Source organism: Lynx rufus, unplaced genomic scaffold (genome assembly GCF_022079265.1).
Source record: "Lynx rufus isolate CCGP_SWC_20201006 ecotype Redwood Valley unplaced genomic scaffold, mLynRuf1.p SCAF_7, whole genome shotgun sequence".
Lineage (NCBI taxonomy): Eukaryota > Metazoa > Chordata > Mammalia > Carnivora > Felidae > Lynx > Lynx rufus.
The window spans coordinates 42,718,407-42,861,979 of NW_025814889.1; the positions used below are offsets into that span (position 1 = coordinate 42,718,407).

General features: G+C 43.8%; 3 protein-coding genes and 3 pseudogenes across 3 annotated transcripts; 3 read left to right on the plus strand and 3 right to left on the minus strand.

The window, feature by feature from the left end:
- Positions 1 to 39,180: 39,180 nt before the first annotated feature.
- LOC124502785 (uncharacterized) lies at positions 39,181 to 39,281 on the plus strand (annotated as a pseudogene).
- Positions 39,282 to 62,966: 23,685 nt separating this feature from the next.
- LOC124501849 (protein JTB-like) lies at positions 62,967 to 64,176 on the minus strand (annotated as a pseudogene).
- A 6,111-nt stretch (positions 64,177 to 70,287) lies between these two features.
- DPPA3 (developmental pluripotency associated 3) lies at positions 70,288 to 74,862 on the minus strand. Its single transcript, XM_047067345.1, has 3 exons — positions 74,728 to 74,862; positions 71,979 to 72,241; positions 70,288 to 71,064 (listed from the first exon to the last, which is right to left on the minus strand). Exons 1-3 carry the CDS (start codon positions 74,810 to 74,812, stop codon positions 70,957 to 70,959), a joined length of 456 nt encoding a protein of 151 aa, XP_046923301.1. The 5' UTR covers positions 74,813 to 74,862; the 3' UTR covers positions 70,288 to 70,956.
- A 7,770-nt stretch (positions 74,863 to 82,632) lies between these two features.
- LOC124501850 (mitochondrial assembly of ribosomal large subunit protein 1-like) lies at positions 82,633 to 83,921 on the minus strand (annotated as a pseudogene).
- Positions 83,922 to 96,400: 12,479 nt separating this feature from the next.
- GDF3 (growth differentiation factor 3) lies at positions 96,401 to 103,509 on the plus strand. The gene is made up of 2 exons (XM_047065362.1): positions 96,401 to 96,668; positions 102,680 to 103,509. The coding sequence occupies exons 1-2, from the start codon at positions 96,401 to 96,403 to the stop codon at positions 103,507 to 103,509; spliced, it is 1,098 nt and encodes a 365-aa protein (XP_046921318.1).
- Positions 103,510 to 120,770: 17,261 nt separating this feature from the next.
- On the plus strand, positions 120,771 to 130,605 carry APOBEC1 (apolipoprotein B mRNA editing enzyme catalytic subunit 1). The gene is made up of 5 exons (XM_047065336.1): positions 120,771 to 120,786; positions 126,141 to 126,168; positions 128,018 to 128,415; positions 129,485 to 129,603; positions 130,456 to 130,605. Exons 1-5 carry the CDS (start codon positions 120,771 to 120,773, stop codon positions 130,603 to 130,605), a joined length of 711 nt encoding a protein of 236 aa, XP_046921292.1.
- The last annotated feature ends 12,968 nt before the right edge of the window (positions 130,606 to 143,573 follow it).

A 143,573-nucleotide genomic window follows, 5' to 3' on the forward strand; every position in this document is an offset into this window, starting at 1 on the left:
GTCTTACTGGTCCACATACTTTTTTCAACTGAGTATTTGTAGATAACTCTTACATATAAGGAAGCAATGAATCCAGATTCCCTAGGCTCTACCCCAGATCTACTGGATCACGTGATCTTATAAACTCTTATCTAGATGAACACTCTTATTTTTTAATGCCCTCTTTATTTTTTTTTAAGTAAACTCTGTCCCCAATGTGGGGCCCGCACTCACGACCCCAAGATCAAGTGTCATCTGCTGTACTGACTCAGCCAGCCAGATACCCTGTGAAGTCCTTTTTAAACAAAATTTTGATTGTATGGCCACCATTTAAAAAAATCAAGAGATTTGGAGTGCCCAGCTGGCTCAGTTGGTAGAGTATGTGACTCTTGATCTTGAGGTTGTGAGTTCAAGCCCCATGCTGGGTATACTGATTACTTAAAAATAAAATCTTTAAGCAACAACGACAACAACAACAGAGATTCAACATCAAAATTTAAATTTCTAGATTAAAAAAAAAATCTGAAATCAGTGGTCCTAAATTCTCATGTCATCAACAATTGGCTGTATCTTGTCCTCTTTAGATGGATTCTGCTTTCTCTAATTAACTGGAGTCCACACCACCTGCTTAATTTCACCTGCCAACCACTGGCAGGCAGAAAAAAAAGAAAAAATAACACACACACACACACTCATTCTCCATTTCTGACTCAGAAGATCATATATTTTTATATAATAAAACCTCTCTTCCCATTTAACTGTTCAGCTCCGCTGTGGTCAAACTTATACTCTGTTATTACTAAAACCCATAACTATTTTGATTTTTTGAAGTAGGCTCCATGCTTAAGGTGGTGCTTGAACTCATGATCCTGAGATCAAGAGTCACATGCTTTACTGACTGAGCCAGCCAAGAGCACCTAAAATCCACAACTATTCGAAAATTTTTACTTTTCACTGAGGATCTCTGGCTACAAATGTCTGCAATAGGGAATACCACTGTCAGGCTAGTAGAATCTTGGAGATTTATGTTTGGTTTTGTTTTCACTTGCTTTTCCTCCACAAAATTCCAAAATCAAGGTTTATCTAAGGGGGGATGGAACAAAGAAAACAAAAACAGAGGACTTGAGAACATGCAAGGGGGCGCGGATCAGACGTTGGAGAACAGAGAGCACCACTGAAAGAATGCAAGTACATAGATCCTAGCTTTTATCCACAGTTCTATCCTAGTCCCCGACAGATGATAGACAGATGGATGATAGATCGGTAGACAGATGATAGATAGATGATAGATCAATAGATCTATAGATAGATCGATAAATTGATAGATGATAGATCGCTAGATGATAGATCGCTAGAGCGATAGATCAATAGAGCAATAGAGCGATAGATCGATCGATAGATGATAGATAGATAGATAGATAGGAGCAGTCCAAACTTGCACTACTGGTAAGATTTGTAGTTAGGATTTAAACTCTGATCTGCCAAGCTAAAAAAAAAAAACACAACCAAAACACTTCATGTATTATACTATGGAATATCATGCACCAATGAAAAAGTATTAAGTAGATCAATAAAGACTAACATGGAAAGATGTTCCAGGTATATTTGAAATAAAAGAACCACTTCAAATGAACACATAAAGTAGAACAGATTTCTTGGAGAGAAAAACAAATCTTATACATGTGCACATAACCAAAAGGCTTCACCAGGGAAATACCAACATTTAAATAATAATTGAATACTTGCAAACTCGTCCCCAAAAAACCGAAGAGAAAGGAACACTTCCCAACTCATTCTATGAGGCCAGTATTAATTACCCTGTGTTATCAGTCGGGGTTTAATCAGAGAAACAGAACCAGTAGGGGATCTATATCAAGAAACTTATTAGAAGGAGTTGACTCACACGATGGTGGGAACTGTCCAGGTAAGTCTGAAATCCTTTGGGCAGTTGTCAGAACAGCCGTCAGAAGCTGCTGTCCACAGGCAGAATTTGTTCTCTTCAGGGAAGCTTCGGCTGTACTCTTAAAACCTTAACTGATGGAGGGCCCCTGGGTGGTTCAGTCGGTTGAGCAACCGACTCTTGATTTGGGCTCGGGTAGTGATCTCTCAGTTCGTGAGATTGAGCCCTGTGTCAGGATTCTCTCTCTCCTTCTCTTTCTGCTCCCCTTCCTCTCTAGGTAAACACTAAAAAAACAAAAACAAAAACAAAAAAACCCCCAAAAAACAAAAACCACACACCTTAATTGATTGGATTAGGCTGAATTAGGTGTACTCAGGCCTAAGGTTATGGTAGGATAATCTTCCCTACTTTAAGTCAACTGATGAGAGATTTTAATTGCATCTAACGGATACCTTAAAAATACCAGCAATCCCTACATTAGTGTTTGATTGGGTAACCGGGGTCTGTAGCCTAGGCATGTTGCACATAAAACTGACCATCACACCCTTATGCCAAAACCAGACAGGGAGATCAAGAAAAGAAAACGATTGATTAACAAACTTTATGAATAGCAGAAGCAAAAATCTTCAACAAAATGCTGGCGATTCAAAGCCAGCAATGTATAAAAAGGATTATGCACTGTGACCAAGTGGGATTTATGGCAGAAATGTGAGGTTGGTCCCATATTGCGAAAATCCATCAATGTAATGCCGCAGTAGAATAGAGGGAAAAAACCATATGAACATCTCAATAGAGGCAGGAAAAACTTTCTCTAGAAGTTAAACGTACAGTCACCAGATGACCCAGCAATTTTTCTCTTAGGTACTATATGCAAGAGATATGAAAACATATGCCCACACAAAAATTTGTTATGTGAATGTTCATAGCAACAATGCTTATAATAGCCAACAAGTAGAAACAATTGAAATGTCCACCAACTGGTGAATAAGTGAAATATAGTGTATCCGTACAATGGAATATTATCTAGCCACAATTGAAGGATAAACTATTAATTCATGCTCAGTGTGAATGAATCTTGAAAATATTCTGGGGGCGTCTGGGTGGCTCAGTCGGTTAAGCGGCCGACTTCGGCTCAGGTCATGATCTCGTGGTCCGTGAGTTCGAGCCCCGCGTCAGGCTCTGTGCTGACCATTCAGAGCCTGGAGCCTGTTTCGGATTCTGTGTCTCCCTCTCTCTCTGACCCTCCCCCGTTCATGCTCTCTCTCTCTCTGTCTCAAAAATAAATAAACGTTAAAAAATAACGGGGCGCCTGGGTGGCGCAGTCGGTTAAGCGTCCGACTTCAGCCAGGTCACGATCTCACGGTCCGTGAAACAATTGAAACAATTGTTCGAGCCCCGCGTCGGGCTCTGGGCTGATGGCTCAGAGCCTGGAGCCTGTTTCCGATTCTGTGTCTCCCTCTCTCTCTGCCCCTCCCCCATTCATGCTCTGTCTCTCTCTGTCCCAAAAATAAATAAACGTGGAAAAAAAAATTAAAAAAAAATAATAATAATAAAAAAAATAATGAAAAAAAAAAAAGAAAATATTCTGAAAGAAGCCAGACAAAAAAGGTCATATACTATACGATTCTATGTATATGAAATATCAAGTACAGGCAAATCTACAGAGGCAGAAAATAGATTAGTGGTTGTCAGGAACTAAAGTAGGGCAGAATGGGGAATGTCTGATAATAGGCTTTTTTAAAAAATTTTTTTAAATTGAAATTTTAATTTTTTATTTTTTTAATATACGAAATTTATTGTCAAATTGGTTTCCATACAACACCCAGTGCTCATCCCAAAAGATGCCCTCTTCAATGCCCATCACCTCCCCTCCCCTCCCTCTTTTTCTAAAAATTTAGTTTATTTACTTTGAGAGAGAGACAGCGTGAGTGGGGGAAGGGCAGAGAGAGAGGGAGGCAGAAAATCCCAAGCAGGTTCCACACTGTCAGTGCAAAGCCCGACATGGGGCTCAAACTCCCGATCCGTGAGATCATGACCTGAGCCAAAACCAAGAGTTGGATGCTTAACCGACTGAGCCAGCCGGGTGCCTCTAACAGGCTTCTTTTTAAGGTGATAAAAATGTTCTGGGGTTAAATAGTGGTGATGGTTGTACAACATCGTGAATGTACTAAGAAACCACTGAATTTTACACTTTAAAAGAATGAATTCTATGGTTTGTAAGTCATATCTCAATTTTTAAAAGCACTCACATAGGATTTTAGACCATACTATAGTTAAATGGCTTAGATGCATTAAAAAAAATAACTGAAATTGAAATTCAATGTACTAACTCTTTTAAAGCTTGCAACTTCAAATTTGTGGGATTCAAATCAGTAGTTACATCATTTTCCCCATCACTTCCACCCACAATATAAACATGCTGTAATTATTATCAGGTTAGAAAAACAAAAACACATCTCTCTTGAATCACACATCCCTCTATTGCTTCTGCCCCATTTCTGTATTTTCTCTTTAATTTTTTTAAATATTTAAAAAAATTTTTGTTAACGTTTATTTATTTTTGAGACAGAGAGAGACAGAGCATGAACGGGGGAGGGTCAGAGAGAGGGAGACACAGAATCTGAAACAGGCTCCAGGCTCTGAGCCATCAGCACAGAGCCCGACGCGGGGCTCGAACTCACGGACTGCGAGATCATGACCTGAGCCGAAGTCGGCCGCTTAACCGACTGAGCCACCCAGGCGCCCCAAATGTTTATTTTTGAGAGAGAGAGAGGGAGAGAGGCAGAGTGTGAGCGGGGGAGGGGAAAGAGAGGGAGACAAAGAATCCGAAGCAGGCTCCAGGCTCTGAGCTGTCAGCATAGAGCCCGACACGGGGCTCAAACCCATGAACCGTGAGGTCATGACCTGAGCTTAACTGACTGAGCCACCCAGGCGCCCCTATAGCAAAACTCTTTTAAAAAGTTCTCTATGTTTGCTGTTTGCATGCTGGTGATTTTTTTCCTCCTCTTTCTCTCTTGAATTTACTCCAATCAGGCTTTCCCATCCAACTTCCACAGATATTCCTCTTGTCAAAGTCATGAGTTAATAATGCTAACATTGCCAAAATCTAATCATCCATTCCCAATCCCCATCTTACTTGAAGTATCAGGAGCTTTTGAAGTATCAGGAGTCTTCCCTACTTTGAAAAAGCTTTCTTCTCATAGTTTCCAGGACACCATCGTTTCCTGAGTTTCCTTCTATATCCACGGCTGCTCCTTCAAAGTTTTCTTTATTCCTTCTCTTTCCTCCCACCTCTCCCCAGCCTTGGTCCTGTCGAATCACTCAAGATTAAATCCCTCAATCTCTTCTCTCCTATATATATACCGAGGGTCCTAGCCTCAGTAATCCAATCTCAAGGATTATCCACCCAAATGCTAATACTGCCAGATTATCTCTAGGCTCATATACCCAACTCTCAATTCAGTATTTCTGCCTGGATGTCTACTAGGTAACTTAAGTCAAACTTAAAATTCCCAGACTCGGGGTGCCTGGGTGGCTCAGTCGGTTAAGCGTCCGACTCTTGGTTTCTGCTCAGATCATGATCTCACAATTCGTGAGTTCGAGGCCCAGGTCAGGCTCTGTACTGGCAGTGTAGATCCTGCCTGGGATTCTCTCTCCCTCCCGGAGCCCCTCCCTCGAGCATGCTTGTGCTCGTGTTCTCTCTCGGTCTCAAAATAAAAGTAAAACATACATTTTTTAAAAAGTAAAATATAAATTAGACAATACCATTTCACTACTCAAGACTTGACAATGCCTTTCTATTTCTTTCAGAGTAAAAGCCGAAGACTTTATAACGGCTTATAAAATCCTATAAGATTTGATCTCTTGCTACCTTTTAGATTTCTAGTAACCCTTCCCTTCACTCTCTTTGCTCCATTCCCTTTGGTTGCCATGCTTTTTAGTAAACAAGCCGAGCACAGTCCCAGTTTAGCCTCCGAATGTGCTATTTCCTCTGCCTAGAAAGGTACTTCTCCGGAAAAAAACACAACTTGTTCTCCTCCCTTCAGTTTACCCTCCAAGTGCATTTACTGGGGAGGCGGTGACCAGAAATGAGATTTGAGTCAGTATTTGATAAATGGAAACTACTGGGGAGTTTTAATCTGAGTTGTGATCAAGTAAAATTTAAATTGGGAAATTGATTACAGATGTTCCAAACTGGAGACCTGTCAGAAGGCTTTTCCAACTCAGGCTAAGGATTTTGTGCTAAATACTTAAGATTACCGAACGCCATTGAAGGGTTGTAAATGATGAAAGAAACTACAGAGTAAAGAATAAGTTTGGAATAAGGACTATTAGAGACTAACTATTCCCTAGTAGTAGAGATTACAGTGATAATGGTGACCAGAACTAAGGTAGGTGTCATCTGTATCTTGGATGTCAATAGGCCATTAGAAGGAACAGCCAGTGATAAAGGAGGCAAAGTATCTAAACAAGTTAAAGAAAGAATGAAGGGCTGCCTGGGTGGCTCAGTCGGTTAAGCGTCCAACTTCAGCTCAAGTCACGATCTCACAGTTCTTGGGTTCAAGCCCCGCGCTGGTCTCTGTACTGACAGCTCGATCCTGGAGCTTCCTTCAGATTCTGTATCTCCCTTTCTCTCTGCCCCTCCCCTGCTCACACTGTCTCTGTCTTTCTCTCTCAGAAATAAATAAACATTTAAAAAAAAAAAGAAGAAAGCATGCATTTCCAATAGGTATATGAAAAATGTTCGATTTAATCAAGATGCAAAGAAACTAAATCTTAAACAATGAGATTTATGCATATAGATGTGAAAAATATTATGTGCAGTATGATGCAAGTTTTGTTGAAATTTTGTGAATATAAATACTTATTCAGCACTAGCCCCGTAGATGGCAAATATGTGTATGAACAATCTAGAATATGTGCCAAAATGTTAAAGTAGTTTTGTTTTGTTTTTTTCTGGAAGATGAGAATGGAAATGATTCTTTTAATATTTTTATTGTTTTGCTTGTTTCTATTTGTTAAAATTTCTGTGGGGCACCTGGGTGGCTCACTCAGTTAGGGTTGTGACTCTTGATTTTGTTTTAGGTCATGATCTCACAGTTCGTGAGTTGGAGCCCTGCATCAGGCTCTGCACTGACAGTGTGGTGCCTACTTGGGATTCTCTCTGTCTCTTTCCCTCTGCCCCTCCCCTGCTCACTCTCTCTGTCTCTCAAAATAAATAGATAAACTTAAAAAATAAATAAATAAAATTTCCGCAATGTGCAAGACCACTGGTATAATAAAAATAAATAGAAAAAAGTTGACTATGCATTCAGTGTACCCGCTTGTCCAATCTTGGAGAATTTCAAGGGAAGGAACGAATTAGATTTTTTTCTTTTTAGCTACGTAGTTAGTTTCCCAGCAAACAAAGGGTATAATTAAGTTGTTTTGAGTGGTATAGAAATGGTCTCTGATTCGATCTCTGGCTTAGTCGGTAAAGCGACAGACTCTTGATTTCAGCTCAGGTCATGATCTCGCGGTTGGTGGGATGGACCCCCACGTTGGGCTCTGCGCTCACAGGGCAGAGACTGCTTGGGACTCTCTCTCTCTCTCTCTCTCTCTGCCCCTCCCCAGCTCCCGTGCAAGCACTCACACACTCCCTCTCTCAAAATAAATAAACATTAAAAAGAAAAAAAAAGAGAAAATTTGGAAACTATAATAAGGCAATGTCAACCAAAATACTGCTCATTGGGGCACCTGGGTGGCTCGTCGGTTAAGCGGCCGACTTCGGCTCAGGTCACGATCTCGCGGTCCGTGAGTTCGAGCCCCGCGTCGGGCTCTGTGCCGACAGCTCAGAGCCTGGAGCCCGCTCCGGATTCTGTGTCTCCCTCTCTCTCTGACCCTCCCCCTGTTCATGCTCTGTCTCTCTCTGTCTCAGAAATAAATAAAACATTAAAAAAATTAAAAATAAATTTAAAAAAGCCAAAATACTGCACACTGATCAATTTTACCTACAACAGTGGCAATATGTCACCCGGTGCCAATCTTTCCAAAGCGAGTCTGAAAATTTCTGGCTTAAACTTTGAATTGGTAATAACCATGAGTTTTCAAGTCAGGCAAGAGTACAGCCAATTCGGGTGGGTCTTTTTTTTTTTTTTTTTTTTAATTTTTTTTTTTTCAATGTTTATTTATTTTTGGGACAGAGAGAGACAGAGCATGAACGGGGGAGGGGCAGAGAGAGAGGGAGACACAGAATCGGAAACAGGCTCCAGGCTCTGAGCCATCAGCCCAGAGCCCGACGCGGGGCTCGAACTCACGGACCGCGAGATCGTGACCTGGCTGAAGTCGGACGCTTAACCGACTGCGCCACCCAGGCGCCCCATTCGGGTGGGTCTTTGAAGGGATGTTTCAGTAAGCAAAAACTGCTTGCTCTTAACAAGGCCGCGTGCACCACGGAAGCTACGAAACATTTCTTTGCGTCCTGTTTCACCTGTGCCAGCGTTTGGAAGACAGAAGGGAAGCGGCACATTTCTGTAGAAAAATTAGAAAATGCTACCCACTTCCATGGGCAATTGCTGAAAGAGGAGGCTGGTGGAACAGGCTGGGAGATTTCCCAAATGCATTTCTTTCTGTTACTCCTAAAGGCATTGAGGAGGCACGGACTGTGAGCTAAAGCAAAACATCTGAGTCTGTCTGTAGGCAGTCTTCCCAGAACACCCTTCTGGCATGACTGCCTCGCGCTCTACTGGACAATGTGGTGAATGCGGGCTTTCGCTGGTGTTTGCTGGAAAGAGCCAGACACTTTTGCGACCTGATGCTCTGGACTCACAGAAAACTACTTGTGATGTTGTGATTTATAATAAAAAATGTGTATTTGGTCTTCATCCTGTTCCAGGCCCAGAGCTCCCCAAAAAACCTTGTAATTTCCTGGTGAGGGATTCAAAGGTGTCTTCTGTTGTGGTAAAGAGGTGACTTGGAATGTCTTTAAGTAACCGGAGGATGGGGCTGGTCGCCAGGGGAGCCAACCACGTGATTTAGAGGGTTGAAACTTCCGGTCCCAACCCCTGACTGACCTCCGGGGAAGGGAGAGGGACTGGCGAATCACTTTGGTTATCAATAGCCAATGATTTGATAAATCATGCCTATGGGATGAAGCCTCCATCAAAACCTTAGAGGACAGGGTTTGGAGAGCTTCGGGGTTGGTGAACCAGAACCAGGGGCCCAACATGTGCCACCCTGTTGGGCTCTAAACCCACTGGGACAGAGTAGGCAAAATATATAAACAAGTTAAAGAAAGGATGCATTGCCAATAGGTATATGAAAAATGTTCGATTTGATCAAGACGCAAAGAAACAAAATCTTTAATAATGAGACATATATATATATATATATATATATATGAAGAATATTATTTGCAGTATGATCCAAGTAATGGCCCCCTTTGTCTGGGGTCTCGCCATCTGTATCTCTTCATCTGGCTGCTGATTTGTATCCTTTAATATCCTTTGTAATAAGTCGGTAATCTAATAAATAAACCGGTTTCCTAAGTTTTGTAAGCAATTCTAGCAAATTAATCGAAGCCAAAAAGGGGGTCATGGGAGCCTCCTATTTGTAGCCAGCTGGTCAGAAGCACAAGTAACCTGGATTTGTGATTGGTACTAGAAAGAGGAGCAGTCTTATGGGACTGAGTCCTGAACTTGTAGAATCAGATGCTATGTCTGGGTAGCTGGTATCAGAACTGAGTTGAGGGGCGCCTGGGTGGCTCAGTCGGTGAAGCATCCAACTTTCGCTCAGGTCATGATCTCACAGTTTGTGAGTTCAAGCCCCATGTTGGGCTCTGAGTTGACGGTACAGAGCTTGGAGACTGCTTCGAGTTCTGTGTCTTGCTCTCTCTCTGCCCTTCTTCCACTCCCACTGTGTTTCTCTCTCTCTCAAAAATAAATAAACATTAAAAAAAATAAAAAAAAAAGAACTGAGTTGAATTATAAGATAACTAGCTGATGTTCAGAGACTTGCTTGATGTGGGGGAAGAAACCTCACCCATCAGAACTGGTGTCAGAATTGTACTATGTATGCATTTTTAGTGTTTAATGTTAATTCTGTGTATTCATTTGCACACGTGAAACCAGAGGGAATTTAAACTTGTGGACCACACGATAGATTTTGTGAGAGCATTCTCAGGTGGCCAGTTTGAAGTTTTTTTTTTTTAATTTTTAATTTATTTTTTTATTTTAAAGAGAGAGAGGGAGAGAGAGCATGAGTGGGGGAGGGAAGCAGAGAGAGAGAGAATTTTGTTTTACACATTTTTTTATCCTGTTTATTTTCTTTTTTTTTAAAAAAAAATTTTTTTTTTCAACGTTTATTTATTTTTTTTGGGACAGAGAGAGACAGAGCATGAACGGGGGAGGGGCAGAGAGAGAGGGAGACACAGAATCGGAAACAGGCTCCAGGCTCTGAGCCATCAGCCCAGAGCCTGACGCGGGGCTCGAACTCACGGACCGTGAGATCGTGACCTGGCTGAAGTCAGACGCTTAACCGACTGCGCCACCCAGGCACCCCTATCCTGTTTATTTTCGAAAGAGAGAGTGCACATGGACGGGGCGGGGAGAGAGAGAGAGAGAGAGAGAGAGAGAGAGTCTGAAGCTAGCTCTGCATCAATAACAGAGAGACAATGTGGGACTGGAACCCACTAACAGTGAGACCATGACCTGAGCCGAAGTCAGATGCTTAACCAACTGAGTCACCCATGTGCCCCGAGAGAGGGAGAATCTTAAATAGGCTCCATGCTTAGCATGGGGCCCAACACGGAGCTCGATCCCACGACCCCGGGATCATGACCTGAACCAAAATCAAGACTCAGACGTTCAACTGACTGAGCCACGCCGGTGCCCTTCAGATGTCAAGTTTAAAGGTATAACACTAAATACATTGTAATCAGATAGAAATTTGATTTTCCTCTCTCCCTCTCTCTCTCTTTTTGAGTTTTATTAGAGGTCCCCAAAGTTATGAACAGGATGCTCTGTATAAAACATGCTAAGAGATTATGAAACAGATTTTGCTATTAGTGGCTTACCACCCACCTGAAGTATTTCTGAGGCAAGGAAAATTATCAAGAGAGATAATCAAATTTCTCTAAAGAGAGTTGGTGATTGGCCGTGCTAGCCTTCTCTGTCCCACACTCCAGCCTCACATTCTGGTGGAAGAAATGGTTGCCACTTTGTCAGTCTCAGTCAAGTGAAGAGAATTTCTCAGAGTCATTCACAGAGCTTGACTTTTGTCAATACACAGGGACTGGCACCTGACTCCAGCTTGGGAATGTCTAAATGTGAGAGGCACAATTGGGAGCTGTCCATGGTGGTCAGAAGGTTTTACGGGTAGAGCCTTCACTAATAAGAAGATCAGGAGTATGTAAGCCATAAAAATAACATCTGACAGAGTCTGGATTTGGTCTATCATGCAGGGTCACTTCTTATGGTTTCCCAGGTCACCTATCCTAGCAGTCTTGAAAGGGACACCGACTACCAGAAGACTGGCGCGGAGGAGGGAGTCCCACGGGACAGGTGTAAGAAGTGTAGCCCTCCTTAAGAAAAATCATGGAAAAGGCACTCAGGGAGAGAGATTGTAAAAACCAACAGAGGGGCGCTTGGGTGGCTCAGCTCATGATCTCATGGTTCATGAATTCGAGCCCTGCATCGGGTTTTCTGCTGCCAGTGCAGAGCCTGCTTCCCCCTCTCTCTCTGCTGCTCCTTTGCTTGTACTCTCTCGCTCTCAAAAACAAATAAACATTAAAAAAAACAACAACAACAGAAAATGTCTTGGGAAAACAATCCAGAAGTATGATCTCTGCCTTGCCTGGAAGGCACATTTGGCATTGTTGCAATCATATCAGTAATGGAGGACTTTGTCCTTTTTCTTTAAACTGCCTGTCATCTCGCTGAGTCAGACCCTGTCAGGCTGGGGATGTGCAAGCACTCTCATGAGGTTTGTAACCATTTCAGTGATATATTTGAAACTGTTTTTGATTAGAGAAGGAGCTTCACTCCATGGCTGAGCAATCTGTTATTTGAAGAACATGTTAAATCCTAGACAAATAACTCTTCTGACAATCTTAAGTCACTAATTTAAATTTTTTTTTAACATTTATTTATTTTTGAGACAGAGAGAGACAGAGCATGAATGCGGGAGGGTCAGAGAGAGAGGGAGACACAGAATCCGAAACAGGCTCCAGGCTCCGAGCCGTCAGCACAGAGCCCGACGCGGGGCTCGAACTCACAAACCGCGAGATCATGGCCTGAGCCGAAGTCGGACGCTCAACCGACCAAGCCACCCAGGCGCCCCTTAAGTCACTAATTTAAATGGCAGTTCCTGGGGCCACCTAGGTGTCTCAGTCAGTTAAGTGTCTGACTCTTAGTTTCAGCTCAGGTCACGGTCTCATAGTTTCGTGGGTTCTAGTTCCGCGTTGGGCTCTGTGCCGACAGTGCAGAGCTCGCTTGGGATTCTCTCTGCCTCTCCCCTGCTCACACTGTCTCAGTCTCTCTAAAAATAAATAAATAAATAAACTAAAAAAAAAATACATGAAAGTACAAACTTTGAGGTCCAAAATCTTTGAGGATACAACTAGATAACATATTTGGACATAGTTTCCTTTTCTGGTCCTGTGCCTATGCTTGTGATCTTCCAACAGTCATCTATGCTGCATGGTAAGATTAAGGAATCAACTAACTTCACAAATTTGATGCTTTGTTAGTTACGCTGAAACTTGTATAGTGACAAACTTGTAAAAGCCAATAGAAGTTCTGGACTTTCAGGAGTTACTTCTGGGTGAAAAAAGTAATGAATCATCATCATCTCTACCTCAACTAGCCAATGGCTTCCTTTTTTTTTTTTTTTCCTATCTAGGCAGTTGCTTTTTTCAAATTATATTTTCTTCTTCTTTTTTTTTTTTTTGTTTATCTGTTTTGAGAGAGAGAAAGAGACAGTAGGGGAGGGGCAGAGAGAAAGGGAGAGAGAGACTCCCAAGCAGGCTCCTTGCTATCAGTTTGAAGTCTGACACGGGGATCGAAGCCACGAACAGTGAGATATGGCCTGAGCTGAAATCAAGAGTTAGACACTCGGGGTGCCTGGGTAGCTCAGTCGGTTAAGCTCATGTCATGATCTCACAGTTTGATGGTTCAAGCCCCATGTCGGTCTCTGAGCTATGGTCCAGCTCAGAGCCTGGAACCTACTTTAGATTCTGTATCTCCCTCTCTCTCCGTCCCTCCCCTGCTCACACTCTGTCTCTCTCTCTCTCTCTCTCTCAAAAATAAATAAACATAAAAAACAAAAACAAAAACAAAGAGAGAGAGACGCTCAACCCACTAAGCCACCCAGGTGCCCCTCAAATTGTATTTTCAAGCCCAAATTTGTCCTTCCAGGGCATGTGTCTGGCTCTGTAGGTGAAACATGTGACTTTCAATCTCAGGGTGGTGAGTTCAAGCCCCACACTGGGCACGAGGCCAACTTAAAAACAAAACAAAACAAAAACAAAAAACCAAAACACTTGTCCCTCCAACCCCCCACGAAAACCTGGTAAAAACTAAACTGTTGTGATTGAAGTATGAAAGTTGGCTAGAGACCCTTGGAACTCCTAGGCGTCCTAGAGGCATAGTTAAATTACAGAACTGAGGTTTGCAATGAACTAATGCTTATTTTTTCCTGACCTGTGTCGAGGGGGAGCATCCAGCATCTGGAGCAGTATCATGAGTGTTCTTTTTTATGCGTTTAAGTTAAAATATCTATCGTCGTCTTCTAGGGAGACTGTGGGGACTATCTTAACCCTCTCGGGTATAGACACTGAATAAACCCAGTTCTACTTAATGGTTTGTTATTTGGGAGAACTTACTTAGACAGTGGGACATGGGGTTGTCTCTATTCTCCATATCTCTTAAAAAGGGGTATTCTCTCATAGTCCCAAGTGTTAGATTTTGCTGAAGGCAGAGTATAGATGCAAGGTTTCCTTCACTCACGTTATACTCCAAAATATGGCATGTTGGTATATTGAATATTCTAAGCTGAACTGGTTTGAGAAAACTACAGAAGCAGTAAGGTCACTCTGACCTCCCCCACTTTCCTTCTCTCCTGAAATAGGCCAAAAAAAACAAAAAAAAAAACAAACAAAAAAAACAACCCTCATGGGAAAGGTGCCCTCCCTATACCCAAAGGGGGAAGAAAAAAAAAAAAAATCCTTATCTCTGGAGACAAAGAGGCACCAAAAAGAATCCTAACAAACAGGCCTGGCTGAGTTTCTCCCAGTTTACTACAATTACCTCATAATCTTTGACAGGTCACATTTCTTCTCAACCGTCTACTTTTCATCACACCAGGCATAAAAATACTCAGGTTTAACTATTTCTTTAGGGTCTTCATTTTCTTATGGACTCGCCGGTGTCATGTAAAACTTAAATGCGGATGCGTTTGTTCCCTATTAATCCGTCTTTGTTAGGTTGATCTTCAGACCCAGCCAGGGACCCCAGGGAATTAAGGAAAACTTTTTCCTCCCCGACACTCTCTAAATCAGACTGCAGGGGCGCCTGGGTGGCGCAGTCGGTTAAGCGTCCGACTTCAGCCAGGTCACGATCTCGCGGTCCGTGAGTTCGAGCCCCGCGTCAGGCTCTGGGCTCATGGCTCGGAGCCTGGAGCCTGTTTCCGATTCGGTGTCTCCCTCTCTCTCTGCCCCTACCCCGTTCATGCTCTGTCTCTCTCTGTCCTAAAAATAAATAAAAACGTTGAAAAAAAAATTAAAAAAAAAAATCAGACTGCAAACTCCTTCCTGTACTTGAAAGCAGCTTTGATCCACATGCAGTAACGGAGAGGGGAAGAAAGCTAGTTCCGTTGAATTGCATTTTGTCTATAATCCTTGGTAGCTGAAACCAGGCCGCACATTGTGGACTTAGAAGCCAAGAGCTTGGACATTTTTGTAGTCTGATTTTGCCATGCCAGTCTAAGTAAATGAACTGGCACTGAGGGGACACACAGAAGGGACACGTGTGTTGATTCTTTGCCTATCATCCTACCGTGGCGGAGCTAACGTTGGAGTTTTTTGGTTTCTAGCTTCATGAAGGATGGTTCCGCCAGCGGAAACAGAAAATTTTGGAGAGAAATAGGTAGGTGTGTGAATTAGTTAGTTTGCAGATACAAATGAGGACCTATCACTGCCACTTGAAGATTCGACCTTAAAGGCCTTAGGAAAGGTTGGAGCTAGAGAACGCGGGAGCCTGAATCATCACGGCACTGAGATGACTTATTTGGACGAGACACACCCAGGAACTGCTTAAAACAGCAAATAGATTTTCTGGAGTTCCTTCAGGGTGAAAAAAGTAACAATCCACCACCATCTACATCTCAACTAGCGAATGTCTCCCTTCTTTTCTTTTTTTTTCCCCCCTATCTATGAATTTGGGTTTTTTTTTTTCCAGTTATATTTTCAAGGTCAAAACTTGGCCCCCCAACCCCCCATGAAAACCTGATTTTTGAGAAGATGGATATCTTAGATGGAACAATAGAATTAAAGGGGAAGAAATCAATCAGCTGTATGATGATGATAATTGCTGTCTTTTCTTTCATTTTTCTTTTTTTAAATTTAAGTAATACCTGCACCCAACATGGGGCTTGAACTCACAGCCCTGAGACAAAGAGTCTCATGTTCTTCCAACCGGGCCAGCCGGTATCCACCTGACAATCTTAACGTAAACATCTTCTGTGGCATTGGGGGAAAATGGACAAGGAAATATGGGTAACCCTTGTCAGAAGTTTGACAGAAAAAGGAGACAGACAGATGAAGCTGCTGTTAGAGCAAGTTAGAGCAAGTTTAAAGGAAATAGAAAAAGGCAGAAATCATCTCTGGACAAGGAAAAATAAAAGTTAAGGGCTCAGGTGAGTGGTTGGCCTTGAACAGAAGGAAGAAAAGGAGGAGTCCTTTAGCCTTTATATTAGACCCCAGAAGTGACAGATTACCAGGTAACTTTGTTGGGGTGGGGGGTGGGGTGGTTGAGGAAAGTCATACTTAGTGGCCTTAGTTTTTGTCAATGAGCAAGGAGAGAGGATATCTGCTTACAGAAAGTGGGGCAGGGTTCCATGGGTGACATGAGGATTAATGAATAACAATATTAACTGTTTATTGAATGTTTGCTCTTTATTAATTTTTTAATGTTTATTTTTGAGACAGAGAGAGAGAGCGTGAGCAGGGAGGTGCAGAGAGAGAGGGAGACACAGAATCTGAAGCAGGTTCTCGCGGGACTCGAACTCACGAACTGCGAGATCATGACCTGAGCCAAAGTTGGAGGCTTAACCAACTGAACCACCCAGACACTGTTGAATGTTGGCTATTTAATAATATGCTATTAGGGGCGCCTGGGTGGCTCCGTCCGTTAAGTGGCTGACTTCAGTTCAGGTCATGATCTCACGGCTCATGAGTTGGAGCCCCACGTCGGGCTCTGTGCTGACAGCTCAGAGCCTGGAGCCTGCTTAGGATCCTGTATCCCTCTCTGGCTCTGCCCCTCCCCCTCTCATGCTCTCTCTCTCTCTCTCTCTCTCTCACTCTTTCTCTCTCTCAAGAATAAGGAAACGATGGAGGGGTGGGAGGGAGGGGAGGATAGATGATGGATATTGAGGAGGGCACCTGTTGGGATGAGCACTGGGTGTTGTATGGAAACCAATTTGACGATCAATTTCATATTAAAAAAAAAAAGAATAAGGAAACATTAAAACAAAATTTTAAATAATATTCTATTAAAATAAGAATATTACATAGTTTTATTTAACACTCAAATAACCCTGTGAGATAGAAACTACGAAAATCCTCATTTTGTGAATGAGGAAGCTTCAGCTTAGAGCACATCAGTCACTTGTCTTAGGTCACGGTTCAGGAAGTGGCAAAGCCTGGAGAGGAAGAAGGGCTATCTGACTCCAAATTGCAGAAGTAATAATGTCATCCAGGAAAGCTAAAGGGATCATCCCCGGGGGGGGGGGGGAGGGGGATCTGAGAACCATGACGTGTGGTGTTTCTACTCTGGTCTACCTCGCTGCTTGAGAATAATAACCATCTGTACTTAATACATTAACAGAAGGCTTGCATTTCCAGAGTGAAAAAGAACAGGACCGGTAAGTGACACAAGGAGATGTGCCGGGACAGTTCCAGACAAAATGCAGATAAGCAAACCTTCGAAAATCTCTGTAGGACCCACTTATCGAAAGGACAAGTCCGCTTAGCAAGAACCTGGTTAAAGGGGGGAGGCAGAGGTTTCGTGTAGAAATTCTAGTACTTTTTCCTTCTTGCAAACGCTCCTCTATTGGAGAGGAACAAACGAAATGAGATTAGCAAAACCCCTTTGGCAAAATTCCCTACCACCCCCTACTTCCACCACCTCCCCACCCAGCCTACCCCTCCACCTCTACCCCACCGGAGGTTCTCAAACTTTTGCATGCATAATAATCCCCAGGAGTCCTTGTTAAAACCGAGGCCCCTGGGGGCCATCCCCAGAGCTTCTGATTCAGTAGCTCAGGGGAGAGGCTCAAAAATTTGCCCGTTTGACAAACTCACTGGAGAGGCCAAGCGGCTCCTCTGGGAGCACACTTGGAGAATCACTACTCTGCCTTGTTTCACATCACATGCTTAGCTGAAATATTGCAAAGGGTAGATTCTTGGGTCAGACTGGAAGTCCCAGTCCGCAAGCTAATGCCTGAGTGACAGTTGACTCTGCTGGCCACAAGGGACTGCCTACAGTTTGCTTCCGAGAACAGAGGGCGAAAAATGATAAGTTCTGGAATCCTAGCAGCTGAAACGTAATGGGATTACATGCATAGCTGAGAACTGAGCTCATTTAAATTTTAACTAACTGAAAGCATCAGGTTTTTACGACAGTATTCTCTTGCATCATAATACTAATGTCCTGGGGCGCCTGGGTGGCTCTGTTGGTTAAGCATAGGACTTCGACTCAGGTCCTGTGTAGGGCTGCGTGCTGACGGTTCAGAGCCTGGAGCCTGCTTCGGATTCTGTGTCTCCCTCTCTCTCTCTGTCCTCCCCACTTGTGCTCTGTCTCTCTCTGTCTCTTAAAAAGGAATAAATGTTAAAAAAAAATTTTTTTTTTAAAACACTGATGTCCTTAAGAATCATAAAGAGCTGCTGTTTAGGTATTTTCTACAAAATAATTTTCTGGACACCTCAGAGCTTTATTTATTTATTTACTTTTTAACGTTTATTTATTTTTGAGACAGAGCATAAACAAGGGAGGGTCAGAGAGAGAGAGAGAGACAGAATCTGAAATAGTCTCCAGGCTCTGAGAAGTCAGCACAGAGCCCGACACAGGGCTCGAACTCACGGACCGCGAGATCATGACCTGAGCCAAAGTCGGCCGGTTAACCGATTGAGCCCCCCAGGCGCACGGACATCTCAGCGCTTTAAACAGTAAGATAATCAGAAGAAAACACTGCAGTGGTCTGCCTCTGATGCTTCTGATGGAAATTTGCTTTGAGCACGTTCTGTCATTAACTCCAACTCTGGCAAAAGTATTGTTGTGTTAAAAAAAAAATTCAAATAACAATGGTAACCTATTTTCACCTGGAAAAGTGGGAAGTCGGAAAAAGTTGGAAAAAGTGGCAAATTGGAAGGTGTTGGCAAGTTTTAAACATGAATTATACATTCCCAGAGATCCACTGGTGGAGAGGCACTCACAGTATCTTTATAGCCAAGGCTTTTAAAATATTTTTTAAGAGGGACAATAATATTATTTTTCTTTTTTTTTAATGTTTTTTTTTTTTAATTTATTTTTTGAGAGAGAGCGGGGTGGGGGAAGGGCAGAGCGAGCCGGGGACTGAGGATCCGGAAGCCGACTCTGCGCCGACAGCCGGGAGTCTGACGCGGGGCTCGAACTCGTTCACGAACCCCGAGGTCATGACCTGAGCTGATAGCGGATGCTCCACTGCCCGAGCAGTTGAGCCACCCAAGCCACCTGTATTTATTTTCAAAGTATGACCAAACCGACGGTAGTTTATGACACGAGATGTATGTTTCATCTCTTTTCTGAAAACTGAAACTTGGCTTGTGTATTAGTTTTCCAGGGTTGCTGTAAAAGAGTATCATAAACTCCGCGGCAGGCACAACAGTTTGTGTCTCATATGGTTCTGGAGGCCAGGAGAATAAAATGGAAAGGTTGGCTTCTTGGGAGGGCCGGGAGGGAAGGATCTACAATATTGTTTTTTTTTTTTAATTTTTTTTTAAAGATTTTTTTTTTTTCAACATGTATTTATTTTTGGGACAGAGAGAGACAGAGCATGAACGGGGGAGGGGCAGAGAGAGAGGGAGACACAGAATCGGAAACTGGCTCCACGCTCTGAGCCATCAGCCCAGAGCCCCACGCGGGGCTCGAACTCACGGACCGTGAGATCGTGACCTGGCTGAAGTCGGACGCTTAACCGACTGCGCCACCCAGGCGCCCTTAATTTTTTTTTTTTAATGTTTATGTATTTTTGAGACGGAGAGAGACAGAGCATTCATGGGGGAGGGGCAGAGAGAGAGGGAGACACAGAATCTGAGACAGGCTCCAGGCTCTGAGCTGTCAGCACAGAGCCCGACGCGGGGCTCGACCTCACAGACCGCGAGATCATGACCTGAGCCGAAGTCAGACGCTTAACCGACAGCCACCCAGGTGCCCCTACAATATTGTTTTTTAATGGAGATGTAAACTATGCCATAGAGGATACTCTAACGTCTGAGATTAACAACAACAACAACAACAACACCCCCCCCAAACAAAAAGGACGGGGAGCCTGGAATGTCACCATCTTGTTCCTTGAGAAAAATCCTCTTAGATGAAAGACACTGGACTGTCATCTGCATGCCAAATGCAGTGTTCTTTTTAAAACCCCAGGGACAGATATAATGTTCTTTTCCACCTTGGGACTGGCCCTGCCGGAGAAGCTTCTAACTTTCTGTTTCTGTCTCAAGCACAAATAGCTTATTCGGATCAGGACTGTAGCTCTACAGATGTGCCTGGGACAGTCTCATTTCTTTTCTTTTTTTTTTTAAATGTTTATTTATTTTTGAGAGATACAGAGAGAAGCAGAGCATGAGCGGGGGAGGGGCAGAGAGAGAGAAAGGGAGACACAGAATCCGAAGCAGGTTCCAGGCTCTGAGCTGTCAGCACAGAGCCCCACGCGGGGCTCGAACCCGTGAACCGCGAGATCATGACCTGAGCCAAAGCCCGACTCAACCGACTGAGCCACCTCCGCGCCCCTGGGACAGTCTCATTTCTAAGTGCATCCCTACTTTGAAAGCTCTAAGAAGTATATGATGACATAAACATTACATTGTATATTTTTAGATAATAAGACTGGGAAGAAATGCAATAAAAAGTTCAGACTGGTTCTTTCTGAGTAATTCAATTACAGATGATTTTTTTTTCACTCTTGGTGATATTTAAATTCTCCATGATGAAAATGTAGTACTTTTAAAGTTAAGAGAAAATACTGTTGTTGTTTTTTCTTAAGGCTATGACTTATTGTTTGATAGGAGTGCCACTGCTTCTGATAAATATTGCAATTTGGAAGGACCCTTTGGACAAAATATAAACATTGGCACGTCTCAGCGCAACCAAAAAAGCCCATATCACTTTCACTTGTTTATTCAATCACCCCCTCCCACTCCCCCCCCCCCAGGAATGTTCGAGCCCCGCGTCGGGCTCTGTGCTGACAGCTCAGAGCCTGGAGCCTGCTTAGGATTCTGTGTCTCCCTGTCTTTCTGCCTCTCCCCTGCTCATGCTCTGTCTCTCTCTCTCTCAAAACTAAATAAACTTAAAATTACCAAGAAATCTGACTCAGGGCACCTGGATGGCTCAGTCGGGGAAGCATCTGACTCTTGATCTCGGCTCAGGTCATGATCTCACAGTCCGTGGGATTGAGCCCTGAGTCGGGCTCTGTGCTGATGTGTGGAGCCTGCTGGGGATTCTCTCTCTCTTTCTCTCTCTGCAGCACCCCTGCTGTTGCTCTTTCTCTCTCTCAAAATAAATAGACATTGAAAAAGAAATCTGACCTGATGGGACTTCTCCCTTCTGTGTACGTCTATCTCACAGGCACACGTGAACTGGGACACTTTGTGAATAGCACACAAGAGCTAGAAGTCTATTAGAAAATGGGGTCCAAGGGAGCCTGGCTGGCTTAGCCAGTAAAGCAGGCGACTCTTGACTTTGGGGTTGTAAGTTGAAGCCCCACATTGATTGTAGACATTACTTACAAATAAAAATCTTAAAAAGAAAAAAAAAGAAAAGTCAGTGGAGCCCAGAGAGGAAGGAAGCAAGGAAGTCATCTGTTTCCTAAACCCTGTGACTTATGGGCGCTTTTTTATCCATTCACCAAAAACAGTAGAATTTTTTTTAAAGACTTTATTTTTTAAGTAGTCTCTACGCCCGACGTGGGGCCTGAACCTATGACCCTGATATCAAGAGTCACATGCTCACTCTGCCAACTGAGCCAGCTAGGCGCCCCAGAAAATTTCACCAGGAGTTTTTAGCTCCCTGCAAACGGGAAAGGAGTCAGCAAAGGAGTCTGAACACACACCCATACACAATGTAAAGAAGAGATGTTTTCACAACTGCTTTCAACACATGCACATTCTTAGGTGGGTGATATGGAAGGAAAATGAAATAAATGCTATCCCTAGAGGAAAATCACTCCCGTATAGACTCACTGTAGCCAGTTCAACTGATCAGAGCATCCTTGTTTAGTTTAGAGAAAAACTTATAAGGTATTTCGTTAAAAACAAGGATGCATCAGTTTATAGTGTCAATAAACTCTTTATTAAGTAAGCATATTTTCAATTCTTTATGGCTAGAGAAATGTCCTCACCCGACAGACATGCAGGTGTATAACATGCATGTGAATGAGATGCGGCGTTAGCCACACATCTCCCCAGTACCGCCTACCTTTTTTAAAGTTTATTTGTGTATTTGGAGAGAGAGAAAGAGCGCACGAAAGAATGGGGGAGAGGCAGAGTGAGAGGGAGAGAGAGAATCTCACAGTTCATGAGATTTTGACCTGAACCGAAATCAAGAATCATATGCTTAACTGACCCATCCAGGTGCCCCCCACCCCTCACTGCCTATCTGGAAAATATACTATCCAGGGGCGCCTGGGTGGCTCAGTCGGTAAAGCGTCCGACTTCAGCTCAGGTCATGATCCCGCGGTCTGTGAGTTCGAGCCCCGCGTTGGGCTCTGTGCTAATAGCTCAGAGCCTGGAGCCTGCTTCGGATTCTGTGTCTCCCTCTCTCTCTGCCCCTCTCCCACTAGCACTCTGTCTCTCAAAAATGAATAAATGTTAAAAAATTTAAAAAAAAGAAAAGAAAATATAATATCCACAGCCTTTTTTTGGGGGAGGGGAGCAATTAGAAATCATTTATTCCAATTTTAATATCTCCTCTTTTATTTATGACTTTATATATTTAAGTTGTCTCCTTTTTTTTTTTTTTTAAGATTTTATTTTTAGGTAATCTCTACGCCCAACGTGGGGCTCCAACTCATAACCCTGAAATCAAGAGTCACATGCTCTAGGGGAGCCTGGATGGCTTAGTCCGTTAAGCACCCGACTCTTGATTTCAGCTCAGGTCGTGAGCTCGTGGTTCATGAGATTGAGCCCTGCCCTGGGCTCTGTGCTGACAGTGTGGAGCCTGCTTGGGATTCTCTCTCTCCCTCTCTCTCTCTCTGCCTCTCCCCTGCTTGTTTTCTCTCTCTCTCTCTCAAAATAAATAAATAAACATTAAAAAAAAAGAGTCACATGCTCTACCAACTGAGTCAACCAGGCACCCCTCTCATATTTGCTTAGTCTAGCTAAATAAAGGTCTATCAATTTTATTAATCTTTTTTTAAAAAAAACAGTTCTGGGGCGCCTGGGTGGCTCAGTCGGTTGAGCCTCCGACTTCGGCTCAGGTCATGATCTCGCTCAGGTCATGATCTCGCGGTCCGTGAGTTCGAGCCCCGCGTCGGGCTCTGTGCTGACAGCTCAGAGCCTGGAGCCTGTTTCAGATTCTGTGTCTCCCTCTCTCTCTGACCCTCCCCCCGTTCATGCTGTCTCTCCCTGTCTCAAAAATAAATAAACGTTAAAAAAAAATTAAAAACAAAAAAACCCCCCAAACAACCAGTTCTTAGTTTTGTTAATCATTTTTATTTTTCTGCTCTCTGTTTCATTTATTTCTGCTCTGGTCTTTGTCGTTTTCATAATCTTTTTATTTAAGAAAATCAGATGAGCTTGTGATGTTGAGTCCTAATCTGGAGAAAAACTAATCAGGTGATCATTCAAGATAAAAAGCTTGTGATGGGTCATATTATGATCGCTGTTTTACAGAGGTGGAAATTGTGTTGATAAAGTCACATCGCTAGGGGAGAAATTGAACCCCGATCTAACCATTACACAATATTACCACCTCCTGGTCCAATCTTCAGAAATATTCTTTGGAAGTCAGGATTGTGTCTTTTCTGGCCAAAGCATGTGCCTGATAAGATATCAGTATTCCAGAAAAAGTCTCTGTGTTTTCCTGGAGTTATCATGCTTTCAATCATCCTTTTGTCCCAAGAGATTACACGAATAGTCAACCACATAAGAAAAGAAAAAGTTTTACTCCGGTGGCTCAAACATGACTACATACTGGGGTCACTGGAAGGAGCTTTAAAAATACTGACCCCTGGACTCCATCCCCAGACATTCTGATGTAATTGGTTTGGGGTATGTCCCAAATCAGGATTTCTCGAAGTGGTTCCTCAGAGTGATACCAGTGTTGAGAGCCACTGACCCAGTTTGGTGCTTTTCAAACTTTTATGTGGCACATAGGGGTTTTGTTAAGATGCAGATTCTGATTCAGGGCACGGTGTCTCAGTTTGTTAAGTGTCGGACTTCAGCTCAGGTCATGATCTCGCGGTTCGTGAGTTCAAGCCCCGCGTTGGGCTCTGTGCTGACAGCTTGGAGCCTGGACCCTGCTTCAGATTCTGTATCTCCCTTTCTCCCTTCCCCTCCCCTGCTCATGCTCTCTCTCTCTCTCTCTCTCTCTCAAAAATGAATAAACATTAAAAAAAAAAATGCAAGTGTTGAGTGGGACCCAAGAATCTGCATTTCTAACAAGCTCCTGGGTGTTACCACTGCTGCTAACTCACCATTTTAGTGTCACAGAGTCTATGCAAGGTGACAAAATTCTTTTCCTCTAACCGAACTAGAAGGGATGGGCAGGAAGCAAGTTGCAGTGTGAAAACTCAACTGAAACCGACCAAAGGGGTAGGGGAACTCCTGAGGGAAACAGACTGTCAGAGAGGACATAAGTGTAGGGTGTCAGGAGGTAATCGGCTGCCATTAGCGTAGTGAAATTCTGGGGATTTCAAAAGCTGAGAAAGGGCCCCCAGTTGAAGGACCCTATATCAGTCCTCACCATCCCTCTTGCAGATGCAGGCTGGGAAAGCACCAGCAATTCCAGCTACCATTCTGAAATGCTGGGGGCAAGACTTTCTATTAGAGTATATTTGGTAATGGGGGTGGGGGTGGGGCAGTGGGGACTCTTTCTGGATGGTAGGGTGGGTTCACCGTCCTAAGAAATCACCGAGTAGAAGATGGGCACAGCAAAAACTGAGCAGAAGAATGAACATGTATGTGGAGGGGACGTTGGGTTTCTGGGCAACACACGTGTAGGACTTTGCTGTGCTGGGAAGCTCGCCTACTTTTCTTTTCTTCTTTAAATATTTTTTAACGTTTATTTATTTTTGAGAGACAGAGGGTCAGAGAGAGAAGGAGACACAGAATCCGAAGCAGGCTCCAGGCTCTGAGCTGTCAGCACAGAGCCCGACACGGGGCTCGAACCCACGAACTATGAGATCATGACCTGAGCCGAAGTCGGACGCTTAACCGACTGAGCCACCCAAGCGCCCCTCACCTACACCTATTTTTCAATATAGCATACCTGCTAGTCTAAGCTCAGTTGGACGAGTCCAATTGACAAGCTAGTCCAGACTCCTCCCCAAGCCTGAAAAGGAGAAGTAAAGGGAAGAAGAGAGCTTTTGTGTACGTGATGTTGACACTAAAAAGTGAAGGAAAGTCCCAGGAAAAACCTAGTGGTTGATCGTGCCACGTTTGCAGATTTCTAAATGTTGCAAGAAGGGGAGAGTTGCATTGGAAGTCATTGTTGAGAGATTCATTCATCGAGTCCTTCCCGAAGGCCTGTTATGTGCTCCGTGGTCGTCTAGGGCTTTGTGACACATTAATGAGGCTTTGTGACACATTAATGAACAAAGCAGACCAGGAACAGAACTGGGGGAGCTTACGTTGTATTGAGAAAAGGGAGACGTTTGCAAGACTATGAGATTTTCTCCAGGAAATGACAAGCATAGGAACATAGTTAACCCTTAGAAATTGGTGAGAAGTTTCTAAGTAATTAAAAAAAAAAAAAAAAAATATATATATATATATATATATATGAGAAAGAGCACAAGCAGGGGAGGGGCAGAGAGAGAGGGAGAGAATAGCAAGCGGGCTCCATACTCAGCACAGAACCCAATGTGGGCTCCATCTTGTGACTGAGAGGTCACGACCTGACCCAATATTAAGAGTCTGATGCTTAACTCACTGAGCCACCCAGGCACTCTGAGAATTTTCTAAGTAATTTTTAAATTAATAGGTGGGATTTTTTTTTCTAGAAAACTGGCACTGGGGGTGCCTGGATAGCTTAGTCAGTTAAGCATCTGACTTCAGCTCAGGTCATGATCTCAAGGCTTGTGAATTTGAGCCCCACACGGGGCTCTGCACTAAGGGTGCTAACCTGCTTGGGATTCTCCCTCTCCCTCCCTCTCTGCCCCTCCCCCACTGGCGCTTTTTCACTCTCTCTCTCTCTCTCTCTCTCAAAATAAATGACTAAACTTTAAAAGAAAAAAAACTGTCACCATTTTAAATGTGAAATCATGAAAACATTTAACCCTCTTTTCCATTTTTCCTGCCTATTTCTTGCTTATAGCTATCACACATTTTCACTGTGATCATGTGTGAATAACAGAGACATGTATTTGTTTTAAGACTTAAGCCTTGAGAACAATTTTGTTTAGGAAATGCTATTTTCAAGAAACCGGTGTTTTGACTTTAGCGGCTCTAGTGCTCAAGTCCTTGTGAAAATTTTCCTTCTGCTCTCCTTCCCTCCTTTCTTTCTTTCGTTCTTTAAAAAAAAATTTTTTTTTAATGTTTACTTAGTTTTGAGAGAGAGACAGAGTGTGAACGGGGGAGGGGCAGAGAGAGAGGGAGGCACAGAATCCGAAGCAGGCTCCAGGCTCTGAGCTGTCAGCACAAAATCGGATGTGGGGCTCAAACTCACCAACCATGAGATCATGACCTAAGCTGAAGTCAGACGCTTCACCGACTGAGCCACCCAAGCGCCCCACTTTTTTAAAAAATACTCTCTACGCCCAACGTCTCGAACTCATGCCAGATATCAAGAGTCACACTCTCTACTGACTGAGCCAGCCAGGTGCCCCACATTTGTTCTAACGTAGCTATTAGGGTTGGGTTGGGATCGTGATAGTCTATGGAACTAATAAGAAAATGCAACATACCACAATTTATTTCACTGTACATTGAGTTTAGGCAACTTGCAACAATATTGGGCTATTGCCACAAGTATTTAAACATGCTCAAATGTCTCATCTGTTGAAAGTGCAATTCTCTCTTAAAGACACATCTCCCTCAAAGCACTGTAGCACTTTCTCCTTGCAATGCCCAGCCCCTCGGAGTGGTTTCCGCTCAGCCCCCCTTTTTCAGTTATTAGACTCGGGAGATTCGATTCAGTTTAGAAAGGTGAGTGAGGGATTTGGCTTCAAGGGGAAGAAACCCCTGATGTGAAGAAGATCAGTTAGAGGGTAATACTGAGGCTTTACTGAGACCAGGAGGTAGAAGGAATTGACAAGGTCGTCAAGAATGGAGGACAGGCAGAGGTAAAGCACTGCACATCTTCTTTTCAATGAATGAATGAATGAATGATTTAGGCTCCATGCCCGACGTGGGACTTGAACTCACCACCCCGAGTTTAAGAGTGGCGTGTTCCACCCAGTGAGCCAGCCAGGTGCCCTGCACTGCACATCTGAAAATAATTTGTGTTCTTTATTTGTTTTCGCATACCTTGATTCGATAGAAAAATTACTGAAAGAAATAACTGCCTGAGAACTGATATGCCCAGGTTGTGGCTGCAAAGTGGGGTGTGTTCAGTTATGGAATTATTTGAGGTAAAGACCAGGTCTAGGTCAGACAAGAGCTCTAAAAACAAGTAGTAACATATTTCTGGCTAATAAAATAATAAGTGGGTATTAAAGGACATGGGATTTGGAAATGGGGAGAACAAAAGGAAAAGAAAATTCTGTAATCACCTTTACCCCACTCAGATAGAAAAATATTAATTCAGAAGTTCCTTTCTTTGCATTGTTTTTATTATCTATTGATTTATTTATTTTTAATTTAATTTTTTATTTTTAAAAATTTACATCCAAATTAGCGTATGGTGCAACAATGATTTCAGGAGTAGATTCCTTAGTGCCCCTTACCCATTGAGCCCATCCCCCTTCTCACAACCTTCTGATTGTTCTCCATGTTTATGAGTCTCTTATGTTTTGTCCCCCTCCATGTTTTTTATATTATTTTTGTTTCCCTTCCCTTATGTTCATCTGTTTTGTCTCTTCAAGTCCTCATATGAGTGAAGTCATATGATATTTGTCTTTCTCTGACTAATTTCACTTAGCATAATACCCTCCAGTTCCATCCACGTAGTTGCAAATGACAAGATTTCATTCTTTTTGATTGCCGAGTAATACTCCATTATATATATTTACCACATCTTCTTTATCCATTCATCCACCCATGGACATTTGGGCTCTTTCCATACCTTGGCTATTGTGGGCTATTGTGGCTTTCCATACCTTTAAACATTGGGGTGCATGTGCCCCTTCGAAACAGCACATCTGTATCCTGTGGATAAATGCCTAGTAGTGCAATTGCTGGCTCGGAGGGCAGTTCTATTTTTAGTTTTTGAGGAACCTCCATCCTGTTTTCCAGAGTGGCTGCACCAACTTGCATTCCCACCAACAATGCAAAAGAGATCCTCTTTCTCCACATCCTCGCCAACATCTGTTGTTGCCCGAGTTGTTACTGTGAGCCATTCTGACAGGTGTGAGGTGATATCTCATTGAGGTTTTCATTTGTATTTCCCTGATAATGAGTGATGTGAAGCATTTTTTCATGTGTCGGTTGGCCATGTGGATGTCTTCTTTGGAGAAGTATCTATTCATGTCTTTTGCCCATTTCTTCACTGGATTATTTGTTTTTTGGGTGTTGGTTGAGTTTGATAAGTTCTTTATAGATTTTGGGTACTAACCCTTTATCTGATATGTCATTTGCAAATATCTTCTCCCATTCTGTCGGTTGCCTTTTAGTTTTGCTAATTGTTTCCTTCGCTGTGCAGAAGCTTTTTATTTTGATGAGGTCCCAGTAGTTCATTCTTGTTTTTGTTTCCCTTGCCTCCGGAGACGTGTTGAGTAAGAAGTTGCTGCGGCCAAGACCAAAGAGGTTTTTGCCGCTTTCTCCTCGATGATTTTGATGGCTTCCTGTTTTACATTTAGGTCTTTCATCCATTTTGAGTTTTTTTTTTTTTTTTTTTTTTATTTATTTTTGGGACAGAGAGAGACAGAGCATGAACGGGGGAGGGGCAGAGAGAGAGGGAGACACAGAATCAGAAACAGGCTCCAGGCTCGGAGCCATCCGCCCAGAGCCTGACGCGGGGCTCGAACTCACGGACCGCGAGATCGTGACCTGGCTGAAGTCGGACGCTTAACCGACTGCGCCACCCAGGCGCCCCGAGTTTATTTTTGTGTGTGGTGTAAGAAAGTGGTCCAAGTTCATTCTTCTGCATGTCGCTGTCCAGTTTTCCTAGCACCACTTGCTGAAGAGACTGTTTTTATTCCATTGGATATTCTTTTTTTTTTTTAATGTTTATTTATTTTTGAGACAGAGAGAGACAGAGCATGAACAGGGGAGGGGCAGAGGGAGAGGGAGACACAGAATCTGAAATAGGCTCCAGGCTCTGAGCAGTCAGCACAGGGCCCGACACGGGGCTTGAACTCATGGACTGTGAGATCATGACCTGAGCCGAAGTCAGCCACTTAACCAACTGAGCCACCCAGTCGTCCCTCCATTGGATATTCTTTCCTGCTTTGTCAAAAATTAGCTAACCATACATTTGTGGGTTTTATATTATTTTTAATATATATACACTCTTTGGTATGCACAATATAAGCAAAGTTATGAAAACCACGTATATGCTTTTTTATATACTGCTTTTTGAGAAAATTTTCAATTCTTTTTTTGGGAATACTAGTGAGGGCTTACTTCTTTACTTTCTTAAACCCTCTAGCAATTTTCTCTTTTTTTCACCTCTTACATCAAGTATATTTCCTATTAAACATTTTTCAAAATATATGAGTTTTAATAGGAGCATAATAATTTATTCTGTAGATCTCTAGCATTGTCCATTAGTTCCTTATAATGACATGTGTGTTATCTACAATTTTTAATAAACAATATAATTACCTATCACATGCATTGCTGTCTATATTATATGAATTTATAATTCATTAAAAATTTAAAAAAAATTTTAACGTTTATTCATTTTTTGATAGAGAGAGAGCACGAGTAGGGGAGGGGCAGGGAGAGAAGGAGACACAGAATCCGAAGCAGGCTCCAGGCTCTAAGCTATCAGCACAGAGACCGATGCAGGGCTCGAACCCATGGACCATGAGATCATGACTTGAGCTGAAGTCGGACGCCCAACCGACTGAGCCACCCAGATGCCCCTATAATTCATTTTTTAAATAAATATATATATATTTTAAGTAATCTCTACACCCAACCTGTGCTCGAACCTACCATCCCAAGATCAAGAGTTGCACACTCCACTGATTAAGCCAGCCTGGCACCGCTATCTGAATCTGTAATTCAAATGAGAGGTGTTTTCTATGATTTGACAGCGTTCCTGGGCTTAACCATCACATTCTCTTAGACATGGTCCAAACTGACACAGTAGCGGGAACACTCCATACACAGCTCATGTCATTGCATACCCTTGTTTCCCGGACTGAAGTGGAAACCGCAGAAAAGCCCGGGTGTAAACCAGATGCCAGGAAATTGCACGGTAACCAGCGTGCACAGGCCCTTGTGAGTGCTGCCTGTGTTGGCTGTATGATTATGACTGCCTTATGCTTCAAGAAGGTGCGGTCCACTGGGTTATCCTTGGTACTAGAACCTTTTTGCAGTGTCTTTGTTGTCTCGATTCTCATTCCTGGTAGTTCGGGCAGGATAAGTCATAATGAACGTTTGCCCACGCAGTGAGGTTCTGCAGTTCATTTAGAAGAAGGCCTTGACTAGTCCTGATAGATTAGGACTGGGGACACAGTTGTGCAGGGCTTCACAGGAAGGAGGACGTGTTCTGTGAAATGAGTTAAAAATGGCAGAGGGACCCCTGGGGGGCTCAGTCGGTTAAAAGTCTGACTTCGGCTCAGGTCATGATCGCATGGTTCATGAGTTCAAGCCCCGCGTTGGGCTCTGTGCTGGCAGCTGAGAGCCTGAAACCTGCTTCAGATTCTGTGTCTCCCTCTCTCTCTGCCCCTGCTCTGCTCACGCTCTGTCTCTCTCTCAAAAATAGAATAAACAGGGGCGCCTGGGTGGCGCAGTCGGTTAAGCGTCCAACTTCAGCCAGGTCACGATCTCGCGGTCCGTGAGTTCGAGCCCCGCATCGGGCTCTGGGCTGATGGCTCGGAGCCTGGAGCCTGTTTCCGATTCTGTGTCTCCCTCTCTCTCTGCCCCTCCCCCGTTCATGCTCTGTCTCTCTCTGTCCCAAAAATAAATAAACGTTGAAAAAAAATTAAAAAAAAAATAGAATAAACATTAAAAAAATTTTTGAAAAAATGGCAGATAAGAGCTTGATAATATCAGATATTATCACTGGTTACTCATTCTATAACTTGATGAAAGTCATGGGGCAGGAGCAAGCAATTTCATATCTATAATTTAAAAAAAAATTTTAATCTCGTTTTCATATTTGGTGTGGCTCTCAAAATCATTAGTACAATAGTTAAGCCTTAGGGCCTTAATAACATTTGTGTTTATTAAGAGATTTGAGGGGCGCCTGGGTGGCTCAGTTGGTTGAGCGTCTGCCTTCAGCTCAGGTCATGATCTCACAGTCCATGAGTTTGAGCCCTGCGTCGGGCTCTGTGCTGACAGCTCGGAGCCTGGAGCCCGCTTCAGATTCTGTGTCTCCCTCTCTCTCTGCCCCTCCCCTGTTCATGCTCTGTCTCTCTCTGTCTCAAAAATAAAAATAAACGTTAAAAAATTTTTTTTTTAAAAAAAGAGTCAGTTAAGTGTCTGACTCTTGATTTCAGCTCAGGTCATGATCTTACGGTTTGTGAGATCGAGCTCTGCATTGGGCTCTGAGCTGACAGTGTAGGGCCTGCTTGGGAATTCTCTTCTCTGTCCCTCTCTCTCTGCCCCTCCCCATGCACATGTGCTCTCTCTCAAAATAAGTAAATTAAATTCAAAGTTTTTTTTTTTTTTTTTTTTTAAAGTAAGCTTTACACCCAATGTGAGGTTTGAACTCACGACCCTAGGATCAACAGTCACATGCTTTACTGACTGAGCCAGCCAGGTACCCTGTCCCTAGTTTTATTTTTTATTTTTATTATTTTTTTAATTAAAAAAAGTTTTTAAAAAAATTTTTTTTAGAGAGAGAGAGAGAGCATGAGTAAGGGAGAGGGGCAGGGAGAGAGAGAGAGAATCTTCAGCAAGATCCATGATCAGTGAAGAGCCCACTATGGGGCTCCATCCCACGACCCTGGGATCCTGACTTGAGCTGAAATCAAAACTCAGATGCTCTACAGACTGAGCCACCCAGATGCCCCTGTCCCCACTTTTTTTTTTTAAAATTTTAAAAAGTAGGTGTTATGCCTACTTGATTTTGATAGTAGATTTCCTCCCTTTGATTATACTCTCTTCACTTTTACTTAAAAATAAAGGAGGGGGGGTTGGGGAGCTATCTCCCTTGTCTTTCCCAGCTTTGAATTCACGAAGACAGGACCAGAAGCCTAGATCCCAAGCTGACCTAATTCTTTGAAAGGTCAAGACCCATTCTTTCCATCACATTTTCGAAGGCCAACTTCACTGCAATAATGAGTGACAAAGTAAAAGAGCTACTTATCAAACACATTAGTCATGTTATTTCAATGTTATTTTTATTCATTGCCTTAGATACAGTTAGGATTTAGAATATACTTTTTATTTAGTATAAAAATGTTAATAGTTATGACTTGTTATAGACACATGCATTTGATAAAAAAAAAAAGTGTATATATTTTGCTTATACACAAATTTCGTTTGTTTTATCCCACCAGGTAAAACTTGTAAAAGCAGACTGTTTAATGGCTCCTACTCCTTTTAATGCAGAATTTCTCAGACCTATTGCATTTGCGCACCTGTCAAAGTTAATTTACGCCTTTGTGAGGAATCTCTCAAGGAGATAACAGTACCCGCTGTCGCACCGACTTGGGAAAGGTTTGCACACCTCAAGGAAGCTTCCCCACGATGTACGGATTATTATTGACTGCTGCTGTTTTATTTTTTTATAGTCATAAAGACGTCATGTTTTTTATTGCTTGACACGGATTGAATTTAGGACACAAGTTGGAGCTATCTTCCCAGAAATACCATTAGCAGAAATAGCAAGTAATGTATCTGAGAAGCAAGCCTCAAGCAAATTGATCTGTGGGTCTTCGTCAGTTCCAAGCAGCGAGGTTTGATCCCCTGCCCAGATGCTTGTTTCAGCCCAGAGAACACCAACACAATGCCAAGGAGAATTGTGCTCCCGGAGGTGCAGAATCTTCCTTTTTTTCTCAAACAATTATCAATAAATCGTCTCAGCATTCAGTGTAAAACGCAGAACCACCATTTTCTCGTTTCTCAGCGAGGGACGAACATTTTCTTTCTCCGTTCCGGTTGTTCAAACACTCTCTTCGATTTTAATTTTTTTTTCCTCTGGTCCGTTTTGAGTGTCTCAGAACTGCTTCTTTTCCTGCGTTCAGCTTGGAGACCGCAGGTCTTCCGAACAAGAAGTTAGGAAGGAAAATAGAAGAAAGAAAGAAAATAGAAATAGAAGAACGTATTCTTCTTCCCCTGAAACTACAAGAAAAGCTGCTACCGTTTGACATCATAAAACTGTCCTTGCTTGAAATATCCCTGCTCCTTTCTAAGGCCAGTACCTCCGATTTTGTGCTTGATATCATCTCTTGGACTGCTCGCAGCTGTTACTCCGGGAATTCTTACCGCCCTCTATTGCATCATTACTCTTTCTGTCAGTACTTGATCTTTCCCGTCAAGCATGCAAACATACTACAAATGCAGAATTCTAGACCCGTCTGGGGATCTCTGATAGATCATTAAAACTCCTTAATCTATTTGTAAAGAACTTCCTCGTTGGCTCTAGAAAGCAAGAGCATTGAAATTCTTTTTGTTGTTGTTGTTTATTTATTTTTGAGAGAGAGAGAGAAAGAAAGAGAGCGTGTATATGCGCGAGCAAGGGGCAGAGAGAAAGGGAGACAGAATCCCAAGCAGGCTTTGCGTTGCCAGCCCAGAGCCCGTTGTGGGACTCGAACCCACAAACCGTGAGATCAGGACCTGAGTTGAAACCAAGAGTCAGATGCTTAACCGACTGAGCCACCCAGGCACCCTGAGAATTGAAATTTTAATGGAACTGTGTTCATAAGAAACTCGGTCTCAAAATTGGCTCCCGTCGGGGCGCCTGGGTGGCTCAGTCTGTTGAGCGGCCGACTTCGGCTCAGGTCATGATCTGGCGGTCCGTGAGTTCGAGCCCCGCGTAGGGCTATGTGCTGACAGCTCAGAGCCTGGAGCCTGTTTCAGATTCTGTGTCTCCCTCTCTCTGACCCTCCCCTGTTCATGCTCTGTCTCTCCCTGTCTCAAAAATAAATAAGTGTTAAAAAAAAAAATTAAAAAAAAAATTGGCTCCCGTCGAATAGCCACTGAAGCAGAATCTACATTTTTTAGCAAGATCCTTATGTGCTGCAGAAAAGTTTGAAAAGCCCCAACCTAGACCAGTGGCTCTCAACACTGGAATCACTTGAGGAGCTTTAAGAGGTCCTGATGTCCAGGGCACATCCCAAACCAATTATTAAATCACAATCTCTGTGGGAGTGGGTGGAGTCCATGGGCCAATATATTTTATAAGTAGGCTCTACGCCCAATGTGGGGCTTGAACCCCAAGACCAAGAGTTGTATGCTGTACCAACTGAGCCAGCTAGGGCCCCAAGGAGTCACTATGTTTTTAAAGCTCCTTCCAGTGACACCAATGTGCAGCCAAATACGAGAACCATGGAGTAGACAGAATTTTCTGTTTCCTGTGTGGTTGACTATCTGTGCAATGTCTTTTAGAGAAAGAGGATCCAAGTCGTGATGATTCCAGGAAAAGATAGAGACCTTCGTTGATATGTTAAATGATATTTCTTAAGATTGGCCCAGAGGAGGGTCAACAAGATTCAGTCTCAAAAATGAGAAGCTGAAAAACTAAACAAAATGAACTGCAATATACTGTCATAAAGCCTAAGTATACAATAAGAAAGATCTATACAGGGAAACAGATGACCAGATGAGGTGGGGAGCGGTGGGGTGGGGAGGAAGATCTCAGAGTAGATGGTGGCCACTGGGGTTGCAGAGGGGAATAACTACCCATCTCCTAGGGTGGTTTGCAAAGGTTAACAGATGACTGTTTCTCCTATGTCTATTTCACTTGCCCAAGAAATGGAGTGTTTCATGAAAGCTGCAGGATATAATGATTTTTTTTAATAACTATTCTACTTACTGCTCTTTTTTTTTTTTTTAATTTTGAGAAAATGTTTCTTCACTTTTGAGAGACAGAGAGAGAAAGAGAGAGAGCGCGGGGGAGGAGCAGAGAGAGAGGGAGACACAGAATCCGAAGCAGGCTCCAGGCTCTGAGCGGTCAGCACAGAGCTCAGTTCAGGGCTTGGACCCATGAACCATGAGATCATGAAGCGGACTCCCAACTGACTGAGCCACCCAGGCGCCCCTCTAGTTACTGCTTCTGACTTATCTGAAATATTAGTTTTAGTGAGTCAGGAAAGAATGAGAAATCGGACTACTCTTTGATCTTGAAGAAGATTGGTTGTTTCTTAGAGCTTGGCCTTGCTTAGAATCCTTGGTCCAGTAGCTCCACTACCCTGCCCAGTATCCAATCTAAAACCATGCATTGCATTTGTTTGTCACATCCCTTAAGACTCTTTTAATCTAGAGCAGTCTTTTTTTCATGACACTGAAATGCTGAAGAGACTAGATCCTCTAGAATGTCTCCTATCCTTCTGTCTGTCTTTCTGTTCTTCTTTATAGATATTTTCTTCTCACCTATCTTTCAGTGAACTAATTTCCTTTATCTTTTTTTTTTTTTTTTTTTTTTTTTTTTTTAGGGAAGCTCTATGCCCAATGTGGGGCTCGAACTTACAACAGGGAGATTGAGTCGCATGCTTTACCGACTGAGCCAGTCAGGCCCCCAATTAATTTCTTCTTCAGCTGTGTTTAATCTGTTGTGAAATTCATCTACTAAGTTCTTAATTTGTTGGGGTGCCTGGCTGGCTCAGTCGGTAGAGCATTCGACTCCTGATCTGGGGTTATGAGTTCAAGCCCCAACACTGGGCACAGAATTAAAAAGAAAAGAAAAAGTTCTTTTTTTTTTTTTTCAATTCTAAATATTTAACTTTTTTAGTTTCCAGTGCTCTGTTGAAACTTAAAAAAAAATTTTTTTTTAATCTTTATTTTTGAGAGAGAGAGAGAGAGAGAAACAGAACATGAGCAGGGGAGGGGTAGAGAAGGAGACCCAGAATCTGAAGCAGGTTCCAGACTCTGAGCTGTCAACACAGAGCCTGACACAGGGCTCGAACTGATGGATCATGAGATCATGACCTGAGCTGAAGTCGGACGCTTAACCGACCGAGCCACCCGTGCTGCCCTGAAAATTTTCATCTTATTACTTATATTCTTAATTTTTTTTATGTTTATTTTTGAGAGAGAAAGAGAGAAAAAAAAGACAGAGTGTGAGTAGGGGGAGAGGGGCAGAGAGAGAGGGAGACACAGAACCTGAAGCAGGCTCCAGGCTCATAGCTGTCAGCACAGAGCCCAAAGCAGGGCTTGAACTCACAAACAGGAGATCATGACCTGAGCTGAAGTCGGACGCTTAACTTACTGGGCCACCCATGAGCCCCTTATTACTTACATTCTTAAGCATATTAATCAGAGGTATTTTAAGTCTGATTCTAAAAACACTAACAGAGCTTTATTAACCTGGGCTTTATTTTATTTTCTTTATTTTATTTTTTTATTAATTTTTTATTAATTTAATTATTTATTTAACAATTATTTATATTTATAATTATTTAATTTATAAACATAATTTATAAACACATTATAACTATATTTATATTTATAAATATAAATTTATTAATTTATATTTATAATTATTTAATAATTATTTATAATTTAATAAAATTATTTATTTTTGTTAATTAATTAATTAATTGATTGATTTGATTTTCTGTTTTAGGTCAACTCTTTTTTTTTTGTATGTCCAATTATTGTCCATTGAATACTAGGTATTATGTATAAAAACTTAACTCCCCCTTCCTTAACTGTGGCTGTGAATGGTAACTTCTTTCCAATACAAAGGCGAAAAGAAGAGTAACTTTATAGTGGAGAGAACGGACAAACACAACCTCAGCGCCGTGATCAAGGTCTGCCGTGACGGCAATGGCTTGTTGATGGCATGCACCCTTGATATGATATGATGAAAATGGCACTTTACACCTGGCTTTGCTAAAAAAAAAACCCACAACCCAATTTATCGGGAGAAATACGCCAGATTTCAATACAGGAACCTTCTCCAAAATACATGACCAATATTCCTGGATGGTCATCGCCTGAAGAAGTTTAAGGAGACCTGATAACAGTGTCAGATGGACAAAAATCTGGAACAAAAAAAAGAACGTTAGGTTATAAAATAAGAGAACTTGAATGAGGTATAGGTTTTAGTGAATAATAATGTGTCACTGGGGCACTAGGGTGGCTCGGTGAGTTAAGCGTCTGACTCCTGATCTCAGCTCGGGTTTTGATATCAGCCTCGTGGATTCGAGCCCTCATTGGGCTCCACACTGGGCATGAAGCCTACTTAAAATAGTAATAATGATAATGCATCACTACTGGGTCATTCGTTGTGACGAACGTACCATACTAACGTAAGATGTTAATAGGAGGGGAAATTGGTATGTGGTATAGACAGGGAACTCTCAGTACTATTTTCTCAATATCAATCTAAAACTATTCTAAAAATTAAGTTTATTTAGGGGAGCCTGGGTGGCTCAGTCGGTTAAGCGTCCGACTCTTGATGTCGGCTCAGGTCGTGATCTCAAGGCCCATGAGTTCCAGCCCCGTGTCAGGCCCTGGGCCGACAGCTCGGAGCCTGGAGCCTGCTTCGGATTCTGTGTCTCCCTCTCTCTCTGTTCCTCCCTCACTCATGCTCTGTCTCTCTCACCCTCAAAAATGAATAAATGTTAAAAAAAAAAATTAAAAAAATAAAAATTAAGTTTATTTAAAAAAAAATTGTAGAAACGTGTTGGCTCGTCTTACCTGTTTCCAGAGAAAACTTTACTTTTGTACCTGTGAGGTCAGAGTCTCGTTTCAGCCCTCCAACGTTTGTAGGGCAGTTCTGGGTGGGTCCGTCCTACACTCCAGTTTCCCCCTCTTGCCCTGTGAGTCTCCTAAAACTATGGAGCTTACCAGCCGCCGATTGCCACTTTCTGAGACGAGACCCAGTCTTACAGGCGCTGCTAAGAGTCAGCAAATGTGTCCAAGCTTCCCTTCTCTGTGAGGTGTTGGCCTCTTAAATTCCCCACTGCATTGAAAGCTCTCTGATGCGGGGGCCTGCGTGACTCAGTCCGTTAAGGGACTGACTCTTGATTTCAGCTCCGGTCATGACCTCAGGGTCATGAGATTGAGCCCTGAGTCGGGCTCTGTGCTGCCTCCTTAAGATTCTCTCTTCCTGTCTCTCTACTCCTCTCCAGAGTGCATGCACTTTCTCTCTTTCTCTCTGAAATAACAAAACATATTTTTAAAAAATTTTTTTAACATTCATTTATTATTGAGAGACAGAGAGAGCGTGAGCAGGGGAGGGGTAGAGAGAGGGGAGACGCAGAATCCGAAGCAGGCTCTAGGCTCTGAGCCGTCAGCCCAGAGCCCGACGCGGGGCTCGAACTCACGGAGTGTGAGATCGTGACCTGAGCTGAAGTCAGTCGCCTAACCAACTGAGCCACCCAGGCGCCCAAAACATATTTTTTTTAATCTTACAAAAAGTAAAACAGAAAGCTCTCTGATACTTCAGACAGTTGTTTTTATGTTTCTCTAGCTTTCCAGGTTCTCAGCAGACAGTCGGCCTGACACAAGCTCTTCAGCCACAATCCAAACAGGAAGTTTCTGCTTCTCCTTTTTGAGATTGCCTTTCGTTTCCTCACTGATTCCAAAATACTGAGACGCTACTGTTTTCCATGAGTCCGGGTGCTTCTTCTTTGTGCTTGCCAATACTTTAGTAAAAAGCATTTTATTTCTTCTTATTTTTTAATTTATTTTTGCAAGAGAGAGAGAGAGTGTGTGAGTGGGAAAGGGGCGGGGGGGGGCGGGGGGTGGGGGACAGAGGATCTGAAGCAGGCTCCGTGCTGACAGCAGGGAGGCCGATGTGGGGCTCCAACCCACAAACCGCAAGATCATGACCCGAACAGAAGTCAGATGCTTAATCGACTGAGCCACCCAGGCGCCCCAGTAAAAAGCATTTCAAATATCAGGGAGATTTAAAAAATGACCTAGATGCTAGAAATGATTAAGAACTAATTCGGGAATAGGGCACCTAGGTGGCTCAGTCAGTTAAGCGTCCGGCTTCAGCACAGGTCCGACTTCAGTTCAGGTCATGATCTCACAGGTTCACAGGTTTGAGCCCGGCGTCAGGCTCTGGGCTGACAGCTCGGAGCCTGGAGCCTGCTTCAGATTCTGTGTCCCCCTCTTTCTCTGCCCCTCCCCTGCTCGTGCTCTGTCTCTCTGTCGCTCAAAAATAAATAAATGTGAAAAAAAAATTAAAAAGAACTAATTAGGGAATTAAGTTAGGAAGCAAAATAGGAAAAAGCCGAGTGACGTTGACTAAAATTATCTTCTGGAAAGGTAACAAGAAGATTAGCGTGGCCCCTGCTCAAGGATGATATGCAAATTTGTAGAGTGTTCCATATTAAAAAAAAAAAAAGTACCAGTAGCTGATAAATTCCCTTTGGCATATCCCGTTGTGATCTAGCTTTCTAACTGCACCAGCACGAAAACAAAGTACTGAAACAAGAATTACCATGGACGGATTTACTTTCTGTAATTCCGTAAATTATAGGTTACAAGATGAGCCTGGGATATCTAGTGGTACCAGAAAGTAAGGAAAAAGGAAATACTCAAAGAACGATGGCCACATGTCGAAAGGAGAGAGTATGAAGGTTGAACTGGCTCTCACTGGCCACATGTGGGACAGTTTGAGTGTATTTCTCTATTTATAAACTATTTATAGCACCAATAAATGATGAAGCTATGGTCTCATAAATTAAATTTCCTCCCAAATCAATCAGCTTTCTAGAAGCTGATACATTGGACTAACTTAATGGCTTTGCGTATTGTTAGAAGTCAATTCACAGTCACATGATTATAAAGTTGATCGGTAATGTTATACCAAAACAAGTTCGTTATTTTAATATTACTTTTTTTATTGTGTTATTTTTTTTCCCCCAGAGTGAGAGTTAGGGCCAATAAAGTCTAGATCGTTTCTCACATCTATTTCCCACTCTCTTCTGCAATCAGAACATCATTAATCCTTCATTCCTATTTTCGTATTAAGATTCTTTTTTTTTTAAATTCTTTTTAACGTTTATTCATTTTTGAGAGATGGGGAGAGACAGAGCATGAGCAGGGGAGGGGCAGAGAGAGAGGGAGACATAGAATCCAAAGCAGGCTCCAGGCTCCAAGCTGTCAGCACAGAGCCCGATGAGAGGCTCGAACCCACGGACTGCGACATCATGGCCTGAGCTGAAGTCAGACGCTTAACTGACTGAGCCACCCAGGCGCCCCAAGATTCTTTTTTTTTTTTAAAGTTTACTTGTTTATTCTGAGAGAGAGAGAGAGCAGAGCTGGGGAGGGGCACAGAGAGGAGAGAAAGGATCCCAAGCAGGCTCCACACTGTTAGCGCAGAGCCTCATGTGGGGTTTGAACTCACAAACCTCGAGATCATGACCTGAGCCGAAATCAAGAGTCAGATGCTTCACTGACTGAGCCACCCCCATGCGCCCCTTTCGTTTCAAGATTCTTACATTTTGTATTTTTAAACACCAACTGAAGCTATCCTGAGTTATTTTAGGTTATTAATCATCTATCCAGTTATGAAGGCTTATGCTTTCAGTGCCTTTCAGAGATCAATGATTTTAAGCTAAGTCGAATGATTCCATCCAGGGAAACTATCCTTGGCAAAGAAATTATCCCCAAACTCACACGTTTAATTGTGTTGGTATCTCATTCTTTGAACTGCTGGCTCTTTTCTAGTTTGTTTAATTTTGCTTTTTTTCCTCTCTCTTATTGGACCAGACCTACCTTCAACAGGAATATAATTCCTGAATTGGCAGGGTACAGGAAAGAGAGTTCTATGTAGGTTGTGCCACAGTGTCACATCATCACGAGGACCAGCCAGTAACCCATCACCTTCGCCTGCAATTACAATTACCTGGTTATGAGCCGGTCATTCATCTCGCAGAAGAGCACAAGGGAAGACGCACGGGTCGTGCCCAGAAAACGGTCTGCAGCTTACGCTGCTGTTGGCCACCATCTGTGAGGAGCCTGTCCCCTTTGAAGTTTACATGTACTGGGACTCCCCAGCCAGAGAACATCTCAAACCTGTATTTGATTTTTAGTGGCAGAGTGGGGCTTTTTGCTTTAAAATGTTTTACATTTGGGGGGGCGCCTGGGTGGCTCAGTCGGTTGAGCGTCTGACTTGGCTCAGGTCATGATCTCACGGTTCGTGAGTTCGAGCCCCGTGTCGGGCTCTGTGCTGACAGCTCAGAACCAGAGGCTTGCTTCGGATTCTGTGGCTCCCTCTCCTGTTCGCACTCCGTCTCTCTCCCTCTCTCTCAAAAAATAAATAAACAGTAAAAAAAGAAAAAAGTTTTGCACTTGGGGCACCTGGGTGGCTCATCGGTTAAGCATCTGACTTCAGCTGGGGTCGCGGTCCCAGTTTGTGGGTTTGGGCCCCACATCGGGCTCTCTGCTGTCAGCATGGAGCCCGCTTCTCAAAAATTATAAATAAATAAATAAATAAATAAATAAATAAACTTTTACATTTTCTTCTATTTAAATTAATATTCAATTTATTGTGGTTGTACGTTTTTAAAACTTAGTTTTTTTACAACTTGAATCTCAAGGGGCGCCTGGGTAGCTCAGTCAGGTAAGCATCTGACTCTTGATTTTTAGCTTGGGATTCTCTCTCTCTGCCCCTCCCCCGCCAAAATAAATAAATAAACTTAAAAAAACCCAGCTTGAATCTCAATGTACAAGTCATCTTATATTTATGTATTTGTTTATTTATTTTTAATCTTTTTAACGTTTATTTATTTTTTTCTTGTATTTTTTTTCTTTTTAAAATTTTTTTTTAACGTTTTTATTTATTTTTGAGACAGAGAGAGACAGAGCATGAGTGGGGGAGGGGCAGAGAGAGAGAGGGAGACACAGAATCTGAAACAGGCTCCAGGCTCCGAGCTGTCAGCACAGAGCCCGATGTGGGGCTCGAACCCACGGACCGTGAGATCATGACCTGAGCCGAAGTCGGATGCTTAACCGACCAAGCCACCCAGGCGCCCCAACGTGTATTTATTTTTGAGAGACAGAGAGGGAGAGAGAGAAAGCATGAGCAAGTGGGGGAGGGGCAGAGAGAGAGGGAGACACAGAATCCGAACAGGCTCAAGGCTCTGAGCTGTCAGCACAGAACCCCATGCGGGGCTTGAACTCACTAACCGAGATCATGACCTGAGCTGAAAGCAGACGCTTAACTGACTGAGCCACCCAGGCGTCCCTTGTCATCATATATTTATAAACTTAATGCTTTTTATGATAAAATTTAAGACATTCACTTTCCCTTGTTCCTTGACTAATGTTTAATTAGCACTTATTTATTTGGCTTAATTAGCTTTCAAATGATATGCTTTAAAGATCCCCTCAACCTTTAACTCTATTTACAAGCTTAATTAATGAAAATTCCTTAAATAAAGAAAGTGTTATGGAACCAGGCTGGAATGCTGGCAGAAGAACCAAGGGGCACTTGGAGATCTTGGAAGGCAGGAGGTTTATTTTATACCAGTGGGCTCAGAGGAGGTCATTCTCCAGAGGTCTGAGTCCCGAGCACAAGCGAGGGGGACAATTTATAGTCTGTTACTTCTGCGTTCTGCATTAGTAGTAATTTGGTCCACACAGCAAGCAGGGCAGGAAGAACTCGGAAGAGGAGTCTCTAAGCTAGGAACCAAAGCTTATGTTAGTCCCTTCAGCCATTGTATGGTGCATAACTGTACTTATTTTCCCCAAAAAAAGGATCAGTATTTCTGACTTTCCCTTCAGCCGCAGGCTCCAATATGGCTCTGCTCGGCATTGTTACCGATCCTGTCTTTATCTACAATTTTTATATTTTGTTATCATTGTGTATTTTTTTTTTTAATTTTTTTTTAATGTGTATTTATTTTTGAGACAGAGAGACAGAGCATGAATGGGGGAGGGGCAGAGAGAGAGGGAGACACAGGCTCCAGGCTCTGAGCCATCAGCCCAGAGCCCGACGCGGGGCTCGAACTCACGGACCGCGAGATCGTGACCTGGCTGAAGTCCGACGCTTAGCCGACTGAGCCACCCAGGCGCCCCTATCATCGTGTATTTTTGCATTAATTTCGATCTTTAAAAATAACCCTTTATTTTTATTTTTTTTTAAAGATTCTATTTTTTTAAAGTAATCTCTACACCCAACATGGGACTCAAACTCACAACCCTTAGATCAAGAGTCGCATGCTCTAGGGGTGCCTGGGTGGCTCATCGGTCCAGCATCTGACTTCAGCTGGGGTCCTGATCCCAGTTTGTGGGTTTGGACCCCACAGCGGGCTCTCTGCTGTCAGCAGGGAGCCTGCTTCAGACCCTCTGTCCCTCTGTACCCCCCTCTCTCTGCCCCTCCCCTGCTTGCCCTCTATCTCTCTCTCAAAAAAAATAAACATCATATACATATATATAAAGAGTCACATACTCTACAGACTGAGCCAGCCAGGCACACCTAAAAATAACACTTTAAAACATTTATCTGGAATGCTGAGGTTTTAAGTGCCTTCTCCATATGTCTTGCCCTTTACTAGTCCCTGTCCTTCCTCTCCTACTAGGTACCAGTAACACCCATTCCCATATGTACCCCAAATGTCTCCAGACATTGCCAAATGACCGGGGATGGGGAGAGGAGGGGGGTGGTGGCGGGGGGTGGGAGGGACCTGCCCCTAGTTGAAAAGCACTCTCTAATGGTATTAGATATCACTTTCCTGGCTCACACTCTCCCCGAGTCTGTCTCTGGAATTCTGTTTCCCTCAACAGTCCCCTCTAAGCCTCCCTTTCGTTCAGATCATCCAGGTTCTTATCACTGGAAACTGCCTCTCTATTTGGTCCCAGGATTAGAAAAGGTGGATACGTTTCTCAGCTGCTGGAAGATGGCATCTGAAGAATGGACAAACCCTTTTAATTTCCAAGAAGAAGAATTCGTAGCAGAGCCTCCTAATCACAGAAACAGTTGCGATGAGATTGTGTGGTATCACGTACCCAATCTGGACAAGATAGTGTCTGCACAACCCATCTCCTGACTTCCAAACACATATTTTAGAGGTTGTCTCAGAGAATGAATTTGTGTAGCATAATCTTTTTTAACAATCAGATCTGGTTTCAGTTTCTCTACTTCCTAGCTATGTGACTTAAGGCAAATGTTCCGGTTTTCTTTTTTCTTTTTCTTTTTTTTTAAGCTTATTTATTTATTTATTTTGAGAGAGAGAGAAAGAGAGAGAGAGAGAACAAGCTAGGGAGGGGCAGAGAGAGAAGAGAGAGAATCCCCAACAGGCTCTGTGCTGTCATTGTGGAGCCCGATGCCTGGCTTGATCTTAGAAACTGAACCTTGAGATCGTGACCTGAGCCGAAAACAAGAGACAGATGCTTAACAGACTGAGCCACCCAGGCACCCCCAAACGTTCAGGTTTTCTAAGACTTAATCTTCAGGTGCACATCTGTATAATGGGGATGGTGATATTTACTGCACAAAGTATTGCATAGGAGAAGTGATCTAATTTTTTTTAATTTGCTTTTTAGAGAAGGGTCAGATCTTTTCAGCTTTAAAAAAAAATTTAATGTTTCTTTATTTTAAAAAATTTTTTTTTAACATTTATTTATTGTTGAGACAGAGAGAGAAAGCATGAACAGGGGAGGGTCAGAGAAAGAGGGAGACACAGAATCTGAAACGGGCTCCAGGCTCTGAGCCATCAGCACAGAACCCGATGCGGGGCTCGAACCCACGGACTGCAAGATCATGACCTGAGCTGAAGTCGGCCGCTTAACCGACTGAGCCACACAGGTGCCCCTAATGTTTATTTTTGAGAGAGACAGAGAGTGTGAGCAGGGGAGGGGCAAAGGGAGAGAGGGAGACACAGAATCTGAAGCAGGCTCCAGGCTCTGAGCCGTCAGCACAGAGCCCGACTCGGGGCTCCAACTAATGAGCCGTGAGATCATTGACCTGAGCCGAAGCTGGACACTTAACCGACTGAGCCACCCAGGCGCCCCAGAAGTGATCTAATTTTTAAAACTTTTCTGGACTCACCACTAGAATGTGTTCAACATCAAAGGACTCTTCCAAAAATAAAAAATAAAAAATAAGCTATGAATATTGTGGTTCCAGTCAGTACCAGAGAACGATGGCATCATCATAAAGTAATGCTTAACGTTTACCAATAGTGTGTGTGTGTTGAGTAAGGGTGTTCCTAAATTCGGATCACATACCACTATTCTGTTAATAATGAATGAAGAGACAGGATGGATTTTAAAAAGGGAAATGAGAACAAAGCAAAATAAAATCTGAATGTATCCTCTCGAACATATATCTTGAAATCTGACCAACTCAGACCCAGCTCTTTTGATCAGAGGTGGTTTTCTTCACTTTCAAGTCTCTCTTATTTAATTTTTAAAAAATCTTTATTTATTTTTGAGAGAGAGAGAGAGAGAGAGAGAGTGCAAGCGGGGGAGGAACAGAGAGAGAGGGAAACATAGAATCTGAAGCAGGCTCCAGGCTCTGAGCTGTCATCACAGAGCCGGATGTGGGGCTCGAACTCACGAACCGTGAGATCATGACTTGAGCTGAAGTGAGACGCTCAACCGACTGAATGCCCCGGGCGCCCCAAGTTCTCTCTTATTTAGAAACCTAAATAAACCCCCTTGCTTCTCCACAGTATGTGCAATGTACCCCAGCTTTTGTGTGCCTGGGAGCTGGACTTACCAGGATTGAAAATTCCTACCAGGTTTGACACATTAGAGTCAGGAACTCTGCCGCTTTCAATCATGAAAAGCCCCTTGCCTTCATCTCTTAAATCCTAAGAGAATAAAGTGCGTTTAGCGGTTTGCCACTGTTAAGTTGTACGTGTCTCACTGGCTCCATCTGCTGTCAGAAAGAGGAACATTACTTCATCCCTAAAAGTGGCGATTGGGAGCCCTGTGCCTCCTTCTGGGTCTGTTTTATCAGAATCTTCCCGGATTGAGGACTGAGTAACGTTTATGGCTCAGTGTTTGTTTATATTTTAAGTCTGCAACTGCTGTTATATTAATAGTACTCCAGGGGTCCCTGGGTGGCTCAGTCGGTTAAGTGGCCGACTTCGGCTCAGGTCATGATCTCACGGTTTGTGGGTTCAAGCCCTGCGTGGGGCTCTGTGCTAACAGTTCAGAGCCCGGAGCCTGCTTTGGATTCTGTCTCCCTCTCCCTCTGCCCCTCCCCTGCTTGTGCTCTGTCTCTCTCTCAGAAATAAACATTAAAAAAAAAATAGTTCTCCAACCTGTTTTTTCCTTCGTGACAAGGTTTTACTTCGAGCTGTCTAAAAATACATACAGAACTCTCCATATTTTTTCCTTCTTCAGATATTATTGGATGTTGTGATTTTGTAGGAAAACTTTCATTTTTATATACGTTTCAAGTGTATGAGGGTAAGGATTTACAGAATCTCTTAATTTTTTTCAGCTTTATTGAGCTTTAACTGTCATATAACATCATGTAAGTTTAAGGTGTACATGGGGATGATTGGCTGCATTGTATATATTGCAAAATGTTTATGACAATGAGGTTATGACGATGACATCTCTCACCTCACATAATTATCATTTCATCGTTGTTGTTGTCGCTATGGTGGGAACATTAAAATTCTACTCTTAGAGCAAGGATTTCAATACAGCAATACTGTATTTCAAGGATACAATACAGTATCGTTAACCACACTCGCCATGTTGTGCATTAGATCCCTGGAACTTACGACTCAAAGTTTCTACCCTTTGACCGACATCTCCCCATTTCTCTCCCCACCCCCAGCCCCTGGCAAACACCATTCTACTTGGTTGCCACACATGAGATCATGTAGTATGTGTCTTTCTCTGACTGATTTCATTTAGCATAATGCCCCCAAGGTCCGCTGATGCGAATCAGTGAGTCCACGGATGCTGAAAAATCACATTTATGTGTTTTTCCTTCCTCCTGTTACCTTCCTCCCATCCCAATCACAGGGAACTTGCAGGGTATTTACTTTTGTTGTGGTAACAACCGTGCGCCTTGTTTTTGTTTTTATAAAGATTTTCTGGGTTTTTTTTTTCCAAGTAATTTCTACACCCAGCGCGGGTCTCGAACCTACAACCCCGAGATCAAGAGGTGCACGCTCCATGGACTGAGCCAGCCAGGCGCCCCTGCCTTGTTTTTAATAAATACACTCTCACTGGGGAGCAAAAAAACCCTGTCCTACCAGCGGTAGCAAATCAACATGTAACAAATGCCTTCGACATAAACTTTGCCTTCCCCTCGAAGTAAATGCATTTCATGTAACCGCAGAAAAATTTAAAAACATATAAAAAGAATGAAGAAGAAAATAACAATAAATAAATAAAATAAAAATCCCACCGCAGGAAATGAGTTACTGTGGATGTTTTTTTTCCTCCAGCCCTTTAAAAATCCTCTCTCTTAGGGCTCCTGGGGGGTGCAGTCAATTGAGCGCCTGACTCTTGATCTCGGCTCAGGTCACGATCTCACGGTTTGTGGGTTCGAGCCCCGGCATCGGGCTCTGTGCTGATGGGGTGGGGCCTGCTTGGGATTCTGTTGCTCATCTCTGCCCCCCCCCCACTTTTTCTCTGTCTCTCTCTCTCTCTCTCTCAAAAATAAATAAATAAATAAATAAATACTTAAAAAGTTAAAAAAAAAATTCTCTCTCCTACCACGTGACCACAGGTGATGGGGAAGCAGAGCTACTTCCAGGAGAGGGAGTCTGACAAAGAACTGCCAAGGCCAAAGGACGCAAGCAGGTGTGCAGATGACCCAGTCCAGACTGGGGGTGGGAGGGACTGAAACCAACCATCCGAGAGTCTTTGAAGCTCTTGTAACTGGAATGAATCCACTGCACGTCCTTTAACGAGGCCCTCTTGGAGGACAGGTCTGGTGCCAGCAGCCACGGTAGTTCTGGCTCGAACAGAGGATATTAAAGTTGCTGTGGTTAAAGCTCATACCCGGATCTCGGCAGCAGATAGGCTGTTGCGGTGAGGCAGAGGGGAGCCACTGCCCGCCCAGCCCCTGCCTCTTGGTGCCCCCTCGGTGCTCTTAGTCGACTGTCCCTGGGGCTCAAAGCATTTACTGCAAAAAAAATAGAGTATTCAAAGCAGACCAGAGCCACCTGGACACCACAGCTAGAAATAGTGGCGTAGAACTGTAGTTCTCTTGTGTCGGCTTTCAGAACTGAGACCATGATTAAGAAGGATGGCGGGGGCCATTGGTAATGCGCTGCTAGGGGGGAAATTCTTGGACTGGCTTAAAAAAAAAAAAAAGGTTCTTATTAGAAAAGAACAGGAGGCACCTGGGCGGCTCCGTCGGTTAAGCGTCTGACTTCGGCTCAGGCCATGATCTCGCAGTTCGTGGGTTCCAGCCCTGCCTCGGGCTCTGTCCTGATGGCTCAGGGCCTGGAGCCTGCTTCGGATTCTGCGTCTCCCTCTCTCTGTCCCTCCCCCACTCATGCTCTGTCTCTCTCTGTCTCTCAATGATAAATAAACATTAAAAAAATTAAAAAGAACAAACATTTCCTCTTAATATATGTGAATGATGCTTGCATGGCCTCATGCATTTTGGGATCGTCATGGGTGCCGTAGAGAAATAGCTGATACTCCGTCAGGTGCATTTGACACATCTAGGTAGCAGCACCTGGAGGGCTTGCTAACCTACAGATCGCTGGGTTCCACTCCCCCCCCCCCCCCACCGAGTGTTAAGCCTGGGGTGAGGCCTGAGAATTTGCACGCCTGACCGGTTCCCAAGGAACTGATGCTGCTTGCTGGTCAAGCAGAAACTTCACCTTCAGAACCACTGAGCCGCACCATCCAGTCTTTTTTATTTTTTTTATTTTTTAATGTTTATTTATTTTTGAGAGAGATACAGAGTACGAGTGGGGAGAGGGCAGAGAGAGAGACACACAGAATCCGAAGCAGGCTCCAGGCTCTAGGCTGTCAGCACAGAGCCCAACGCGGGGCTCGAACTCACGAACCATGAGATCATGACCTGAGCCGAAGTCGGACACTCAACCGACTGAGCCACCCAGGTGCCCCGGCACCATCCAGTTCTAACCAAAAAGGATGCGTCCAGGGATGCCTGGGTGGCTCCAGGGTCAGTTAAGCTCCCGACTCCTGATTTCGGCTCGCGTCACGATCTCACGGTTCATGAGCTCAAGTCCCTCATCAGGCTTTGCCCTGACAGCCTGGAACCTGCTTGGAATTCTGTCTTCTTCTCTCTCTGCCCTCCTTCCTCCCCTCCCCCACCACCCCCCACCGCCAATAAATAAATAAATACCTTTTTTGTTGTTTTTGTTTTTTTTTTTAAAGGATATGTTCCAGAGTCAAGGAGAATTATGCGTTGTCCTCATGTATTGGTAGAGCCATGCATTTTGCATTCGGTCCAGTAACCCAGTGCCTCTCCCGTTACTAATGCGGGGAATTTTCTCAGGAAACTACATGAGGCAATTTCAACAGTGAATGAGTTCCCAAAAGACTTTTTCTCCTTTCCACATTCAGACCTTGGATTGAAGCTATTACCAAATTTTCCTTCTCCACTGGGAATAGCCCGGGGTCATCAAACCACCGGAGTTAGTCTCTCTTGAGAATAGTCTCAGCGAGTGCACCTGGCTGCTTTAGTCAGTAGAGCATGCGAGGTTATAGGTTCGAGCCCACGTTGGGCATAGAGATTACTTTAAAAAAAAAATGATCTCAGGGGATTCAGGTTGTAGTAATTCCTCAAACAGAAGCTCCCAGCATCTATAACACCGGGCACTTTTCACCAGCCGATGTGAAAACATGTCATCAGTGTTTCTGCTTTTTTTTTTTTTTTAATTTTTTTTTTTCAACGTTTATTTATTTTTGGGACAGAGAGAGACAGAGCATGAACGGGCGAGGGGCAGAGAGAGAGGGAGACACAGAATCGGAAACAGGCTCCAGGCTCTGAGCCGTCAGCCCAGAGCCTGACGCGGGGCTCGAACTCACGGACCGCGAGATCGTGACCTGGCTGAAGTCGGACGCTTAACCGACTGCGCCACCCAGGCGCCCCTCAGTGTTTCTGCTTTTAAGGGAAGCAGTGTTTCTGTTTCTTTAAAAAAAAAATTTTTTTTAACGTTTATTTATTTTTGAGACAGAGAGACAGAGCATGAACAGGGGAGGGTCAGAGAGAGGGAGACACAGAATCTGAAACAGGCTCCAGACTCTGAGCTGTCAGCACAGAGCCCGACACGGGGCTCGAACTCACGGACCACGAGATCATGACCTGAGCTGAAGTCGGATGCCCAACCAACTGAGCCACCCAGGCGCCCCTGGAGCCTGCTCCGGATTCTGTGTCTCCCCCTCTCTCTACCCCTCCCCTGCTCACTCTCTGTGTCTCCCTGTCTCTCAATAATAAATAAATGTTAAAAAAAAAGTTAAAAAAAAAGATTTTATTGTCTTCATAATGTAACAAAATATGAAGCTTTGAACTGGATCCTTGGCTTTTTCTCTTCTTATCTCTCCTCCCAGTTCAAAATGCTTGCACCTCTTAATAGCCAGCATTCTCTTAGATCTGCAGTTGGGCTCAACCCATTCAAACCTCAGCACAATCTTCTCTGCAGTTTTAGCCTTTTTCCAGAAAATCGGCTTAGTCTGCCCACCATAGCCCCTCTGCTTCCTCGCATAACGCCGCTTTCCCTGGGCACAAAGAGAATCTTTGCCTTCCTTGTACTGTGTCACTTTGTGGGGTTGGTGGTTGCCACACTTCTTGCCAAAAGTCGGCTGGGTTTTAGGAATGTCCACCACGGCTGCGAGAACACTGTTGGCATGGAAGGCTGAGGTTTTATTTTTAAGTAATCTCCACACCCAGTGTGGGCTTGAACTCTCAACCCTGAGATCAAGAGTCGCATGCTCCACTGTCTGAGGCAGCCAGGTGCCCCTAGATTTGTCTAATTCTAGCAACGTGCTATGGTTTTTTTCAGAACATTCAAACACAGGAAAAACCCCGTGTTCGCCGGAATGTGGGGATTTGGGGCACTTGTATTTTGCTTGTGTCATAAGTTCCTAGAACAATGCCTGGTACATGACAAGTGCTCTGTAAATCTCTATGAAATAAATAATTAAAACCTAAACTTTACAAACACTGACAATTCACATTAGCATAGTCCCCGCTCTCCGTGCATTCCATTCGATTGGTGTTGCTCCTGAAGTTACGGTTCTATTGCGTTCTAGGTGCAGATATGCTCCCTGTGGCTTCTTGTTAGGGGTATCACGTCGCTCTCCTAAGTAGAGCCTTCTGAAGGAATTTTTTTTTTTAATGTTTGTTTATTTTTGAGAGAGAGAGAGTCAGAGCATGAGCAGGAGAAGGGCAGAGAGGGAGGCAGACACAGAACCCAAACCAGGCTCCAGGCTCCGAGCCATCAGCACAGAGCCCAATGCGGGGCCCGAACTCACGAGCTGTGAGATCATGACCTGAGCCGAAGTCAGATGCCCAACCGGCTGAGCTTCCCAGGCGCCCCATAAGTAGAGCCTTCTCAACCAAGCATGACTCACTTACCCTAAACAGCCTATCCATTTACATAACTCCTATTGGGACGCGGGACGGAGTGTGGAGAAACAGGCTGGGAAAGATAGGTCTTAGCACACCGCATGCTATTAAGTCTATTCCCTTAGTATACTGTCTTTGCTACTAAAAGAAAGACAAAGGAAGGGAAACATACTTGCCGGAAGCCGAGCTATCCAACCAGCCTGATGGCAGGGCCCAGGGGGTGGACGGATCGGGACTGCAAGGTGGCCCACGGACAATGAAGCTTCTCGTACTCCCGCCTTTATGTAATTTGGCCTTAATAAAAGTACCTGGGGGATTGTCTGTTGGGGAATCGCCCTCGACAGGCCCCCCGGGGAAAAAGAACTGTTGGGGAAAGAAATAAGTTTCCGCAAGGAAATTGTGCGGCCCTGCATTTAGCCCTTGCCACCCCCTATAAAGACTCCTCTACCGAAAGGAAGGATAGCCTCATGCATTTCCCAGCCAAGAAGGGACAAATGGATTTAAAAGCCCCGCTCCGGCAACAAAGGAGTGTATCTATGGGTACAAGTTACTCCGACCCCTAGGCCCGCTTGGCCCCCAGGAGGCATTCCAGATGATGATCGAACCTAGTCAGTTAAGGTAAACAGAATGGTTCATTGGTTCCTAGGTGCATTGGTTCCTAGGTGCCTCTGAGAGGGCAAAAGGCGTGGGTTCCTAAGGCCCTCTGGGCCCCCTCCTGGCACCTTGGACCGAGGCGAACACTTTTGTTCCTTAAACCGCAAGTGGTTCAGGGAAACAACTAAGAGGTCATGTCCCTGTAACTGTTCCACCTGAGGTGTTGAGAGATAGATGACGTTTCATGAAAACAGCAAAGCAAATGCTTTATAGATTATAGATAAACGTAGATACATAATGAAAATAATGTAAGAAATTAATCAATCAGCAAGGGGCAGGAGGGAACGTTATGAGAAAATAACCATGTTATCCCTTAAAGGGTGATCACACATAGGAACATTTTTAGAATTAGGGAATGCCAGAAAACATAGAAGAATTTGCTAGCATAAGGAAATTGCTAGCAAATATAATGCCACGTTTGCCACAATAAAGCGGCCAGTCCAACACACTGCTGTTGTCCGCGTCCATTTTTATTTTTGTTTTATTTTATTTTCACTCTTTCACCGACGCTGTTCATCCTTCGGGAACCCCTGGACCTGCTGGGGCCGGACTCTGGCACATACTCAAAAACCTCTATGTCTCCCCACCAATCTGACACACTTACTAGATTGGTAGGGAGCAGATTAATTCTCCGGATCAATGTGTCTCTGGGGAAATTCAGCAAACGGGGTATCAGCATTTGGCAAGATTTTGCTTCGATTAGAAAACGTTCAGAGACACCTTTTCTCCATGTTGCTAATCAGTGTCGAAAAATGATGTGTTTGTTGCTTCTTTTTCTTTAATTTTTTTTTTAATTTTTTTTTTCAACGTTTATTTATTTTTGGGACAGAGAGAGACAGAGCATGAACGGGGGAGGGGCAGAGAGAGAGGGAGACACAGAATCGGAAACAGGCTCCAGGCTCTAAGCCATCAGCCCAGAGCCCGACGCGGGGCTCGAACCCACGGACCGCGAGATCGTGACCTGGCTGAAGTCGGACGCTTAACCGACTGCACCACCCAGGCGCCCCTAATTTTTTTTTTTTAAGAGAGAGAGAGTGTGTGTGTGTGCACCAGCAGGGGAGAGGGGCAGAGTGGGGGAGAGAGAGAATCTCAAGCAGGCTTTGCGCTGAGCAGAGCTGGGATCCTGTGACCCTGGGATCATGACCTGAGCGGAAATCGAGAGTCAGATGCTCAACGGACTGAACTACTCAGGCGCCCGTGTTTATTTACTGCTTCTAAGACTCTCGCTAAACCTTCTAGTTTTCTATTTCATATGTAGATGGATGTTATCCTTGAATATCGGCATAGGCGGACCCAGAAATGCTATGCCTCGTGAATCTCGGCATCCTGGAGCTGAACCCTCGAAGGGTGCCACCCCCAAATTCAGGATGGTCCAAGATCCTCCTGAAACTCCTTCCACCCTCAGTTCCTTATCACCTCATGTCTTCCAGACCATGGGACCCTCCCAGTCTCTCTTCCTTCCTCAACTGGTCTGGATCCCAGAATGCACATCTGAACCTTTTACTTGAAGCATTACTTATTCCGCATCTCAGTCTTTCCGTCCCACCTGCCTCACACTGTTCAGTTTAGAACTCACAGAGAAAGTCACATCACACTGAAGATGTATTTTACTATCAGTTCATGGCTTTCAACTTCATCTAGATTCTCAGACCTTCTAGTCCCACACTGTCCACTAGGATAGCCATTAGCCACATATCACTACTGGGTACTTGAAAGATGCTCACTTAGGGGCACCTTTGGGTGGCTCAGTCGGTTGAGTGTCTGACTTCGGCCCAGGTCATGATCCTGCACTTCGTGGGTTTGAGTCCTGCATCAGGCTCTGTGCTGACAGCTCAGAGCCTGGAGCCTGCTTCAGATTCTGTGAATCTCTCTCTATGCCCCTCCCTCACTCTGTCTCTCTATCTCCCCCAAATTAATAAACATTTAAAACAATTATTTTTAAAAAATGGGAATGCAAGCTGGTGTTTCCCTTCTGGAAAACAGTATGCAGGTTCCTCAAAAAACTAAAAACAGAACTACCCTACGACCCAGCAATTGCACTACTAGGTATTTATCCAAGGGATACAGGTGTGCTGTTTCGAAAGGACACATGCACCCCAGTGTTTATCGCAGCACTATCAACAAAAGCCAAAGTATAGAGAAAGCCCAAATGTCCATTGATGGATGCATGGATAAAGAAGATGTGGTATATATATATATATATATATATATATATATATATATATATACAATGGAGTATTACTCGGCAATCAAAAAGAATGAAATCTTGCCATTCACAATAATGTGGATGGAACTAGAGGGTATTATGCTAAGCAAAATTAGTCAGAGAAAGACAGATATCATATGACCTCACCCATATGAGGATTTTAAGAGACAAAACAGATGAACATAAGGGAAAGGAAACAAAAATAATATAAAAACAGGGAGGAGGACAAGGCATAAGAGACTCATAAGTATGGAGAACAACCAGAGGGTTACTGGAAGGAGTGTGGGAGGGGGAATGGGCTAAATGGGTAAGGGGCACTAAGGAATCTACTCCTGAAATCACTGTTGCACTATATGCTAATTTGAATGTAAATTAAAAAATAAAATTAAAAAAAAGAATTCTAATATAAATTACATATAAATATCAATTAAAAAAAGAGAAATATGCTCCCTCAAATTAAGATATACTAGGGGTACCCGGGTCAGTTGGTTAAGCATCCAACTTTGGCTCAGGTCACGATCTCGCGGTTCATGAGTTGGAGCCCTGCATCCGGCTCTGAGCTGACAGCTCGGAGCCTGGAGCCTGCTTTGGATTCTGTGTCTCCCTCTCTCTCTGCCCCTCCCCCGCTCATGCTCTGTCTCTCTCTCTCTCTCTCTCAAAAAACAAACATAAAAAATTTTTAAAAACAAAAACAAACAAATCAAGACATACTACAAGGACTTCTGATCAAGATGGAGTAACAGGGACCGGATTCATTCTCCAACCTGAAACAATCAAGGACTCCACACAAGGACTCGCTGTGCGAACTTGGGCAAGCAACTTATCTCCCATCCTCGTATGTGTGATGGGAATAGTACGAGTTTTTACCGCAAAGGGCTGTGGCGATGACTAATGTGACAATGTGCGTATAGCACCTAGCATAGGGCTTGGTACCCAGTAACACTGTATAACTATTAATTAGCAAGGATTATTACTGTGATTACCCAACACTTCTAATGTCAGTCACAGAATTGCTGTCTCCCTCACTCTCAGCAGATGACCTTTCTTCCACCTCACTGAGAAACGGGCCGTTGTGTGATTCCACGTAATGTATTTTCCTCTTGTTAATAAAGTCCTCTCTGGGGCGCCTGGGTGGGTCAGTCGGTTAAGCATCCGACTTCGGCTCAGGTCATGATCTCGCGGTCCGTGAGTTCGAGCCCCGCGTCGGGCTCTGTGCTGATGGCTCAGAGCCTGGAGCCTGTTTCAGATTTTGTGTCTCCCTCTCTCTCTGATCCTCCCCCGTTCATGCTGTCTCTCCCTGTCTCAAAAATTAATAAACGTTAAAAAAAATTTAAAAAAACAACAACAAAGAAAGAAAGTCCTCTCTGCTCCCGTGTATCCCAACTCCTGCTCTCAAATCTCAAGGCTGAGACCCTCTACCTTTTCTTCTCCTCCTTTGGGGCCAAGCAGTCACCACAGCTCTGATGTTCCTCTTCCCCATGGTCCAAAGACGTGAAGTCCTGGGTTGCCTGCGTGGCTCAGTTGGTTGAGCAATCGACTCTTGATTTTGGCTCAGGTCATGATCCCAGGACGGTGGGATTGAGCCCTGCTTTGGGCTCCACACTGATAGGGGAGCCTTCTTGAGATCCCCTCTCTGCCCCTCTCCCCTGCTCATGCCCTCTCTCTCTAAAGTAAAAACAAATAAATAAAGCAAAATAACAAAGACTTGTGAATTCCTTCTTCCTTTCCTTTTTCTTTTTTTTAATTTTGTTTAATGTTGATTCATTTTTGAGAGACAGAGAGAGACAGAGCACAAGTCAGGGAGGGCTAAAAAGAGAGGGAGACACAGAATCTGAAGCAGGCTCTAGGCTCTGCACTGACAGGCTGATAACAGCGCGCCTGATGCGGAAATCGAACCCGCGAACCGTGAGATCGTGAGCTGAGCTGAAGTCGGACGCTTCACCAACGGAGGCCACCCAGGCAGCGCGAGTTCCTTTTTTCTAGTAACGTGCTCCAGTTCCTTCTCTTAGAACACCACCGGCAACCGAAATCCAAAACTTGACAAATACCTTGCATCCTCCTATCATCCATAATACTCAAAAGTAGTGTTAATTTTGTTGCCTCAGTTTTCCTACAACTCCATAGAAACTGCTTCACTTCACATCACCGATGGTTATCTTCACATCATGAAGTCCCACAAGTACTTTTTAGCCCTTATCGTAAAGGCTCAGTCTGTCGACTGTGATGGGAGGCTACTGACCAGGAATCATCGGAGTTCAATGCCAAGGAGTCCACATCCTCAGCCCATTGTGGTGGGGTATAGGTGAGGTATTAATGGAGGCATAATTTCCCTTTCGAACCCCCGATAGTGCGGTCAGGGCAAAATCAGAGAATTCAAATGTTTGGATTCCTGTCTTCTTTGGTTACTGCACAGCCCTAGTATAAGAGGGAAGAGATTTGAAAGAAGTACAGAAGCAGAACAAGCTTAATCCTGGTTCCTTTCCCACAAACAGATGACACTGAGATGTGGAGGAAGGACTTGGGGTAGGAAGATAGAGATTTCTACATGCGTTTGAGGTACTTTATAGCCTGTCCCCTGTCTGAGGTCGGTTCCAACTGTGGCAGTATAAAGGAATGTTCTTTTTTGGAGATCTGAGACTAGAGAGGAACCATGCCTGTTTTTTAATTTTTTTAAAAAATTTGTTTTAATGTTTATTTATTCTTGAGAGAGAGAGAGAGACAGAGCACGAACAGGGGAGGGGCAGAGAGAGAGAGAGGGAGACCCAGAATCCGAAGAAGGCTCCAGGCTCTGAGCTGTCAGCACAGAGCCCGATGCGGGGCTCAAACCCATGGACTGTGAGATCATGACCTGAGCTAAAGTCGGATGCTTAACCGACTGTGCCACCCAGGCACCTCAAAAACCATGCCTGTTTTTAAAGAGACTTCCCAGGATATGGCAAGGCCCATAGAGAATTCCTTCATGGAACCATTGCCATTGCTGGTAATTTGAACCGAGCCTTAGAAGTCTCTAGATATAAGACTGGACACACCTCTCTAGGCTTGTCTCTGGCCTAGAGTGGCCAGAATGACATTTATTTTTTTTTTTTAATTTTTTTTTTCGACGTTTATTTATTTTTGGGACAGAGAGAGACAGAGCATGAACGGGGGAGGGGCAGAGAGAGAGGGAGACACAGAATCGGAAACAGGCTCCAGGCTCTGAGCCGTCAGCCCAGAGCCTGACGCGGGGCTCGAACTCACGGACCGTGAGATTGTGACCTGGCTGAAGTCGGACGCTTAACCGACTGTGCCACCCAGGCACCCTGAGAATGACATTTAAAAGCTCTGGTGATTCGGGGCACCTGGGTGGCTCAGTTGGTTGAGCATCTGGCTTTGGCCAGATGTTGTATGTTGTATGTCCTAGTTTGTTTAAACTTCAGGGGTAGTTAGCTGTCTTAATTCAGTATCCATACTTTAGTGACAATCCAGTTTGTGCAAGAAAAGCCACATTCTAGAGACACCTATGAAAAAATGCTTCTGATATCCTTATCTTGATTAGAACCCAAGACTTGGTGAATTTGCAGAGTGACTATGACAAGTTGTGTTTTTATTGGTGACATTAGAGACTTATTAGAAATGCACCCAGTTGAAAATAAAGGTATTTAAGATACGTGCATTGGTAAAAATATTTTAGAGACTTCTCCTTTCTTGCATGAAGAGGGAATAAGAATTCTGCAAGAAGGGCGTCTGGGTGGCTCAGTTGGTTAAGTGTCTGACTTCGGCTCATGTCATGATCTCGCGGTCCATGGGTTCGAGCCCCGCATCGGGCTCTGTGCGGACAGCTCAGAGCCTGGAGCCTACTTCGGATTCTGGGTCTCCCTCTCTCTCTCTCTGCCCCTCCACCGTAAGCACTCATGCTCTCTCTCTCTCTCTCTTTCTCTCTCTGAAAAATGAAGAAATAAACTTAAAAAAAAAAAAAAAAGGAAGAATTCTGTAAGGCCTGAGGCCTTTGTGGCTTGAATACTAACTTTCCCTGTTTGACAGAATTTGTAGTTGCCTCTGGAATGTTGTCACATCTGCCTGGCATGAACCTTTCATGAGAGGTATTAGTTCAGGGACCTAAAAAGACAGAAAGCTGAAACACCACTGGGTCTATAGAACAGTTTGTACGAAATGTTTTGTGTATCCTTATTAATGAATAAATGCCGAATGTCTGAGTATACCTCGGCATTTGGTCTGAAGCAGACTTTCCTTATAACCTGGTAGTGAGAACATGGTGAGCTAACCGGCAAACTTTCCCATGGCTTCTTTTATTTATCTGTTTCATCATTATTTTCTCCCGGAATCTGGGGTACACACTTATGGATTAATCATAAACCTTGGTTTGTGACAATTCGAGCCATGCCCTTGTTAGTCTACAAATGGCCTGCCTTTATTTATTTATAATCAGCTCTGTCATTAGTTTTAATAATTCAAGGGGCACTCATGAAACCAGCATTCAAAACAAATGCCGGGACCTTGACAGTAATCTACATTTCTCCCAGATTTCTTAAAAAAATTTTTTTAATGTTTGCTTATTTTTGACAGAGAGAGACAGAGCATGAGCAGGGGAGGGGCAGAGAGAGAGGGGGACACAGAATCCGAAGCAGGCTCTGGGCTCTGAGCTGTCAGCACAGAGCCCAACGCGGGGCTCGAACTCATGGACCGAGAGATCATGACCTGAGCCGAAGTGAGACGCCCAACCAACTGAGCCACCTAGGCGCCCCTCTCTCAGGTTTCTTTCTTTCTTTCTTTTTTTTTTTTTTAACATTTATTTATTTTTGAGACAGAGAGAGACAGAGCATGAGCAGGGGAGGGGCAGAGAGAGAGGGAGACACAGAATCTGAAGCAGGCTCCAGGCTCCGAGCTATCAGCACAGAGCCTGATGCGGGGCTCGAACTCACGGACCGTGAGATCATGACCTGAGCCAAAGTCGGACGCTTAACTGACCGAGCCACCCAGGCGCCCCTCTCTCAGGTTTCTTAATAGCAGCATTAGTAACATCTTGAGCCGGATAATTCTTTGTTGAGGGGCTGCCCTGTGCATTACAGAACATTTACCAGCATTCTTGACCTCTACCCAATAGATGCTGGTTGTACCCCCTGCTTTCAGTCATGACAAGCAAAAATGTCTCCAGACATTACTACGTTGGGGGACAAAATTGTCCCAGGTTGAAAACCAAGATTTATTCCTATCGTCTCCTCCCCCTGTGTTATTGCTCTACTGTCACTGCAACAAATCACCACAAACTTAGTGGCTTGAAAACACCATGAATTTATTATCTTGCAGTACATTCTATAGGTCAAAATAGCCATTCTATAGCCAGCTCTTGCTGGCTAAAATCAAAGTACTGGCAGGGCTGGGTTTCCCTTCTAAAAGCTCTAAGGAAGAATCCCTTTCCTTGTCTTCTCCAACTGGTAGCAGCTACTGGCATTCCTTGGCTCCTGGCCCCCTTCCTTTGTCTTCAAAGCAAGCAACCACAGTGGGTTGGGTCCTTCTCACATCTCCTTCTAGCAAACTCTTTTCCGCTTCCCTCTTCCATGTTTAAAAACCCTTCTGATTCTATTGGGCCACCCAGATAATCCAGGATTATTTTAAAACAGCTGATTAGTGGGGCACCTGGTTGTCTCAGTCGGTTAAGCGTCTGCCTTCAGCTCAGGTCATGATCTCACGTTCGTGAGTTCCAGCCCCACATCAGCTTCTCTGCTGACATCTCAGGGCCCGTCTCAGGTCCTCTGTTCCCCCCCCCCCCCCCGGCTCGCTGCCCCTGCCCCATTTACACTCTCTCTCTTAAAAATAAGTAAATAAACTTGAAAAAAGAATGGTTTTGATAGGGGCGACTGGGTGGCTCAGTGGGTTAAGCATCTGACTCTTGATTTCGGCTCAGGTCATGATCTCACAGTTTGTGAGATTGAGCCCCACGTTGAGCTTTGTGCTGACAGTGCAGAGCCTGCTTGGGATTCTCTCTGAGACTTCTAGGTTAGTTAGACTTCTGTAGACCTTGAATTATGAACATTTCCATCATCCTAGCCTTATTGCTGATAAGGAAAGGTTGATGAGACTGTGACAGTGTATTGGCCTGAACACCAACCTAAGGAGAGAAAGATCATTCTTCCCAATTACGTTCAAGGAGTAATGGAGTATTCTTTCCAGTAGGGGACATATGGCCCAGTTCTCACCCCTGGATTTCTATCCCTTTGCCCCATCGTGTAGTCCCGCTGGAGGACCCCATCCTCTAGTGCAGAATAGTCTTGGAAGGACACCTTTTAACGAGCTCTTCAGACATTTTGGATTATTGCCAAGACGGCGACTCAGCAGGACCCCTTCTGGCCCTACCCTTTTTTTTTTTTCTCTAGGCCAGTCAAAATGTGCTCTACCATCAATCAGCAGCATCGATATAACGTGGGAGCAGACCCAAAGTCAGACCTATTGAATCATAACCTGTACCTTAGCAAGATCCTCAGGGGATTTGTGTGCACATTAAAATCTGAGAAACACTGCTGTCAGGCATTTAAGGCAGACATTTGGCTTACCTAAAGCTTGCTGTGGAGGCTTTCAACTTGGAGCCCGGAGGAACTCATAAATCAGTTAGATTGGAACTCTGCTATGGCGCCAGGGTCGCCCCCTCTGGGTTAAGGTTGAACAGGAAAACCCATTCCTTGAAAAAAATCTCGATTTTCCCAAATTGTCACATCGGGCTCAGGTTTTAGAGAAGTCAGACTCAGAAGTCTTTTTCTTTGTTAATGTTTATTTTTTCAGAGAGAGCAAGCGCGCGGGGGAGAGAGAGGAGACAGAGGATCCAAAGTGGGCTCTTCACTGAGAGCAGAGAGCCCCTCTATGGCTCGAACTCACCGAACTCACCAACCGTGAGATCCGAACCTGGGCGGAAGGCAGATGTTTAACCAGCTGAGTCACCCAGGCGCCCCCTTTAAGTTTTTGAAATCATACTGTTTTCCCTAAATGAGTGAATAAATCAGGACATAAACATGCTAAGTCCTATTCCTCTGCTTTTTTATTTAGGAGATTTCTATTTCTTTGCTACCGTAAACTCAATAAATATGTAAAAACAAATCTGGATTATATATATAAGAGTACAACAGTGTATCAGTATCCATCAATGATCCCATCCCTTCCTCCCTCAACATAAATAAGCTTTCCCCACCCCTTATCATTCCTAAATTGAATCCTTAGTGATTATTCACTTTTCTATTTTTTTTAGTGATTATTCACTTTCTAATCACACTATTAAATGTGTAAAAACAGAGTATGGGAAGTGTCAGGCTTTATTTCCCCAGGGAACATGAAGTTGTAAAACATTCTGGACTTAAGGACACCGATGAATACAATCATTGTTGACATTTTGTGTTAGATAATTCTTTGTTTTAGGGAGCTCTGCATTGCAGCGGTTTTGGAGCATCTCCGACCTTTACCCACTAGGTGTCAGCAGCACTCCCTTAGTTGGAGTCATCCAATAAAATGCCTCCAAACACTCCAGCCCGTGCCAGATGGGGTGGGGGTGGGGGTGGGGGGTGGCGGGGGGGAGAAGGGAATGCCCCCAGTTGACAACTACTTACGGTGTTTATCATCCGTCTTGAGCTTTACTGCGTGCAGTTCTCAACGCCATACTGATTCTACCTTCTCAGTTGGAGAGATTTGGGGAGTAAAAAAAGTTTAAAGACTATAAGGTCCAAGGGATTGAGACATGCGACCTACATAGGCGGTTTCCCCTACAATCGCGGTTCCTTTCGTGAGAAGGAAATTCAGATGGGAAACTTCAGGTAGGGATGTCTTTACAGATACTGGCAGAGACTCAAGAGCAGTAGTTCCCAAACTTGATCGCATGTTAGAATCAGCTGGGGGGGGGGGGAGAAATATACATATATATATACACACATATATGTGTATATATATATGTATATATTTATCTGCCTCTGCCTCTGCCTCTGCCTCAACCCTGCCCTGGAAAACTGAGATTTAATAGGTCTGGAGATGGGCGCAGATTAGGTATTGTTTAAAAGTGCCACGGGTGAGTCTAATGGCAACCTCAGTTGAGAACCACTGATCTAGGAGTGTGATGGAACACTGATAGCAAACAATGATTATGCTTCCCATGCTTTTTGCATGGATAAAACTTGTTCGGGCGAAGGATGATTTTAAGGGGGAAAAAAAAAAAAAGAATGGTTTTTCCGGCAGCTTCAATTATCTGAAATATGGATGCGTCTCTCCTGAATACAGACAAGTTTGGATTTCTTTCTAAGTACCTAAAGTGGGAGATCTTTATGTATGCTAGTTGTACATCTGCAATGTTATTTCTTCTTGGGGGTTAGTATTGAGGGGGAAACAGATGTTTGGGCTGAGAAATAAACTTTTTTGCTGAAAGTATATCCTCAAAGTTTTAAGTAAGCAGCAGAAAGGCATGATAGGTAAACCGAGGCCTAGAGTCGCTACCCCATTCCCATGCCTGCCACCACATTCCAAACCCAATTCCTGTCCCAAACCAAATTACAATAGGGGAGGGAACTATTCTACTCTTTATTTTGCTCGCTGGGGATCTATACAGGAGATGGAGGGGCAGCCACAAGTCCCCAAGAGCGAGGGAGCATAAGTCCATTCATCCTACTGTCTGTCTGAGGTACAACCCCCAAGGCTCTTATGCAAGGGTAGAAAGTAGCTACAGGGACTCGATTTGTCTCTGGGCCCCTTCCGGAGTTTTTCTGCCCCGCTGTCCCAAACGATGGCAAGTCAAGCGAAGACCAAAGCCACGCCCACGACAGACCCTTCAGATTTCCAGAAGTGAGTGATGTTCCACCAGAGCAGAGCGGCAGCTTTTCAATTCATTCCTCTTTGATGAGCTGCATGTAATTTTCTCCACATACCCTGTGGAACCACACTCGGGGCGGGGGTCGTGGTTAGCCTGGAAATTAGAGCATGGAGCACATGCTTCTGCCACCACAAACTCTTGCAACAGCCAGCCCGGCGAATTGGAGGCGCTCACTGATAGCTTCTGCGCCGGCACAGGAGCCTCCGATTGGCAGAGGTTTAAGGTGCAAGCCGCCGAGCAACCTGCCCTGGGGGAGGCCACGCCTCCCTGCGCCCCTAGGCTTAGAGGGCTCGGTCTGAGCCCTCAGGACAGAGGGACCTTCTGGACTGGCCTCCCGCCTCGTCTAGGGCTCACTTACTCTGCAGCCGGTGGGAGGTTCCAGATCCGGGCTGAGAAACACCAGCAGTGCCTATCAGGGCAAAGGCTTTATTGGGATGTCCCCTTAGCCGCAGCAAGAAAAGCCAACACTCATTTGTTGGATTGGGCTGTGGGCTCACTTCTTTGGACCCTGACAAGCCTCGGGAAAGGCCCTCTCTAGGTCCCTGCGGGAGATTTCTTGCCCTGCGGAAGACGCCCAGCCCAATCTTCAAAATGTAAGAAAAATATTAATCATTGAAATCAGTTTCCAAATTGGATTTCAGGTGGCTTAAAATAAGATATGTATTTACAATAAACCAGTTTAGGTAGAAAGAGAATATCTTACCTTGAAAAAGAGAAAAGAGCTAACACACTAACTAGTGGCTCTATCTCTAGTAACTAGGCTTAAACATTAAATTTAGCACCCGTCTTCCCTGTCTGCAGGGCAAAAAGGGAAACAGTGACGTATTCATTAGGTAGTTTCATAAGAGAATTTAATAGTTCCTGAAGAAAATTAAAATTTTTTCTGGTGGCAAATTGAAACAGGAGTTTATTAATAAATGTAATTTTTATCATATTGTTATCTCAGTTTTCTTTGGCAAATCCATACTGTGAAATTACTTACTTTTTAAATGTTTAAAGCCTTGAGACTTACAGCATCACCTGGATTCCGTGTCTGATGGCCTTCGCAGGAATTAGGCATGAACCCTGCCGCTGTTTCTTTGGGCCCCAGTTACCTTTCTCAAATTACTCTGGTGTTCTCTGCTTTGCACACATAAGCCTGTGTCTCGCTTTGACAGAATTGTTTCATCTTGAACAAATATACCTTTTTATTTTTTTTACCTTCAATTTTAAGAAGAGCTGTGTGGGCCCTTTGGTTTCAGAGACACTACTTATAACCAGCAAAATTGGCCTTAGCCCGGAGCCTTCCAGACATTTGGTTTAGACGTCCTGTCACCGGCAGGCCTCCATGGCTTCTAAATAGTGGAAAGAGCCTTACACTATTATCTTCTTATTTTTTGGAGAAAGAGTGCGAGCAGGGGAGAAGGGCAGTGGGAGAGGGAGGGAGGGAAAGAGAGGGAGAGAGAGTGAGGGAGGAAGGAAAGAAAGAAGGGAGGGGATGGGGAGGGGAGGGGAGGGGAGGAGAAGGGGAAGGGGAGGAGAAGGGGAGGGGAGGGGGAGGGGAGGGGGAGGAGAAGGGGAGGGGAGGGGGAGGGGAGGGGGAGGGGAGGGAAGGGGAGGAGAAGGGGAGGGGAGGGGGAGGGGAGGGAAGGGGGAGGAGGAGGGGAGGGGAGGGAAGGGGGAGGAGGAGGGGAGGGGAGGGGGAGGGAAGGGGGAGGAGGAGGGGAGGGGAGGGGGAGGAGAAGGGGAGGGGAGGGGGAGGGAAGGGGGAGGAGGAGGGGAGGGGAGGGGGAGGGAAGGGGGAGGAGGAGGGGAGGGGAGGGGGAGGAGGAGGGGAGGGGAGGGGGAGGGGAGGGAAGGGGGAGGAGAAGGGGAGGGGAGGGGATAGGATCCCAATCAGGCTCCATGCTCAGCACAGAGCCAGATAGGAGGCTCAATCCCACAACACTGGGACCCGGGCCTGAGCTGCAATCAAGAGTCAGATGCTTAGCCAACTGAGCCACCCAGACACCCCAGAACATGGGATGCTTGATCTTGGGATCATGAATTTGAGCCCCACGTTGGGTGTAGAGACTACCTAAAAATATAACACTTAAAAAAAGTGGAGTAAATACCGAAGAAAAGGAAAACAATTCCAGAATTCACTATCCTGAGCACTGAATTCTATTCTGAAGACCAGGTAACTCCTTTTGATATCACCCAAATATGGAGACTAATAGTTGCGTCTCAAATCAGTTTTGTCTTCCTTAGTAACAGACTCTGATTTTTAGCTGGGCCTATTACTGCTCAGCTAACTACGTACATTTCCAAACCACTCGTATGATCAGGTACGGCCGTGGGATTAAGCACCAGCTAAAGAGGGACAAGCAGGTGTGTTGTTGTAGGAGGCTTCCCAAAAGGGTCTTTAAAAGGAATGGATTGATGGATGGATTAATGGATAAACAAATTGTGGTCCATACTCCTACAACATGGAGGAGCTGGAAAACATCCTGAATGAGATACTCCAGACGCAAAGAGACAAATATATGATTACACTTATAGGAAGTAGGTAGAGGGGCGCCTGGGTGGCTCAGTCGGTTGGGCGGCCGACTTCGGCTCAGGTCATGATCTCGCGGTCCGTGAGTTCGAGCCCCGTGTCGGGCTCTGTGCTGACAGCTCGGAGCCTGGAGCCTGTTTCAGATTCTGTGTCTCCCTCTCTCTCTGCCCCTCCCCCGTTCATGCTCTGTCTCTCTCTGTCTCAAAAATCAATAAACGTTAAAAAAATTTAAAAAATAAAAAAAAGGAAGTAGGTAGAATATGGAGATTTCTGCACAGCACTATGAAACTACTTTATGACAGTGAACTGTGTAACTAAAAATGGTTAAAATGGTAAACTTTATGGTATTTTGACCACAGTAATAAAACAAGGAGTGGGGTGGATTTGACTAAGGTATGGAATTCGGTGGAGGAAGGATTGCCTTTTGAATAAATGCTGCTAGAGAAGTTGGCTTTCTACAGGCTAAAAAATGAACCTCTATGTAAGTTTCAGACCTAATAGAAAAATTAACTGAAAATGAATCGACTTACATTTAAAACAGAAAACTAAGCAACAGAAGAAAAATCTTCAGGCTCTAGAGCTAGGCAAAGAGTTCTTTTTTTTATTAATTTTTTTTTTCAACGTTTATTTATTTTTTTGGGGGGACAGAGAGAGACAGAGCATGAACGGGGGAGGGGCAGAGAGAGAGGGAGACACAGAATCGGAAACAAACTCCAGGCTCTGAGCCGTCAGCCCAGAGCCCGACGCGGGGCTCGAACTCAGGGACCGCGAGATCGTGACCTGGCTGAAGTCGGACGCTTAACCGACTGCGCCACCCAGGCGCCCCTAGGCAAAGAGTTCTTAAGAGTTGACACTAAAAGCATGATCCATAAAAGGAAAAAATCCATAAATTGGATCTCGTTAAAATCAAGAACTATTACTCCATGAAAAACCTTGTTAGGAGAATAAAAAAAAAACTAGAATGGGGAAAAATACTTTCAAACCACATATTTTCAATGCAGGTGGAATAGGCCTCTACTGGAAGATGCCATCTAGGACTTTCGTAGCTGGAGGGAAGTCATGCTTCAAAGGACAGGCTAATGCAGCTGGTAACCAATTTGAAGCCAATCCTCATTTACCATTCTGAAAACCCTAGGGCCCTCAAGAACTTTTCAATCTACTCTGCCTGTGCTCTATAAATGGAACAACAAAGCCTGGATGACAGAATTAACTGTTTATATGGTTAACTGAATATTTTAAACCCACCGTTGAGACCTACTGATCAGAAGATTTGTTCCAAACTATGACTGTTCATTGACCATGCACCTGGTCACCCAAGAGCTCTGATGGAGATGTCCAGCAAGATTCATGCTGTTTTCATGCCTGCTAACACAACAGCCATTCTGTAGCTCATGGAGCAAGGAGTAATTTCAACTTTTAAGTCTTATTTTAGGGTTTTTAAGTCTTATTAAGAAAGACCTTTTGTAAGGCTGTATAGCTGCCATTGATTGTGATTTCCGATAGATCTGGGCAAGGTACATTGAAAACCTCTGGAAAGGATTTGCTATTCTAGATGCCACGATCTATTCTTCAAGGTAAGAGGTCAACATAGCAACATTAACAGAAGTTTGGAAGAAGTTGATTCCAACCCTCATGGAGGACTTTTAGGGGTTCAAGAGCTCAGTAAAGTCACTGTAGATGTGGCTGCAATAGCAAGAGAATGAGAATGAGATGTGGAGCCTGAAGATGTGACTGAATGGCTACAATCTCATGATAAAATTTGAATGGATGACGAGTTTCTTCTTACAGATGAGCAAAGAAAGTGGTTTATTGAAATGGCAATCTAGTGCTGGCGACCATGCCATGAAGACTGTTGAAATGACAACAAAGGGTGTGAAATTTTACATAATCTTGGGGCACCTGGGTGGTTCAGTCAGTTAAGCGTCCAACTTCAGCTTAGGTCATGATCTCACGATTCATGGGTTCGGGCCCCGTATTGGGCTATCTGCTGTCAGTACAGAACCTGCTTCAGATCCTCTGTCCCCCTCTCTCTCTGCCCCTTCCCAGCTCATGCTCTCTCTCTCAAAAATAAACATGAAAAACACTCAGAATATTACATGATCTTAGTTGGTAAAGCAGCAGCAGCGTTTGAGAGGATGGACTCCAGTTTAGAAAGAAATTCTACTGCAGGTAAAATACCAAATAGCACTGATGCATGTTGCACAGAAATTGGCCTTGCAAGGAAGAAGCAATCAATGCAGCACAAACTGTCATTGTTGTCTTAAACAAACTGCCCCAGCCACACCAGCCTTCAGCAACCACTACCCTCATCAGCCAGACCCTCCACCCGTAAAAAGATGATGCTTAGTATTTTCTAGCAATCAAGTATTAAGGCGTCTACATTTTTTAGACATAATGGTTTTGCACACTTAATAAACTACAGTATAGAATCACTGCTTGGCCTCTTGGCTAAGATCAAGTGTAATAAACTACAGTATAGTATAAACCTAACTTTTGTGGGTACTGGGAAACCAAAAAATTCAGTTGATTCCCTCTGTTGTGATCTTTACTTCATTGCGGTGGTCTGGAACCAAACCCACAAGATCTCTGAGGTATGCCTGTAAGTGGAAGATAGAAAGTGGAATAACAAAGAAAGTTAATTATATAAATTATAATTTATAGGATTGGAAATAATTATACAAATTGGAAATAATTATTTAAAAAGGAGTCTAGAAAAAGATACAGAGAAGATAAGCAAAGGCCATTCAAAATACACAGAACTGGTCTCCCCAGAGAAAACAAAAATAATGGAACAGAACATTTCACAAGAATACTAAATGAAACTGAGAGCACACACCATGTTCAAGAGGAAATGGTGATCCAGAATGGTCAAAACAGAGCTATTTGAAGAGCTATCTTCAAAGATAAAAGGCCCTTTTAAAGTCAGGCAGAAGGACACTTAAGGGGTTAGGGAGGGGGGTCCTGGGTGGGGGATCAAGCTGGCCTCAGTTCTCATTAACATTCAGCATTTGCAACAGTAGGATACTTTAATGTTTATTTTTGAGAAAAGCACAAGCAGGGGAGGAACAGAAGAGAGAGGGAACAGAGGATGGGAGGCAGGCTGTGCTCACAGCAGTGAACCCGATGAGGGGCTCAAACTCACGAACCGTGAGATCACGACCAAAACCATGAGATCATGACCAAAGTCAGCCGCTTAACTGACTGAGCCAGAACAATACTTTTAATATCCTTGAGCAAAAGGAGTTAAGACAAGCAGTCTTTTGAGAAATAAGAGAACAATTCTGGACATGAAAGAACTCGGGGCATAGAGTTCTTTCTGAAGAAAGCACTAGAGAACAGAACAAGTCAGGTGAGAAGTAACTTTATTCACTACAGAAGAGATAGTGATGAGCATTACATATATGGAACTGTAGGGAAAAAAATACTTTAAAAAGGGTGCAGAAGGGAGTAACAGAATAAGCAGTGTTAATCAAATCACGTAGAAATGACAATGAAAAAGTTGAGAGGAAGAAGGGATACCATGAGAGGAGATAGAATTGACCCCTATGTAGTTGAGATTGTGAAGCTATTCAAACCTGGGGGCACCTGGGTGGCTCAGTTGGTTGAGCGTCCGACTTTGGCTCAGGTCACGATCTAGCGGTCTGTGGGTTCAAGCCCGCGTCAGCTTCTGTGCTGACAGCTCAGACCCCGGAACCATCTTCAGATTCCCTGTCTCCACCTCTCTCTGCCCCTCCCATGCTCATGCTCTGTCTCTCAATAATAAAACGTTAAAAAAAAAAAGGTACTAAAACATGCTTAATTTTATTACAAGTTTGATAAAACTTCAAGACAGCCCCGCACTTATCCATGTTGGTAGGCTATAATAGTTTGACTAGTTCTTAGAATAATTTCTGAAGACCTAATTTGGCAGTGAGATGTTAATTTTAGTTTTTTTTTTTAAATTTTTTTTTAATTTTTTTTTTTCAACATTTATTTATTTTGGGACAGAGAGAGCATGAACGGGGGAGGGCCAGAGAGAGAGGGAGACACAGAATCAGAAACAGGCTCCAGGCTCTGAGCCATCAGCCCAGAGCCTGACGCGGGGCTCGAACTCCCGGACCGCGAGATCGTGACCTGGCTGAAGTCGGACGCTTAACCGACTGCGCCACCCAGGCGCCCCTGGCAGTGAGATATTAATATCCCCCTCTTATCACTGTTGAACTTGCCACGTTACAACCAATCCTCCCAAGTTGATGCTTTGTTTCTGCCTCCACTCCATACTGAAGACGAGATTATTGTTCCTTACCTGTGTACTTATCAGCATGGCATAGATTTCTTCACCCCAGGTCTCTAGTAGCTTCGCTTAGGTACCTAATTCATTTCAGTGATCAAAGCATTTGGAACACATGCTCCACACTTCCCTTCCAGTGCCCTCCCATTTCTTTTGAGATCTCTTCCAGAAGTTGGATGTACAAGTATGTGTCCTTGCTTCCTAACCTCACCCAAACGTGTGAAGTTCCTTCCCAAGACAGTATCACACATTATTAGAATGCCAAGTGTGGACATTCTAGGAATGTCATCGTTCACTCAACACACAGCTGGCAAAAACACATTAAAAAAAAACAAGACTCTTTGAAACGTATTCAAATAAGCCTCAATTTTAATAAGATCCTCTACATACACATTTGCTACTGAAAATTGAACTACCACAAAAAACTTTTATTACAACTCTAATTTTTGAAAACCAGAAAACCTAGCCTATGCACCCTGCCATAATTATAATTATGATTATGCTCTCCAGCCAAACCACCCAATATTCTCTATGTATTCCTCCCTGCACAAGTTACGTGGCTTCCAATTTGATGTTAGGGTTTCTTTTAAATGTTTTTATTCGAGAGCATGAGTGGGGGAAGGGCAGAGAGAAATACACACACACACACACACACACACACACAGAATCTGAAGCAGGCTCCAGCCTCCCAGCTGCCAGCACAGAACCCTACTCTTCAGAGCTCTAGTCGGATGGTTAACCCAACTGAGTCACCCAGGAGCCCCATGTTAGGTTAACCGATCTTCATGACTTCAGGTTTCTCAAACACCCAGGCTACACTCAAAACCCACTAGTGTTTCCTTGGGTCCTATCAAAAAGTGGAACTAAAGTATATTGAGGTCACTCAAATGCAAAACACCGGATTCCTCACAAATTATTATCATCAAGGTAGAAAAGACAGAGCTAATATAGATTATCAAAATATTATACTTTGTCTATAATAGAGCAGCCTTCCCAAGGTGCTGCCTGATTCTAAAATTACTAGCAAGGAAAACACCATATAATAAGGTTTATGTTTACATAGACTCCATGTCATAATTATTCTCCATGCTGGTATCCTCGGGAGGTCTATGATACAGGCAATAATGACATCTACATCTAAATCTTTCTACTCTGGATTCATCCTGGAAAAAAAAAAAAAGAGAGAGAGAGGAATTGCATTAATTTAAATAAAATGGATTAATTGCACCACTAATTGAAGTGTAACAACCCTCAAATCTAGGACTGGTTATTAGAATAGCCTTTGAAATACACTTGTGGGGCAAAGAGGAGGCAAGATTGAAATGTATGGGTACTAAAGAATGCCAGGTTGCAGATCATTTTGTAATTGTAACATCTGAGCGTCAAAAATATATTCTAAGGTCATTCTCTGAATGCCTTAAATGTTAAGTCCTCCTAGATTCTGTACTCATGTTATTGCCCTCTTACTACAGAGTACATTGTACATCTACCGTAAGATAAAAGTTGGAGAATCTTAGTTTTAAAAAATATTTTTGAGGGGCACCTGGGTGGCTCAGTTGGTTGAGCGGCCAACTTTGGCTCAGGTCATGATCTCGCGGTCCGTGAGTTCTGGCCCCGCGTCGGGCTCTGTGCTGACAGCTCAGAGCCTGGAGCCTGTTTCGGATTCTGTGTCTCCCTCTCTCTGACCCTCCCCCATTCATGCTCTGTCTCTCTCTCTGTCTCAAAAATAAATAAACATTAAAAAAAATAAATAAAAAATAAAAAATAAATGAAAATATTTTTGAGAGAGCGAGTGGCTGAGGGTCAGAGAGAGAGGCAGAATCCCAAGCAGGCTCTAGGCTGGTCAGCATAGAGCCCAATGTGGGGCTCGAACTCAGGACCCGAGCCGAAATCAAGAGTCAAGATGCTTAATCCACTGAGCCACCCAGGTGATCTAAAAGTTAAAGAATCTTAAAAACACAAGTGTTATTCACATCCTGCCCTCATGAGTGACCGCTGCTCATCATTCTTAACATCCTAATTGACATTGGGTGCCCAGAGTTAGGCAGTGCTGTCGGCCCAGATCACATGAACCTACCGTGACACGCTGGTTGAAGTAGCGATGATTTTTAATAAACCACATCAGCCTTTCCATCCTTTCTTTCCGAGCAGTTAACAAAGTCCTTACTCCACCCCTCCTCCTGTTGCTGAGTATTCGGTCCACAAGTCCCTGTGGTTTCGTCTCTGTGTCCTGCTGTTGGGGTGGATATTCTGGTAGAGGGGAAGGAAGTTTGATACTAGGGTCGAGAGTCAATTGACTAAGGTTCTTTATTAATACTTCGGAGATGGTTTGAGAGGCAGCTGAAAGACAAAAGAAAGTTAAGATCCATTAGGGTGAAATGCAATATCCAGAAGTCACTTGTCTCTTGCTCAAAGTAGGTGTGCCTGTTAAAACAGGTTAACAATAAACATTAGGAGGTTCTTCAGGGTTAAGATCACACATAGACATTACCTACTGTGTTAGTGTAACACACTTCAAATGGTGAGAGCATACATTTGAAAATGTGCTTAAGAATCCACTGTGATAGGGGTGCTTGGGCGGCTCAGTTGGTTAAGTGGCTGACTTCGGCTCAGGTCATGATCTCTCGGTCCGTGAGTTCGAGCCCTGCATGGGGCTCTGTGCTGATAGCTCGGAGCCTGGAGCCTGCTTCTGTTTCTGTGTCTCCCTCACTCTCTGCCCCTCCCCATTCATGCTCTGTCTCTCTCTGCCTTTCAAAAATGAATAAATGTTAAACAAAAATGAAAAAGAATCCACTGTGATAGAGGGCACCTGGGTAGCTCAGTAAATTAAGCATCTGATTCCAAGAGTTGGTTTCGGCTCAGGTCGTGATCTCAAGTTCCGTGGAGTTTGAGCCCTACATTGGGTTCTGTGCTAACAGTGGGGAGCCTGCTTGGGATTCTTGCTCTCCTTCTCTGCCCCTCCCCTGCTCCCTCTGCCTCTTGAAATAAATCAACTTAAAAAAAGCTAAAAAATAAATAAATAAAAACCCACTATAATGGAAAAGGGTTCATTCTCAGAATTTCCCCCTCTTCCTCTTATCAGCAGTTCTGAGGTTAGATTTTTTTCCCCCAGTGTCAAAAGATACCTTATGTATAGGATTCCAACTGGGAAAAAAACATGGGACAGAAATCAGGTATTGGCAGTTCTCCTATTTTCATGTGTGTTAATTTTTTTTTTAATTTTTTTTTTCAACGTTTATTTATTTTTGGGACAGAGAGAGACAGAGCATGAACGGGGGAGGGGCAGAGAGAGAGAGGGAGACACAGAATCGGAAACAGGCTCCAGGCTCTGAGCCATCAGCCCAGAGCCTGACGCGGGGCTCGAACTCACGGACCGCGAGATCATGACCCGGCTGAAGTCGGACGCCCAACTGACTGCGCCACCCAGGCGCCCCATGTGTGTGAATTTTTAATAGCGGGGTGGGGAGGGGAAGCAAAGCATTAATGCAAGTCAAAATTAGTAAACAAGTTTCAGCAGTTCACCTTGATAATTATAAAAAACCTCTTAAATTTTCCTAGGGGAGGGTGGGTAGGAGAAAACACTCACCCAGTGAAATAGACAAAGTAACCCGAAATGTAACAGTCTCTCTCCTTAAGCAGAACTAGAAGTCAACAGGCTGTTCCCCCCTTCACTCCTACCCAGCCTTTTCGTGGTGTTCTCTCCACTCAAACTCATTTGTTTTGGGAAATCAGCCACTCACTTGCCTCTTTCCGAACCATGATGCATACCCCATATGCACTCCCATCTCATAGAAGGCAGTTAACCTTAATCTTTCCTGTGTGAAAGCATTAAATATAAAAGTCAGTTTCCATCTGACTTCTAGGGACTTGTGCACATGTAAATAAAGATCCCTAGCTGCAGAACTGTCAGGGTCTATGGCAGATTTGAGGAAAACCAAAGATCCGATCGAATAGACCTTACAAATGTCTTCATTAATTTCACCCCTTGTATATGTCCACTCAGGCTCTTCCCTCAAAGAGGCAGGGTGGGGTGGCGGTGTGGACTGCTGAGGGGGCGGGGAGGAGAGTGGTGCCTGGCAGGGGATGTTGATGGTAGCAGAATATAAAATGTCAGGCTTCCCTTCCAGCTGGGGCCCACCTACCACCATCAGCCTACGCCACCCAGCCCCACCATTAGGGTATTAAGGTTTCAAATCCCAAGGGTCTGGTTCTCCAAGGCCAAGCCTGGGATTGGGTGGAGCTCCAAGAGCTTCTCTGGTAGGAGAAGAACCCAGGAAGGAGAGGGCCTAATTAGCACTATGCCTGGAGCAGCGTTCCCAAGAAAGCCCTCCAGAATGCATCCTACTAATTTACATTACACTCACTGGCTTTTATCGATGGGCCCCCTCCTTCAATTTCCTCCGCAAAGCCATTTCCCTGTTTATTAACATTCCTAAAGGGGAAATTTAGCTGGAAAACCAATTCAGAAAAGGTTGGGGAGATTCAAAAAGCCCATAGGTTACCTTGGGAGTTTAGGCTTCTAATGTTTGCGGTTTTTTTTTTTTCCCTTTCCTTTTTACCATTCCTGACACGTATTGAGGATAGGCAGACATTTTCAGGCACGGCCTAGGAGGATTCTGGATTGCTTTTCCCCAGAAACTGGGCAGAAAGGATTGAAGTATTCCTGAGCCCAGTAAGCAAGCAATGCAGTTCTCCCCCTTCCCCAGCTTCTAGCTCTTCCCGTTTCTTCACCAGAGGGACCTACATACACAACGTGGCCCTCCCGCAGGGAAGTGGTTTACTTCTCTGCATTCCTGTGTGTTCCGAAAAGGCACTATCTGGCTTACCTGAGCCTCCCTGGGAATTTTCTTCACTGGCCATCTGAGAAGGTTCCGGGCCACAGGATGGGTAAAGCTTCGTTGGCGAATCCATCGAAAGCCAAGTCTCAGACCTGAAAGCCAAGTCTCAGTCCTTCTAGACCTTTGGATTCCAGTGGAAAGCAATGGGCTCAACTAACTGCCAAGTAGCCTGGAAAGACCGAGATAGCCCAGAAAGGGCGAGAAAAACTGAGGCTCCAACAAACCGTGGCGAGAGAAAAAGAACAAACCTCAAAGTTTCGATCTGGTTTCCTCTTAAAACTACAGATAAGCCAATCAGCGAGCCTATTTTAATGTAAATGCTAATGGTTAAAGGGTAAGGTGAGTGGGCGTCATCCTATTAGTGGAATGAGAGGATAATTCTTCATCTGCTCTGCATTAAAACAATCATACTCTGTCATGTAGGCTGGAAATTTTTACAAGAACCTCGGGTTGTGTCTCCCTAAGGTTGCCTTAAAAATCTTTTTTTGTTTGTTTGTTTTTTTCAAACTACTTCCTGGTTTGTGAACTGGGCTTTAAGGTATTCTCGTGCAGAGAGGTGAAGGGTGGTTTTCCCTCCAACCGCTGATTAATTCCCAATTAAACTGACTGAGGAAGTTTCCTTAAAGTTTTCCTTGCCTCGCATCTTAAACCTGGGGTTGCTGGTAAGGGAAAGTAGAGGAGAAATAAAGTGTCTGTTATAAACACTTTACTAGCTTGATATTTTATGGATGTGTATCTTGTATCGCTTTTTTTGTTTATTTTTTTTTAATTTTTTTTTTAACGTTTATTTATTTTTGAGACAGAGAGAGACAGAGCATGAACGGGGGGGGGGGGCAGAGAGAGGGAGACACAGAACTGGAAGCAGGCTCTAGGCTCTGAGCCATCAGCCCAGAGCCCGACGCGGGGCTCGAACTCACGGAGTGTGAGATCGTGACCTGAGCTGAAGTCGGACGCCTAACCGACTGAGCCACCCAGGCGCCCCTGTTTGTTTATTTTTGAGAGAGGTAGAGAGAGAGCCTGAGCACGCCAGCAGGGGAGGGGCGGGGGGGGGCAGGTAAGCGGATCCAAGAGAACTCTGTACGGACAAAGGCAACCCTGAATTGGGGCTCGAACTCACGAACAGTCAGATCGTGACCTGAGCCAAAGTGAGACACTCAACCTACTGAGCCACCCAGGGGTCCCTGTAATTTTACTTTGTTTTATAGACTATTAGTTGAATCGCATTTAACATTTGTGAGCAGCTGAAATTAACTAAATTTATAAATCCCCTTCCTGCATCCCCCCATTTGTGCTGAACTCTGGCCAAGAGCACCAATATTAACTGCTGATTTTCTGCTGGAGGTGGGAGAACGAGTCCCCAGCTGTCCCACCCTCTCCCCACCCCTCAATGTGCAGCTTCCCCCACTCCCCTTTTAGCTGGAAATCATGAGAAAATACTCAAAAGCAATCTTACTTGTTTTTAGTAAAAAAGCAAGTCGAGGTTCTGATCAAGAAATATTTGTATAGATGAGGAACAGCCCTAAGTACATGTTAGGTCACAATACTTGATTCAAAGTGTTTCTGGAAAAGTGCAGCCTCCAGATAGCCAGCATCAACAGCACCTGGTAACTTGTTAGATATGATTAGAAAGCACCGAGCTCCAACCCACATCTACTGTATCAAAGACCATGGCCCAGCCATCATCGATGCAGTGATTCTGAGGTGTGCTAACATTTAAGAAGTTCTGCTTAATGGCATTCTTGACTCTCTACGCCTGTTGTTCTCGGCTGTTTCCTCCCTTGCCCTGGATACTGGTCCCATGGCAGTCTCTCAAAATTCCGTTGGGAGAGGTGAGGGCAAAAATCAGATTACAGGAGGTACAAGATTAAGAAGACAGTGAAAAAGGCCGGTACAGACTCCCAAGAAATCCAGGTTTAGGACAAAGGGGAGAGAGCCTTGGCTGCAAGAAGGTGCAGGATATGAATGGTGGAGGTTCAGTTTGCTTCAACATGACAGAAGCTGAGACAAAAGCAAAGGAAAGTAAAAATACGGAGAGACGGGATAGTTGGGGAAACACCCTCCCAAAATATGCTTTAAACAATCAGATTTTTTTTTAAAAAAGTCTTATTTATTTATGAGAGAGAGAGAGAGAGAGAGAGAAGGCACGAGCCTGAGAAGGGGAGAGACAGAGAGAGAGGAAGAGAGAGAATCCCAAGCAGACTCTCACTGTTAGTGCAGAGCCCATTATGGGGCTTGAACTCACAAACCCTGAGATCATGACCTGAGCCAAAACCAAGAGTCAGATGCTTAACCAACTGAGCCACCCAGGTGCCCCGAGATTAAAAAAATCTTTCAGGGGGCACCTGGGTGGCTCAGTTGGTTAAACGACCAAGTTCAGCTCAGGTCATGATCTCATGGCTCATGAGTTCGAGTCCCATGTCAGGCTCTGTGCTGACAGCTCAGAGCCTGGAGCCTGCTTTGGATTCTGTGTCTCCCTCTCTCTGCCCTTCCCTTGCTCACTCTCTGCCTCTCTCTCAAAAATAAATAAACATTAAAAAAAAAAATCTTTCAAAATTATGACACATTTCTATTTAACATGTTTTTTTTTCTTTATAGTATGAAAGATGAGGTAAAAAGCCAAACAGACTAAAGCAACTTGGAGAATAAAAAAAGACTGTAAAAGCATACATCAAGGAAACTATCCCTAATTTCTCCAGAGATAAGAAATCATATAACAGGGGCACCTGGCTGGCTTAGAAGAGTATGTAGCTCTTGATCACGGGGTCGTGAGGTCAAGCCCCACACTGGCTGTAGAGATTGCTTAAAAATAAAATGTTTTTTTTAAAAAAAAATCATATAACATATAAGGCTATATAACATATAAACTGGATGCCCTTTTTAAAGGAGGAAAACAGCGAAAAATAGAATACCTGGAAATGAGAAATTTGATGTTAGAAACTAAAAAAAACATGGTTTGAAGAAGAAATCAAAGATATTCCCTCAATAATTAAAGCAGAACCACAAACAGATGTAAAATAGGAGAAGAGATATAAGAAAATGAAAATTTAAGATCAGGAAGTATAATGGCTTCAGATTCTTCAACAACAATACCGAAGACTAGAGGATAGTGGAGAAATCCCTTCCAAATTCTGAAGGAAAATGCTTTCCAACCTAGAATTCTGCATTAGTCGAAAGACTGAGCCAGTGTGGAACATCCTCAAACATTCAGGTTCTCAAAAAATGTCACCACTGGCATAGTTTCCTTAGTCTTGTGGCAAATTAACTTGATATGAGAACACTACCAGGGAAGTATTCCTAAGGTCATGAAACAGGCTCACAGACCATACTAAAAAGCTCATTAAAAATTTTTTTTAATTAAAAATCAAAACACTCCTATCTTGCCAGTTTTTTTTTAAGTCATTTTAACGAGCACAGCAAAAAGCAAAGCAAAAGGAAGGGGGCAGACAGAACGTTAAAAACAAGACGATAGGCCCAAAATGGAGTCGCTCATGCTAAGCCCCATGTCACCAAATTGAAATTGAATTGAATTACAATGTTGGCTCTCCCAGCATGCAATTTGAAACCAGTTAATCAGAATCTCCACATCAATACTAGTTAGGTAATCTGTGCAACTAATAGACCCCTGCCATGCCCTAAAGGAAAGTACCCATGCAATAACCAATCTGCTTTCTTGCCTAGAACAACTTCCTGAATCCTGCTCCTTTCTGCCTATAAACTCTCTTCTCTTGTGTAGCTCTTTAGAATTTCTTTCTATTTGCTATACTGGATGCTGCCCAATGCATGAATCGTTGAACAAAGCCAATAAGATCTTTAAAATTTACTCCCCTGAATTTTGTTTTCTAGAAATAGGATACAATCTAGATGAATGGATCTTAATTCCGAAGTTATGGGATATGCAGTTGATAGGGTTCATACACGCTCCCCTAAAATATGACATCTTGGGGCTCCTGGGTGGCTCAGCTGGTTAAGCCACCTATGTGAGTTTGGGAGTTAGAGCCCCACGTTGGGCTCCGTGCTGGCAGTGCAGAGCCTGGTTGGAATTGTCTCTCCCCAACTCTTTCTGCCCCCCCCCCCCCCCCCCCCCCCGTGCTTACAGCTCGGATCCTGGAGCCTCCTTCAGATTCTGTGTCTCCCTCTCTCTCTGCCCCTTCCCCGCTCATGCTCTGTCTCTCAAAAATGAATAAACTTTAAAAAAATAAAATAAACTTAAAAAAATGAACACATAAAATATGACGTCTTGGCATATTGACTATTTCAAGCTGAGAGGTGCTCTTCCCATACCTGGAAGGGAACGTCTTCATCGCCTGCTAAATTCCCCCCCCCCCCCTCTTAACTTACGATATCCTTCCACGACCGTCTCCTCTTCCTCAAACCTAGCATAAAAACGCTCAGGTTTAACTCTTCGTTCAGGTCTTCATTTCCTCCTGGAGGCTCCTGTAAGGAAAACTTGCGATGAGTAAATGTGTGTGCTTTCCTCCTGCTAATCTGCCTTGGTCAGTTTAATTTTGAGACCCAGCCAGGGACCTTCCCGGGGTCAAGGAAAGCTGCTTCGTTCCCCACACCGTGTTTATATGTTTGTCTCTACCGCTCCTCCTTCCGCTTTGACGGGGTGGTCATGAGAACCAGAGTGGAGGTTTGAGGAAAGTGCCGAAGGAGCAGGTGCTAGGTACCAATAACGTACACTGATTCCACCAGTGAAATAGGCCTGGCCATAGCTATAGCTTGCCGAGTAGCCTGGTGAGCAATCATGAATTTTATTTGCATTTTAAAGGCAGACCGCAACGGGATTAAAGTGGGTGCCACCAACCGGTGGCTGATTTAGGGATCAGGCAGTTGCCAGTCCGCAGGTGATATGATCATAGCTTGTTCTTTCCCTACTTTTCTTTCTGCAAGTAATAACTGTTTTTTTTTTTAAATCTTATTGGTTGCTATTTGACTTACTGTATACATTTATATTTTAACTTACTGTATATTTGGGGGCGCCTGGGTGGCTCGGTGGGTTGGGCGACCGACTTCTGCTTGGGTCATGATCTCGCTGTTGGTGACTTGGAGCCCCGCGTTGGGCTCTGTGCCGACAGCTTAGAGCCTGGAGCCTGCTTTGGATTCTGTGTCACTCTCTCTCTCTCTGCCCCTCCCCTGCTCGCAGAGTAAATAAATCCCCTGTCTCTCAAAAATAAATAAACAGGAGCGCCTGGGTGGCTCAGTCGGTTAAGCGTCCCGACTTCAGCTCAGGTCACGATCTCACACTCCGTGAGTTCGAGCCCCGCATCAGGCTCTGGGCTGATGGCTAGAGCCTGGAGCCTGCTTCCGATTCTGTGTCTCCCTCTCTCTCTGCCCCTCCCCCGTTCATGCTCTGTCTCTCTCTGTCCCAAAAATAAATACACGTTAAAAAATTTTTTTAAATAAACATTAAAAATCAAAAATATATTACAAAAATAATAACTTACTGTATATTTAAACACCCAATGAACTCTACGAATACCTCATGTGCTACTTATTTAGTGAGTATCCACACTTAACTATGAGTTATCTCCTAAGTACTAACTTACAGCCGGGCTTAACATTTAAGAGTATCTCCATCCTATTTCTTCTCTCCCTCTATTGCAGAATCGAATATTCTCAAATAACACTTCAAATGCATGTTGTACCTTTTAACAGGAATGTTGATCTAACTAAAACAGAAAATAACCGAATCAGAAGAATGAGGAGATTGGAAATATGTGAGTATGAGGTACGGGAGAAGAAAGGACTAAATCTGCGTGTCGGAATTCGATACTAATGCCTAACACCAAAAAACAAAAATAAAAATAAAGAAGTATCATTGTAAGCTTGCTATTTTGAAATGAGGAGACAAACGGGGTGCCTGGGTGACTCAGTCGCTTAAGCATCTAAACTGGCTCAGGTCATGATCTCGCAGTTTGTGAGTTGGAGCGCCGTGTTGGGCTCTGTGCTGGGAGCTGGGAGCCTGGAGTGTGTTTCCTTCTCTCTCTCTCTCTCTCTCTCAGCTCCTCCCCGCCCCTCTCTCTCTCAAAAATAAATAAACATTTAAAAAAAGATCTAGTCTCTTAGCAACTTTTGAAGTTTATAATACAAAGATTATATACTTTGTATTTTGAAGATTATAATACTATAATCACTATTTTGTGCATCAGAACTCGAGAACTTACATACAAGCTGCACATGATTTCCTCTTCTAGTACCTTAGTGCTTTGTACTTGTTTCTTCATGTTGTTCTCTGCTACCCTCAGTAGAAGACAAAGGAGGACGGACCCAGGAGGTGGACAGAGTGGTTGACAGGAAAACCTTTAAGGAAACAGTCCAAGGAGCTCAAACTTTTTCTATGTGTTGGGGAAGACTGCCATTATTTTTCCTTCTGTCCTCCAACACTCAGGTCTAGCTTGCACAGCAGGGAGGTTTTTAGGCAATCCTGAAGAGGTACCACTAGAAAAGACAGGCTCTTTAGATTTTCCAGTAAAATTGTAGAAGCTGTAGTTTTTGTGAGAGAATTGAAATTGGAAGCATATCTGTTCTAATTCAATTTCGATACCACCCACCTGATTCTCTCCGTCAATGGTTCATTTATTTTTAAATGGCTGCCAGATAGGCTTATTTGATAGGCTCAAAGGAGGTAAGCATTGACTTTCCAAGTCAGTTCCACCTACCATTTTATTGGAAGTCTGGCTCTAATTGATCTGAATTTCTTTTCAGATCCTCTTAAAGCCATTTGGAAGCCTTAAATGTCACCTTTCTTTCCAGACTCAGAGATCTAGGAGATCAAGCTGTGGCTAGAGCTTCACGGACTGACCACAGAAGTTTACCCTGAACTAGAGTATTCACCCAAGACCAGGGGAGAAAATTAACAGGAAGACAGGCCAAGTAACCCCCTTTTGTTTTCCCCTTTCTTTTTTTTAAAAAAAAAATTTTTTTTTCAACGTTTATTTATTTTTGGGACAGAGAGAGACAGAGTATGAACGGGGGAGGGGCAGAGAGAGAGGGAGACACAGAATCAGAAACAGGCTCCGAGCCATCAGCCCAGAGCCCGACGCGGGGCTCGAACTCACGGACTGCGAGATGGTGACCTGGCTGAAGTCGGACGCTTAACCGACTGCGCCACCCAAGCGCCCCTCCCCTTTCTTGATAAGAGGAAATTTCAGATTCTTTGTATTAATTTCCAGCCTTTGAAGAGGCAATATAATTTTTTTATTGTTTATTTATTTTTGAGAGAGAGAGAACGTGCAAGCTGGGGAGAGGCAAGGAGTGAGGGGGACAGAGGATCCGAAGCAGGCTTGGTGCTATCAGCAGAAGTGGGAGGCTTAACCAACTGAGCCACCCAGGTGCTTCGAAGGAGAAATGTAATTAAGCAAAGTTCCTCAAACCAGAAGAGGCAGGAGGGTGGGACCCTCCGGGGGCAAGACAGGAAAGCGAAGGGAAAGTCTATAAGGGGGAGCTGCATTGTTAAACTATGTCGACATTGCATTCTTAAAAACAAGGTAACAGTCCCCAAGTGGAATCCCTTTGCTAAGCCCCACATCACCAAACCAAGAATTAATTACAGTTTGGCTCTCCCAGAAATGGAATCTTAAGCCAGTCATTCAGGGATCACCTGATCAGCACTAGTTAGATAATCTGATCGACCCCTGCCATCCCCTAAAGTGACGTAACCTTGCCATAACCAGCCTGCTTTTTGCCCACGTATAATGGCTTAGTTCCCGCTCCTTTCTGCCTTAAAAATCTTTCATGTTGCACAGCCCCTTGGCGTTTCTTTCTATCTGCTAGATTGGATGCTGGCCTATTCGAATTGATTTTGCTCAAATAAACTCTTGACACGTTTTAATACGCCTAAGTTCACGACGTGTTTTTGTTTTTGTTTTTCCTAAAGCAGTCCATATAATTTTATTCACATTTGAACTCCACTAGAGTCAGGGATGAAGTGTCATCTTTCATCCCAAGAATGAAGTCTTCAGGTAACGTCTCAAGGGCTATCTGAGCTAAGCGGTCATCATAAGAAGGTAGGGTCCCTGATTTCTCTAATTCACAGGTTTCTGCTTTCTGGAGGCCTCCAGTGAATCACCATGCTGCCAAAGTCCACACAGAGCCAGTCATCATCGTCCTTCCTTTCTATCTTAACAGGAGGTCCACTTTTACGTCTCGGGTATTTTACATTTTCACCACGTGGTCGGCGATGGCATGTGAGCGTCTCGTGCAAGCAAGTTCCACTCTCAGTCACAGAGGAATCTGTATGTTTCACTTCTGGAGGAACCTTAATCACACAAACGTCTCTTGCATTTTCTAGCCTCAAAAGTGAAACCAGCATATCGATGTCTAACTGGGGGCCCGAACGATCTGCCGGGCCTGACTCCAGTCGCCGGACGCCCGCTGCCCCTCGGCCACGCGCCGCAGTGGACGTCGCGCCGGAGTCCAGGAGTCAGGCAGGCCGGGCCGAGCGCTGGGTCCCTCCTTCAGGCGCCAGGGGCCAGCATCCCAAGCCCCGCCAGGCACCTGCTGCCACCCTGCGCCACAGCAGCGTCCCAGCCGCCTCCCCACACGGACCGCCTGCATAAATTAATCTCTTAACAGCCCAGAACACCCCAGTCCCTGGACTCATTTCTGCAAAGGGGAATGTTAGCGCAATGGCTTAACTGCTGGAGGCCGGAGGAGGAAAGTCTTTAAAATCGGATGAGTGGAGTTTAGAATTCTAATCTGCCCTGGGGTGTGAACGGATGGTGTCAGAATCTTGGCTCTACTTTTTTTTTTTTTTTTTTTTTTTTTTAATCTGTGGAGCCCACCTTTTTTCCCTCCGGGTGGGTTCTCCGGTTTGAAACTGTTTTCCATTCAACTGTGCCAGGTTGGTTTCGGGATGGGCATCAGAGCCGCAGGCAAAATAAACGTGTTGCCCTCAGGGAGCAAATATTCTGGTGGGTAGGGACGACAAACCAGAGGTCCAAAATACAGGGTGGGTCGTGAAAAGTATTCCAAAGAGAGGCCAAGCCTGGTAAAGGAGAGGGGAAGGCGGCTGTTGTCGAAATCCTCCCAAACACAATTAATGGACTCCCTCCGCTGCCTGGCTCACCCGCCGGCCCCACCCCGGCCTCCCAGCCCCGCAGGTGTTGTCCCCCTTTGCGCCCACTCAGTTCTCGACGGCGCCTTGGGTCGACAAGTGTTTCCACCGCATCCCAGGCCATCTGCCCCGGATTCGGGCCTGGAGGCCCGATGAGCGGGGTGGGGGACGAGCTGCCTGGCACCTGGGACCAGCAACGGCCTGGGGACCAGTGGTCGCTGCGGCCCCCGCGCCTGTGCGCGGAACTGCCCCTCGCTTTGCCCCTTCTCTCCCCGCACCGCCTGCACCTGCCTTCCTTTCCACCTTAGTTCGTGAAATTGCACAGCGGAGAATCGATGCTCCCAGGGGTCGAATCCTGCGTCTGCGAGCAGTTATTGGACAGCTTAGTGGAAAACGCTGAATGACTTTGAGAATGTGAGAGCCCGCTGAAGAGCGGCGTGCGGGACGGGGTTCTGATGGGAAGAGCTCAGGATTGGCCGGTGAATTTCCAACATTGGAGGTTTGAATGAAGATACTGGAACCAGGGAGGTAACTGGTTAACTAGTCAATCAGGCCGATCAGAGGAGAGTAGCAAATATTGTCAGCATTCCCAGGTTTGCTAAAAGGTGAGATTTCAGGAAAGGCTTTTCTTTTTTTGGTAAGGCTCGGCAGAACACGCAGTAGATAATGCTGGTGAGAGGCACAGCCCGACTGGACCTTTCTATTTCAGCTTTGGAAACCCAGTCCAGAGATCAGAGGAATGCCTTGTGTCTTTGCCCTGTTTCATTAACCTTCTGCCTTGGCTTCTCTTTTTCATTATTTATTTATTTAAAAAAATTGTTTTAATGTTTATTTATTTTTGAGAGAGAGACAGAGACAGAGTGTGAGCGGGAGAGGGGCAGAGAGAGAGGGAGACACAGAATCCGAAGCAGGCTCCAGGCTCCGAGCTGTCAGCACAGAGCCTGACGCTGGGCTCGAACCCACGAACTATGAGATCATGACCTGAGTCGAAGTCAGATGCTTAACTGACTGAGGCACCCAGGTGCCCCTTCTCTTTTTAATTTTTATTTATTTTTTATAAATGTTTAGTTATCTTTGAGACAGAGTGGGAATGGGGGAGGGGCAGAGAGAGAAGGAGACCAAGGATCTGAAGGGATCAGCCGAGAGCCTGATGTGGGACTGGAACTCACAAACCTGTGAGATCATGACCTGAGCAGAAGTCGGACCCTTAGCCGACTGAGCCACCCAGGCACCCCTTTGGCTTTTTTTTTTTTTTTTTTTTTGAGAAAAGAAACCCAGACACAAAGTCTCCGGGTCTTTCCTTTTTCTCCCCCTGAAGAACTTCCAGGCAGTCCTCTGTTCACTTGTTAAAGAGGGTGTCTAATTTGGGAGGGACAAGGGACTTTCAGAGGATGCTGTTCACCCTAATAGTTCTTACGTGCTTTGCTTTCACCAGCCTCCCGCTCCTCAGAAATGCTGGCAGAGGGCCTCAGCCCTGGTACCAAGCTCCCATCCCTTCTACGGGAAGGACAACAGGGCAAGAAGTTTGGACACCTATGCTTTTCAACTCCCCATATTACAGTGTCCATGAGCCCCTTGTCTTTTCCCTCCAGCTTTGTCGTTCCCATGTCATTATCCTCCTTTTGTAAGCTAGCTATATAATTTGAAAGCTTTTCTGACTTCAACTTGCCATTGTTGCATTTTATTTATTGGCTGCAAGAAGAAGCATTAGGACTCAGGGGCTGCAAATATTATCGAATTCTAACATCAGTAAATTGAGATGAGGGGCGCCTGGGTGGGTGGCTCAGTCAGTAAGGTGTTCAACTTTTTTTTTTTTTTATGTTTATTTCTTTTGAGAGAGAGAGAGAGAGAGAAAACATGAGCAGGGGAGGGCCAGAGAGAGAGGGAGACGGAGAATCCCAAGCAGGCTCTGCTGTGATCTCAGAGCCTAACTCGAGGCTTGAACTCAGGAACGTTGAGATCATGACCTGAGCCAAAATCAAGAATCAGACACGTGACTGACTGAGCCACCAGGCACCCCAGTTAAGTGTTCAACTCTTGATTTTTGACTCAGGTCATGATCCCAGGGTGTTGGGATCAAGCCCTGGGTCCGGTTCCACTGCTGGGCACGAAGCCTGCTTGAGATTCTTTCTCTCTCTCCCTCATCCCCTCTTCCCTCAATTGTACACTCTCTTGCTCTCTAAAATTTTTTTTTTAATTTTTACAAATTAAAAGAAGAAATTAACAATTGTTATATTATATGCATATTTTATACCCCTCACACAAAAGCTGAGCATATATGTGAAGCATTGCTATCAATTTTTTTAATTTTTTAAATATATTTTGAGAGAGACAGAGCACAAGTGAGGAAGGGGCAGAAAGGAGAGACAGAGGGGCACCTGGGTGGCTCAGTCAGTTAAGCATCTGACTTCGGCTCAGGTCATGATCTCGCGGTTCGTGAGTTCGAGCCCTGCGTCGGGCTCTGTGTTGACAGCTCAGAGCACGGAGCCTGCTTCGGATTCTGTGTCTCCCCCTCTCTCTGTGTCTCCCCCCCACTCACACTCTGTCTCTCTCTCCCTCAAGAATAAACAAACATTAAAACAATTTTTTTATATGATCCCTCACTTTCTTCAGCCTAGATATTCAATTACCAATTCTACTTAATTCTATGTATTCATGTTTCTCTCTTCAATCCTCATTGCCGGCATTATTTGCAGTCTGAATCACTGAGACTGTCTCCTGGCTAACCTCCTTGTATTATCTAGTCCTCTGCAATCCATTTCTTTTTTCTAATTTTTTTTTTTTCAGTTTATTTCTTTTGAGAGAGATACAGCACAAGTGGGTTAGGGGCAGAGAGGGGAGAGAGAGAATCCCAAGCAGGCTCTGCACGAACCCTGACAGCCGAAACCAAGAATTGGTTGCCTAACCAACTGACCCACTCAGGCGTCCCTCCATTGCTTTTCTCATCGAGGGTATATTTTGCAGAAAGGTGATGGGGAAATCCAGCCCGTGCCCTACAATGGAGGTCTATTAGTCCAGAAGAAGGTGCATCTAAAACACTGTCCGGGGAGGAAGGCTTTAAAAAACATATATGCACTAGGGCGCCTGGGTGGCTCAGTTGGTTAAACGTTGAACTTGATTTCGGATCAGGTCATGATCTCACAGTTTGTGAGCCCGAGCCCCTCATCGGGCTCTGCACTGATAGTGTGGAGCCTGCTTGGGATTCTCTCTCTCTCTCTCTCTCTCTCTCTCTCCCTCTCTCTGTTCCTCCCCCACTTGTGCTCTCTCTCTCTAAGTAAATAAACCTAAATTTTTTTTAAAAATAAAACAACAAACAAAAATAGAGATTCAAAAAAAATTATATATAATAATGTTTATTTATTTTTGAGAGAGAGACAGAGACAGTGCAAGTGGGGAAGGGGTAGAGAGAGACAGACACAGAATCAGAAGCAGGCTCCTGGCTCTTAGCTGAGACTGATGCAGGGCTCAAACTCATGAACTGCGAGATCATGACCAGAGCTGAAACCAAGAGTCAGACACTTAACTGAGTCACCCAGGCACCCCCTGCTCTATTCTTAACCTCATCATAAGTCCTATGTGCCAGCAGGCCTCACACCAGGGGGCGCGTGGGCACTTCTCACTCCTGCCCATCCCCAATCCTGTGATACTAATGGCAAACATTTGTTAAGACTGGGTCAGGCTGAGTGCCTTTTATTATGTCAGTTAATCCGTGCAGCGTTCCTATGGGAATGTTTTTCAGATTAAAAAACTAGGACATAAAAATAAAATAAAATAAAATAAAATAAAATAAAATAAAATAAAATAAAAATAAAAATAAAAATAAAATAAAAAACTAGGACATAGAGGTTATGTAATTTGCACAAAGTCAGACGAGAAATAATGTTGGAGCCCCGGTAGGATCCAGGCAGTCCGTCTTCAGAATACATGTTCTTAGCTGCTCCTCTAGTCTTTACTGAAATGTCACTTCTTCCAGGAAGCAGCCCGGAAGCCTCATTTCTAGGTGAAGTGCTTTTCACACTGCTGTCTCAGGATGGTGTACTCACCCTATCGCATCGTCACTGTTAGTTTCCTTTTCAGTCACCTCACCAGAGTATAAACTTCATGAAAGAAAGGAGCTGTTCAAGAATGTCATTAGTGTGGTGGCATAAAGAAAGGAGAAATATACCCAATATAAAATTTTAAAAATAAAATAAATTTAAAGCCCCCCCCACCCCAAACAAGAGAAAAGAAATATACCCAGTAACAGATCCAGATAAATATTAACAGCATTAACAGAATTTTTAGCCAGTGTATAATGCACTCTGATATTGTCTACGTTTTTGGTTTTTACTTTTTTTTTTTTTTCATTTCACTATTCATTAATGAGTCAAAACAAAGCTTGAAGAACACTCATCTAGGGCAGGGCCTGGAACAAAATTAAGACATCATAATATCTGTTTAATCATTCGTTCATTCATTGTTAAATCAATGGACATGTATATTTCACACTCATATATAGTAAGTCACAAGTATTCACAGAATGAGTACATTTGTTTTCAACGTTGTTTTGATTTTTGTTCTTTTTTCCTCTCCCTTAAAATTTGGAAATTCTGCCACTATTATTGAAAAGGCAGGAATAAACTTAGAGCTCCTGAATCTCAGCAGAGGTTAAAGAGGTTAATCCTAAAGGTAAAGGTTAAAAGCAACATCTTTTCTATTGTCTTCTGACTCTCTTAAGCAAGAACACTTTTAAGAATTTGTTATCTAAGAATGCAAGGCTTACAAAACATTGTTATCCAAGGCAATAAAAATGACCCCATCAATCCTTATCAACTACAAATGTATATATATACCCTTGGAGGGAAGGAGGTCTATTTTTTGTTTTCCTTGCTCTGTGCCCAGACATTCAGGGTTCTGCTTTAGATAAGATAGACAATTTAGACGTAGCATTAATATTTTATTTTCCTTGGCTTTGTAGAAACCAAAGAGATTCACTAGCTGTTACCCAGAAGAGAAGTTGTTCACAAACATTTATCTAAATTTTAAATTGCCATTCAAGCAATTTCTTAATATTAAATATAAAGGTTTTTAAAATATTTCATTTTTAATTTTTTTTTTAATGTTCATTCATTTTTGAGAGTGAGAAACAGAATGCAGGCAGGGAGGGACAGAGACAGAATGAGATACAGAATCCGAAGCAAACTCCAGGCTCTCACCTGTCAGCACAGAGCCCGTCGCAGGGCTGGAACGCATGAACCGCAAGATCATGACCTGAGCCGAAGTCAGATGCTTAACCAACTGAGCCACCCAGGTGCCCCAAATATAAAGTTTTATAATGAAATATTATATAAACTTTCACCTAATTTTAATTTATAAAGTTATTCAACTCTGAGTTAAATGTTTATTTTATTTTATAATTATATTTATCCTGTCTAAAATGTATAATTGACTATTGCTATATGTTTATGTTTATTTTAATTCCAATTTTTCATTCCAATTCCAAAATTCTAATTTTTACCCATGCCTAATACTTTGAGGTAGGCCATTCTAATTTCAAAAATCTTCTGAGTATGTAAATTTATGGATTTAAGGTAGCAATTTCACTGATAAGCTTAAATAGACCTAATTTCTTCTCTTTGAAAAAAAATTTTTTAACGTTTATTTACTTTTTGAGAGTCAGAGAGAGACAGAGCATGAGCAGGGGAGGGACAGAGAGAGAGAGGGATGCACAGAATCCGAAGCAGGCTCCAGGCTCTGAGCTGTCAGCACAGAGCCTGATGCGTGGCTCGAACTCACAAACTGTGAGATTGGGACCAGAGCTGAAGTCAGACGCTTAACTAACTATGCCACCCAGGCGCCCCCTAAAAAAATAAAAACTTTAAACTAAAAAGAAACATGGGGCACCTGGGTGGCTCAGGTGGTTAAGCATCCAAGTCTTAATTTCACGTTAGGTCATGATCTCACAGTTGGTGAGTTCGAGCTCTGAGTTAGGCTCCATGTTGACAGCTTGGAGCCTGCCTCTCCCCAGCTCCCTTGTGTGCACTCACTCTATCTCAAAATAAATAAATAACCTTACTAAAAAATATTAAAAATATAAAAAGAATCATAATGAATGCAGAGAACAATACTAAGGGAGGGGATAACTCTTGGCAGCTTTATCAAAAAGAAGTTGAGGGGCATCTGGGTGGCTCAGTTGGTTAAGCATCTGACTCTTGATTTCAGCTCAGGTCATAATCCCAGGGTGTTGAGATCAAGAGCCGAGTAGGGCTCTGCACTGACAGTGCAAAGCCTACTTGGGATTCTCTCTCCCTCTCTCTCGTTCTCTCTGCCCCTCCTGACCTTCTCAAAAATAAAAAATAAATAAACATTTAAGAAACGTTTCAGTGTTGGGGTGCCTGGGTGGCTCAGTCGGTTAGGCATCCGACTTCAGTTCAGGTCATGATCTCATGGTTTGTGAGTTCGAGCCCCGTGTCGGGCTCTGTGCTCACAGCTCAGAGCCTGGAGCCTGCTTTGGAGTCTGTCTTCTGTCTCTGCCCCTCCCCCGCTTGTGCCCTGTCTCTCTCTGTCTCTCAAAAGTAAATAAATGTAAAAAAAAAAAAGTTTCAGTGTCTTTTTATTACAGGAAAAGGGGCTCATATATATATATATATATATATATATATATATATATATTAGTAGGAGGGTATGAGTGGGATTAGTGTGTTAGGGTTGGAGAAGCTTCATTCTATATTTGAAGTTCTCCTTAGTTCCTAATGTCACTGTATCCAATTCTTTACCTATAGGTCTTTGTTTTGGTGCTTCCATACCCTTGGTCCTTTGAACTGGTTGTTTTTTACAATTTTATTATTATTATTATTTTAATGTTTATTTTTGAGAGAAAGAGGGAGTGCGAGTGAGGGAGGGGCAGAGAGAGAGAGGGAGACACAGAATCCGAAGGGGGCTCCAGGCTCTGAGCTGTCAGCACATAACCCGACACAGGGCTGAAACTCACGAACCGCGAGATCATGACCTGAGCCAAAGTCAGACGCTTAACCAACAGGGCCACCCAGATGCCCCTAGCTTATATTCTAGTGACTTAGAATGATATTCTATAGTTGGAATAGCTGATCAAAGGACATGAGTATTTTTTTTGACTGTGGTAAAATGCACATAACACAGTTTATCGTCTTAACCATTCTTTTTTTTTTTTAATTCTGTTTTTTCAATGTGTATGTATTTATTTTGAGAGAGAAAGAGAGAGAGCAAGCAGGGAGGGGCAGAGAGAGAGGGAGAGAGAGAATCCCAAGCAGGCTCTGCACTGTCAGCGAAGAGCCGGACTGGGGGCTCGGACTCATGAACCGTGAGTGAGATCATGACCTTGACCAAAACCAAGAGTTGGATGCTTAACTAGCTGAGCCACCCAGGTGTCCCTCGTGTTAATAATTCTTAAATGTACAGTTCAATGATATCAAACAAATTCACACTGGGCTACCATCACCACCTTTCCAGAACTTCTTTCCTCTTACAAAACAGAAATTCTGGATGGTTGGGGCGGGGGGCGGGGGGTGCCTGGCTGGCTCGGTCAGAAGAGAATGCAACTCTTGATCTCCAGGGTTGTGAGTTCTGGCCCCATATTGGGTGTAGGGATTACTAAAAACAAACAAACAGAACAAGAAAAAGAAACCATAAACTCTGTATCTATTAAACAATAACGCCCCATTCCCCATTCTCTCCTCCCACGAGCCTTGGCAACCACCATTCTGCTTGCTGTCTCTAAGATTTGACTACTTTAAGTACCTCATATAGGAAGGCCTTGAGTAGTTTCAAAGCTTTTAATATATATTGCAGATGTTTCCTCCAGAGAAATGTTATTAATTTATAGCCCAGGGCGCCTGGGTGGCTCAGTCGGTTGAGTGTCTGACTCTTGATTTCAGCTTGGGTCGTGATCCCAGGTCAAGGGATCAAGTCCCAAGTCAGGCTCTGCAATGAGTGTAGAGCTGAAAATTCTCTCCCTTTTTCTCCCTCTGTCCCTCTCTCCTGCTCCCTCTCTCCTCTCTCAAATTAAAAAAAATTTTTCAATAAAAAAATTTATACCCCAGAGTTGAGTATAATGCTGTGTTTCCTTGCTTCTTTACCTACACAAGCTATTGTTCTTTGTGTGTGTGTGTGTGTGTGTGTGTGTTTTAAGTAAGCTCTATACGCAACACGGGGCTTGAACTCATGACCCAAAGATCAAGAGTCACATGCTCTACCAACTGAGCCAGCCACGCGGTCTGCTATTCTTTTCTCATCTTGCTAATTGATAGACATCTCATTGCTTTATTCTGCTTTTCTATTTTTTTACTAGTGAGGTTGAATATCTTTCATGCTTACAATTGCAATAATTCTGTTGGCCTGATATCTTTTTCACTTTATTGATAAGAAAACCAAAAGCCAGGGGCGCCTGGGTGGCGCAGTCGGTTAAGCGTCCGACTTCAGCCAGGTCACGATCTCACGGTCTGTGAGTTCGAGCCCCGCGTCAGGCTCTGGGCTGATGGCTCGGAGCCTGGAGCCTGTTTCCGATTCTGTGTCTCCCTCTCTCTCTGCCCCTCCTCCGTTCATGCTCTGTCTCTCTCTGTCCCAAAAATAAATAAACGTTGAAAAAAAAAAATTTTTTAAAAAAATAAAAAATAAAAAAAAGAAAACCAAAAGCCAGAGAAACAATTTGTCCAGGACAAATTGATAGAACTGGGGTTTTAATCTAAGTCCCTGACTTCAGAAGCAGTTCTGTGCTATTTAGCCATACCGCCTCACTTTTGAATTTCTGATTTAAGCTGAAAATCCAGAATCGGGATGTTTTTGTTTGTAGAATCCTCGAAGACCATCAAATTTAACCTGGTGACTGTATAGGTAAAGAAAGTGAGGCCCAGGTAGGTTAACCCTTTATGACATCTCAGACCATTTAAATCTTTCTATTTAAAAAAAATTTCCATGTCTGGGTATGTTTCATAAAACACCGACACTGAGACACTGAGTGAAATGACCAAGATTACACGGTCTTTGGAGGATCTGCGATTAACTTAGATCTTCTGACTCCTGCTGGATTTGGTGCTTTTTCTTGCGATATATATATTGCTGTATTGCACACTCTCAATTATTTTCCTTCCCTTGATCAAACTCCCCTTTAATAAATAAAAACGATAACAATAATTAATATCCACTAACTTTTGTTGAGCATGTCAAATGACAAAACTAAAACAATTTAGTAACAAGTTTGATGTTCTTTACTTAAGAGAAAACAACTATGGAGGTGCCTGGCTGGCTCAGTTGGTAGAGCATGTGACTCTTGATCTTGGGATCGTGAGTTCAAGCCCCACAATAGGTATTGAGCCTACTTAAAAAATGAAAGAACATAAAAATTTTTTTTAATGTGGAAAAAAAAAAGCATTTAAGAGAAAACAACCATGGATTGGTTAAATACGGTGCTTCACAGCAAAGGGACACTGTTCCCAAGGGATTTAGTGCACATGGGAGTTTTATAGAACATTAGAAGGGGCAACATGAACACAGGGCATGATCTTCGAGGAGGTTGGAGAGTTCCTTAGAAGGTTAGCAAGTCCTGTTTTCCAGGGAAAGGTGAGCTAGCTAAAGCTGAGTTGGAGGATTGTGATTGGTGTATGTTAAATTTCCCTGATCGGTGTTTCTATAAATGCAGGCTAACTTAGGTTTAGGTTTGTGACATGGGCACCAGGCCAATGGGGTGGTCTCCATCTTGTGGGTTCAATAAACTAATTAACTTTATCAAGTGCTTCACTGGTAGATATTGCCCTGAGCATGGCATACGCATCATCGCATAAGATTTCCTCAGTACCTTAGCAAAGAATGTTTGTTCTTAGTTTACATTTGAGTGACTTGGTCATTCATTGATCACACAACGAATAAGTGGTGGAACCTGAATTTAAGCCCGTTTGTCTGATTCTGACTTTAAGTCATAAACGTTAAATAGTGAAAAACAAAATGCAATCCACACTTACTGTTGAAAACAGGTGGAGATTATAGATTAATTTCAGAGTGTTAACTTTTAACTTTTTAGGATGCAGGCAAGAGGAGATAGGAGACATGGGAATGGAGAAAATTTGGTTATCTAGAAGAGACAGACCTCTGAAAACAGCACCAATTCATTTGTTCATTTATTTCTTGCACGGGTATCTACTGAATGTCTGCTACCTGCCAGACACTTTCCTGGCTCGTGGAGATACTTAGAGGAAAATACACAGTGGAGATACTTAGATGAAAACACATGAGTCTGATTCCCAAGAAGTACATTGCCCGGGAGGGACCTGGACAAAAGACACAGTGAAATGCGCTGCGGTGAGTGCTCTCATGAGGGCTCACTCAAAGCTCAGTGGGAGAAAGAAGAAACATCTAAATATATTTTAGTGAGCCAAGACGTCTTTGAGTGGAAGTAACCTTTGAACTTGGTCCGTGCAAAGACTCTCAGATGCAATGAGGTCATAGGAGATCTACAAATAGGTCAATATCCTTACAAGGGCGTTAACACTGGTGATGGTGGGTGGTAGGAAATGGGGCTAGTGATACGGTGCGAGATCAATAAAGGTTTTAAATGCCAAACTAAAAAGTTTTGATTTTATCCTGTAGGTGATAGGAAACGATTATATAGTAAAGATAGCATTTTGTTCTTCCTTTAGGGGAAACCAAGTTCTTAGAATAGGTGGTATAAAATCGTGTAAAATGAAAAAGTCCCTGTTCTCAAAAAGAGCGAAAATTAGTTTGGCAATAAACCAGCTAATTCTTCTATGGCGTTTGACAATCTACTGGTAGTCTGATAAAACAACAAAACACAAAACCAGGAATTGATATATACTGCCAAACCTCAATGTCTCGATAACCTCCATGCCTTTCCACATGTAATTCCTTCAGTCTTGAATGCATGATCGTCTTACTAGAAAATGTCTACTTCAACTTTATTTTTTTTATTTAAAAAAAAATTTTTTTTTCAACGTTTATTTATTTTTGGGACAGAGAACGACAGAGCATGAACAGGGGAGGGGCAGAGAGAGAGGGAGACACAGAATCGGAAACAGGCTCCAGGCTCTGAGCCATGAGCTCAGAGCCTGACGCGGGCTCGAACTCACGGACCGCGAGATCGCGACCTGGCTGAAGTCGGACGCTTAACCGACTGCGCCACCCAGGCGCCCTGCTCTACTTCAACTTTAAATCGTTCCCCCGTGTGACCACTTTTTTTGTCCTTACCATTTGGCAGGCATTGTGCAGAGCACTTTAAGTACATCATCGTGGGGCGCCTGGGTGGCTTATTCACTCGAGCATCCGACTCTTGGTATTGGCTTAGGTCGTGATCCCAGGGTCGTGGGATCAAGCCTCTCCTCAGGCTCCACACTGAGCGTAGAGCCTGTTTAAGATTCTCCCTCTCTCTCTCTCTCTCTCCCTCCCTTTGCCCCTCTCCCCCATTGCACATTCTGTCTCTGAAAAATAAAATTAAAAAAAAGATTTAAAAAATACATCATCTAAAAAAAAGAAATAAAAAATAAGAAATACATCATCTTATCAGATTCATATGGCATATTAGAAGGTCAGTTTTTCTTTTCAGTTGAGAAAACAAAAACTACAAAAGGTTAAGCGGCATACCCAATGTCATGTAACTAAAAAGTAGTCGAATCAGAATTAACCCAGTCAGTCTGATTTTTTTTTTTTTAATTTTTTTTTTTTTCAACGTTTATTTATTTTTGGGACAGAGAGAGACAGAGCATGAACGGGGGAGGGGCAGAGAAAGAGGGAGACACAGAATCGGAAACAGGCTCCAGGCTCTGAGCCATCAGCCCAGAGCCTGACGCGGGGCTCGAACTCCTGACCGTGAGATCGTGACCTGGCTGAAGTCGGACGCTTAACCGACTGCGCCACCCAGGCGCCCCAGTCAGTCTGATTTTTAACAGGAAGGGCCAAGTTGGCTGGCTTAGTCTGAGGACCATGCGACTCTTGATCTAGGTAGGGGTCATGAGTTTAAGCCCCACGTTGGGTGTAGAGATTACTTAAATAAGTAAAAGTTATATAAAAAAAAAAAAAAAAGGAAGAGCAAGGTTAGATGAATAAAATTCAGTCCCTCTTAGAGCTGAAAACAGAGTGTAGATCACCTTTCTTGGGTAGAGTTCTCTCTTCCTGGTTTGGCTTCCCCCATCGCTGTAGATAGAGTCTAACAGAAATCTCCCTGTGTATTTGTCTAAATAGACCGCGAGTGACAAGACTTTTGTCGTGACCATTTTTCATTACCATTCTAGCACCTACCTCAGAGCCTTGCCCATAATAGATGAGTAATAAATGTTGGTCAAATGAATACATGCCTGTCTCCTTTCCATTCTATCCGCCACTGACAAACCTCAGAGTTTTGGAGTCCGGTCCAGGCATTGGTAGTCTTTGTTTTGTGAACTTTTGGGGAGGAAGAGTAGAGCAAGGGAAGAGAAAAAAATTCTGTGTCCTTTCACATCCAATTGCCTTTGAGGAGCTGGGAAGAGAGCAATTCACACCTGATTATCTTACATCAGGTAAGTTTGCAGCCTCTGATTTGCTAGGCAGTCGGGTGCTAGAGCTCTCTCCAGCCTGACCCGCCAGCTCTGTCTCAGCTCAGAGACCATGATTCCTTCCCTGCCCCTCTTGGCTGTTGGCCTCCTGTTAACCGTGGCTTTGGCCCAGACGGTCCAATTTCAGGAATATGACTTTCTCCAGTTTCTGGGCTTAGACAAAGTGCCTTCGCCCCAGAGGTTCCAACCTGTGCCTTACATCTTGAAGAAGATTTTCCAGGATCGAGAGGCAACAGCAACAAGTGTGGACTCCCGAGATTTCTGCTACATAAAGGATTTTGGTATCCGCGGGAATGTACTCCGACTTCTCCCGGATCAAGGTAAGGAAATGAGGGAGGGTGCTTTCTCGAGAAAAGCCGGGCAGCGGGTGATAATGAAGAAAGGAAAGAAGGGGGGCAGTACCAATTACTGAAGGGTTTGTAGGAGGCCTTGTGCTGGTATTTTACATATTGTATTTCTTTTACTCCCCACTACACCCTCACGTCCAGAAGGCAGGTATTCTTATCTGCTTTTTACCGATAAGGAAATTAAGTCTCAGACAGACAATCTGGAAGCTACCCGAGATCATACAGCTAGCAGTGCGTGAACCAACTCAGGATTCAGATTCGGTTTGTTCAGAATCAACGCTTTTGTGCTACGATTAAGGTGGGAGGAGTGGGGTCGAATTAGGGCCCAGGCTTCACTCTTCTGGCCACTATTGATGCATTCTGGTGCCTATGATATGGCAAGCAAGGAGGCGAACATGGGGAGTTCAGTTTGCCCGGGACTCTTGCTTCCCTTCTCCGCACCCCTCTCCCCCCATTACTTTTGTTGGATGGAAAAGGCTATTGATTTGTGAGCACAGGGGCACCTGGGTGGCTCAGTCGGTTAAGCGTCCGACTTCAGCTCAGGTCATGATCTCACCTTTCATCAGTTCAAGCCCGCATCGGGCTCTCTGCTGTCAGTATAGAGCCCGCTTCAGATCCTCTGTCTCCCTCTCTCTCTGTCCCTTCTCCACTCTCTCTCTCTCTCTCTGAAAAATAAACACTGACAAATGACTTGTGAGTATAGAGTAATAACATATGCCATTGTCACACCGTTTATACGAGGATCTGAGTGAATGCTATTCAGTAATTTGTCAGACTGACCACCCACCCAAATTACCTAGGTCAGTTGTTAGAAGTTGACTCTCCAGCCCGGTTCCTGCCCTCACTCTCCCAATTCTTATTCAAGTCTTATTCAAAGTCAGAGATGGGTGTTGTAATCTGCATTTCTGTATAGCCTCCATGGTGGTGGGGGGCGGGCGCAGATCAGAAGAGGAATTGAGAGCCCTGATTGGTTAGTTTTATAGTAACTGGAGATAAAATTTGAATACTTATTTGTCCAAGAAGCATTTGTTGGAGACCTACTAGGTGGTGGGAACTGTCCATGGCTATGAGAATATAGAAATTAAAGATAAAGTCTGCCCTTTAAGAGTTTATAGAAGGTCAAAGGAAAAAAAAAGGTCATAGTAGGGAAATAGAAAATATATAACTTCCATACTTTATGCTAAGTATTATTATGTAAATGACTCAGGGCCTTGGGGGTGGGGGTTCAGGGAAAATTCCTGGAGGAAGGTTAAGGGGTGTGGGAAGCTAGTTTGAAGAGCTTTCCATGGAAAGTAGAAAAGAGCTGAAGATACTTCCTTTCCTCCCCCAGGGAAAAAACTTTGTTTTTTATGGTGACCATAATCCTCTCAAATGACACAGGAAAAGGACGTGATCTCCCCATCATCGCTCCCTAACCTCCACCTAGGGAAAATCACCATTAATAGTTGACATATATATTCTTCCAGACTTTTCTTCTTTGCGTGTATTTATAATAGAAACTTGTATTTTTTATTTCTTTTTTATTTTTTAAAATTTTTTTATTTTTTTATTTGATTCTAATTTTTATTTATTTTTATTTATTTATTTATTTTTTCCCCAATATATGAAATTTATTGTCAAATTGGTTTCCATACAACACCCAGTGCTCATCCCAAAAGGTGCCCTCCTCGATACCCATCACCCACCCTCCCCGCCCTCCCACCCCCGAAACTTGTATTTTTTAAATAAATGAGATCATACTATACATCACTCAAGTATGAATATCTCGTACAAATCAAAACTAAAAGTCACGATGATCTCATTGTAAGGGTTACATGATATTCCATTGTATAGACATACTATCATCTGTGTAACTGGTACTCTGTTGACAAATGTGGACATAATCTAAAAAAGAACAGCTTTACAATCATTTTTCTGGTACCATGAGTGTCTAAGAATTTCTCACTTTCCCACAGTTTGACAGCAATCCTTATAGAAATATAATAGAAACTTATTGAAGTGTCACATAATACAGAAGGTGTGCAAATCATTGAGAACAGCGCAGTGAATTTTCACAGAATAACCAGAGCCCAGATTAAGAAACAGAACGGACGGGGGCGCCTGGGCGGCTCAGCCGGTTAAGAGTCTGACTTCGGCTCAGGTCATGATCTCACGGTCCTTGAGTTCGAGCCCCGCGTCGGGCTCTGTGCTGACCGCTCAGAGCCTGGAGCCTGTTTCAAATTCTGTGTCTCCCTCTCTCTCTGACCCTCCCCCGTTCATACTCTGTCTCTCCCTGTCTCAAAAATAAATAAACGTTAAAAAAAAAAAGTTAAAAAAAAAAAAAAAAGAAAGAAACAGACCAGACGGTTACCCCAGAGGACCCTCACGCCCCCTTCTGGTTAATCCGACTCTTCAGCAAGAGTAACTTTTCTCCTGCCGTCTAACATTCTGTATTAGTTTTGCCTGTTTCCCAACTTCAACTTCACGTAAACGGAAATGTAAAATGTGTCCTTTTTTCTGTCTGGCTTCTTTCTCTCAACATTCTGTTTGTGAGATTTATCCCTGGTGTGTGTATTTTTAGTTCATTCTCATTGCTTACGGTATTTCATTCTCTGAATATATTACCATGTACTTATGTGTGCTACCCTGGAAGGCCATTGAGTAACAATACTCTTCTAGCTTTTAATTTTTGTTTAATTGGCAGGAAAACATGATCTCGCTGTTTTGATTTTTATTTCTTTAAAAAGGTGGCATGCATTTTCTTTAAAAAAAATTTCTTTTAACGTTTATTTATCTTTGAGAGAGAGAGAGAGAGGGAGCACGAGAACAAGTAGGGGAGGGGCAGAAAGAGAGAGAAATACAGACACAGAATCCAAAGCAGGCTCTGAGGTGTCAGCCCAGAGCCCTACGCCTGGTTCGAACCCACGAACTGAGAGCATAACCTGACCTGAAGTTGGACACTTAACCGACTGAGCCACCCAGGCGCCCCAGGAGGAATGCATTTTCAAATGGATAATGAATCATTCATTTTTACTTTTTTCAAATCATTGCGTATTTATACATTCTGGCCATTTTCTATTGAGGAATCTTCTTTTTCTTAATGATTTATAAGTCCTCTTAATCATTTGTAAAAGTTCTTTCTAATTGTGAATTTTCACCCATGCATATTACGAGTATTCTTGGTTGTTCTTTGTGGTTTTAATTTTGTTAATGATGTCTTTTGAACATAGAACTTTTTTTTCTTTTCTTTCTTTTTTTTTTAATTTTTTTTTTTTTAACGTTTATCCATCTTTGAGACAGAGAGAGACAGAGCATGAACAGGGGAGGGGCAGAGGGAGAGGGAGACACAGAATCTGAAATAGGCTCCAGGCTCTGAGCTGTCAGCCCAGAGCCCAACGCGGGGCTCGAACTCATGGACCGTGAGATCATGACCTGAGCCGAAGTCAGTCACCCAACTGACTGAGCCACCCAGGCGCCCCTTTTCTTTCTTTAAAAATTGTTAATGTTTATTTACTTTTTTTTGAGAGAGACAGAGACAGACAGAGACAGAAGCATGAGCGGGGGGGGGGTGGTGGTCGGGGAGTGGAGAGGCAGAAAGAGGGAGACACAGAATCCGAAGCAGGCTCCGGGCTCTGAGCTGTCAGCACAGAGCCCGACGCAGGGCTCGAACTCACAGACCATGAGATCATGACCCGAGCTGAAGTCGGACGTTTAACCCACTGAGCCACCCAAGTGCCCCTTTTTATTTTCATGCTCTCCAATCTGTCCATCCTTTCCATTCTGGCTTTGGCTTTTCTTTTATGCTTAAGGAATCTGATTTAGTGACAGGAAGAGGAAGGGAGACTGGCAGGTTAGAGTTCTAGCCTGGAACAGGAGAGGTCAACTTTTCAGACAAGTGGAGAGGGGTAAGTTCTGTGAAGACATCTCTGTATTGGACAGCCAACATTTAAGAGAGGTGTCCCAGTGGAGTAGTAAGGGTAGAAGAATTGGAAACTAACAGAAAACTACCAAGTAAGAGGCAGAGACAGCGTATATAGACCCACCTTTGTAAAAAGATGGCCAATGAGAAGAAAGGGAAAGATGATATGGTAGGCTTGAAGAGGAGACTGGATAATTTCAAATGCTTAGTAATTTTTGGTTGTTGTTTTAGAGAGAGAGAGTGCGGGGTGGGGGTGGCGGGGAGAGGGGCAGAGAGAAAGAATCTTAAGCCCCTGGATCCCTGGATCATGACCTAAGCCTAAAATCAAGAGTCGGATGCTCAACCAACTGAGCCACCCGGGCACCCTGATTTTGTGATTTTGTTGTTTTTTGAATGAGACTTGAGAATGAAGGAGGAATGGTTAGCATGTTTGGGTTTCTGCTGTAATTTCTCCATAAGCCGATGATCTTAGAAAATACCTACTTAGGGTGAAGCCACCCTACCTAACAATAGGGTGGCATTAGGCCAAAGAGGTTATTTGCAGAGAGGGGACAACTGAAGATGAAGGGATAAAAAAGGGGGTGGGGGATAAAAGTATTGATCTTTCTCTAAAGGAATAGGTAAGGTTTGAAAATCCAGACAGAGAAGTCAGCTTTGAAAACAAGGAGAGTACATCTACAATTGCCAAAGATAACAGAGACGGGAGGGTCCTTGTGGAGAAACTGGAGACATCACACTGCACCCCAACTTTCAGTGCAATGGGACATGATGTCTTCAGAGACCCCAGACTAGGAATTGTTGACACTGACAACTGTGGGTTTTAGATAAAGAATCATCTAAAGATGAAACATAAGGGATTTCAGGAGGGTCAGTCTTGGCTAGATGGTAGAAGGTTGTTTTGAAGTCAATCTGAGTAGTTAGATTTGGGACAGCGACGCCTGACAGCCTACGATGTTCTTAAACGTTTTTGTGCCATGGGTCCCTTGGGCCGTTCTGTTGAAGCTAATGGACCCCCTCTCAGAGTAATGATTTATATGCCTAAAACTATTTAGGATTTCCAAAGAAATCAATTAAATATTGAGATACGTTTATAAAAATATTTTAAACCAAATGTGTGCGTAGTAATCTAGCATGGGTCCTTTATTAATGCAATCAATAAAACGATCTAGGGAAGGGACTATATTTACCTTAAATTGAAAGTAATGGGGGCCTCCTGGGGAGCTCAGTCAGTTAAGTGTCCAACTCTTTTTTTTTTTTTTTCAACGTTTATTTATTTTTTTTTGGGACAGAGAGAGACAGAGCATGAACGGGGGAGGGGCAGAGAGAGAGGGAGACACAGAATCGGAAACAGGCTCCAGGCTCTGAGCCATCAGCCCAGAGCCTGACGCGAGGCTCGAACTCTCGGACCGCGAGATCGTGACCTGGCTGAAGTCGGACACTCAACCGACTGCGCCACCCAGGCGCCCCTAAGTGTCCAACTCTTGACTTCAGCTCAGGTCGTGATCTCAGGGTTCACGAGATCGAGCCCTACATTAGGCTCTGCATTGACAGCACAGAAACTGCCTAAGATTTTCTCTCTTTCCCTCCCCTGCTGGCACTCTGTCTCTCTCAAAATGAGTAAATAATTAAAAAAAAAAAAAAGGAAAATAGTATGAGCATAAATTTATTTTAAGATGTTCACAACAATTTAATCTACAAACGTACCTATGATTTTTACGGGTAACGGTGTCATAGGTCCTATTAGGATTTGTTTGTTGACTATGTTCATAATTGAAAGAAAGGCCAAATTTCATTTAGAGTTCCACTGAAATAAAGATATAATTCTTTTTCCCATCCAAGTTCATGGACCTTCTAAATTCTATCCAGGACCCCTTGGGGACCTGCAGATGCGAAGATAAGAACCTCTGGCCGTGAATGAGGAGTGGGAGAAACAAATCCTCCCAATGGTAGGGTTCGAGTCTAACTGATCATTTCCTGCCCTTGTTTGGTATATGTGACTATCATATAACATTTGATATTTATATCATAATGGTGGATACGAAGTCAACTTTGTTATGGTGACTCTTACGTCTCTGTTCCCATCTAGGTCTCTTTCTTTACTCCAGGAAACTTTCCCAGACCTCCTCTTGCCTCCAGAAGTTCCTCTACTTTAACCTGTCTGCCATTAAAGAGAAGGAACAGTTAACAATGGCCCAACTGGGCCTGGATTTGGGGCCCAACACTTACTACAAGCTGGGACCAGAACTGGAGTTGGCTCTGTTCCTGGTTCAGGAGCCTCAGGTGGGGGACCAGCCCATCCCTAAACCGGGTAGAATGCTTGTGTTACAGTCAGTACCACGGCCTCAAGGTGTCGTTCACTTCAACCTGCTGGATGTGGCTAAGGATTGGAATAACGACCCCCAGAAGAACTTGGGTTTGTTGCTAGAGATACTGGTCAAAGGAAACAGAGCCATTGGGGTGACTTTTCAGCTTCAGGACGCCTGTGCCAGACTGAGACAGTCCCTTCGTGCCTCCCTGCTGGTGGTGACTCTCCACCCTGAGCAGTGTCACTCTTCTTCCCGAAAAAGGAGGGAAGCCATCCCCGCCCCGAAGGCTCCTTGCAGGAACCTCTGCCATCGTCATCAGCTATTCATCAACTTCCGGGACTTAGGTTGGCACAAGTGGATTATCGCTCCCAAAGGGTTCATGGCGAACTATTGCCACGGAGATTGTCCTTTCTCTCTGACCACCTCCCTCAACAGTTCCAATTACGCTTTCATGCAAGCCCTGATGCATGCAGTTGACCCAGAGATCCCCCAGGCGGTCTGTATCCCCACCAAGCTGTCCCCCATTTCCATGCTGTATCAGGACAATGATGACAACGTGATTTTACGACACTATGAAGAAATGGTGGTTGATGAATGTGGCTGTGGGTAGGCTGTCAGAAATAGAAAATAGGAGTGTTCTTAGGGTAAATCTAATAAAACTCGCGACTTGGTCTATGACTTCTTGGATCTGAAATATCAATGTATTTATGTTTACAGTTTGTCTTCTTGGAAAATCCGTCATAACTAATGATACCCTTAATTACACACACACACACACACACACACACTTAGCCCTAATGATCTAACATAGGCATGATGCGATTGACAGTATATTAGACACTGGATATAAGAAAACTGGTATTTATTGGTGGTCTAATGGCAGGCATTATTCTACATGTTACCTAGAAACATTATTTCACTGTTTCTTGAAGTGGGCCTTACTGTTCTTACGGTTTATACTTCATAGGTAGAGCAGCCGAACAATACGTTTCCTTAAAGTCATCAACATTCCCTGGCAGATTTCATAGGCTAACAATGTCACTTAAAAAAATCATTTTGAGGGGCGCCTGGGTGGCTCAGTCGGTTAAGCGTCCGACTTCAGCCAGGTCACGATCTCGCGGTCCCTGAGTTCGAGCCCCGAGTCGGGCTCTGAGCTGATGGCTCAGAGCCTGGAGCCTGCTTCTGATTCTGTGTCTCCCTCTCTCTCTGCCCCTTCGCTGTTCATGCTCTGTCTCTGTCTGTCTCAAAAATAAATAAACGTTAAAAAAAAAATTAAAAAAAAAATCATTTTGAGGGGGCTCCTGGGTGGCTCAGTTGCTCAGACAGAGCAGAGCCTGCTTGGGATTCTTTTCCTCTCTCTCTGCCCCTCCCCCACTTTCTCTCTCCCTCCCTCTCCCCTCACCCCCCCCCCCCCCCAAATTAGTAAACTTAAAAAAAGAAGAAAACTGGTGGGGCACCTGAGTGGCTCAGTCAGTTGAGTATCTGACTTCGGCTCAGGTCATGATCTCACGGTTCGTGGCTTCGAGCCCCGTGTGGGGCTCTGTGCTGACAGCTCAGAGCCTGGAATCTGCTTTGGATTCTGTGTCTCCCTCTCTCTCTGCCCCTCCCCCGCTCGCACTCGGCTCTCTCTCTTTCTTGAAAATAAACGTTAAAAAAAAAAAAAAAAGTAATCTGACCAAAGGTGTTTAGGAGATAATGTGAGATTTTAGAAGAGAAGTGTGTACAATCAAAACAGGTTCCTTAAACCAGCTGGCATTGAAATATTAAAATAGAGGAGGGCCTGTGTGGCTCAATCAGTCGAGCGACTGAATCTTGGTTTCAGCTCAGGCCACGATCCCAGGGTCATGGATCGAGCCCCAGGTTAGGCTCGATGCTGAGCCTGGAGCCTGCTTGAGATTCTCTCTCTCTCTCCCTCTGCCCCTCTCCCCCCTCGCACTTCTCTCTCTCTAAAATAAAATAAAATATCAGAATAGAAATAGTAATAATAATAAAATGTCGTTATGCTGCTCTTGGTGGTGTTTTCAAAATATTTACTTATTTATTTTGAGAGAGAAAGAGAGCACGAGTGCACACGCGGGGGCAGGGCAGAGAGAGAGGAAGACAGAGAATCCCAAGTAGACTCCATGCGGTCAGTGCAGAGTCGGACTGGGGGCTCCAACCCACAGACCCTGGGATCAAGACCTGAGCCAAAAGAGTCATCTGACTCACCCGACCGAGCCACCCCGGTGCCCCACTGTGGTTAGTTAATAACCAAAGTATTCGAGAAGTGAAAATATTAGAAAAGTAATACTTTCAGACTAGAATGAAAAAAAAATGGAGGTTTGAATAAAACTTCAAGTGCTCATTGATAATTAAGAAAAACCGGGTGTGGGCGCCTGGGTGACTCAGTCAGAAAAGCATGTGACTCTTGACCCTGGAGTTGTGAATTTGAGCCCCATTTTGGGTGTACAGATTCTTTAGTTTTTATTTTCATTTATTTTTTTTTTTAAAGCAGGCTTCGACTTTTTTTTTTTAATTTTTTAAAATGTTTTTGTATTTATTTTTGAGACAGAGAGAGACAGAGCATGAGCACGGGAGGGGCAGAGAGAGAGGGAGACACAGAATCCGAAGCAGGCTCCAGGCTCCGAGCTGTCAGCACAGAGCCCGACGCGGGGCTCGAACTCACGGACTGTGAGATCATGACCTGAGCCGAAGTCGGTCGCTCAACCGACTGAGCCACCCAGGTGCCCCAGGTGTACAGATTATTTAAAAATAAAATCTTGGGGCGCCTGGGTGGCTCAGTTGGTTAAGCATCTGACTTCAGCTCAGGTCATGATCTCGCAGTTTGTGAGTTCGAGCCCCACATCTGGCTCTGTGCTGACAGCTCGGAGCCTGGAGCCTCCTTCGGATTCTGTGTCTCCCTCTCTCTCTGCCCCTCCCGTGCCCATGCTCTGCCTCTCTCTGTCAATAATAAACGTAAAAAGCAAAACAACACAAAACAAAACATTAAAAAATAAATAAATAAATAAAATGTTAAAAAAAATTTTTTTTTTTAATTTCAGAGAGACAGCAAGCAAGCAGGGGAGAGGGACAGAGGGAGAGAGAGAATCTTAAGGAGGCCCCATGCTCAGTGCAGAGCCCGAGGGGAGGCTCGATCCCTGATCTTGGGATCATGACCTGAGCCGAAATCAAGAGTTGGATACTGAGTCGACTGAGTCAGCCAGGAGTCCCCAAAATAAAATCTTTAAAAAAATAAAAATGAAACAATTGGCTCTATGTTCTAGTAATTCTTCAATATGGAGCACATAACTAAGCAGTCTTTACCTGTAGACAAGCCTCTGTATTTAAGGGACAAAATTCAATCACTTTCAGAATTTGACTTCTCATCTCTCTGGGGCCTTTCAACTCTCTTGGACTTTTTTTTTTTTTTCATGTTTATTCTATTTTTGAGAGAGAGAGGGCAAGTGCAAGTGGGGGGAGGAGCAGAGAGAGGGGGGACACAGAATACCAAGAAGGCTCTGTGCTGACAGAAGAATGCTCCATGTGGGGCTTGAACTCACGAACCTTGAGATCATGACCTGAACTGAAATCACGAGGCAGACACATTCCTGACTGAGCCACCCAGGTGCCTCTCTTGGCCTGCTTTATACATAGGAAGGTGAACGCTGACATCAGTGTGCTCTCACCCTTGCTCTGGAAAAGCAGAGGAAGGAGAGTGGCCCACAGAAAACCAGAGTCTAGTGAGAGCTGTTTCCCACTGAACAGGAGCAAGGCTGACAACTGCACAAAAAGCCGGGACCTGAGTCCACTCTTACATGTATTCCAGAATTTCTGTTTCAGGTCCCCGAATCCATCATCCTTTCTCTGGTAGAGGACGCCTGGATGGCCATGGGTACCGAGCACTTGGTCACATGGCACCTTGGTCACGGCGGCCACGGCAATGCATGTTCCAGCAGGGGCAGCTACGTGTAGTCGTGTAGTCGAGGTTGGTGTGGAAGGCCACACCGCGCTCTGCTGGTGACTCTGCACCGGCTCCTTGGGCCACGCCTGCTTCCGCCCCCTGCCCTCCAGAACCAACCGTCAGTGACTGTCTATTACACACCAATTACTGCACTAGGTCCTGGGAAATAAAGATAGATGGTCACTTTTTTCACAGAGCTTCGAATCTAGCATATTTGGCTAAAATGTATTTGAATACGTACAAGTGAAAAATATTAGCATATACCCCAGGATGTGAATATTTAACTATTCACAACTTACATGTGTTAACTATTGTATTATTCTATTGTGCATATGTGAAAATACTCATATTAAGGTTTTACTCTTATTTAAGTTTATTTTGAGAGAGAGAGAGAGAGTAGGGGAGAGACAGAGAAAGAGGGAGAGAGAGAGAATCCCAAGGAGGCTCTACATTGACAGCGTAAGACCCCTATGTGGGGCTTGAACTCAGGAACTATGAGATCATGACCTGAGCCAAAATCAAGAGTTGAACCAAAATCAGACACTTGGCCAACTGAGCCACCCAGGCGCCCCTAAAGTGTTACTTTCAGATAAAACAAATACAGGTTCTGTTTTTTTTTTTTTTAATGTTTATTTATTTTTGAAGGGGGGGGGCAGAGAGAGAGAGGGAGACGCTGAATCCAAAGCAGACTCCAGGCTCCACACTGTCAGCGCAGATCCTGACTCGGGGGTCGAACTCACAAACCGTACGATCATGACCTGAGCCGAAGTCAGGCTCTTAACTGACTGAGCCACCCAGGCGCCCCTAGATAAAACAAATACAAACAGAAGTTGTAATGCTTTCTTCTCTTACCTCAGTGTTTCAGGGATAGGAGTTCTAATATCTTCTACCCCTCCCCGCCCCACCCTCCGGGGATGTTTCAGGGTGCACATCCCCTAACTGCATGCACCCGACTTTGGAGACTGCTGCTTTTTAGGGGCCTGTCTTGGCTCCTGTTTGCTGAGTTTGACATTGAATAAAATGCTCCTGCTCTCCTGACACCAGCCTGTGGAAGATCTATCCTCCTTTCATGGCCTTTTACTTTAAACCTTTTCTTTGGGCTCATTGCAAGAAGGTGTCAAAAGCCCAACTGACCACCATCCCCGAGGCTGCGTTGCCGGAGTCACTTCTGCATTGATCGGAAGTGTGACTGCTGGATTTCCTTATTCCACTAAGGATTTTGATTTGGGTTCTGTGTCTATTTATATTATTTTTACATATTTGTATTTTATTTATTTATTTATTTTTACAATTTCTAATGTTTATTTCTGAGAGAGAGACAGAGAGCAAGTGGGGGGGGGGTGGGTGGGCGGGGCAGAGAGAGAGGGAGACACAGAATCCGAAACAGGCTCCAGGCTCTGAGCTGTCAGCACAGAGCCCGGCGTGGGGCTCGAACCCACAGACCGGGAGATCATGACCTGAGCCGAAGCCGGCCTCGCCACTGACTGAGCCACCCAGGTGCCCCCAATTATATTATTTGGAAAAGGTATCTGCAATTATTAAAAGGAGAGCAGCTATGTCCCTCTGAGTTAACCGAGTTTTCTCCTGAGGCCATTATGCCTACGGCTAGAAATGAACAAGAGCGCTGGCTTCGTGGCTTTGGGACACACACTGCCTTCCGTCTCTACTGGAACAATAAATGTTCAGTCAGTCTACAAATAGGCTTGTGCTACAGACACCGCAATCTCAGAGCATTTCAAGACTTAGTGGTCTTATTTATTGGCAGGCCTGTCCACTCACTCACAGGCCACTTGGGTTTGAAATTTCACTGTCCGCTTAATCCATTTCACTTCTGTTTGACGTTTCATGAATGCCTTGAAAGGCATAGTTTCTGTCTTTGGATAGTCTGCCATAAAACGAAGCATTCCAAAATCAGGTCAGGCCTAACTTTTGTTTATTTTCTTTTTATTTTTCAAAGTTTTTTTAGTTTATTTATTTTTAGAGAGAGAGAGAGAGAGAAAGAGAGAGAGGAGAGCAAGCAGGGAAGGGGCAGAGAGAGAGAGGAAGACAGAGAATCCTAGAGAATCTGACAGCACAAAGCCTGATGTAGGCCTCGAATGCTCGAACCGTGAGATCAGGACCTGAGCTGAAATCGAGAGTCGAATGCTTAACCAACTGAGCCACCCAGGTGCCCCTGTTTATTTAAAAAAAATTTTTTTTTAACGTTTATTTATTTTTGAGACAGAGAGAGACAGAGCATGAACGGGGGAGGGTCAGAGAGAGGGAGACACAGAATCAGAAACAGGCTCCAGGCTCTGAGCTGTCAGCTCAGAGCCTGACGTGGGGCTCGAACTCACGGACCTCGAGATCGTGACCTGAGCCGAAGTCAGCCACTTAACCGACTGAGCCACCCAGGCGCCCCGCCCCTGTTTATTTTAAAATAAGAAGTGAGGCGAGCCTGGGTGGTTCAGCCAGACAGCGAGGAGCCCGCTTCAGATCCTCTGTCTCCCTCTCTCTCTCTGCCCCTCCCCTGCTCACGCTCTCCCTCTCTCTCTCAAAAAGAAATAAACATTAAAAAAAAAAAATAAATGAAATTTATTGGTTGGTCAGAGACTGGTGGAAGGGGCATCCCTGGGTCTGTTCCATCCACACATTGTTGGAGCGAGAGACGGATCCATGGGACCACCGGGGGCACTGCCCTCTCTTACTTTTTTTTTTTTCTGATCGTTTAAGTATGTCTATACCCTACATGGGGCTCGAACTCACAACCCAGAGATCAAGAGTTGCATGTTCCACTGACCCAGCCAGCCAGGCAGCCAGGCACCCCTTCTCTTACTCTTTTTGTTCAATTGTTTGCTTAGCAATATTAAACAGGAAGTTGGTACAATTATTCCGGGGCCAGTATTTATCACGTATTTGACAACCATTACCTTTGCCGTGTTGCAGCAAATGTAAAATTTACCTTTCTGAGAAAGATGCGTACAGATGTTTTGGAAAGTGACTTGAGAGTGATGGGTTTACCTACAATCCGTATTTCCATTTTTCAAAAAAAGAATAATTGTGCAGTGATTAATGCGGGTAATTGCCCAAGGTCTCCTGAACAGTAATTAAATAAATAGCTGTTTTGAAAGGAAGCATATGATAACTACCATAGACATGGAGAATGCAAGTAGAAACTGAAAGGAAGGAGCGAATCCATCTAAATCAAACAAGAAGGGCTGCTTTTGATATGAGACAGTAGGGTTTTGCTAGATGAAGAAGGGGGCTGGCAGGTAGGGAATTTTAGCCTAGAAAGGAGTGCCTGGCTGGCTCATTTGGTAGAGCACGTTGATAGAGGAGTTGTGAGTTCAAACCACACGTTGGGCGTAGAGCTTATTTAGAAAGAAAGAAAAAGAAAGAAAGAAAGAAAGAGAAAGAAAGCTATAGCAAAGGCAGGAAATAGATGGCAGAAACTGAGGACTTATTTATAGGGTATGGCTTTACTGCCCTCTGGCGATTAAAAGAAGGAAGAGCAAATCTATTAAAATCTATAGTTCCTTCCATCTGGAGGATCAAGGGTGAGGCCAAGAACCTGATAAAACATGTAGACTTTCCCCAGAATATAATACATATAAACACACAATATTTTGCAAACAATTTCAGTTGCTTCATGGAATCCCTGCCGTAGACTATAGAGTCAGATATCTTCCTCCCTCCCTCCTTCCTTCCTTCCTTCCTTCCTTCTTTCTTTCCTTCCTTCCTCCTTTCCTTCCTTCCTTCTTTCCTTTCTTCCTTCTTTCCTTCCTTCCTTCTTTCCTTCCTTCCTTCCTTTTCTCCTTCTTTCCTTCCTTCTTTCCCTCTTTCCTTCCTTCTTTCCTTCCTTCCTTCTTTCCTTCCTTTCTTCTTTCCCTCTTTCCTTCCTTCCTTCTTTCCTTCCTTCCTTCTTTCCTTCCTTCCTTTTTTCCTTCCTTCCTTCCTTTTTTCCTTCTTTCCTTCTTTCCTTCCTTCCTTCTTTCCTTCTTTCCTTCCTTCCCTCTTTCCTTCTTTCCTTCCTTCCTTCTTTCCCTCTTTCCTTCCTTCTTTCCTTCTTTCCTTCCTTCCTTCCTTCTTTCCCTCTTTCCTTCCTTCTTTCCTTCCTTTCTTCTTTCCCTCTTTCCTTCCTTCCTTCTTTCCTTCCTTCTTTCCTTCCTTCCTTCCTTCTTTCCTTCTTTCCTTCCTTCTTTCCCTCTTTCCTTCCTTCTTTCCTTCTTTCCCTCTTTCCTTCCTTCTTTCCTTCCTTCTTTCCTTCTTTCCTCCCTTCCTTTCTTCTTTCCCTCTTTCCTTCCTTCCTTCTTTCCTTCCTTCCTTCTTTCCTTCCTTCCTTCCTTCTTTCCTTCCTTCCTTCCTTCTTTCCTTCCTTCCTTCATTCCTTCCTTCCTTCTTTCCTTCCTTCCTTCCTTTTTTCCTTCTTTCCTTCTTTCCTTTTTCCTTCTTTCCTTCCTTCCCTCTTTCCTTCTTTCCTTCCTTCCTTCTTTCCCTCTTTCCTTCCTTCTTTCCCTCTTTCCTTCCTTCTTTCCTTCCTTCCTTCCTTCTTTCCTTCCTTCTTTCCCTCTTTCCTTCCTTCTTTCCTTCCTTCTTTCTTTCCTTCCTTCCTTCTTTCCTTCCTTCCTTCTTTCCTTCTTTCCTTCCTTGCTTCTTTCCTTCCTTCTTTCTTTCCTTCCTTCTTTCTTTCCTTCCTTCCTTCCTCACAACCTTCCTCTCTCTCTCTCTTTTTCTGTCTGTCTCTTCATGACCCTGTGTGTGTGAGAGAGAAGTACACATGAACTCTTTTGTAATACTTCATTTCTTTTAAGGGACATATTTCTTACATAATTTCTTTCTTTTTGCATTCATATCTTTATGGTACGTTTATTATTATAACTGCCCCTTCAACCATTCTCCACACTTCAGCTACAGTGGGACCTCTAAAACCCAATTCTCTTCATGTCACTTCCTTGTGGTACTGAGTTCTGTCTTGCCTTAGACAAGACAATGCCCTGACACTACTTGGAAAACTCCTCTTCCTTTTGTTTGCCTTTCTCCAATTAACTTAAAAAAATGTTTTTAATGTTTATTTATTTTTGAGAGACAGAGCGTGAGTGGGGGAAGGGCAGAGAAAGAGGGAGACACAGAATCCGAAGCAGGCTCCAGGCTCCAGGCTCTGAGCTGTCAGCACAGCGCCCAACGCAGGGCTCGAACTCACGAATGTGAGATCATGACCTGAGCTGAAGTCGGACACCTAACAAAGTGAGCCACCCAGGCGCCCCGCTAATGTAATATATGGCCTTTTGTGACTGGGTTCTCTCACTGAGGACAATGTTCTCAAGCTTCATCTGTGTTGTAACATGTGTCAGTCCTTCCTTTTTAGAGCTGAATAATACTTCACTGTATGGATATACCACAACTTATTTATCCATTCATCTGTTGATGGACATTTGAATTGTGTGTACCTTCTGGCTATTATAACACCGCTATGAATGTTCACATACAAGTTTTTGTGTGAACATATGCTTTTAATTCTTTTAGAAGTGTCAAATCCTATGGTTACTTTATGTTTAATGTTTTGAGGGGCTGCCACGCTGTTTTCCACAGTGGTCGTATCCACCATTTTACATTGCTAACAGCAACGCATGAGAGTTTAAGTTTTTCCATAGCCTCACTACCCCTTGCTATTGTCAATTTTTTTGTAATGTTACTGATTTAATTTTAGCGAGTGAGAGAGAGAGAGCACATGTGAGCTGGGAGAGGGGCAGAGGGAGAAAGAGAGAGAGAGACAGAGAGAGACTCTTGAGCAAGCTCCATGCTTAGCACAGAACCTGACACGGGGCTCTATCTCATAACCTGAGCCTGAACCAAGAGTTGGGCACTGAACCGACTGAGCCACTCAGGCACCCCTCAAATTTAAAAAAAAAAATTTTTTTTTTTCTCAACGTTTATTTATTTTTGGGACAGAGAGAGACAGAGCATGAATGGGGGAGGGGCAGAGAGAGAGGGAGACACAGAATCAGAAACAGGCTCCAGGCTCTGAGCCATCAGCCCAGAGCCCGACGCGGGGCTCGAACTCACGGACCGCGAGATCGTGACCTGGCTGAAGTCGGACGCTTAACCGACTGTGCCACCCAGGCGCCCCTCAAATTTTTTGATTAAAGCCATCCTAGTGGTTATGAAGGGGCATCTTGTGATTTTGACTTGGATTTTCCTAATGATTAATGATGTTGAACGTCTTCTCGTGTGCTTATTTGCTATTTCTCTACCTTTGGAGAAATGTCTATTCAACTCCTTCACCCATTTTAATTGGGTTATTTGATTTTTTTTATGGTTGAGCTGCAATAATTGTGATACTAGATCCTTATTAGATATATAACCGGCAAATATTTTCTCTCATTCTGAGCTGTCTCTTCACTTTCTGGATAGTGTCCTCTTTTAATGTGATGAAGTCCAATTGATCTATTCTGCTGTTGTTCTTTGTGCATTTGCTATCGTGTTTAAAATAAGCTGTTGCCTAATCCAAAGTCATGAACTTGTGTGCCTACTTCTAAAAAAATTTGTTTAGGGGCGCCTGGGTGGCTCAGTCGGTTAAGCCTCCGACTTCGGCTCAGGTCACGATCTCACGGTTTGTGGGTTCGAGCCCCGCGTCGAGCTCTGTGCTGACAGCTCAGAGCCTGGAGCTTGCTTCAGATTCTGTCTCCCTCTCTCTCTGCCCCTCCCCTGCTCACACTCTGTTCTCTGTCTCTCTCTCTCTCAAAAATAAACATTAAAAAAATTAAATCTCTCTCAAAAATAAACATGAAAAAAATTAAAAATTTTTAGAATTTTTTTAAATTTTTTTAACGTTTATTTATTTTTGAGACAGAGAGAGACAGAGCATGAACAGGGGAGGGTCAGAGAGAGGGAGACACAGAATCGGAAACAGGCTCCAAGCTCTGAGCTGTCAGCACAGAGCCCGATGCGGGGCTTGAACTCACTGACCGTGAGATCGTGACCTGAGCCGAAGTTGGCCGCTTAACCGACTGAGCCACCCAGGCGTCCCCAAAATTAAAAATTTTTAGAAGTTTGTTGATTTACTTAATCCCTATGGCCAATGTACAACTTGAACTCTAGACCCTGAGATCAAGAGTCATATGCTCTTCTAACTGAGCCAGCCGGGGGCCCCGCCTACATTTTTTTCCTAAGAGTTTGATAGTGTTGCTCTCACCTACTATCCCTCCTCTTCAAATACAACATTTTATGTTATGTGGGTTTTAACCCAATTAAAAATTTAAAAAAGAGTAAAATCAATTTTACCCATACTCTAGATGTATGGATTTATTTCTGTGGTAGATCTTGCATATGTTTCTATAGGGGTTCAGAAAATGTCTTCCCCAAATATGCCACTTGGGCATATTGATTATCGTGAGTCGAAGGTACTTGAGAAACGGTGGGCACAAGGACACTCTGACCCTCCTTTGTGCCCCTGAAAGTAGGAGATAAATCTCTCATGTGAACAGTACCCTGCTGTACCAGGAGGGTGGAAAGCAGAGACAGGCAGTTTCGGGTTGAGAAGGCTGTATAAACAAGTCTTGTTACCTCTTCAGCATTTCACTATCTAAAGCTCAAACCCCTTTGTCTAGGGGCACTTGGATTGCTCAGTCAGTTGAGCATCTGACTCTTGATTATGGCTCAGGTCATGGTCCCAGGGTCTCGGGATTGGGCCCCAGGAGGGCGTGGAGCCTGCTTACGATTACCTCTCTCTCTTTCTCTCTCTCCCTACCCCCTCTCCCTGCTCTGCCCCTCTCCTCTGCTCACCCTTTCTCTCTCTCTAAAATAAAACTAAAAATTAAAAAATATATAAAGTAATGAGTCAGTGGCATTTCAGAAAAAATTCCTTTGTCTCGTCAGTTTGTCAATTCTTCACAAATTTATTGTTTCTTTGCGTAATAGGTATGAAAGTTCCCTGCCTTGGTCACTTCTTTGAGTCTCATATCTTTGTGGGGTTCCTGTATGTACGTACATATCCTCCTGTTAATCTGTTTTTTTGTTACAGGGGTCTCAGCCAAGAATGTGAAAGGGTAGAGGGAAATTTTTTGCCTCCCACTGTTCAAGGGATAAAAAGAGAAAAAAACAAAAAAAAAATCAAGTTTAAAGGAAAGGCAATAAAAACCACAGATGTGAATAAAATTATAAAAATATAAGACAATGTAAGACAATATTAAAGTTATAAAACAATTATATAAGACAATTATAAAAATATAAGACAATATTAGGTGGCAGTTTGACATTAACAGAATAAAGAGAAAAATCATAATCATCCCCAAAGATGCAAAAAAATAATATGGCAAAATTCATGGCCATTTATGGGAAAAATTCTCAACAAACTAGAAAGGAACTTCTTTAGCCCCATAAAGGGCAGCTGTAAAAAACCTACAACTAATGAATAACCGAATGCGTTTCTCCAAAGATCTTGAACAAGTTTGGAATACTCATTCTTATCTTCTCTATTGAACATTTATTAGAATCTTTAGCCATCCCAATAAGGCAGTAAGAAGAAATGAAAAGGCACAAATGTTGGAAAGGAAGGAGTAAAACTGTTTAGTTGTAGATAACATGATTATGTGCCTGGGAAATCCTAAGGAATCTACAAAGACGCCCCATAAAACCATTAGAAGTAAGTGAATTTAGCAAGCTGACAAGGTTAGAAGCTACAAATGAATCAATTCTACTTCTGTATACTGTTATTTATTTATTTATTTATTTTTATTAATAATTTGTTTAAACATTTATTTAATTTTGAGAGACTGAGCACAAACAGGGGAGGGGCAGAGGCAGAGGGAGACAGAATCTGAAGCAGGCTCCGGGCTCTGAGCTGTCAGCACAGAGCCTGACGCCAGCTCGAACCCATGAACCATGAGATCGTGACCTGAGCGGAAGTCAGATGCTTAACGGACTGAGGCACCCAGGTGCCCCCAGCGTTTTTCTTAAGTTTGTTTATTTATTTTGAGAGAGACAGAGAGCATGTGGGAGGGGCCGAGAGAGAGGGAGAGAGAATCCCAAGCAGCCTCCTCACTGTCAGCACAGAGACCAACGTGGGGCTCCAACCCACGAACCTCGAGATCACGACCTGAGCCGAAATCAAGAGTCCGACGCTTAACCGAGTAAGCCACCAAGGTGCCCCTCTATAACCTCTTAAAAAATAATTAAAGAAGACTGTTTAGAGTGATGCAAACAAACTTTAACACCTTGATGAAGCAAATGGTCTCCTTTTGGGGAATTGCAAAATGGGGCAGAAGGCAGGAAGCTTTTAGAGGATAAAGAACAAGGAAAAAAAAATGAAAACATCTGATTGCTTGGGGCCACATAGTCCTCGTTGGGGTGAGAAGGCACAGAGTGGGCTTGGGGTTTGGAGATCGGCTGCTCTGGATATGCTGTGTTTCTGGCAAGGGGAGCATTTACCGGGACACAGAAGGTACCTACAGTTTGGTCTGCTGACATGACAGAGAGGGTGGCCGCAGCTCCATCATGATCCAGAAATTTCCTTAAACAACACCGTCAATGAAGAGTTAGAAGATAAAATTGAAAAGCGAATACCATTTACCATCCAATGAAAAACATTACATTTTGAAGGGATACGTTTCATAAACTGTACAAAATGTTACTAACAATTACAAAACATTGCTGAGCGGAGTTAAAGATCTAAATAACCGAAAAAGTAAGCCATGTTTGTGATTTGGAATACCCAATATTTTTGTAAATTAAAAAAAAATTTTTTTATTTTAGACATAGAGTATGAGCTGGGGACAGGGGCAGACAGAGAGGGAAAGAGAGAGAGAGAGAGAGGGAGAGAGAGAACCTCAAGTAGGCTCTATGCTCAGCCCGATGCTGGGCTCTGAAGCCATGAACCGTGAAATCATGGCCTGAGCCAAAATCCAGAGTCAGACACCTACCGGACTGAACCACCAGGTGTCTCTGGATACCCAATATTTTAGTGTTTCAGTTCTATTCAAGTACATCTAGAAACTCAACACAATACCAATCCAAATCCCAGGAGGAATGTTTGTAAAAATTGACAGACTTAAATTTATATAGCCAAAGCAATTTATTTATTTTAGTTTATCGCATTTTTTTTTAATGTTCACTTATTTTTGAGAGAGAGGGAGACAGAGGGTGAGCAGGGGAGGGGCAGAGAGAGAGAGGGAGACACAGAATCTGAAGCAGGCTCCAGGCTCTGAGCGGTCAGCACAGAGCCCAATGCGGGATCGAACTCATGGACGGCAAGATCATGACCTGAGCCAAAGTCAGAAGTGTAACTGACTGAGCCACCCAGGCACCCCTATATAGCCAAAGCAACTTGGAAACATTGGGAAAATAAAAATGTATACTACTAATATTAAGACTTATTATAAATCTACAATAATTACAACAGTGTGATATAAGCAGAATGATAGGCATATAGATCAATGGAATGAAAGAGAGATTTGATTCCACACTGTATGATTGATTGGTTTTTCAGTAAAGGTGCCAAGGTAATTCCGTAGGAAAGGTACAGACCTTTCAACAAATAGTGCTAAAAACCAAGCATCCATGTGGGGGGAGATGATATAGAAAATCTACTTTGAACTGAATGTTTGTGTCCCCCCCACATTTAACCCCTGTTAAAGTCTTAATCCTCCCCATGTGGAGAGGAGCCTCTAAGGAAGTAATTAAAGTCAAATGGGGTCCTGATCTAACAGGATCAACGTCCTTATAAGAAGAGACCTACTCGAGCTACCGACTAACGGTCTGAGCCCTCTGAACTTGCGAACACAAGGAAAGGTCACGTGAAAACATAGCAAGAAAGCAGTGTCTACAAGCGAGGAAGAGAGTTCTCACCAGAAACCAAATTGGTTGGAACCTCGATCTTGGACTCCTAGCCTCCAGAACTGTGAGAAAAGAAACTTCTGTTGTTTAAGCAACCCAGTCTGTGGTATTTTGTTACGACAGCTCTAGCTAATAATATCCACATGGACGAAAAGGAACCCTGACCCTTATATTATACCATAGGCAAAAATTAACTGAAAGAAACAGATTATAGAACGAATATAAAAGTGGGGCACCTGGCTAGCTCAGGCGGTAGAGGGTGCAACTCTCAATCCCGGGGTTGTGAGTTCAAGCCCCACGTTGAGAGTGGGGATTACTTAAAACTTACTTTCAAGTTACTTAAAAATTACTCTTAAGTTATTTTAAAATACTTAAAAAGAAAAATCTTCAAAAACCCAGAAAGCTAAAAACTGAAACTATTTTCCTGTCCTTCGAGTAGGCACTAATTTTACAGACACGATCCACAAAACACTAACCATAAAAAAAAAAAAAAAAAATTGACAAATTGAGTTTCGTCAAAGTGGAGAACTTCTTTTCTTCAGAAGAGACACCATTAAGGAAATGAAAAGGCAAGTGTGTTTACATATATAACAAAGGAATTGTATCCACAATGTATAAAGAACTCTTATAACTCAGAAGACAAACAACCCGTAAGAAATGGATAAAATGCTCAGACTTTAGAAAAGAAGATATGTAAATAACTAATGAGCACGTGAAAGGATGGTCAACATCAGGACAATGCTAGTAAAAATCACAATTAGATACTACCATACCCACAAAAATGATTGCTACTTTAAGAGCTGACACTCCCAAAGGCTGAAACTCTCACACCCTCTTGGTGGGAATGTGAACTGGTATAAACATTTAGCATTTTCTTGAGTTAAATATATGCTTACCTACTTAATCCAGCAATTCAACTGACAGATTCTTTTTTTTTTTTTAAGTGTTTAGTTATTCTTGAGAGAGAGAGAGAGAGAGAGACAGAGTGTGAGTGGGGGAGGGTCAGAGAGAGAGGGAGACACAGAATTTGAAGCGGGCTCCAGGCTCTGAGCTGTCAGCACAGAGCCCGACGCGGGGCTCAAACCCACAAACCACGAGATCGTGACCTGAGCCGAAGTCGGACATTTAACTGACGGAGTCACCTAGGCGCCTCAGGCGTCTTTTTTTTTTTTTTTTTTTATATTTATTTATTTTGAGAGAGAGATAAAGTGTGAGCAGGGGAGAGGCAGAGAGAGAGGGAGAGAGAATCCCAAGTAGGCTCCATGCTATCAGTGCAGATCCCAAGTGTGGGGCTCCATCCCTAACAATGAGATCATGAGCTGAGCCCAAACCAAGAGTTGGATAGACGCTTAGTTGACTAAGCCACCAGGCACCCTTCTCTGATTCTTTTGCATCACTCTCATAAGGGTACTTTTGATTAGATTGAGACCACACAGGATGGGATAATCTTTTCACCTCAAGATCCTTAACTTAACCACACCTGCAAAGTCTCTTATGCCATTGTAAGGTACCATATTATAAGGTTCCAGGTGTTACGATGTGGCCATCTCAGGGGGGGCTGGTATTCTACTTAGCACCCACATAACTTTTAAACACTTGGCTCCTGGGGCGCCTGGGCGGCTCAGTTGGTTAAGCATCCGACTCTTGATTTCAGCTCAGGTCGATTTCACGGTTCGTGAGTTTGAGGCCTGCCTTGGGCTGTTCACTGACAGCACGGAGTCTGCTTGGGATTCTCTCTCTCTCCCTCGTTCTCTATCCCTTCCCCTGCTCATGCTCTGTCTCTCTCTCTCTCAAAAAAAAAAAAAAAATCAAGAAAGAAAACTTAAAAGCAAAAAAAAAAAAAAGAAACACTTGGATTCTGAAGGACCTTCATTTATGAGGTGGCACTTCTGCCCTTTCTTCGTAACTCTTTTTTTGATTTTTTAAAATGTTTATTCATTTTGAGAGAGAGAGAGAGAGAATGTGATCGAGGAAAGGAGACACAGAATCCGAAGCAGGCTCTCGGCTCTGAGCTGTCAGCACAGAGCCTGACAGGGGGGCTTGAACTCACAATCCACAAGATCGTGCCCTGAGCTGGAGTCAGACGCTCAACCGACTGAACCACCCGGGTGCCCCTCTTCTTCATAACTCTTTAACCGCCACTCAAACAACTGCTTTATCTTGTGGAGGCTCTACTTTGACTTTCATAATTAAGGAAGATCTTATATGTAGGGGCTTAGGTATAATAGGGGTGGATGGTCCTTGAGATTCCCAGTTCAGAAGCTCTAGTTGTGAGACCCTAGAGGGAGGGAGCCTTGGGTCTTGAAAATGCCCTCAATTCTGCGAGTGTGTGCTGAGCTTCAGAGATGCATGAGCCAGGGTTCAGGCAACAGGAGGCAACGGCAGTCTGGAGCACAGTATTCACTTCCTCAAGAAGGATGAGAAAGCAGGAGTGGACCTGGCCATACACTTAACCTTAGCTTCAAAACAGAAGAGGGATCACCAAAGACGTAATTAGATGCACTAATTACCCAACTCAGAGGCCAAAGTCCTCCTGATTTTGCATCTATCGGTGCCCCTCCCCGTTCCAACAAGATTGGGGGCAAAGAACAAAATAAGAGGAAGTTAGAAATAAGTAAATAATCGCTAAAGATATAAGCAAATGGTCGCTCAAGTAAAGAAATAAGTAATCCTCAGCGTCTGCACCAGGTAACGTTGAAAGCCTTCAGATTCTACAAACCCGTCGGTTCTCTCTTCTCTTTGTTCTTCCTTCGCGCTCTCTAATGAGGAATGATTGATCAGTCTTGCCTGACCCTTCATTTTTAAAAGAGGGAACTGTTCCTAAATTCAGAGGTTTCCGGGGAAGAACTTGGAAATGCGGATATCCTCAGTGATTTACTCTACCGAATCCTAAGCTTTCTTATCAACACATTGATGTGAATTTCCCACACCTCCTTCCCTCTTAATCTGCTCACTGTTTGTACAGTCGAGATACCCGGCAATTGCCGGAGACTCAGGACTGAGTCATCCTCTGCCCCAGCCAGGTATCAGCGGCCACACCTATGATGTCCAGGCGTGTTGTTGGTAAGAGCGATCAGCACAATATACGGTTCTGGGGGGGAAAAGTCCAGTGACAGAGCACCATGGCTTCTGACAAAGGTAAAACGGACCGGGGGGCCTGGCAAGCTCTATATTCATGAAAAGGGCAGATATTCTGTGTGTGTGTGTGTGTGTGTGTGTGTGTGCGTGCCCTGCCTTTGCTTGTGTCGTCCTTGAGCGTTTTTCAACTTTCCTGTGTATTAATATATTCATATGACTCTTAAACGGGATTTACTATTATTCTTAATACTAACTATTCACATCCACAAATGATTTTGATCAAATGACGCCAAATCGATGCTTGTTTCACCATAATAAAAAGTTCAGTGAAAAATACGACTGTTAAATAACAGTTTAAAAAATAGCAGCGGGGGCGCCCGGGTGGCTTAGTCGGTGTCTGACTCTTGATTTGGGCTCAGGCTCAGATTTCACAGTTCATGCGATTGAGCTCCACGTCGGGCTCTGCACTGACAGTAAGGAGCCTCTTTAGGATTCTCTCTCTCCTTCTCTCTCTGCCTCTCCCCCATTCATTCTCTCTCTCTCTGTCAAAAATTAATTAAAAAAATAAGTACATGAAGTTAAAAAAAAGAAAGTCTTTTTTTTTTTTTTTTTTTTTTTCAACGTTTATTTATTTTTGGGACAGAGAGAGACAGAGCATGAATGGGGGAGGCGCAGAGAGAGAGGGAGACACAGAATCGGAAGCAGGCTCCAGGCTCTGAGCCATCAGCCCAGAGCCCGATGCGGGGCTCGAACTCACAGACCGCGAGATCGTGACCTGGCTGAAGTCGGAGGCTTAACCGACTGCGCCACCCAGGCGCCCCGAAAGTCTTTTTTTTTAATGTTTATTTTTGAGACAGAAAAAGGCAGAGCATGAGCAGGGGGGTGGGGCAGAGAGAGAGAGAGAGAGAGGGAGACACAGAACCCGAAGCGGGCTCCAGGCTCTGAGCTGTCAGTACAGAGCCCGACGCGGGGCTCGGACCCACGAATCGTGAGATCATGAGACGAAGTCGGACGCTTAACGGACTGAGCCGCCCAGATGCCCCTCTTAGCTGTTTCTTTTGACTGAAGGATTATCTCCATTCCCTGAAACTTTGTACACTGGGAACTCAGATGACTGAGTCGTGCCCCATGTTGACTCAGTTTACATCCTAGCTCCAAATTCTGCTGCTAACTCTATTGTTCTTTTCTTTTCCTAAGGGCAGTGATTGTTGCTTCTTTCTCTCCCTCCTTCCGCATTAACTTGATTCAGAGGGATACTTTTGCCACCTTTGAGATCCTTTGTGCGGCAGCATTTTGCCCTCAATGCTCTCAGTACCCACTGGGCTCCAGGTGAAGTCAGCTTCTCCTCTGCTGGTTCGACAAGATCTTTTCATATCTCGGCACCTGAGTGCCTCAGCTGGTGAAACGTCCCACTCTTGGTGTCGGCTCAGGTCATGATCTCACAGTACTTGAGTCTGAGCCCCGCATCAGGCTCAGCGCTGGCAGCATGGAACCTGCTTGGGATTCTCTCTCCCTCTCTCTCTGCCCCTCCCCACTCTCTGTCAAACTAAATGAATAAACTTAAAAAAAAAAAAAGGAATATCTTTCCATATGTATTTTGCAAATGTTTTTTCACTCCTCTCACTGACGCAGATCTTTCTTCATTCCTCTTGATTTGTGGTTTAAAAAGGACATGTGCGTATAGGGGGGCCTGGGTGGCTCAGTCGGCTGAGCGTCCGAATTTGGCTCAGGTCATGATCTTGCAGTTTGTGAGTTCGGGCCCCGCGTCAGACTCTGTGCTGACAGCTCAGAGCCTGGAGCCTGCTTCGGATTCTTGTCTCCCTCTCTCTCTGCCCTCCCCTGCTCTGTTTCTGTCTCTCTCTCTCTCAAAAATAAACAAGAATTAGGGCGCCTGGGTGGCTCAGTCGGTTAAGCGTCCGACTTCAGCTTAGGTCACGATCTCACGGTCCGTGAGTTCGAGCCCCGCGTCGGGCTCTGGGCTGATGGCTCAGAGCCTGGAGCCTGCTTCCGATTCTGTGTCTCCCTCTCTCTCTGCCCCTTCCCCGTTCATGCTCTGTCTCTCTCTCTCTGTCTCAAAAATAAATAAACGTTAAAAAAAAAGTTTAAAAAAAATAAACAAGAATTGAAAAAAAAAAGGCACATGCTTTACCTACTCAGCCAGCCAGGCACCCCAAAAGTACATCTATATTAAGCCAGTGGTGCCCCGGCTTCTCTCCATACTGCTAAATACTCCTTAAGTAGTTATTTTGAGATAATCAAAGTTTAAAAACGTGCAGCTTTAAGAATAATAGAGAGGTTCCTTATACACTTTGCTCAGTTCCCCCCAATGGTTACGTTTTGCAAAACTATAGAATAATCTCACAACCTATGGCTTCTCAGCCTGTGGCTAAGGTCAAGTGTAGAATAATAACACCACCAGAATACTAACATTGACACAATCTACCTATTTTATTCAGATTTCTCCAGTTGCGCTTGTAGTCATTTATGTGTGTGTATTTTCTTTTTTTAAATGTTTATTTATTTGTTTTGAATTTTTAAAAAATGTTTATCTTAGAGAGAGAGAGAGATAGAGACAGAGCATGAGCAGGAGTTGGGGGGGAGGGGGTTGCGCAGAGAGAGGGAGACACAGAATCCAAAGCAGGTTCTAGACTCTGAGCTGTTCGCACAGAGCCTGACGTGGGGCTCGAACCCACAAACCGTGAGATCATGACCTGAGCTGCAATCAAGTCGGCCGCTTAACCGACTGAGCCACCCAGGTGCCTCTGTGTGTATTTAGTCGTAGGCAATTTTGTCACCTGCAGAGGTCTGTGTTTTCACCTCCATGATCATTCCAACAGTACAGAGATATTTTATTGCCCTTTTATAACCAAACCCTCCTTCTTCCTGCCCCACCCCTGTTCTTAATTCCTGAGAACCACTGATCTGTCCTCACTTCTAAAATTTTGCCACTCAAAATGTTAGACAAATGGAATCATGCAGAATGCAACTTTTTGAAATTGCTCCCCCCTCCCCCAGCATAATTCCTTGGAGATTCATCCAAGTTATTACATGTATCAATAGTTTGTTCCTTTTTATTGCTAAATTCCATTCCATTTACCACGGATTGTTTAACATCTGGACGTCTAGGTTGATGCCAGTCTTTAGATATTACAAATCAAAGCGATAGAAACATTTGCATACAGCCTTCGTGGGAGCCTACATTTTTGTGTCTCTGAGATAAATGCCCAGGGTGCAGTTGCTGGGTTATATGGCAGTTGCATTTTCAATTATTGTTGTTGCTTTTATTTTTTTTTAATTTTTAATTAATCTTTATTTTATTTTATTATTTTTTTAACGTTTATTTATTTTTGAGACAGAGAGAGACAGAGCATGAACGGGGGAGGGTCAGAGAGAGGGAGACACAGAATCCGAAACAGGCTCCAGGCTCTGAGCTGTCAGCACAGAGCCCGACGCGGGGCTCGAACTCATGGACCGCGAGATCATGACCTGAGCCGAAGTCGGCCGCTTAACTGACTGAGCCACCCAGGCGCCCCTTAATTGTTGTTTTCAATTCAGAAACTTCTGGGACACCTGGGTGTCAGTTGAGCAACCAACTCTTGATTTCAGCCCAGGTCATGATCTCTCATTTGTGAGGTCGAGCCCTGCATTAGGCTCCTCACTGAGCACGGACCCTGCTTGGGATCTCTCTGTGCCCCTATTCTCTCTCAAAATAAATAAGTATACTTTAAAAATAAAAATAAAATAATAATAACGATTAAGAAACTGCCTGTTTCCTGGAGTGGCTGTGCCAGTTTACGTTCCCACCAACAACGTATGAGAGAGCCACTCTCTCTGCATAATATTGTTCTCTCTCTGTCTCTTCGTTCCTCTGTGTATATATTTAGGTATCCCATAATTGATAGTAGTGAGACTCGTTCAGTCATTTGTTCAATAAATATCTACTGCCAACACGTTTCAGGCAGTGTGATGATAGAGTCTAGAACAAGATATTCATAATCCGTATCTCACATAATTTATAATTCATTGTTATTATGGTCGTGTAAATACCAATCAAAATATAGCATGATATGGGAATGCAAACTGGTGCAGCCACTCTAGAAAACAGTATGGAGGTTCCTCAAAACATTCAAAATAGAACTACCCTACGACCCAGCAATTGCACTACTAGGGATTTATCCAAGGGATACAGGGGTGCTGTTTCGAAGGGGCACATGCACCCCCATGTTTATAGCATATCAACAATAGCCAAAGTATGGAGAGAGCCCAAATGTCCATCGATGGATGAATGGATAAAGAAGGTGTGGTATATATGTATACAATGGACTATTATTCGACAATCAAAAAGAATGAAATCTTGCCATTCGCAACTACGTGGATGGAACTGGAGGGTATTATGCTAAGTGAAATTAGTCAGTCAGAGAAAGACAAAAATCACATGACTTCACTCATATGAGGACTTTAAGAGACAAACCAAATGAACATAAGGGAAGGGAAGCAAAAATAATATAAAAACAGGGAGGGGGACAAAACGTAAGAGACTCTTATAGAGAACAAACTGAGGGTTGCTGGAGGGGTTGTGGGAGGGGGATGGGCTAAATGGGTAAGGGGTATTAAGGAAGTCACTTGGGATAAGCACTGGGTGCTTATACCTAGATATAACTTATACCTACCTTATACCTAGCGATACCTAGGTGTAACTGGGTGTCATAGCTAGGGGATGAATCACTGGAATCTACTCCTGAACTCATTGTGGCACTCTATGTTAACTAACTTGGATGTAAATTAAAAAATAAATAAAATATAAGAAAGATAGCTCCATAAAAAAAAAATATATATATATGTAACATGATAATTGTTGTGACAAAGGACGTACAGGGTGCTGTGGAAGCAGGTAGAAATTACACATAGGAGCCTCTGAGGAATGACTGTCTCATTGTACTTGATCATTCTTGCTGGAGCCTGAAGGAGGATTTTCTGGTTTGGGATTGGGCAAATAGATTTTTGGCAGAGCCCTTAAAAATGTGGCTTTTCTTGAGGGTCCAATCCAATTAATATAGGAGAGACTCTTTTAACCCCATTTTCTTTTTTTTTTTTTATTTTTTTTAATGTTTATTTATTTTTGGGACAGAGAGAGACAGAGCATGAATGGGGGAGGGGCAGAGAGAGAGGGAGACACAGAATCGGAAGCAGGCTCCAGGCTCTGAGCTGTCAGCACAGAGCCCGACGCGGGGCTCGAACTCACGGACCGTGAGATCATGACCTGAGCTGAAGTCGGACGCTCAACCGACTGAGCCACCCAGGCGCCCCTTAACCCCATTTTCTGATATGGTTTGCAGGTTTAGAAAAACCGAGTATTTTTCTGAGCTAAATATGTGTGTGGGTGTTATTTGACATAATCGTCTCTTGGTCAACAGGGTCTTCAGCTGGAGATGCCACCTTGAGGTAAGACTGATATTATCATAGGAGCACCTGGGTGGCTCAGTTGGTTAAGCATCCGAGTGCAGATCAGGTAATGATCTCACAGTTGGTGAGTTCAAACCCCGCATCAGGCTCTGGGCTGACGGCTCAGAGCCTGGAGCCTGCTTTGGATTCTGTGTCTCCTCTCTCTGCCTTTCCTCTGCTCTCTCTCTGCCTCTCTCCAAAATAAATAAACATTAAAAAAAAAAAAAAGAAAAGAATACTACCATAGTGAGCATTTAATTCAGCAAGAAAAGGTGGATTTAAGAGCTGTAGGACTATAGCTTTCCATATTTTTCCTTTCTTGTTGTATCATGTTCCCACTCTTTCCTTTTGCCTTTTCTTTCTTTTCTTTTTAATTTTATTTTTTACATTTATTTATTTATTTTTGAGAGAGAGAGAGAGAGAGAGAGAGAGAGAGAGAGACAGAGCACAAGCAGGGGAGGGGCAGAGAGAGAGAGGGAGACACAGAATCGGAAGCAGGCTCCAGGCTCTGAGCTGTCAGCACAGGAGCCCTATGCGGGGCTCGAACCCACAAACCACGAGATCATGACCTGAGCCGAAGTCGGACGCTCAACCGACTGCACCACCCAGGCGCCCCACCTTTTGCCTTTTCTAACTTCATTCTCTATAACTATTGCTTTTTTAAAAGTTTATTTTTTTATTTTGAGAGAGAGAGAGAGAGCACACACACGAGCTAGGGGCTGGGGGCAGACAGAGAGAATCCCAAGCAGGCTCCATGCGGAGCCTGCTGTGGGCCCAAGAGTTGGACGCTCAGCTGACTGAGCCACCCAGGCGCCCTATGATTATTGCTTCCTATATCTTTGTCTTTTGGTTTCTGTTTAAATAAATTACCTTCCAGCTTTGTTCTGTTACTGTTTTATCTTCATACTTCTCTGTTTAAATCACATGACTTGATAGCCATTAGCAAAAGGTCCAGAGAACTCATTTGTCACTTTGAGTTCATCTTTTTATTTTATACTATATTCCCCTTTTTCAGATGTAGCATTATAACAGGGGGACTTTTGTCAGGGAATAAATTATCTCCCGATGGGTGGGAGGACTGATCTATGTGGTCAATAAATGTAATACTTTAGGGATGAGTGGAAATATTGGGATGTAGTAAGCTGATGACTCAACCATATGGCAAAGAAGAGTACTCATCACGATCTTGAGTTTCCCCTGAGTTACAGCTCTGAGACGTGCAAAGTATTAAATCTACAGATGTCATTGGGAGGGGCGCCTGGCTGGCTCCGTCAGTGGAGCATGTGACTCTTGGTCTTGGTGTGGTCAGTCTGAGCCCCACACAGTGGGTGTAGAGACTGTTAAAGACAAAAATCTTTAAAAAATAAATAAATAAAGGTGCCGCTGGGAGCAATTTGAATTTTTTTCTTATGAGGAATTAGTATGCAGACTTTCATGCCGAGGAATCCTGAGGCTTCTTCTCTCTTCAGACTTGGCAATAGAATCTTGTTGGCAGTTTGAGGCTCCTACCTAAAATTTAGTTAGAGTCCACTGAGGAACGCTGAGGTGTAGGGATTGGAACGTGGCGTCTCTACATATTTATGCCTGAATTCGAAACTTCCAAGCAACGGTATAGAGAGAGTGGTAACTCCGTGACGTGAGGTGGGAAAACTCTCTTCACTATGCTTGTGAGAGAAACTCTGCTGAGTCAGACGGGCCCACCTAGATAACTTTGGGAGACAGATTAGAAAAGAAAATGTGCTGAGATGTCATGTTTGAGATCCGTGTGATAGGAGAGGGGAACATGAAATCAATCCTAGGGTCCCTCAAAAGATTGCCTGATAGCATGGGGGCGCTTTTTGTGTTTCAGGAGAAGAATTGAGCCCCGGGAGTTCGAGGTCTTCTTTGACCCCAGAGAACTCCGCAAAGAGGCCTGTCTGCTCTATGAAATTCAGTGGGGCACAAGCCATAGGATCTGGCGAAACTCGGGCAGAAACACCGCCAACCACGTTGAGCTCAATTTTATAGAAAAATTTACTTCAGAAAGACATGTTTGCCCCTCCGTCAGCTGTTCCATCACCTGGTTCCTGTCCTGGAGTCCCTGTTGGGAATGCTCCAAGGCTATCAGAGGATTTTTGAGCCAACACCCTGGCGTGACTCTGGTTATTTACGTATCTCGGCTTTTCTGGCACCTGGACCAACAAAACCGGCAAGGACTCAGGGACCTCGTCAACAGTGGTGTGACCGTCCAGATTATGAGAGTCCCAGGTAAAAACAACAAACAGCTGATGACTGTTGATGCGAGACTGTGCTGGTAGCATGTTTCTAGGCCACAAGAGTGACTATCCCACTTCGGAAGTCTCAGAAGTGAAGGTCCGGGGGCGCCTGGGTGGCTCAGTCCATTAAGTGTCTGACTTGGGCTCAAGCAGTTCGTGAGTTCGAGCCCGGCATCGGGCTCTCTGCTGTCAGCACAGAACCCGCTTCAGATCCTCTGTCTCTGTCTCTCTCTCTCTCTCTGTCCCTCCCCCACTGTGCTCTCTCCCTCCCTCTCTCTCTCTCTCTCTGTCTCTCTCCTAAATAAATAAACTTTAGGGGCGCCTGGGTGGCGCAGTCGGTTAAGCGTCCGACTTCAGCCAGGTCACGATCTCGAGGTCCGTGAGTTCGAGCCCCGCATCGGGCTCTGGGCTGATGGCTCAGAGCCTGGAGCCTGTTTCCGATTCTGTGTCTCCCTCTCTCTCTGCCCTTCCCCCGTTCATGCTCTGTCTCTCTCTGTCCCAAAAATAAGTTTAAAACGTTGAAAAAAAATTAAAAAAAACAACAACAAAAATAAATAAACTTTAAAGAGTGCCTGGCTAGCTCAGTTAAGTGTCCAACTTTGGCTCAGGTCATGGTCTGGCAGTTCGTGGGTTCAAGCCCTGCATCAGACTCTGTCCTGACAGCTTGGATTCTGTGTTTCTCTCTTATCTCTGCCCTTCCCCCACTGCCGCTCTGTCTCTTTCTATCTCTCAAAAATGAATAAATGTTTTAAAAAAAAAAAGAAGAAGAAGAAGAAGCGAAAGTCCAAAATAACATGAGAAAGAACCAGGTCTGATATTCACAGCAAGGAAAATATGACAAAGAGGGCTCTCTTCTCCATGCCTGCACCTGCCATGGTGACCCGTCAGCCATCTTGGAATAAACTATGTTGTTCTTTTTAGGGATTCAGGGGGATGGTTAGTCCATCTCCAACAGCAAATAGGCTGACGGGTTTTATATAACGTGTATCTATAAGCTGGGCTCTCTTTAAAGTAACTTTCTGCTCTGTTAGCTGAATGAACCAAGATTTGTGTCTCCTTAGAGTATGATCACTGCTGGAGGAATTTTGTCAACTATCCACCTGGGGAAGAAGATCACTGGCCCAGATACCCTGTTGTATGGATGAAGCTGTATGCGCTGGAACTGCACTGCATAATTCTGGTAAGTTAATTTATTTTATTTTATTTTATTTTCTATTATTTTATTAGGTCTTGTTTATTTAAGTAATCTCTACACCCAACGCAGGGCTCGAACCTATGACCCTGAGATCAACACTTGCATGATCCTCCAACTGAGCCAGCCAGGAGCCCCTCTAGTCGGTCACATTAAGGGACAAAGATTATGATACCAAAAGAAACATCCTTCTTCAAACTTCTTTTCTGATAAATTGATGTGTCCTTTCTTCACCATCTCTTTATCATTTATATTGAAATTTAGTTATTTAACTTCTTGACGTACCTTAAGAAAGTGTGAGAACGGGGCATCTGGGGGGTTCAGTCAGACTCCTGATTTTGGCTTTTGGCTCAGGTCATGACCTCACGGTTGGTGAGACCGAGCCCCTCATCCGGCTCTGGGCTGACAGCGTGTGGCCTGCTTGGGATTCTCTCTCTTCCTCTCTCTCTGCCCCTTCCCCACTCTCTCTCTCTCTCTCTCTCTCTCTGTCTCAAAATAAATAAGTAAACTTAAAACAAACAAAAAAGAAAATGCGAGAAGAACAAGACAATCTCTGTAGGAAATAAATGAGAGAAGGGAACAGATAAACCGGCTTAAGATATACATGGACTCCACATTAACTTGATATTATTATTATTATTATTATTACAACACTTTCTGGCTCTACAGAATTCCAGATATTCTCTTTTCCCATATTGATGTGTGTCATCCTATTGAAGAAATGTAGGTGTCCCATTTGTATTCTCTTGAAAGTTGCTCAATAAACTTCCAACTAATGTTTCAAAATATTTGTGGTTACAATAGTATCAAGAAAAACATTATTCTTTTTTTTCCTTCCAGAGTCTCCCTCCCTGCTTAAAGATTTTAAGAAGACGTCAGAATCAGCTTACATTGTTCAGACTTACTCTTCAAAATTGCCATTACCAAATGATTCCCCCCCACGTCCTTTTAGCTACAGGATTGATACAACTTCCTGTGACTTGGAGATGAATGGAATGATTCCTTGTGGGGCACCTGGGTGGTTCAGCTGATTGGGCGTCCAACTTCAGCTCAGGTCATGATCTCACGGTCCGTGTGCTGACAGCTCAGAGCCTGGCACCTGCTTCCGATTCTGTGTCCCTCTCTCTGCCCCTCCCTGCCTCATGCTCTGCCTGTCTCTCTCTCTCTCTCTCAAAAATTAAAAAAAAAAAAAAAAAAAAGTGATTCCTGCGTACTCTGTTTCAGTAGCAGGCACTGATGCCCCATGAAAAAGAGAATGCCATTGGAATGTAGAAATTTTCAGCTTGAGTTTCTATACACCATATATCTGAAGGAAATAAAATCACTATCTCAAAGAGGTATCTGCACCCCATGTTCATTGCAACATTGTCTACAATAGCCAAGACATGCAAACAACCTAAGTGTCCATCACCAGGAATGGATAAAGAAGATGTGATGTGTATTATACACACACACACACACACACGCACACACGCACACCTGTAACTATGAGGTGATGAATGTGTTTACTCACCTTATTGTAGTAATCAGTTTGCAATATATATTATATCAAATTATTATGTTGTACACCTTAAACTTACACAACATTGTATGTTACTACGTCTCAATAATGCTGAAGGGGAAAAAAGAGATTAAAAAAAGAATCTAGGGGGGCGCCTGGGTGGCTCAGTCAGTTAAGCGGCGGACTTCGGCTCAGGTCATGATCTCGCGGTCTGTGAGTTCGAGCCCCGCGTCGGGCTCTGTGCTGACCGCTCAGAGCCTGGAGCCTGTTTCAGATTCTGTGTCTCCCTCTCTCTCTGCCCCTCCTCTGTTCATACTCTGTCTCTCCCCGTCTCAAAAATAAATAAAACGTTAAAAAAATGAAAAAAAAAATCTAGGAATTTTAACAAACAGTAGTATCACAGATCGTGTCATCCACTGCTGTACCACAAATTATTCTAATACTTTGTGGCTTAAAGCAACAGTAAGTATTTATTATGTCAGCTTCACCAGGAATTCGGGAGCAACTTATCAGTGTGTTTGTGGCTCAGGGTCTCTCGTGAGGTTTCTGTCAAGCTGTCAGCCAGGACTGCTGTCATCTTCAGGCTTGACTGAGGCCGGAGAATATGCTTCCCGAGTGGCACGTTCACATGGCTAGAAAGTAGAGTCTAGTGGTTGATGGGAGGTCTGTTCCTTGCCATGTAGATAGCCCTCTCCACAGGGCTGCTCAGCTGTCCTCACGACCTGACACCAGGCTTTCTACAGAGCAAGCATCTAAGAGAGACCAAGGTGGAAATTGCCGTATCTTTAATGCCTGAGTCTTGGAATCATACGCTATTTCTTCTGCAGTCTTCTATTGGTAACACCAGCCAGCCATGATTCAGTGTGGGAGGGGACTACACAAGGGCTTGGATCCCAGGAGATGAGAATAATTGGAAGCCATCTTGGGTTTTAACGGTAGGGACTTTTGCTGTGTGTTTTTAGGACAAACAATTTCATGAAGCCAATTTCTAAGATGCTCAAGGGAAACAAAGAACAAGTTTTTATTTGATTCTGACTCAGAACATCCTAAGATTTAACAGACGATCTATTAGCCCAAATTTATAGGATGATGTACTGTTGTAATTAGCAGCCTTTTAAACTTGGAGCAGTTATACACAAAAAAGGGTTATTTCTTGCTCACACTGAAGCCTAATGTAAATCGGGTGAGGATGTTCTTGCTGCCTGCAGTTACTCAGGGACCCAGATTCCTTCCATCTGGTGACTCCACCATCTCCTATGGCCTTGGAACTCTCTACTGAATTCTCCACATTCGGCCATCTCATAGGAGACAGCATACACAGGAGGGGACAGAGAAGAGACAAGAAAGCGTTAAGCTGCACGAAAGAGTGTTTTTAGAATCAAGGACTGGATATGGCAAACGTCACTTTTGACCCAATTCCACTAACCAAAAATCAATCGTGTGGCCCCACCCAGCTCTAAGAAAGACAGAAACACAGTCCAGGAGGAGAAGAAAATGGAGTTTGGTGAACATATAAAGTGCTTGCCGCATGAGGAGACTAAGAAGCTGAAATATTATACAATTTAGCCGGGGTCAGACAAGGAACACCATGGGGCTAAAAGTCAGTGTGCTTTTTTAAAAAATTACTTAAGTTTTAAAACATTTTGTTTGAGCACTCAGGATACACCAGTAACTAGGATCTCCCCAGTTTTCATAATGGAGTCAGACTGGCTCAGTCACTTGCTCACTTGTCTTCCTGGGTTGGCGTGGAGATACAAGGCAGTCTTTTGGGAGGCCGAAAGAGGGGCTGGGAACTTATTAGGTATTTCAGTGAAGCCTGTCTAAGCATTTTTTTTTTTTTAACTACTGTGAAAGTTGGGGCGCTTGGGTGGCTCAGTTGGTTAAGCGACTGACTTCGGCTCAGGTCGTGATCTCACAGTGCGTGGGTTCGAGCCCCGCATCGGGCTCTGTGCTGACCACTTGCTCGGAGCCTGGACCCTGCTTCAGATTCTGTGTCTCCCCTCCCCCCCTCACGCTTTGTCTCACTGTTTCTCAAAAATAAATAAAGGTAAAAAAAAAAAATTAAAAAAAAAATACCCAGGGTCCACAAAGCTTCAGATGAGTTTGAGTTAGCTGGATGAGAAAGAAAACTAAGGAGAAGGCTGGCGGGTTGGGAAAAGTCAGAATGGTCAACCAACTGGAAATCTCGATAGGATCATTAAATAGGGATCGTGGGCGTATTTGAACAATCAAGCTTGAAGAATAGTTTGTGACGGTCAGACACCGAACGGATTAACTATTTTGAAAGCAGAGTAGCTGCAATTGATAATGTCGCTGAGGGTGTGACCAAGCAAGCCTGTGGTTGAGTCAGAACAGAAAAGTAGAAAGGCGGAGGAGGTCAAGTAACTGAGGGGTAAGCCCCCATTGTTGTCTTGCTGTTTGGTTGGTGTTCTTACGGGTTTCAGAACTTTTCTTGGTGTTCTCACAGGTTTCTTTGAGTGGTAGATGAGCTTTAGAATAATTTTGTGGAATTCTTAAAGGTCTGTTCGAATTTTTCAAAATGTCATTAATGAGGCTGTAAATGCCAGATAAAAAAGGCACGTCGTCTTTTATTTTCCAGTCATGTGGTGCTGTCACCTGGTCCATTTCTTCCCAGCTAAGTTTCTCGGAATAATAGTGTATACTCGTTATTTTATTTACTTTATTACTTTATTTACTTTATTTATCTTTTGCTCCTTAACTCCTTTGGAAAACCTACGCTAAGGACATCGATAGACGGTCTTCGGTCTTTTTCTTCCTTTACATATTTGCAGAGATTGAGTAAAACCAATTAGGGAGCATAGTAGTGACTAAAACAGAGCCTACCTTTGCTTTCATGGTGCTCAAAATATTAGTTTTCTCATACTATAAAAACACACTTCTCCGAAGATCGCATCCATTTCCATGGCTTTAACCACCACCCATAATCAGAAGTGATCGTCATAATATATTAACAAATGATATCATCCAAGCACCAAGTTAATCAGAACAGAGCACCAGCCATTCAGATAGCTAGTCTGGGTGCACTGTTATGTTCACTGGATATTAGCCCAAACGATAATATATAAATTTTACATGATAACATGATGTCTGGTAGTTAAGAGAACAAACTGGAGCCTCCAGACTGCTCAAATTCTGGGTCTTACTTCCTGCCGTGTGACGTGGGGCAAGTTACTTCACCTGTTTGCTTCCATTCCCTCCTCCAAATGGGGATAATAAAGTACTCATATCATAGGGTCACTAGGAGAATCGAATGAGATTTACATGGAAAGCATTTAGAACACCCTGGACTATAATAAGCACTCAATAGACGAAAGGTATTATTATTCATAAATCTACAACTATGCCTCCAATCCTGACTTTTTTCTCCTTGAGCTTCAAAGTTCTAGATTAGGTGTTTCTCCCTCCCCCCAGCCCCCCAATTATACCATGGATGTTTGGGAAACCTACAAGTTTCAGTATAATTAGTAGAGGTAGCTTTGTAAATAAGTAGGGGCAAACAAATTTTATAAATATTTGATTGTATGTACTGGGTTGAATGGGGGAAAATAATAAAAACAGCAAATATATACAGGCCTCATCATGTACCAGGTACTGTTATAAGTTGTTTCTATATGTGAACTCATTTACATATACATAATATATGTAGCAACTGTCCCATCAAGTAAGTACTATTATTATTCCCATCTTATAAATGAGAAAACAAGCACCAAAAGTTCAAATGATTTGACCATGGTCACATAGCTGCTACGTTTTAAATGACTCTGCCTCCAGAGTTTAAGTTCCTTGTCATCATGCCAGTATACTGCCTCACTTAAATAGGAAGCAGTTGTTTGCGACAAAAAGAGCATTTCCTACAGCTTTCTTTACATATCAGATCTATTTCCCTCCGGAGTTTACAATTCAAAAATATCCCCCTGCTAGTTAATATAACTGTATATCCTTTCATTATATCTGAGATCAGTACCCTAACAGTGACTCATTGTTTGACCTAATATATATATATATATATATATATATATTTATGTATTTATTTATGTATTTATTTTGAGAGGGATAGAGAGTGAGCAGGGGAGGGGCAGAGAAAGAGGGAGACAGAATCCCAAGCAGACTCTGCACCGTCAGCACGGAGCCCAGAGCCGAGCTCGAACGAACTCACAAACCGTGAGATCATGACCTGGGCCAAAGTCAGACGCTTAACCGACTGAGCCACCCAGGCACCCCTTGATCTAACATTTCTAAACATCGGACCCTTTATCATGAAAGATATACTCTTTAATGTGTAAAGTTAGTTTTCCGAGACAGAACCATTTCCGTGTGCTTAGAAAGCCCTGCTTCATCGCCTAATTATTAAAGAGAAAACGAACGCCATAGGAACCGAAGTCAAAGCTGGAGACAAGGGAACCAACAAACTGGGGGAGTCACTTCCTGAAAAACTACCTTCTCATCCCAGAACATGCAGATGTGTGTACCTGTGTTACACACTCAGATAATAATTTTTGACCTGCCCATAAAAACGTACATAATTTGTACACAATATAATAGGAAGGATGCTATTCATGTTTCTTGTATTAACGATAGTCACTTGGCTTCACCCTATACTTGCTGAGAACCGGCATCTTCTGAAACTGGCAATGCAGTGTTTCCCAAACTTAAATCATCAGAGACTAAGTACAAATGTTCATATAAGAACGCGCTAGATATGGGCACCTGGGTGGCTCAGTTGGTTAAGTGTCTGTCTCTTGATTTCCGCCTCAGGTCATGGTCTCGTGATGGGTTGTAAGATCCAGCCCCTTCTCAGGCTCTGTCTGGGCATGAAGCCTGCTTAAGATTCTCTCTCTCCCTTTCCCTCTGCCCCTCCTCTGCTTGCCGGTGGGCTCTCTGTCTCAAAAAAAAAAAAAAAAAAAAAAAAGAATACACACTTGTTGTCAAGAGAAGCCTAAATGAGAGCACTGAGAGTACCAGGCACTGCGGCAAAGAAAGAGTTAACAGTGACTTGAATAAATTAAAATTATGGGACATATTGCCTATTTATTTTGTAGTATGTACTTATGAAATCTTTGTGTGAGCCAGTGTGAAAACATTTTGTTAGGAATAGTATTGTAACTTTCTTCTTCTTCTTCTTCTTCTTCTTCTTCTTCTTCTTTCTTCTTCTTCTTCCTCTTCCTCTTCTTCTTCTTCTTCTTCTTTCTTCTTCTTCTTCCTCTTCCTCTTCTTCTTCTTCTTCTTCTTCTTTTTAATTTTTAAAAAGTTTAAGTATGCTCCGTGCCCAACATGGGGCTTGAACCCACCACCCTGAGTTCAAGGGTCGCAAACTCTACCCACTGAGGCATCCAGGCGCCCCTCGTATTATAACTTTCTTAGGAGGAAAAAAAAAAGTGTGAGAGTTTGTATTCCAAGTAGATGATCACTACAAGTTCTTTCTCATTTTATCATTCCATCATTGGTTTTGTGTTTTTAAGACTCTAGGTCAACATCACCAATCTTTATGGAGGCCTTTCCAAACTTCTGTAAGCTCACTGGTCTCAATATTCTCTATACCTCTGGGCTTCATTTTGGATTTGGATCTCATCTACGATAAAGGGTACGTGAAGTCCCTGTGGGATCTAAATTAGAAGGAAAAAGAAACCAAATTTCATGGACCGTGACAGCTTTAAAACCCTAGGGGCAGATTTTATTTGATTAACACTCAGAGGTGGTTATTTGTGCTGTACAGACTTCATGGTCCAAAGATTAGAACAGCTTGCTATGCATAAGCCTAGCCAGGCCTTGTGCCTCTGTCTCCGATGGTGTGTGACTTCGGACCAGTTCTGTCCTGAGCTGGCCTCTGCGCAGCTGACCTGTCCAGATCCTGATAATCACACCTTCCCCTTGCCGCTCAATACTAGCCCCAGGACACTTCACTGTCTCTTTTTGGCTCCCTTAAGCCCTGTTCTCTCCTTGTAAATAGTTCAAGTGTATCTCTGTTGCTGCCAGGGTTCTGAGCATTTTTATAAAATCAGTGGGAAATACCTTCTTGCTTTTCCCAGGTTTGTAGGCATTGGCAAAATTGGGTGAATTGTCTTTGTGAACCAGCAGGTGGATGCATGTATTAGTTTGCTAATAAATAAATAAAGGAGACACCAGCCCTCAACTTGGATGCCCGGATAGAATGGGATCCAGGTATGCCTCTTGTATACCCAGCTACGGAGTGCAATCAACCAGATCCCTCCTCTCTTTGGGTCACGTGCCTTTCCCACTGTATCAAGTGTTAGAGATGGCCAAGGCCAGTATTTTCTCCAGCATCTACTCTTTTTCGTTTTTATTGAGACTGGGTGCTAGTTGGTGAGCTACAACATTCAGCAAGGGTGTATCTGAATAGAGAAGGGGTTGTTGGAGAAGAGAATCTAAGAGGCTTATTAACTCAATCACCATACTTGCTTTAAATTTTTTTTTTCAACGTTTATTTATTTTTGGGACAGAGAGAGACAGAGCATGAACGGGGGAGGGGCAGAGAGAGAGGGAGACACAGAATCGGAAACAGGCTCCAGGCTCTGAGCCGTCAGCCCAGAGCCCGACGCGGGGCTCGAACTCAGGGACCGCAAGATCGTGACCTGGCTGAAGTCGGACGCTCAACCGACTGCGCCACCCAGGCGCCCCCATACTTGCTTTAAAAGAGGGGTGGGCAGTCTTCCAGCTTGGACTGGAAGGAGGGGAGACATACGAAGAAGCAAGCCAGTCAGTTTCTCTAGCTTGGATTTTCTGTTAGTACTTGATACTTTCACTTTATGATACAACTTATCAAATATCTTAGAAAAGCTGGTGGATGGTCTGTAGCTCTTCCTGGGCTTGTGATAGTGCGCAGTAATCTGAGCAAATTCCTAGGACGAAGCTATAACGGCTGCAGTATGGTATACTCTTGGTGGAGGAGTAAATTATTCCATGGGATTTCTGTGGAGGTAAGGTTGGTGAGTCAATCATATTCCCTGAGAGATAAATGGCAGGGATATTGTCCCAGGTTCTGATTGGTCATTAAGTAGAGGACTTGCACAGTGTTTTGTAGAATAATGATATAAAATGAGAGCTTATGAGAGAGATTATACAGCCAGGTGACCAATAGAGGTAGAGTAGTCTCGAGTCTTAAAATTATAAGGAAAATTTCCCTTCCTGAACATCCAAATCCCTGAAGAGAGAAATGTTTGAACTGTTTTCCTAGCTTTAAACCCAAATCACATTTCCATAGACAGTCACATGTTTCCTCCAAATATCCTTATACCACAAGGTAATAAACTTTTCAGCCTTCAGCAAAGCTTTATATATCATTTTAAGGCATTTTTTTCTTAAAAAAAAATTTTTTTTTAATGTTCATTTATTTTTGAGAGAGAGAGAGAGAGAGAGACAGAGTGTGAGCAGGGGAGGGGCAGAGAGAGAGGGAGACACACAATCTGAAGCAGGTTCCAGGCTCTGAGCTGTCAGCACAGAGCCTGATTCGGGCCTCGAACTCACAAGCTGTGAGATCATGACCTGAGCTGAAGTTGGACGCTTAACCAACTGAGCCACCCAGGTGCCCGGGGTAGTGAATTGTTGAAAAACTAACAGTTTTTGTTTATACAGCCTTCCTGGCCCTACATTCCCTGTCTCTGGTGGGAAGGGTGCCTTTTATATGAGAGATTTATCTCCTGCTTCGGGGGACAAGAGGGTCAGAGTGTCTTTGCACCAGCTGTTTCTCAGGTACCTTTTGATTCACAATAATCAATATGCCCAAGTGGCATATTTGGAGGTGGCATATTCTGCTCTCTCCTTCAACCAGAGAATGTCAAACCTGAGAATGGTAAGACTCTGCTCTCCATGTTTGATAAAACAAGAGACCTTGTCAGGGGCAGAAGAGAATAAATCCCCAGTGCAGTGTATGACCTGGGTGGGAGGTGGGGGCATTTTCAGGATCACCAACTAGATGCACTCTTGGCTTTGGGAAGGAGGCATGTAGGAGACAGAGTCATGAGGGACGGATCAATGGGATCGCTAGGAACTATTTTAACATCTGTAAGCCCGAGGCACTCCTCTGTTGGTGCTTTATATTCTTTTATGAGACGATCAGTCAAGTGCAGCCACAAGAGGAGACTGAGAAACTCAGGAAAAAATTATTATATTCACAGGTTCTAGAGATAGGAGGCACAGAACGCCACAAAGGGCCTCGTGAAAGAACATTGGAGTGGTCAGGAGGCAGAAGATAGGAGGGAACAGTGGTGTCTGGGTGGCTCAGTCGGTTGGGCAGCCAATTACAGCTCAGGTCATGATCTGGCGGTCTGTGAGTTTGAGCCCCGCGTCGGGCTCTGTGCTGACAGCTCAGAGCCTGGAGCCTGCTTCCGATTCTGTGTCTCCCTCTCTCTCTGCCCCTTCCCTGCTTGCTCTCTGTCTCTGTCTCAAAAATAATAAACATTAAAAAAATTAAAAAAAAAAAGAAGATAGCAGGAAACAGAAGGTCTAGGTTTTGTTTTTTTTTAAGTTTATTTTTACTTATTTTGAGAGAGAGAGAGAGCACATGGGGGAGGAGCAGAGAGCGAGGGAGAGGGAGAATCCCAAGCAGGGTCTTTGCTAAGGCTGCAGAGCCCGATGAGGGGACTTGAACTCATGAACTGTGAGATCGTGACCTGAGTCAAAGTTAAGTCAGACGCTTAACCACCTGATCTACCCGGACACCCCTAGGGGAGAGCCTTTATTGGAGTTTCCAGGGGGAAAGGTAAGGCAGGGTAGGGTAAACAGTTGAGGACTATCTAGTTTGAGTAATTTTGTTGGGCTCTAACCTATAGAACTGGTCCCTGGTTCCCCCCCCCCCCCCCCACCATTCCTGGGATGAAAGAGAGGAATTTTGCCTCCTGGGGTGTAGGGGCCAAATAAAGGAAGTGTGGTTGTGGATTTGTGAGTTTGCATGTCAAGGACACGCTGAGCCCTTGCTATCTCTAAGAACTGGCAAGCCTCAGGAAGGGACAGCCTCTTCTCAGCTAGAAAGTGTTGTTCTGTTTTGTTTCAATGTAAATTTTTAAAAAGTAATTTCTACACTTAATGTGGGGCTCAAACTCATGACCCTGAGATCAAGAGTCACATGCTCTACCAGTTAAGCCAGGCAGACGACCCCGGAAAGGTTTCTTAAGCTATCAAAATATTATAATACACAAAAGAGTTTTAAGATATGCACGACACAGGGGACCCTACTGTGTATCAGTTGCTTGTATTTATATGTAACATTAAATTTATGTATAAGTTAAGTAATGGCCAATTGGCATGCTATGATTTTGCTGTTTTGTTTTTGGTTTTTGGTTTTGTTTTGTTTTGTTTTTAGTAAAAGATGAAAGATTTATTCCATCTCAAGAGAAACCAGGGATGCCTGGGTGGGTGGCTCATCGGTTGAGCATCCGACTTCGGCTCTGGTCATAATCTGAAGGTTCGTGAGTTCCTCTCTCTCCAAAATAAATAATAAAACATTTTTTAAAAATTCAAGAGAGGGGCGCCTGGGTGGCGCAGTCGGTTAAAAACGTCCGACTTCAGCCAGGTCACGATCTCGCGGTCCGTGAGTTCGAGCCCCGCGTCGGGCTCTGGGCTGATGGCTCAGAGCCTGGAGCCTGTTTCCGATTCTGTGTCTCCCTCTCTCTCTGCCCCTCCCCCGTTCATGCTCCGTCTCTCTCTGTCCCAAAAAAATAAATAAACGTTGAAAAAAAAATTTTTTTTAAAAATTCAAGAGAAACCAGAGTATGGCATTTGTTTTTTTTGTAATTTTTTTTAACATTTATTTTTGAGAGACAGACGGAGACAGAGCACAAGTGGGGGAGGGGCAGAGAAAGGGGGGTACACAGAATCCAAAGCAGGCTCCCGGCTCTGAGCTGTCAGCACAGAGCCCGACGTGGGGCCCGAACTTGAGCCGAGGCCAGACACTTAACCGACTGAGCCACCCAGGCACCCCAGTATTTGGGGCTTTTTTTAACATTTATTTTTGAGAGTGAGAAAAAGCCAGCACCAGTGGGGGAGGGGCAGAGAAACGGAGACAAAGGATCCAAAGTAGACTCCGTGCTGTGAGCACAGAGCCCAGTGCGGGGGCTCGAACTCACAAACCATGAGATCACGACCTGAGACAAAATCAAGAGTCAGCCGCTTAACTGACTGAGCCCCCAGGCGCCCCGTTTTGTTGGTATTTAATTAAACATTTATTTACTTTGCTTTTCAGGAATTTGGCAATGGATGGCTGGGTATTTTAGAGGTGTTTGCTTTTAGGTCTCAGATAGTTTTTAGACCTTCGAAAAGTTTATAAGGCCTAAGGTAGCTCAGAATCCAGACCATAGCCTAGTTTGCCAAATCGCCTGATGTACTTAATCTACCTTCACATTTTTTAGGAGTAATTGGTTGCGGTAATCTCAACTTTTTTTTTCATATTTATTTTATTTTTGAGAGAGAGAGAGAGAGACAGAACACAAGTGGGGGAAGGGGAGAGAGAGGGTGACACAGGATCTGAAGCAGGCTCCAGGCTCTGAGTCATCAGCACAGAGCCCGACGAGGGGCTCGAACTCACGAACTGCGAGATCATGACCTGAGCCGAAGTCAGACAGACGTTTAACCGACTGAGCCACCCAGGCACTTCAGCAGTCTCAGCTTTTGATGGGTATTTTATCACCCCTCCACTCAGTAAGACTAGACAAATTCACCCTTGATTAATGCACTGTGCAATCCCGTGGCCTGCTGTGATACTCGGCATCACCTGATCTGATCTGCTCTAGAAAACGTAAGGCTACCACCCCGCCCTCTCACAGTACAGCAGATACTTATTATTTGTGGCCTCCCAGGCAAGAGAAGTTGTAGCCTGGTTGCAGGCAATCTGAGTAGAGTTAAGAATCTGCTGATGAGCTTGACCTATATACAGCCCAGTGTAAGATACAATCATTCAATCAATCAGTCGATCAGAACAACTTGCATCAAGGGAGTATCGCGCTTCAGTCACTCTTCTAAGACAATAGTGGACAAAATAATACAAATCCTGGGGCCCCTGGTGGCTCAGTCAGTGAAGCGTCTAACTCTTGATTTCGGCTCAGGTCATGATCTCGGTTCATGATCTCAGGTCATGATCTCACTGTTCGTGGATTTGAGCCCCACATCAGGCTCTGTGCCGACAGTGTGGAACCAGCTTGGGATTCTCTGTCTCCCTCTCTCTCTCTGCCTCTCTCTTTCTCAAAAATAAATAAACATTTAAAAATTAAAAAAAAATTACAAATCCTATAATTCTCCCTCACAGACAAACTTTACGAAAGAACAATTTCTTTTTAAAAAATTTTTTAATGTTTATTTATTCTTGAGAGAGAGAGACAGAGAGAGCAGAAGGGCAAAGGGAGGGAGACACAGAATCCAAAGCAGACTCCAGGCGGGGCTCGAACTGAGCCACCCAGATGCCCCATGAGAGAACAGTTTCTGATTGTTGCTCTTGATCCCTAATTCTTTACTTTTAGTTCTTCCACCCAAAGGTCCGCCATTCCACTGAAGTCCTTGTTCACTTCCATCTTGCTAAATGCGTTCAGTATTTATGATCTTATCTGCCTCTAAACACGCCTTTCTGAAAACTCCCCACTCCTTTGCCTCCATGGATACCCCTCCCTTGGGTTCCCCTTTTTTCCTCCGGATGTCTCTTCTGAGACCCATTCTTAGATTCTTCTTTTCCTTTCTGCACCTTACATGTCTGTGCTCCCCAGTCCTCATTTGCATTTTGTATACTTTCCCCTTGGGGACCTCACACGCAGGCATGAATTCATTTAAAAAAGTATAAGGCTAGGGTTACCTAGGTGGCTCCGTTGGTTAAGCAGCTGACTTCAGCTCGGGTCACGATCTTACAGTTTGTGAGTTCGAGCCCCGCATCGGGCTCGCTGAGGTCAGGGCAGAGCCAGCTTTGGATCCTCTGTCCGCCCTGCCCCCTCCCCCCCCCCGCCCCTCCCCTGCTCTCTCTTCTCTCAAAAATGAAAAATAAAAGCTTAAAGAAAAAAAGAAAGTATAAGGCTGATGACTACCAAATCTATTTTTTTCCAACCCACACCTCTTATTTACATGTGTCTCAACATAAACCCATCGTCTTTATTTTTTCTCTCCGCTACGGGATCACCATCAAGTCATTCTTCAAAGTGGAAACCTAGCAGTTATCCTCAACTACAACCTTTTCCAAGACTAATTGGCTAAGGCAGAAGCTACTCCCTAACATTCGCCAGCTCCCTCCCTTATCCATGACCCCAGTCTTGCCTGAAAGCCTCCAACCCTTTTATCCAGACCTAACGGCAATTGTGTTTTTATTTTATTTTATTTAAAAAATTTTTTTAAATATTTATTTTTGAGACAGAGACAGACAGAGCATGAATGGGGGAGGGTCAGAGAGAGAGGCAGACACAGAATCTGAAGCAGGCTCCAGGCTCTGCACTGTCACCACAGAGCCCGA

Excerpts from the sequence above, each read along its gene's own strand:
- DPPA3 (XM_047067345.1), bottom strand. The coding sequence starts at position 74,812 with ATGGATTCGCCAACGAAGCTTTACCCATCCTGTGGCCCGGAACCTTCT. Across the intron at positions 72,242-74,727 it reads AAATTCCCAGGGAGGCTCAG|CTGCCTCTCAAACCATCTCC; the intron begins GTAAGCCAGATA and ends TTTGTCTTTCAG. Across the intron at positions 71,065-71,978 it reads ACTTCAACCAGCGTGTCACG|GATGAATCCAGAGTAGAAAG; the intron begins GTAGGTTCATGT and ends TTTTTTTTCCAG.
- GDF3 (XM_047065362.1), top strand. The coding sequence starts at position 96,401 with ATGATTCCTTCCCTGCCCCTCTTGGCTGTTGGCCTCCTGTTAACCGTG. Across the intron at positions 96,669-102,679 it reads CCGACTTCTCCCGGATCAAG|GTCTCTTTCTTTACTCCAGG; the intron begins GTAAGGAAATGA and ends GTTCCCATCTAG.
- APOBEC1 (XM_047065336.1), top strand. Across the intron at positions 128,416-129,484 it reads CCAGATTATGAGAGTCCCAG|AGTATGATCACTGCTGGAGG; the intron begins GTAAAAACAACA and ends GTGTCTCCTTAG. Across the intron at positions 129,604-130,455 it reads AACTGCACTGCATAATTCTG|AGTCTCCCTCCCTGCTTAAA; the intron begins GTAAGTTAATTT and ends TTTTCCTTCCAG.